This window comes from Pelecanus crispus, chromosome 8 (assembly GCF_030463565.1).
Source record: "Pelecanus crispus isolate bPelCri1 chromosome 8, bPelCri1.pri, whole genome shotgun sequence".
Taxonomy (NCBI): Eukaryota; Metazoa; Chordata; class Aves; order Pelecaniformes; family Pelecanidae; genus Pelecanus; species Pelecanus crispus.
Window position 1 is genome coordinate 13,788,439 of NC_134650.1, and position 144,179 is coordinate 13,932,617.

Here is a 144,179-nt window from a genome sequence, read left to right on the forward strand (position 1 = left end):
TGAGTGTGAGTCCAGAGAAACCATGCTGTGGGCTCAGCATGGCTTATCTCACATTTATTTGGGGATAGCAAACCTCTTTACGCAGCCATTGATTTTCTATCCATTCATATGTTATATATATATATAAAAATAAAAACACTTAGCTTCTGGCCAAGATGAAACCCTTTGTAATGCTGCTGCTGCCCATCTGGCTGCCTGATGAGAATGCCCTTTCTGGAAAGCTTGGGCTTGTTCCCAGCGTATGCAAGCAGGTAAAAATCTGTTTTTGCAGAAGTCTGCAGAAAGACATTCTTGCTGAAAAAAAAAATATATATAAAATGGCACCTGGATGGTACTAAAAAGGATGGGGAATATTTCTCATTATTTTACAGTTCAAACCCTCACCTAATAGGCATCTCCTTTTATAGCCAAACCCAGAAGAAGATGATCTTTAGTACCTTGCATGACAGGGCTGAGAGCCTCACCCCAAATGCTTGCTACTTAATACCTGAAAAACAGGACTCTTCACACTTTCCCTGGAAGAGAGAGGAGCATCTGCAGGAGTGCCAAATCAGCACGCTGGTTTGAATTACACCCTTTGCTTACTTGCCTGTTGCCCTGAGTGGAAACTCAGGAGAATTATTTAAAATGAAAACTTTTGTTTTCTATATTAAGAACATCTCAGGTAATACTGAGCAGCTCACTCTCTGCTATTAACAAGTCTCCAGGTATTAACATAGCACTTATCTCTCCTACTAATTTCTCCTGCCAATCTTTACCTTACAGTCCAAATACAGGGATCAAGGCATCATCTGCTAATGCATTGCGTAAGTTTTCTCTGAGTAGCATCATCCGTTAGCAGTCAGTCAAATTTGATTGTTTCCATACCAGAAAGGACAGCTGTCAGCCGCCTCCCAGAACAGATTCAAGGGCTATAATCAAGAAAACTTCTCCAAGAATTTGTTCAAAGCTGGTGCTTATCACTCCTCAAAAGACTGTGAAGACAACAAACTAGTCAATTTACTCTAATGGACAGGTGCAATCTGAGTATTTAGTGTCTCGTTAATATTGACTGGCAAGAATTAAAGGAATTTGAATGCCATGGATGTCAGCTGCTAGACTGGCAGGACATGAAGCAGTGATGATAAATATTTGTACTTGCACAAGAGGCTAATTCCAGTTTATTTTCTGAGGTGTTAAGTATTGAAATTAATAATGTTAAAACTTGCACTTCGTGAACCTGTTCAGATTTCCCTTTGAAATAACTGCTGTCAGTTCTCATAAGGTTGCAAGGAACAATAGCAGGGATTTCTCCTCATGAATCTGATCGGAGTTCTCTCTACCTTTGGCACCAACATTTCCTGCTCTCTTCTGACTCCCCCACTTCTGCCACAGCATCCCAGCCACTGACCACTTCAAGCATGCTTATTCTCATATCACTTGTGCCAGGTAGGGCAAAGGATAATTATTTTCATTGACAGACTGGGCAACGACAGGGAGACTGCGCCCCACCTCCTGGAAGGTATTTAGCTCTGAGCGGCACCGGCAACTGATGAACCCTGAAGCAGAAGTTTATTTTCCTATGCGAGAGCTGCCCAGGTCCAGACCCCCTTGGGGGACTTCAGCAGACAAGGCAGCTTCACCCTGGTTGTTTTAGGCTATTTATGTATCTTGTTTTTGTTTAAGAATGCTGTTGCAAATGGAGAGAGGATTAAACCACCTGTTGCACAGTTACGTCTAGAAAAATACACACTTCCCAAAGTCTGGTTTCTTTCTGTTTTAGCAGCACATTATCCATTTTGCTACTGGCACCTGCATCTTTCTGACCCTGGGTTCTCTGCGCTGAGGGAAGAGCATCCCTAGGGGCTGGCTCAGAAAAGCCTGGGTAGCCAGCAAGTGACTTCTTAACCTCAAGATACTAATTAAAAAATGCCCTTGAGTCAGCTCCAAGTCAGGTAACAAAACAAAAGGCCCTGAAAGGCCTGGAGAGGGATGGGATGTTCAGAAAATAACAAGACCTGTAAGACCTTGCTGTTGGTGACAGGCAGATAGTTTCAATACATACAGTTTAAGTTTTAGTGAAAGTTGCTTAAAATCACCTATGTACAGTTTCTTTTTCAGAAATTGCTCACATTCCTCTTCCCAAATATCTGATTATTTAGCAGAGTTGAACTATTAGTGGCTTAACAAAGAAAGAACTATACACAGGCTAATAACAGTATTTTTACAATACATTCCCTGTTTTGCCTTTTGTGAGCTGAAACAATCTTTTCGATGCTGACAGATAATTTATTAGAGCTAGACAAACAGCATGAAGCAGACAAAATATTTCTTGAATGTAAGCATTTAGGGGAGTCTGAATAATTTCCTATCCCTTATCAATCTTTAAAAGGATTTTCGTTTATCACTGAACAGCATATCTAAATAAATTGCAAAACAGAGGTTTGCCCATAAACCACTGACTTTGACTATCTGCTTTTTATCAAACACAACTAATTTGCAGTTTAACCTATTTCCTGCCTTTTTTTAGGTGATTGTGTATGAGAATAAAACATTATTATATGTGACAAATAGAGCATATCTAAGGACATACTTTCAATGAAATAGTTTTCAAACTTTTGATGTTTGTGGTCATTATCATGAAGGTTAATGATGATAGGAATAATAGCAAGCAATAGGTGCTGAGACTCTTACAATAAAAGAGCAACAAAGAGAATATGAAGCTTTAATGTGCTGACATTTAATGTGCTTTAATATGCATCTATTATCCTAGTATTTGACTAACTCCGCAAATTCCATTTTGCCTCAAGATTTCTGTATTTTTATACTAAAAGCAGTGTATGGAAAGCTGATGTTTTGGAAATGGACTGATCTCATATTAATTCTGCATCATGACAAAACTTTTGCCATAAGCCACGTGACTGCTATGAAATATATGTTTCTATTTCAGTTGATTTAGAAAAAAATTATCAATTGCTATACACTGGGGGTGATACAGAAATCCAGAAAATCTAGACTGTAGTGAAAATGATGAAGCCAGTTTAATTAGAAAAGAAGTCAAAATACCAAAGACTTTCCTATTTCTTAGCATATGCAGGACCTATCTCTGTGCCACTGAATGCAGTAGAGGCTTTGCCATTGACCCCCGAGGGCGGCAGGGTGCTCCCTCCAGCACAGCACCCACCCCTCCTTTCACAAGAGAATTCTACTGTCTCTTCCAACCTGTCCTTCAAGTCTAGGATGTGCTAATGAAATTGCTGTAATAAACTAGTGATTACTGATCCAAACATAAAAATGTAGCTCCCCTCAGCAGAAACCAAAAGTGACGAAGCCCTCCAAAAAAATTCTGTATTTTCAAATGCTGTGATTAAAAATCCAGTTTCGGAAACACATAATAAATATAAACCAGAGAGACCTCTTAAAGATGGGCTATAGCTGATTTCCCTGTACAGCTTGTCTTTTAGTTTCTCCGGTTTCTAAGATACTAGCAGTATTACCATTCATTATGTCTTTGGGATTTGAAGATTTATATTCTCTTACCCCTTGTAAAAGGCTCCTCCATGTATTGCATCCATACCTTTACCTGCACCTTTCCTTTCAGAAAGAGCAGGTAGAGAGTGTAGGTGAGATTCTCCACACATATAAAGCCACAGACCTCCAGTTACTCCAGCAGAGCACTCCTACTTTCCAACCACTTACAATCTGGCCTGGTAAATGCAACTGCTTTATTTAGAAATTAACAGCTTTGAGCTTGTGTCATACCAGGTAATGTAGACTCCTCTATAAATGCAAATAACTGCACTGTCCTAAAAGATGCCATAATTATTTTATATGAGGGTTCTGATTTTCAAAGTTAACTTTCAAATTCTATGCTCAAATACCTGACTGCCTCAATCAAAATAATTTTGATGTCTAAATGGTTTTGTATTTTAGTGCTTTACCATCAGCCTGGAACCACCATGAAGCCTCCAGGCTGGGGAAGTTATATTCAGAATTTTATAAATTATGATTTGCATTTCCAGGACAACTGAAGATGGGGTGATTTGAAAGAAACTCATTCTTTAAAGTTCATCACTCTCACTAAGCGTGATTAAACACTATATAATTTAACATTATTTGCAGATACAAAATCAAAGCATTTGCCCCCAGCATGCTGACATTTACAGCAGTGGAGAACATTTGCACATTTTATGCTTATAATAACAGATGAGGTATGAAATGGATTCTGATAATGCTTTGAATACCATGGAAGTCTTGTCATTTATCACAGCATATGAGCTTGCTCTGGATCCCTACCATTATTGTGATATATTTCTATACAGTAGAAGTAAAGAAAAGCTTTATTTCGATGATGGATAGCAATGAATCTTCAAAAGTCCAGTAGAGTAGGTTCTCTTCAAGCAAGCCCCACTGTAGCGCTAATCTAATTTCTCACACAGGTTTTTTGGTGGGTCTTTTTTTTTTTTTTTGGTTAATAAAGACGTGGGTAGACAAATAGCTGATGTGGATTGTTTGTAACTCCTTACTGCAAAGAGATCAGATTCTCTCCTGAGATGCTCTACTGTCTTACAGTTTCATGGAAATGTATCACAAATAACCTGTTATGTGGAGTAATCTCAAGAAACTGCAAATCAGCCTAAATTTTAAATGAATGCAAGTCAAATACACACGTGGTGCCAGAATATTCCTTTTAAATAAGCTGCCTTCCAAATCAGTATTAGGATTTAAAATATTTATTTGGTGTGTGCTTGGACTCCTTTATTGAAAGGTGCTGGAGAGTTAGATTCCTTTGGGCTGTAAATTTTAGCTTTGGGTTTTTTTCATCTGTGAACTAATTGCTGCAAGCACAATTCTGGCTCTTTGATGTCTCTGGACTATATTCCCTCCTTACTGTGAAATTGAAGATTATGAAAAGGAGCAAAGGATCATAAGAACAGATTCCCATAATTTATATATCTTCAAAATTTTTGAGAAATCGTATTTGAATCTTTACAGCATTACCTCCTCTCAAAACAAGATTAAAAGCAAAGTCATTTTAGCCTACTACAAGTGTGGAGCCATCCTTCACAGTTCTCCACACTTAACTGAGAACAGACATGGATGCATACTTTACTCGTTTTACTCATAAAACCTGTCAGATAGACACTTCAAGTCCTGAGTGACTTCTGAACAATGCTTGGAAGTAGTTTAAGAATTTTGTTTGGAAATCTCCATAAGGCCTTGGACATCTTCCTCCTTTATCATTATGGTGCACTCCTGGTCTGGGTACTCATTAGTCCACCTCCTGCTCTATCCCATGTACACAGTAACAGAATGAAGAATCTGCTCTCCTCTTCAAACCTTGATTTAGAGCATGACATTACTGGCTACAAGCTGCCTAAAAATTATGAAAGAGGAGCCTTTCGGATCAAGCATATATAGATGTTTGTTCTTCCTGGCAAAAGTCTTTAAAGTATTAACAAAACAAGATAGGCTCTAATAAAATTTCAGTTGAATCCAGCTGATTTTAAATGAGCTCTATTGACCTGCCTGCAGCCTACTGATTTACATTTGTCCTTTTTTGAATAAAACCAATAAATACAGGAGTTCCCTAGATGACCTTTTTGAGGTTAAATAAAACAATGTTAGTAAAACAGGGAGGAATACCAGTATACAAAACGAAGGCCCCAGCTGTGTTCAGACTCATCTTCCAAGGTATTGGCTACTTATTTTAAATATGTTTCAGTGTTTAGGAATAATACATTCTTTCCATTTGAGGTTCTTTGGATGCCTGCCATCTCAGGCAAAGTATGATGCCCAGGAAGACTGAAGTATCTACTGACCCACTGGGACAGCCTATGATACTATAAGCATAGCAGCTATTAAACCAATGCATTCAACTTTACAACCCAGCTTTGCTTTCTGGCTGGCTTCAAACTCTTAACAGGGAGTAGGCAAAATGGAGAACAGGATCTGAACAGCTGAAAGGATAACTGAAAGCTCTGACAAGTTTCTTGTCAGGGTTACCTGAAGCAGCTGCAGGGATTATCTGTGGCTGTTGTGCCACTCTCCTGAAGAGGGCAATAAACTGCGGCAGAGAAATAGCCCCTAGGGCTGGCAGCGATGATGTGTTGAACTGCTCCCTCTCCCCAGTCCCATAAAGATCTTGACTCAGCTTTGTGGGGTTGAACCGATGGCAACAACAAAGCAGCACCTAATGGCTTGGTTTCTGGTAAGTCAAGGTCAAAATTCAGTTTCCGTGGAGCCAAAACTCGACCTTTTAGTTACAGCGATGATCATTTATGGAGCTCTGTGCTCCTGCTGAAGAACACAAGTTCTTTGTGCACTAGCATGGAAAGAAACATGCAAAGTGTTCCTGGAAGTGGGAGCATACTTCAGTAGCTGCACTGGGGATGGTGGATAAATAACCATGGCCTTCAATGCCTTCAGAAAACAGACAGCTACCCCTCTGATATTTTTGGAGAAATAATGATTGAGACTCTTTTCAGTCTCAGTCTTGTTTATGTAGCTGAGAATAATCAGGTGTTATATTAAACAGCCAGGCAGCAAGTTCTGTTCACAGTTGTCTCACAAACTGATAATTGCAGCAAGTTCCAATCACAAGCAATGTCAAAAGTACTTTATAGATCTTCAGTGTTATTTGGTCAGCTCTCTAAATCCCACCGTCTGTGATCATTATCTTCAAGAGCCTCTTGTCTCTGCGTTTTTATTTTTACTCATCAATGCTGTACCTCATCATGCCACATTCTGCCTGCAGTCACCTTACCCCTAAAGCAAATAGCTCTCTACTTGCACACCACCTCAAACTGCAATCAAACTAATGAATTAAACATTGCAGCATCAGCCAACAAAGTGGCAAAATATATTCAAGTCATCCTTGGGAAAAGTGGTTTCTGTGCTGGAGCACGTTGCACACCTAGCTCTACACAGTTTAAAACCTGGTTTTCTATTTCTGGGATATATAAGAAAAAAGAACCAACTGGATTCCTCCCTCTATCCCACCTGAATAATTCTGGATTTTCAACCGAACAGTTATTGCTGGTATCAAGCAGATAATCAGCTACAACTGTCAAAGACCACACCTCCAACTTGCTGTGCTAAGACAGTGTAGACGTGTATGCATTTACTCTACCTTGAATTAAAAAAAACCTGAACAGCTTGCCTGTTGAGAACATGATGGACGGCTCTTCATTGACCTTTGCAAGCAGCCTGGGATTGCATGTGTTACTCAGCCAATAGACCTGGTAAGTCAGCTCCTACTCACCTCTCTACGAGTTGCCACCTTCAGTTTGTCACATAGGTATAGCTCTGTATAGCTCAAAGTACTGTTGCATATGCAGTATCATTATTATAATATCATAGACCAAAATAAAAAGTATGCAGTAATTTCACAAAAAACCCATTATTTATAGTGTTTCATAGTCCCAAGTGTATGAAATGTTGAGTATCACCAAAGGATACATTAAAAAGTAGGACAGCTGTTCTGTTGTGAAGCATTCATATTAGAACTAATGGAACACGTATCTTGACAGTATTAAGTATTTCTTGAAATTAAAAAATCTTGGTGTCACGACCTGAACTGGACTGTCCAGAGAGGATCGTGGAGGTTCTGCGATTCCCTTGGGCTAAATTAAGGTGACAGGACACCAAACGATCAATTAACACGTTATTGACAGTAAACACCAACCTGAACTTGGAAAGCACCACGATATGAGGGGAGAAGGGGGCCCTCCCACTGAGTCACGAGGTTCAGAACACCCCCCCTGCTTTCTAAACTCCTGCCCAGAGGGGAGTCTAGGTGCGGCTGGGTCTAACCTTAGGCTCAGGCCTGGTCAACGGTTTATGTGAATAAGGAGGCAACCCGAACCAGGAAAGCACCACGATAAGCGACGTGGGGAGAAGGAAAGGCAAGGCAAAGGAAGAAAGAGGAGACAGACAGATCACCACCCTTGGACGCCGCCATGCCGACGATAAAGGCGGCAGCCTCCGGCGCCGGGCGCGCTGCTCCCGGAGCGCGGGGCCCCGGCTGCGCCGGCAGCGGGCGGCGGGGAAAGGCCGGCCCGGAGCGGGGGCGGGGGTGCGCCCGGGGCTCCTCGAAGCTGGGTCTGGGCCAGGCCAGGCCCCGCCTCCAGGCTCGCCCCGCTTGAGGCTTGTTCCAGAATGTTCTCCATCTTCTGCGCAGGCGCCCAGCTGGGCCCGCGCCGCAGCAGGCGGCTCCTCCGCTGCAGGGCTGTGCGGGTTCCCCGTTCATCGCCGGGGAGGCCTTCGCTTGCCTCTCTGCAGACCTTCACTCGCCTCGCCACAGTGTTTGAGGCGCTAACTCTTTCAGTCCGTGACACTTGGAAATCCAGTTAGGTCTAAATAACCCATTTAGTAAATACACTTCCCCTCTTGTAAATAAATTCATTGGAGGGCTTGCTTTCATTGGAAAAATAATAATGTTTTTTAACTCTAGACCCTACTTCCCAAAGGGATTGATAGTCTCAGCTAATTTACCTCATGATCAAAAGGAAGTGCCCGTTCACCATCTTTTTAACATGAGACAGTTCACGCTCACTGCTTATGCAGGAGCACAGAAAGGATCACACACTTCAGCAGTGAATATAGGCCCTGAACTATGGCAGCGTGTGCTTTGGAGGAGGTATGGTGGCAGTGTCACCCAGGAGGAGGGGTGTCGGGGAGAGCTTTGCAAAGCTGTAGAGCCAGCTGGGATGCAGAGGCTAGGTCGTGCCTGATGCTGCCTTTCGTTTCTGGTTCTTTCAGCTTTCTCTCCTCGAGGATCAGGGATGCTTTTCCTCTGTGTTGCAACCTCTCCAGGTAAATGAATCTATTGGACCGTTTTGTTATCATCTACCACACAACAGAATTAACACATTGGAGCTTTAGCTGTAGAATTATTTAAGGCAGCTGTGCAGATTCGGATTCTTTCTTTTAACTGAAGTAACTATTTTTGGTTACAGCCTAGAAGCTACTTAGAGAGGGACCATCTTCCACTTCTTTCATCCCCTGACATAGCAGAGACTCCATCACTGTAGAGCTTTTAGGGGCTATTTTGCTGGAGATCATAAGCAATCATTGTCCTTCTCCATTCTCCTTAAAAGGACCCTCCCTTAACTATATGCCATTTCTGAACCTAAGCCCAGCTGTCAGAGCAAAATACATGGTAGAATGGTTTTGCAGAAGCTGTGATGAGAAAACATGAAATTAATTCTTGGCTTTGAATTCAGGAATGTCTACAGGTCTTCCAGAGTTGCTTCAACGTAACCTGTCCGGTCCTTTTCCACATATACTCAGTCCCCTGGCACATTCAGATAAATTTGTTACCTAATTTTTATGATAAGCGTTCCTATAGTGTGGCCTACTAGATAGAGGAGTGGCCTCTGACAACATGAATTTGCCACTCATAGATGACAATAGGAAAACCACTCCTCTGCCTCTGTTTTTGTCCTCTCAACAACACACCAAATCATGACCATATTACGTTTATTACTATAAAAACACTTCACATTTTGTAATAATAGTTCAAAGGAAATGGACCATTTAATGTAAAAACATGGCTGTGAATCGTAAAGGCTTGATCTTATGTCTTGTCACCCAAGGTCCATTCCCAGCTAGTGAGCAAACATGTGAGCAATCTCACATGTGTTAACAATAATCTCAGCTATGCCTAATTCCCCTCATTTTGTACATCATGCAAAAAATCTCTTTCTGAATTGTTTTACAGCTGACAATTAATACTTTAATAATTATAGTTCTATGTGTGCTCTTGCTCTGGCTACCAGAAATCCCAGTGGCAGATATGCTACTCAGTTTTGCCTGAGTTTCTTTAAAGTAACATCTTAAAGACTCTAGTTACAATAATTATTATAACACACAGAAGTTAAATTAGTATTTGCTAAATAGGTTATTAAACAGATCACACATTGTGATAGGTAGTAAATAGCTAAATTAATATAGCGTGTATAAAAAAGGCTAAAAACCTACTTAAATCAAAACGACTGGTAGATTCACAAAAGTACAGATGGCTTGAATTTAAAACATAATTAAGATTTCACCCCACATTGTGAAGAAAAACTTGGGAAATGGTCTTACTAGTCAACATTTCTATAAGAAATACCAAAGTCACCTTTCATTGCATTGCAACAGGTAGTGATGCTGGTGACATTTTATGTGGTTTTTTTCCTACATCTTGTTGCCCTGAGATACTGAAAAGGATGAATGTATTATGCATATTTTGGTCATTCTACACCATGTACTTACTGCAATGTGATTAGTGACCTTCATATATTGCTTGTCAAAATCTCCATTATTGAGATCTCCATCAACTGCTGAATGTAACCAACTGTGAGGAGGAGCATGATTTACACTTGATTGAATACAGCAACACTACATACTACAGACAATGGAAGGAACTGAATTTCTAGATGAAAAAGCAGGGACAACTTTAGAATTCTTTAGAATTCTAGAACATAAATCTTTGAATTTGACTTGTTATATGTCTACTTTTGTAGGTATGAAGAAGTAGACTCCAGTTATCCCTGAGTTATCCTGTCAGTTCTTGTAGTTCAGTATTTGCATTCTTCTACTTCATATACTCATTTGTCCTTTTCTTAACAGTATCAGGTCAAATCACTGCCTGCATAAATATACTGAGCTTACTGTTCAGGGAAAACAGACTATAGACCTGATATTGTTGTATGTATATGAAGTCCATATATTAAAACCTGGAACATTCTCTAGTCTCTTTCCAATGCTGCTATTCTGCAAATACCTTTAGTACCAGCAGATAACATTTTTTCCCAGGCAGAACTGTAATTTTTAAGTTAGTAAGGTCTCTTTAAGACTTTGATAGTAAAAGCTGGAGTGGGATATGTTGCTCTAAGACTTGGCTTAATATAGAATGGATTCTCTTTCTATCACCTCAATAGCATAATAACATTGAAACATCACTAGTACAATCATTCCCTATTACTGTAAGAAAAATATTCCTTGATGAAAGAAAGTAATTGTACATTTTTCAGCAACTGTGTGATACTCATGTAACATTCTTCTAATGAGACAAACCCAGGAAGACCAAGAAGTCATGTAATGACAAACCCAAACTATATATGCACTTAGGAAAAGTTGCATATTAGAGATGTTATTGTGCTATTCCATGTGCCTCTCTCTCCTTTTGTAGTGAGCATCATGGTTAAGTATAAATAGACTTTTTATTTTCCCTATGGTGTCCTTCTCCACATGGGCTGTGGATCCCATTTCTGAACGTTTCTTCAGAGTGTCACTGCACTCACAGATCGCCGATGGCTTCCATGGTTAAAATTGTTAGCATTATCTTTAGGCAGTCTGCTACTGTCCTGCCCAGGAGTTGTTACCCTGATAGGTACAACGGGGTGATGGCCAGAGGAAGGTCCTGCTGAAGAGTCTGTAGCAGCAGATTTTTCCTCTGCCCACTTATTATGGAAATAGTAGCCTTCTTCAGGTGTCCATTTCCTGAGAGGATTCACTTCAGAGGCAGAAAGTCCTTGACTTTCTGTGTCCCCATGAGACACAGTTGCTGCCACTGGATGTAAAAATGGTGACACACATAAGTGGCTGATGTTTTGGTCAAGGTCATCATTAGATGCAGGTGATGCTACAGGTGCACCAGAAGTAGTTTGTTTTCTTGATCTCAACTTCTGGATTTCAAGATCCTGTTGCCCTTTAGGAAGTTTATCTAGTTGCTGTCCTTTCAGAATCAGAGATGCTCCAAAGGTTCCTCGTAGAGCAAAAATAAAGAACCTGATGAAAAAGGAAGAGAATGGATTGTCTTATCAGTGGGTTCCTTCCATAATCTGCATCACATAACACAAACCCAGTTGCTAATTTTCCATTGCTCTTACAGGCATCTGGTTGACACCTTATACCTGGTAGATGAAAGCTGACTCCTGGATCTTGATGTAACATGTAACTATACACTTATCTTGACCTGCATAGAGTCAACTACCTGTATATAAATACTAAATAAATGGTAATAGAACCACTTGATTGGTGAACAGTGCAAGAAAGATACACAGAAGCTAACCAAGAGATGCAGTATTTGAGGAGATTAATCTTATATTTATACTGCTAAAACAGGCTAAAGAAGGGATCTTAATTTAATAAATAACATAAACCCAGAAATTTAAAAACCTCAGCTTGTGGATTTTCTCAGGAAGCAGTAAAAATAAATGTGTCCTACCTGCCCTTTGCAGGACAGAGAACTTATATAACTATATATTGTGTGCAGTGAGAGAGCACACATCCTGTCTCCATGTCATGTCAATTTTGTCTGAAAACCAAACTCTCTTTCAAAGCATCTTTCTAATAGGATTTGACCTTTACATAGATGGTCTCAATATGCATTTTAAAACAAACATGAGGACTCTTTGAAACTGCATTAAGAAAGCTGCCATCTTCACATCCTACTGCTAAATGTATGCCTAAATAAGTATAATAAGTATAACAACAATTAAAAAGCCTAACAAGGTTGGGCTCGATGATCTCTCAAGGTCCCTTCCAACCCAAAGCATTGTATGATTCTATGATGCTATGATTCTAAGCTAAACTAAGTACAGAAAGGGCTTTTAAGGCAAAGGATTTCTCAGGCCTATCTGCACATGTAGGAGTGGATAAACACGTATTTGCTGTGCCTATGCTCAGGCTGGTCAATCCCATAGCATCTCAGGTCTGGGAACTGTGCAGTTGCTAGTTAAAGTTGGGCAGCTAAAAGCACAACTACAGACAGCCCAGGTCTGTCTGTGTAGATCTGGTGTGGATTATATTGTCCTCTGTCTTTCCCCTCAAGCTGTCCTCTGTATCTTCCATGCAAATTGCAGGTGGACCAGACAGGAGGACAGAGAAGGGAAGGAGAACCGTGTTTTCCATCCCATGAACTGCTTTCGCTTGCTGCTGCCCTTCCCACAGCCCTGCAGGGTGTTGGACTCAATTACCTGTTGGGCCTCTGCAGGGCTTCCGGGCAGACTGCAGTCTGCCTTCCACAGCTGGAGGTATGTATCTGGTTCATATGTTGGAATCTTCCAAGAGACACAGTGCCTTCCCTTGCCAGGGAAGGCAGGGAACAATGAAATTCAGATAGCCCTTTCTTCTTCTTAGACTCGAGGGTTTTAATACCTAACACTGTGCGGTTTGTGTCCCAAAACAAAGTTCAGAGGCAGTTTTGAGATGCAGATGCACAGAGGATGCACTGCAAAGTACTGCCAGACAGTGCTCCAGAGCACAGGCAAGTCCCCACAGAGTGCCTGCAGTGTCTCAGAAATGTCAGCTAGCACAGGAGGCAGTAGCAAAAGGAAGAACTGCGGAGAGCAAGGATTTTAACAAAACCTCTTAGAACGAAACCAGAATCTCAAGGCTCCAACTGGTTTCTGAAGGAGATAGGGAGCAGGCAGTGTGGTGAGATGAACCAACAGAAACTTAAAATTAAGTGCATTTTAACAAAGGGTGGTTTCATCACTGCTGTGGTATGCTGACACAGCTAAGTTGTAGCCGAAACTGGGGGCTGGATATTCTGTGAACTGAGGACTCTGCAGGAAATAATCTGGGGTACCTACATGAAGAAATGGCAGTTCTCCAACTTTGAAGCTATCAAGATACAAATCTTTAAGCTCAGTATCCTGCTGAGGCAGCAATGATCTTAACCTTGCTGAATTCCCAAGATGGAGATACAAGTTCTTTAACCACGTGTTTGATGTAGCTCTCAGTAGAAAGCTCAGGGTCAAAAATGACACTGTGAATGAGGGCTGACAGGAAAACAAAAATCACAGAGGAGCAAAACAGACTGGAAGAGGATGCCCTGCCTAGAAGACACAAGACCTTGCTGAACTGTGTGTTACTTATCCTAACCTGAAGTTACATAATGTAACATGAAATCACAAGAGCATCTCAACTCAAATGGGGAAATAATAATAATTTGAAGAAAAATGTTATCTAGTCTTAAAAGGTTCCTTTTTAGACAAAGTTGAGGCTCAGATTCTAATGTCTTAAAGCACTTACAAAATCAGATACTAAAAATATTTTCTTGATTCTTGCAATACCAGTGTTCTGCATTACTTCATGACAATTAGAATGAGGAAGATACTAGCAAGATAGATGAACAAACCCATGTCTTTCATTATCCAAGCAAATAAAGATTTTAAATAAGTGGTGCAACTCGGACAAAGCATATCTACTTAAAGAATGATTAAGATATTAAGCATCAGAAGTAGTAAGGTTACCATATACATATAGGGGAACAGAATCATTATGTTTTCCAACCCATTTTTTTCAGCAACTTATGAAAATAATTATTGCTCTCCAGATATCATTCAGCCTCAGTTAAAGCTATCTTTAACATACCTGATTTGTCGCACAGAGTAAACTAAAATTCTGGACGCAGAAAATTATTGCATATAGAAACATGTTCTTAAATTTGGCTTAGTAATGCAATGTAATGTACTTAAGAAACAGAATGCATTTTGTAACTCTCAAAGCATATAGGAATACTTCCAAGACTTGCTTTCTAGTCTTGATCAGCTCAACAACATTGTGTTTATGATAGTGAACAATTATGTAGCAGATTTGTACTGGTAAACTTTGAAACACCTCAGAAAGAAAGGTTTTCCTGATGAAAAAACAAAAGCAGTAGATATATAGGGGCTTATCTAGGGTTATATAACTGAATAAATTAATGGTTCATGAACTGGAAAGTTGAACCCAGACGTTTGACTTCCACACTATTCACTTATCCCTGTGCAAAACATGTGGCTGACGTATCACATATCTATACACATCATTAGCGTTACTTCACTCAAATGCCTACAAATCCACAAAATGAAAATTGAGAGGGAACCAGTGCACCATTCAAACCTTGGCAAGAGTGCGATGACTGGGGTGATAAGACACAGTAAATAGAAGGTGGGGTCTGAAAGCTGTTTCTCCATAATCCAGTAGGGGTTGGTGGGAGGGTTGCAGACCACGCAGGTGGCATTGTAGATCAGAGAGAAGGCGAGGTAAAACACCACACTGCCAATCATCGTTACCAAGTGGAACACGGTCTGTAAGCAGAATTGCACAAAATGACAGTGATGCTTGTAAGACCCTGGCCCTGGGTGCAAGAAGGATACAAAGGCAAATTGGAAAGAATGTATCCAATAGTCCGTGCTACTGAAAAGTGCAGTAGGAGAAATACCTGGAAAGCAACTTACAAAACAACAGTGACAGTGAATACAGTTCTTTAAGAAACACGTCGTCATATATTGAAGTATGTAAAAAAATTGTGGACTGTCCTGTCCAAAGGCACAGTAAAAGCAAATTCTGTCGCTGTGCATGTGAAGGTATTATCCTGAGGCTAGTAATAAATTCTGGCACATTGTGAAATCTCAGTGCATCTGTTATTTACTTTTTGTGACCCAGAATTCAGGTAAATGACTCTGAAAGACAATGCCATGTCTACACAGTATGCTATGTTCAGAAAAGAAAAATAATCATGTGAACAGGACAGGTCAAACACATACCCACGTTTTCATTTCTAGAGCCTGGTGCAAGAGAATAGTGAGGAGGGAGATGGTATTGATGGGGTTTCCAAAGGAAAACACATCTATGTCCGAGTCCTCGTATGTCTGGAAAACAGGTAGATAGACTGTGATGAAGCCTGACTATTCAGAAGTGAATTTTTTCTATTTTTTAAGGAGGCTAGGAGAATGAGAATATTAATGACCCTGGTACTTACCAAATAGGGGACAAAGAAGCAAATGAGGCTCTGATAGAAGGCATCCAACATTGTAATAATAAAAGTTGACAGCTTGTATATCTGCAGGAGTTTATAGATAACAGTCATTATGATGGGACACACATCTCTAGTCTGCCCTGCAGACATAATTGCTGTCTGTTTTTTTTCCATTCAGACTACTGATTATAGCTAACTGGTCTCCATGAGTAAATGCTTCCAGAGCAGCTGATTTAGACCAAAGGCTTCTCTCTGAACAGGCATTTTCTCTGTGTTAACTAAAGACAGACCTGAGGAAGATTAGCCAATCACTAAGGGTCTTAAAAGCTGAATGTCATGAATGCCCAATCCTTCCTCAAGGGACCCCATTCCTCAAACTCTTTTTCAAACAAAGCTCTTCCTAGAGCTATAGAATTGGTCAAAAATCCTTTCTATTAAGGTTCCTTCCATTGAAATATCTATTTTGTGCCATTTTGATTTGACTACTTGTCATATTTAAACTTAAGTAGCGACCTGTGGGGTCACAGCTACCATGGAGTGGGATGCATTATTGCAGTGACAGAAGGCTGGGCTCCTGTTGTTTCAATGCAGACAAAATGCCAAAGCAACAACAATGACCTCTCCAAAATGGTGAAGAACATATATTTCACATGTCTGTGAGGTCCAAGAGCTCCTAAGAAAATGGATGGAAAGTCCTACAGAGAATCCTCAAATTCTGTACTCCCTTGCCTAGGTTTGTCAAAACAACATTAAACACGATGTGAACCACCAGTGTTCATCAGTGCTAAAAATCACAGTCCAGGATAATGAAAGTAGGTATTAGGAGAAAAAGAAGGCGAGAGAAGAATTCCTAAGTGCCCTGCAATTTTGTGATTTAAAACTGAGGCCACTTCAAATTTTGCTCATCAACATTCTCATAATTCCCTATGAAAAATGTCAAGGCATTTTGGGAATAAGTGCTACTGTACTGTATGTATGTGCAAAACCAGGTATGTATGTCTGTATTTGTGTGCTCCTTGCAAACATACAGAGATCAGACTGGTTCTCTAAACCTGACAGGCAAACTGAGCTAAAAACATATTTCATGCATATTTTCTGAGGGTTACCAATACTGACTATTCAAAGTAAAAGAAGTAAATAAAAACAAATAAATAAAGTAGATAAAGTAAATAAAAAACAGTTCATGCCTGGAACAGCCTAGACACTAAACTCTGACAAAATCCTTTATGTATTAACAGGTGTATATCTGAACCTGAGAGCAGAAAAAAAATGTCAGATTGTTTATTGATTTAGGGGTTTGAGTTTTCTTGTCACTTTTTACTGTAATGTTTTTAACAAGCTTTTCTTCTTCAGTAGGTTGAGACTTTGAAATTTGAGCAGAGTTTAATCAGGGACCAGCTAAACTATTTTACCCTCATTCATTACATTTCTCATCCTGTTTTATTTATTTCTCCCTATGCCTTCACTGAGAAATTTTCTGTATATATGGTGTGTACATATATACATACACACACACATATTTGCTCCATCATCTCTTCTTCAGATGAGAAACACCAAACACAGGGCTGATACACTAGCACATCACTTTACTTATTATAATGCATCATGCTGGCACCAAACTGGATTGCTCCATATATTTAATGTCAGAATAAACCTTCCCATTTACATCTTCCAACTATGACCAAGCATCCAGCCTCACTTCCAGGAAGCAACTTCAATTATATGTTCCTTGCCAGTTCTTCTGACAGCTACAATTATACCTTCTTTTAGTGGACATCAGTAAACTAGAAACCGTAAATGGATCGTCTGGTTCCAAGTAAGTCTAAACTTTTCTTTTCCTTCCCTCCTCACAAAACCAAAAAAACTGTGGTCCTTTGGCTTATCAAGCAGTTATTTCAGCAATCAGGTCATACCTCTGAATTTTGTCCATTCTTGTACAACTCGGGCAAACCTAGAAGTGTTTCTGCAGAAACATCTCTATCCAGGACTCCAAAGAGAAGAGGGGGCATTGAGGTGAAGAAGAGATTGAAAAATATCATCTGCCAGTAATCTATCATTGTGCTGCCTGAGAACCCACAGAAGAACTGGTACCAGAAGAGCAGGCTGATGTAGCTCTGTGGAGAAGCAAATATAAACATAACATCCCATTACAAGCTGAACTGTGGCTTCCCACACGTGCAGAAGCACATCCTTCATGCTGATGTGATTTCATTTCTCTTTGGGTTGTGGGAGTTGTGAAGCTGCACCTTTCCTATGGCCTCTACATCCTCTTCCTATCCCCTTGCTGTTCCCTACTATTACAGCTGATCTGGACCCTTTAGTTTGCAATGCATAGGTGGTCTATGTTTCTTATAGTTCCACCTACAAGGTTTATGACTACATTTGTTATTAACAGAGTGTCCCAAGAATACATTATTTTGGTTAAAGGTACTGTCAGTAGGGAGCTCTGTACTGTATTCCATAAAGCAGTGTATCTGAAGGGTCTACTTCACACCGATCCACTGTGATGCAGCTTTTTAAAAGCCATTAGGTTTCTTTAAGAAAATGTCAGAGAATAATTAAGTAAATTCTTCAGAGCTCTCGGGACCAAATTTAAAATCCTTTTACAAACTAGTTATTTGTGCGGAATCAAAGGCCTCCTGCTCCCTAATGGTACCTGGGAGATAATAGAACAGCAGCATCCAAGTCTGGAGAGCTATTTCACATGGCAAATAAATATACTTTGAACTCTAAAAGGATGCCCAGTCAAGGAAAAAAAAAGTTTCCATTTCCACTACAAATTTTAACACTCATAAGAAGTAATCCTTATTCAAAATCATTTAAAAAAAATGCAGATACTTTGAATTCTAAGTACATAGTCTTTCATGCTCAGAGTGTATTTCATGTCAAATGGACTTGTTTGCACAATCTTGTAGAAACTGTATTACTATCAGGTTTTTCCACTTTACATTATTCTTCAATGCACAGCTCATTTGCATATACATTAAATTTTTAATAAAAAAGCCAGATATGACTTCGTCATTACTTGTGTGTGGTTCCTATCAAATTAAATGTAAAAATTCAGAGGTTTTACAGACAACCAATTCTTAGTGCAGAGTCATCTTCTGTATTCTAGCACTAATAATCTGCTCTTCCTTATGCAAATTTTATTTTGAGGCTCATGGGTATTATTAATAAAGTTTCTTGAACTACCATATAAAAGTTACTAAGCCTTGAGTCCTTTTTCCCTCTGGAATAGTGCTATCTCAAAATATATTTAGAGCCCATATTTTCCTCAATGCTTTATGCAGCACATTACTGAGAAGGAGGTAGCATACTATAAACTTGCAAAGTGAAGAACAGGAACGGTAGCTTCATAAAAAGTAAGAAGAGTATAACCTACAAAAAAACCAAACCAAACCAATCCAAAAAACCCAGTCCTGAACTTAACCCTTGCTAGGATGAAAAATTCCAGAATTTTAATAATCTTACCACATTTTTGTAGAAAAAGTAAATCACCATCTTTGCCAGGCGAGCATAACACCAATGTCCGTGGACAAGAAGCAGTTTTTTGAGATGCTTAAATCGGGATATTGCAAAGTCACTAGCCATCACAGCCTTTGGTAAAAAGAATAGAAGTTAATTTACAATATATCTTTTTCTCAAGCAATATGATGCAATTTGAACATAGACATTGAAATGACTTCCTACTATTGAATATTGCAGAAAAAAAAAAAAAACCCAACCCTTGAGAAAATAGTTGGAACTTTCTCTGCAGAACTCTCCATCTGAGGAGAATGAGGAAGGGGGATGTGTGGGAAAGAATTTGGGGCAGAAACACTGACAGAGAATCAACAGAAACTGGGAATGTTATAGCAGAGATGATTCAGAAACCAGATGCTAACCTAACACTGGACAGACATCTGTTAATTTTCCAGGCTTATGAGCAAACACACGTTTGTCCATGCATGCTAATTGTTGGCTCAAAACACTCTTTTTTGGCTGGACCCGTAATTACGAACTGCATATTAATTTACGACAGTAATGGTGCCAACTTGCATTTTTAAGACGACACTTGAGTATAGGGCTGCTATGAAACTTATTAAGCAGCAAGAGACCACGTGACAAAAGAGGAAAGGAAATAAATTGAAGGGATACCTGCATGCCTTCTTGGCCAGATATTCCAATTCCAACATCAGCTGCTTGAATCATACTTACATCATTTGCACCATCACCTAGAATGGGAAGACAGAAGGGAACACTAAAGGTGCAAGAAAGGGTGCTTAATACAACATGCCTGTATCAGAACAAGAAACAAATGCAGTTATGCTGATAAACAAAGGCTATTTTGTGCTACCATGCATCTTAATTATGGTAACTGACACTCGGTATCAAGCAATCATGACCTCTAGGATCTGATCTTGGTTGGAACATTCTCCTTCCCAAGGGACCTGGATCCACCAGGGCTAAACCTGAGGTGGGGACCAGCTGGGTGGTGGCATGGACACCCCACCCCCATTGCAGTTGACAATGTAACAAGCCAATTTCAGGAGTTACACTGCTCATTTCAACTTGCAGCAATATGTTAAATACATAACCAAATTTCCATGGAAAGAACAGCCATGGTTGTTGCCTGCAATGTGGAGATTGTGAATTAGGTTAGCTGGTAAAGCAAAATAAATGAAGCGGAAGGCTGAAAGCTTGTATTTTGAACTCTAAGGCAAAGTAAGAAATTTTAAAATACATCAGACTCTTCCATTTCTGTTTGGTCCACAGAGGTGTATTTTTTAGTTTTAAGTCATAAAAATCAATTCTGCAAGGATTTTAGTAGGATCACTTACCAAAAGTGGAGCAGGAAACTCAAAGCATTTCACATTATTTGGAAGTAAAAAGCAAATGAGTCAGTGCTTAATACCACTCTGGGGATAACTCTGTTTTCACCAGTTGGGAAAATCTGACAGGAAAAGGGCTTTATGAAAAGACAAAACAGTGACTACTATTGACTGCTTTCCATGCCCAAAGTGAGGGCATTCTGGAGGGAATGCGTACATATATTTGTACTGGTGTGCATGAAAAGGACTGCTGGGAGATTCTGAATTTGGAGTGCCTTCATGTTGTTTAAATGGGGGCCAGATTTGCTCAGTGAAAGCTAAAGAAGGACTTTGATATGTTTTTTGATCAGGAAAGACTATTTAATGCTATTTTCTCACTGTATCTATCTGAGGCACAAGAAATACCTAATACAATATATTCCATACATTTCCATAACTCATGAAGAAAGAATCTGCTTCCTTCCCCCTTTCTCCTGTGAGATTCAGAATGGAGGTACCTATGGACAGCGTCATCACTCGAAGCTGCCTCCGGACGAGCTTGACCACCATGCTCTTCTGAAGAGGGGTGGAACGGCAGCACAGCACTGAGCGGCAGTGCTTCGTCAGCACCAGGAACTTCTCCTCCAGGCCCCCCTGGAAGATCACATTCAGCGTCCGTCCATCAATCACCAGTCCGAACTCGGGACTGGGAGCCTCAGAGGCAGAGAAAGATGTTGGGATAATGCCAAAAAATTTCCTCCGTGGTTTTTCAACCTCATAATTCTTCATCACCTCTTCCAAGGTTAAATTCAAGAGAGATTCACAGGTTTCCTGTGAGAAAACAGAAGTGGTTCTAGAAATAGTTATCTCCATCTCCCTTTACAGCACAGCACTTACAAAGTGTATGTTTGTATAGTCATGCCAGTGGGTTTAAGCCTATCAGATAAACATTAGGGAAAACTGACTGAGAATTCATAAGATTGGAGATTATTTCAATGACGTCATCAAATCCTTCAGTGAAAACACTGCGCATCTTATCAGCTAGTTAACTGTGGTAAGAAATTATTTTAAAAGAAAAGAAAATAATCTTCACATCAGGAGGACATATTTGTATTTGCAGTCCTGAGAGTACAGAAATATAACAAACAATCATTTTTTTTAAAGGAGATTTTAAAAATCTAGTTCTGATACGAATGATATGAGATATTGCAGCATTTGCGTCCCTCAGAAATAAACTGCAGTAGAGAAAGAAGACGTTCAGATTTTCAAAATTAGGCAGTAGCTTTGACAGTTTGGCCTTTTCTGGGTCACAAATCAGGTGTGTGTCACAGTGAAGGACAGAAATAAAGCTTCATATTTCTCAGAACTGTGCCTCAAACACAAACTAAGTCTTTCCCTCTTAGCAAATTTGCCTCATTTTGGACCAAAGTCCCCTTTCAGATGCAAACAACTGGAATTGACTTAGTATCAAATACAAACAGATTTAAGGGGAGTGCTTTTACCTCTCCCTTACAGATCTCTTAAATTGGCACACCACTATCAGAGAAAACCCAGAATGATCTAAAAGTTATTTTGCTGCCTGTTAGTACTAAAAGTACTCCTTCTGTGGCATGGCACTGAATACCTGAGGAGCTAATCACTCCCTTTTCTACCTTTTCTGTCAGCTTTATTGAGTGATGATTCAGTTCTAAAATGTTATTTTCACTTTATGTTGCATAAGGTACATGTGTAGGATGTTTGCAAGATTTAAATTACACTTAAGTGGGAGGTTCTGGAATCAAACGTACCTCTGACACTAATAAAAAGCTGCATCTAGCATGCACACTGAAAACGTCTAAAAAATATTGAAGCAGCATCATCTTTCTGTGAACAAACCAAAAATTGTAGTGGAAATTCCTGGTTTGTTTTGGCTTTCCTTTTTAAATGAATCCCTCAAACTACCTACTTGTGTTGCTTCTTCCTGGAAGATATTTAATTTTCAGTGTTTGAATAAGCTGCTGGGGTCACGGGGGAAAGAGAGTCCCTTCCCACAGAAGCCAGTTCAAGGGTTAATTTGGCAAAATTAATGGGCTAAATGCTTTGTAGGTATTATTTGTTTTCCCCCGCTGCCTACATTGGGAGACACTTTCAGAAGCAGTGTTCTCAGCTTCATTTTGAAAGGGAGGGAGCTAAATCTTATTGTGCCCACTGAACCGCACGTATTCACACAAGCACCCGTATGTGCGCAGCTTGAGTCTGGATCGAGGGCCATACAGGGTGCTGTGGGTCTGTGTTTCCTGGAGCCAGGATGGTGGTCCCCCTTGCAGCATCATTCCTCTGACAGAAACCTTCTTCTAATTTCCATCCTAAATATATTCATTCTGCGTTCTGTTAAAGCAGATATGCGTATCAAATGAAATTACACATTGAAGCAAGGAATGTATTCCATGCCAAATTCTATATCATCTTTGCGTGTTTCCCTATTTCCGTGACATTAAAAGAGAGAGACATTTGCATAGGATTTTATTCTTGTTTGGAGGGCTACTAACTGCAGACAAAAGCAGTTAGAAAGTAGGCCATCTAACTGCTCTATACAATTGCCTATCACAAAAAAAACCAGTCAGTATTTTAACTATATTTAATTAATCCTCACAATAGCTTTATAGAGAAAGGCAAACTTGTATCTGTAACCCCCCTTCTGTGGGGAGAAAAACTGAGGGAACTGAGACCAGTGATGTGCCTAGTGGCAGAAAGGAGCCCTGCCTTCCCTCCTCAACCTCCTGTCTACCCACAGAAAGGCTCGTCTCTCTGTAACTCCTGTTACTGCTGAGTATGAGCCACAAGTGTACACTGCATAAAAAGGACAGAGCAGCACACTGGGAAAAGCAGTTGCTGCCTGGGGCACCTCAGTGGCACTTGGGTCTCTGTGGGAAGTAAGAGGTCACTAGCAAGAAAATAAAGAAGGTGGCATCACAGCTGGCATTTTGGACCCTGCTTTGGGGCTTTAGAATTGGTCAGGGCTGACTTCTCCTTAGCAAATGGATCTGGTTTAGCCATAATGCCTGAACTCACTCTCCCCTAAATTCACCTCACAAAGCTATCTGTCTCACCAGGATGCCAGGAGGGATGAGACGCTAGGCTGTGCATAGCAGTGGCCATCCTGCTTCCGAAAAGCAAGGCATGGTTTTCCTGGTACCCTACTTACGTTGCTTCACAATCTTCAAAAGATAAGGTTGCTTTTCTAAAGCCTTTTACTTTCACTATCATTCATGACATTTACCCTCTTTGAAAGTTAGGACTCTATTTTCTTTCTTCCATTCAGATGGTTTCAGGAATAGCCATGGATTGCACCACAGATTGTTCACTGTATTTTAGTGAATCACAGGAGCTGACAGATGCGCCCTTGAAGTGATTATCCTCACTCTGGAGTACGTTTGCTTTGCCTACTGCTTGACCTTCTTATTGCCCATGGAAATTCAGGGAATATCTGTGCACACCAGTACGTGTGCCACCATGGAATGTCAAGAAAGTGACTGTGTTTTTAACCTGTCCACAAGAACTATATTTAGGTTTCCAAGATGGTGAAATGCTGCTTACACAAAAAGATACTGGATTAAATTGTTCACTAATGAATTTCTGATTAAGCCTAATCCTATTAGGGAACATGCGACTTGAAAGTTCTGAATTTAATTAAATCTACACCTGCATACTTTTTCCAGACTGATTCATACAGTACTTTCCAAATGTCTTCCTACAGTTACCACCTGGAGTTAAAATAACATTGTGACTGAAATTTTGATTGCAAGATGAAAAGTCAGATATCAATATTATTAAGGAATCAGGCACTTAAACTGCATATTACCTTCTTTCTAAAGCTCACTATTCAGGTAATTTTTTTTAAAGAATATTTTCAGTTGGAAAAACTATTGTACTTTAATTGAATAAAATTCTATGTAACTGTCTCATGTTCCAGTTCATCCTGTTACATGTGGTCTAAAGAGTTTCTGGCCTAATGCTGCTATGCGGGTTTTTGGTTGGCTGTTTTCTTGTGTTGAATGCAGCCTAAAGAAAAACAGTGCCAAGCTGCAAGACACAAAGAAAGAGAAAGACAGCAAATTCTGTGCATCTTTCTGTACCCACCTTATTTTCAGTGCTAATGGTGAAGACAGTGTCTCTTTGGTTCAGGAGTTTACAGGAATATGCAATGTTTACTGCTGTTTCCTGTTTGTCTCCTGTCAAGACCCAGATTTGTATCCCAGCTTCTCGAAGAGCTGCAATAGTATCAGGCACTCCATCTTGCAGCCGATCTTCAATCCCAGTTGCTCCTGGGCAAACAGAAAAAGAAGAAGTGAACTAGTTTTCTTTCACTTGCAAATCATGTTGTATTTTCTTTTTTAAGAAAAGGTCTTTCACTTCCAGTTGTGACCCTGAATTTATCAAGAGCTGAGCCAAGGTAGTGTTCAGCACATAAACACCCAGGCACAAGATCTGCATTTGGATTAAGATCTGAATGTGTCAGCAATCAAGTTTTGGCTCTTCATTTTGCCCATTGCTAGAACAATGCATTTCATTTCTTCTTAATAATCCAAAATGACAATGTACTGGCAGAGGAATTACACCATATGCATTTTTAAAGTACTGCATTAAGTCCCATCAAAGCAACCAGAAAAGATGAACTTTGACTATTTAAATGAAAGCTATCCCTATTGTCAAATTAGATGCTTCACCCATCAAAGGGAGAAGAAATGGTACAGTAAGTTTTCTTTTTGAAAATGTGCAAACTTAGAAGCAGATGCCAGCACTCATGCTGATGGTAAATCACCATCTGAATGTTACAATACTCCTTTTCTTATCTCTTCCACTAGATGTCAGTTCGAAGATGCTGTAACTGTGATACATTAAAGACAGATACTGATTTAAGCTAGAAGAACACTTTTTGTAAAATAAAGTATGAAGCCATATGGAGCCTTAAGAGTTGGAAAAGGTGACAGATTCTGACAAGATCTATATTACCTTTTACGTGGTTCTGCTTATGGCATTTACTGTTATTACTCTAATTTTTTAAATCACTGCAGAGATTATGAGAAGCCATAATGCTAATAGCTTGCAATCACACAAATTCAGGATAACGAAGTATAGGCACAGATTGGATTCACAGAAAGATGAGACTGAGACAACTCTGGAAATCAGTCTTAAAGAAGAAAATGTTTGGAAGCAAACCAAAAAAGAAATCACTGAAGTGCTCCGTAATTTAACAGAATAGTGGTGTCAGATACAACGGTGATGGATGATGCACAAGTGCCAATGAATCTAAGTTTTAACATGAAACATCCTTTTACAAAGTGCAGAAAGCAAACATGACAATGCAACAATATCAGGAATTCACTAGCAAAAATGCCTATGTGTGGACAGCAGTTACCGTTTCTTATAATACGGTTTAATTACTCAAATTCTCTTGGAATTTGTGCTCAAAACTGAAGTTATTTTGTAGTATGTTATAGGTTTATCTAAGGACACAGACACATGATTGAATTATGGGAACTTCATTATCTACTGTGTCAGCTGAGCCACAGTAACAGCTGCTGTACATGTTCTTTGCTCCTGGCACATGATAGTTCCAGTACACTTTTTCAAAGTTACTGCTGCTCAAAATGCATGAGAACTTGTTTAGGCACTGTCATTGGACTGTATACCCTAGTCCTGAGATTTCCAAACCTCAGAGGAAGACTTTTTGATATAAATTAGTATAAGCTGTTGTCTGTCTGATTGCGAAGAATATCACAGGAGAGCAAGTGATACTTCACGCAATGATAATTCTTATTTTTAGCTACCCAGCAAGGTGAGTTTGGTCTCCAGATGCTGCGCTGTCTCCATTAACAACTCATCTCTGTTGTCAATAGCAGCTTCTGCCTCCCGACGAAAATTGGCCCATTTTTGAAAGTCATCTTCATTCAAGACCTGCATAACACAATTTAAACAGAGCTCATTTTAAATTTAAATAGGAGAAGAATGCCAACATTCTGGATCACAGAGACTTAACTCCTATCCAGGCTGGTAAAGTACTGTGCCGCATTTAAAATAACACAAACTTTTCCAAGCGAAGTCTACAAGAACTAGCAGTAATGAGAAAAATAGACCTGCCTTCCTGTTTGTATAAATGGCCTGCAGCTGAGACTTAAAAACATGACCTAGAGAAGCTCTTGATCATACAGCCCTTACTTGTGACTCTGAACTGGAACACACAGTTTCTGAAGGTTGCTCTACATTTCTCCAGAGCTTGAATATGACCTATTTGTTGCACATAGACAACTTCTGTATTAAAGTGTCAGGCTAAGATGTACTAACCCAGGCTGAGGGCAAGATTTTTGAAAGCTGAATGCCAAGCAAAACAGGAAAAGGTTGGCTCCCCTGTGGACTTTTTATTTCTTGCTTGGAATCACTGTAGAGAAGGTCAGCTAGAGTTACCATAAGAGAAACAGAAATGAATGTTTTGAGGCTGACCAAAAATCCATCATCTGCTCACACTGAGGAAAAAGAGGAGAAAAGACTGCAGAGCAATCAAATAGAGGGACAAAAAGGTGCGCTGTATCTGGCTTGTTCTCTGAAGCAGAAAGAATTATAACCATTAAATAAATCTATTGACATGTACAGAGCAAAGCTGTAGATAATATTAGGCTAATGCCCTCCTACCTTCTTAGCTATGCACAGAGTTCGTAGGCCATCATGGGCATAGCAGTCCAGATGCTTCTGTGTTTTTTCTTTTATTCTTTTCATTCTCTTCTCTGCACTAGTGTCAGCTGTGAAATACAAGGAAAAGATTCTGTATTTTAAGTACAGATCATTTCAGACCTAATGGCCTAAGATTAAAAAAGGGTAAGCATTAGAGAAAACTGGATTCAAGTACAATAGCAATTCCTTTAAAAGCTCAAAAGCGTTGGCTGTGCATAAGCTGGAAGCTTGCTAAAGATCCTTTTTTCCTTTAAGACAACATTACTTGCGTTTGTTTGTTTGTTTGTTAATGTTATAGCACTCTTCCTGACAAGCTGAAATACAATGGTCAGGCCCTTATGACAGTAATATTGCAGAGTACACAATCCACATGGGTTAGCGCTGTCAGTGAATTTTAATTAGCCCATTCCATATTCTAAGCACTGCTCAAGTTAAATAAATACCTCTGTTCTGATCTGCAAGGATAACACTAGAGAAAGCTTATTTGTTTTTTATACTTCTAATGCCTAGATATAATATTTCATGCAGAAAAGAGTACTGCAAACTTCTTGTGCTTCTTTATGGGAGGCGCAACAGAAATAGCTCATTGGCTAATTACCTTTGGCAGAGTCTTCCAGCAAGTCCATTATAACAGAGTCGGCTCCTTTTGTGTAGACAACAATCTCCTTGGTTAGAGGGTGTCTCACCACTACAGACATCCTTTTTCTTACTGAGTCAAATCCCAAAGTGTAGAGAATATTGAAAGTCAGGAGTGTGCCTTGTGGCAACCGTACGGTCACCTGTTCAGGAGTTCGGGACACTAAAGTAAAACTATATGCTTGGGCAGCATAGACGAGTGCTGCCTCATCTGGGCTCTCAGCCTCATAACAAAAGTCTGTAGGCAAAGAACTGTTAGTCATGGATTTAAAAACCTCATCCAAGGAAGCACTACCAATATCTGTGCTGCCCTTGCTCTGGAGCTCATCACCTCTACTGCTGGCACAGCAGTCGTCATTACTGTCACAGCAATCCAATGCGGCAAGATGCTCCTCGGTGTTCTTTGCACTGAAGCTAGCGCCTAGGTCTGAACTAGACTGAGATGATGAAAAAGACTGACTAAGGCTTGCTAATTTTAGCCGTTGAAATATCTGATGGATCTTCTCCAGGGTGATTCCTGAAGGTTTTATTGGTGGTGGGACTGTGACCTAGGAATACGAGAAAACCTATGGTTAAAAATAAATAAATGCGAACTACAAGGTACTTTTCAAAACCTCAATGTATTTTTCTGTATCTAACTGATGATAATTAGAAAAGCAACTTTTTTTTTTTCCCTGTTTAACTGTGGTGGGGAAATTCAGTAGAGGAGTCATAGGTGAGTTGCCATCCAAATTTGATGGTGATTTGTTTCTCCACCTCTGAAGCAGAGATGGAATCAAGCCCCTTGTAGTTCTGTCAATGGCCTGGGAGATCAGAGAAAAGCCAGTATATTCAACGTACTTCTTAGAGTATATATAATATAACATCGGAAAAAATGCAGATACAGTGGTAGCCATAGCTATTCATCAAACATAAAAAGCCATGTTAGGAAGGGATATAAACAGGCAGTGAAACAGTAGATATTACACAAATGGTAAAAGAACTAGAGGACAACACCCAAGCAAACTATTTTTCACCATTTCAGTTTTCATTGAACACTGCTCTATGTTGTTAAATTGAAACGTAATCAATTTTCCTCATATATTTAAAGTTAGGTTACCCTTTGTCTTGGCTCAGTAGCTGTGGACACCAGGACTGTATTACAGATAGCAAGGGCAAGAAAAAAGTCGGTAAGGGATGTGGAAGTCTTCATATGTATAAAAGGAGAAAGATTTTCAGTCTGGAGTGCAGCTTCTCTCACTCGCCTCAGCAGCCTGCTATCGGGAGTCACATCCTTTTCCTGGAAGAGAAATTTCTTAATGAGGATTATTCCCATTTACCCTTGTCCCCAAGGAAGAACTATCAACTTGATAGTTTCCTCTTGCCTCTTATTGAATTTACACCTAGAATTATGTACGGTAAATGTCTTTTGTACTTAACATCTAGGGAAAAAAAGATACATTTCTAAAAGCTGCATAACTAGATAATTAGAAGGAAATGAATCTTGAAATAGAAGATGATTTCAGAATTTTAGTTCTTTAAAGGTCTACTAGGAATCAAGAACAATCTGTACTGTATCCTGAAACTTTGAAACTGCTGACTACTGAATTAAAGGATGTTCCAGATGGAAGGGGATTTGGGATCTCCCATTTCAGTGTGGGAGCTGATTGTTATTTCAACAGAGAATATGTTGTTCTTATGGCTTGGTTATAGCAGTATCACTTTTTGTTTCCAGAGTCATTTTGGTTTGCACCCAGAAAGAAAAGCTGTCTCAAACTGTTCTTCCTCAGGTTTCACAATAAATAACTAAATGCATACATACTTCATTTGTTCCTGAAATGTTACTGTAATTTTACTACCACCCTCTTTCTAACCAAACCTAAATATGCAAGCCAAACTAATTAACAATGTCACTTACCTACAATTTAATCTGATGTAGGGCTATGGGAGTATTACTTTTAATGGAAATTTCATGTTAGCAGAGTCTGCTTTGGATTTAATTCAGGGCCATATTTAACAAGAGCTTCCAAATTTAAAAGACACCTTCCTGTGAGCCAACACTTTTGGATGCCTTCTTTAAGGAACTGCCAGAGTGATTTAGCTGCTTTCTAGTTCATCTCAGCTATTACCCTCTCCTCCTTCAATCTGGCACAGTTTTCCTAAGTTCCCTGAATATGCAACAGAAGTCAACCAACAACCTTCACGGTAGTACTGAGCTAAATATGTTGCATTGTAACTCCTGCTTGCTAAAGTGAATAGCGTTCTTAAATCATCCTAATAATTGCAAATAAATATGCTGCTCATTTTGCAGCACAGAGCTCCATTCAAATCCAAAGATGGAACAAGGTTTCACACTTTCTCTGCTGCAGGAGGCTCTGGTTCCTCTGGCTCAGTGTTTTCATGCTTTTTTGTTTCATGTATGGGGAAGTGTTTTAAGTATAGATGCAGTCCTTTCTCTACCAAACTGATACATACTGAGGACAAGCCTGATTTTTTTAGTTATCTTCTCAGGTCTCTTAAAAGGAATCAGAGCCTGAAAAGTTAAAGCTGTCATTCTTTAGACACCCTTTCACAATGTTGTACCGCAGCAGACAGTTACTGTGCATAACTGTGTGTCTGTGGCCTATTCTGTGCTTGCTACATATGGCAATCCCAAATAGCTTAACTGGACAATTCCGATGAAGAACACATGTGTAGACACAACTCTCAAAAGAGTTATGTTGGGAATTATATTAAGTTCAAAACATGAATGATTAGAAAGTCATTGACTGTTTGCCCACCTATTTATATAATTTCCTCATGCATTGCCAAAATTAGAATGAACCTCATGAACCACCAATTATTACACATGCATCTCAGTCTCCTATCCATCATCATCCTACCCAATTTCTTTTGCATCTATATCACCAATATCTGCCTCTAGTTCATGCCAAAAATGACAACGCACTAGTAGGTATTCCACTTCAGCAGAAACTTTCTGAACTCAAAATTTTCCTCTGGAAAAATAGAGAATTGTCAGGTCAATTATGGCCTCAGAGACAGGCTTTAAAAACAAAATAATAATCATAATAGTAAATTTAATATTTATCAGAAAAGCTTTTCTCATTTTCTTTTTCACATTCAGTGAAAACAGGGCTGATCTGAATTTCCAGCCTTATAGAACTTCAGGAGATGAAAATTCAGACAAACAAGTCTGCTCATTGACCAGCCTGAACATAGATAAAAACAAACAAACAAAAAAAGAAAATTAAATAAAACAGTACTAATGATGATGATCAGTTAAATGTACCACCTTCTCAATGTTAGCGATTTTGTTAGTGAAAATGCTAATCTTATAAAATGGCTAATGCCATTCAGTTTTTAAGATTTCCTCATTAATTTGATAGCATTTCTTCTACGTGATGGCACTAAAACTTGATGACAATAGGACAATTGAAATCTTCATGAAATGCTTCTTAACAGCAAGGCATTATTTGTTGGAGTTATTAAATCTAGAGGGAAATGTGCTGTCATGATCTTAATTCATAAGAACACCTAAAGGTAGGTAGAGTAAATGTTAATGCTCTATCTTGTTCCAAATTTGCTTACCATTTTATATTTTTCCTACTCTTTTAAAGTTCCCTAAAGTCCTTCTGTCAACCATAGCTCTGCTGCTTTATAATACATTATTTTATTTTTCCCTCTGAGAATTTGCAGCAGCCACAAGGAACCAAATTAATAAAGTATACTGGCATTGTCTCCTTTTGAGGTACCCAGAGAAACCAGTAAGTTGGCCAATGCTACCTTCTAGGTACTAAAATGAGATTGTGTCCTCTAGTTGGGCTGAAGGTTGTCTCTCCAGAGGGCTAGACAGGCAGGATGAAAATCAGTTTCTGTTTTCACAGGAGGTGTTAAAGAACAGGTAAGTATGTTCTTTTTCCAATTGCATTAGATACTGTAGATATCCATGACCAGTGGATATTTTCTACCTGGACTTCAGTAAAGCCTTTGACACTCTCCCCTGTAAGATCCTCATAGACAAGCTGTTGATGCATGGGCTGGATAAGCAGGCAGTGAGGTGGACTGAAAACTGGCTGAATGGCCGGGCTCAGCGGGTGGTGATCAGCAGTGCAAAGTCTAGTTGGAGGCCAGTGACTGGCGGTGTACCCCAGGGATCAATACTGGGTCCAGTCCTGTTTAACATGGGCGGAGTGGCTGATACACCAGAGGGTCATACTGCCATCCAGAGGGACCTCAACAGGCTGGAGAATTGGGCTGACAGGAACCTCATGAACTTCAGCAAGGAGAAGTACAAAGTCCTGCACTGGGGAGGAACAACGCCAGGCACCAATATATGCTGGGGGCCACCCATCTTGAAAGCAGTTTGGCAGAAAAAGACCTGGGGGTCCTGGTGAACACAGAATTGAACATGAGCCAGTAGTGTGCCCTTGCAGCGAAGACGGCTAATGGTATTCTGGGCTGCATGAGACAAAGTATTGCAAACAGCTCAATGGAGGTGATCCTACCCATCTACTCAGCTCTGGTGAGACCACACCTGGAGTACTGTGTCCAGTTCTGGGCTCTGCAGTACGAGAGAGACATGGACAATACTGGAGAGAGTCCAAAGAAAGGCCATGAATATGACTAAGGGACCGGAGTGCCTCTTATATGAGGAAAGGTTGAGACAGCCACAACTGTTTAGCTCAGAGAAGAGAAGGCTGAGAAAGGATCTTATTAATGTATATAAATACCTGAACAGAGGTGCAAAAAGGACAGAGCCAGGCTCTTTCAGTGGTGTCCAGTGACAGGACAAGAAGCAATGACCACAAACTGAAACACAGGAGGATCCATCTGAACATCTGGAAACACTTTTTTACTGAGGGTGACAGAGCACTGACACAGGTTGTCCAGAAAAGCTGCGGAACCAGCATCCCTGGAGACATTAAAAAGCTGTCTGGACATGGTCCTGGGTAAATGGCTGTAGGTTAGCAGCGGGGTTGGACCAGATGACCTCCAGAGGTCCCTTCCCACTTCAACCGTTCTGTGATTCTGTGATGTCTGTCTCCCTCCAGATTTCTCACAGATGTTTATGAAATGAATACATCAGTCACTATATTAATCCTGGGAGATTTCTGAAGTAAAGACTACACTGTTCTTCTTTCCTTTCCATTCCACATAAAACCTAAGACATACACAGACTTCACACATTTTTACGGTATCAATATAAACACTATAGACTTGGCAGCAAATCTCAGCTATGCGTTTTTGGAATAGCTTGGATTTGTGTTCAAAAAGATCTGTTCAGCTCAGTCTCTAATTTTCCAAGTGTAACTGCTTATAGGTAGATGTCTGTTAAGAGTAGCAAAGAGATACGATTGCTGACAATAAGCTAGGAATTTGCTTTTCCATTGTCCAAGACCTGGTCAAGCTCCTTCCCACCGAATAAACTTTGCCTCTGAATTTTTGGAAGCTGTAACTGGACATAGGATTCATCATTTCTGATGAACTGCATAAATTGTATGTAAGGAGGCTCCACAAACTGCCATGGATCATGAAGACTATGGACAAAAATATTGGAAGGGGCAAAAGCAGAGGGTAAGCCCTAGGAGTTAGACTCTGCATCGTACTTATGTTACTTTTACTCCAGGAAAGACAAGCAGTGCTATTTAGTTATTCTTCTAGGATCTGCAGGCTCCAGTTTAATTAACTTTATCAAATGCCATGAAAAACCCATCATCCTCATCTCTATCTCAGAGACGCACTGAGATGAACATGTTAATTGATAAGTGCTTCTCAGATTTCAGCAAAAGATCAAAACTTGTCAAGCAGAGAACACTCTCACGAACAGGCAGGCTGAAATGCATTCTGTAGCTGCAGAGCTTCCTAATTGCAGAACTGCTCAGAATACTGAGACAAAGTTCAAACATGCTGATTTGCAGGCATAATCAATTACCACTGTACAAATGCACTTAAAATACCATATGCAACCTGCTTATCACCAATTCATGTAAGGCTGATTGAGAGTAGGTAAATTTTGTGATCACTGCATAGATAATGTCCCTTTAAAAACTGTTCACATATAAATTTGACATTTGTAAATTATTATCTTTTGTTTGGCACAGTTACTTTCCAATTAAACTCTTTACATTTTGTAGGATACTATTATGGTAACGGTCCTCTTGATTTAAAATGCTTTTCTTGGCAACAGTTCTCACATGCAGGTGCTCATAGCAGATGCTGTGCTAACCCTTACCCAAAAACCACTGTGTCTTCTCAGCAGTGCAAAGTTCTTCCATTTTACTATTACCTGAGGCTACCAGTTTTCATGAATAGTTTCATGCGGCTGGCCCATCAACCCTTGGAAACTTGACATCTATTAAGAAAACAGCCAACAACAACAAATTGTACAATGCCAACTATTGGCTTTTGGACTTTATGTTGTAAAGCAGGTTTTTTTTTTTTTTCTCTTGCATTTTGTTGATCTGAAGAAGCTGAGTCTCACAGTTTCACAGTAAGGACTGTTTGACAATCATTGACTGCCACTGAATACTTCAATACTTTTATTTTAACAGAGCCATTTATCCAGAAGGCCTCTGCAAGCCTTAAATTAATCAATTTAAATAGCAATCTTTGTGTGTTCAATCACACATTGTTGAAAGATGGATTTTTCTTAAGAAAATTTGACTGCTGAGATACACAGATAGTATCATGGGCCTGAGTGTAACTGAAGTACTCAAGATGTTCCGGACATGTAGCAAGGTCCAAATGCATCAGACAAGATGATATTACGTTCCAAAGGGCAGGAACCAGAGAGACAGAAAATTTTACTATCCCCATTTTATTAATAGGGAATTGGCTTGGCTGGTAAAGAAGGATACTACTATGCATCATTTGAAGGACATCAACATACAGGACAGCCTCTGGGCAATACCCAAGTGTCTCCTTTTTTACTACATCTTCATACTTGTCATACAGGTTAAACGATTTATCCAGCTAGAGTGACACCTATTAGCAGCTAAGGCTGGTTATTTCCATGACAGCAACTTAATCTTCCTCTACAAAGGAGATGTTTGATACTAGTTCCTCAGATATTGTTTTTACAGTGGCAAAAAAAAAAAAAAAACAAACGTGGCAGTTTGTTTATAGAAGAAAGTGAACCCATGGAGATGTTCTCAACATCGCATGAGGACTGGGCTGGAAAATGCTAGGATAACAACTGACAAACCCCCCCATACTCCAAGAACAGGAGGAGTACTGACTGATACATACTACATGACAGATGAACTGAAGGATCTTATAATGCACTTAAACTACTTTGACAAGAAGAGCAACTGCAGAAAATAAAGTTCTGAGAATTTTGTATTTACTAGATTTTTTAAAAAGCAAGATCTGGAAGGGTTTTCCAGGCATTTAATTTATTGGAATTCTAATTTTGAAAGTGTTGGACCTTGTCCTATAGTCCATAAAAGCCTTTCTGAAATGTCTGTTAAAAAGCTTGCAAGAAGAAGAGTCTGAATTTAATTAGGTTGTGTTAGATTTTGGGAAGTCTCAGATCTAACATTCAGTTGAGTCTAAGATTTTCCTGGAATTGCAATGAAGACATGTACTTCCAAATCAGTACTTGAGATGACGCAGAGGCCACTGAGCTACTGAAGGGGGACAAGGCTCTTCAGCATCTTGAAGAGTTCAACATCTTGCAGGGTTTAAGACTTTATTCTGATAAGCCCTTTTGGCTTAATTGGTTTAATTTATATTATCTTTGTGAGAAGTGCTCCTTTTTTTTTGCCTTGAAAAATGCAACATTTATCTTTTGACACACAAACAAACTCTCAGAACTGCTCTGGAGAGTGCCGCTTGGCCATTTTGCATGTACAGCACAGGGGTGGCTGAACATTTTTTAACAGAGACGTGTTGCAGTGCTAGTAGCAGAAGTAGTTTGTGACTTTCTGAGCTATGTTCAAACTCAGACTTCAAACCCATACCTTCTTCCTGACCGTCATCTCCTAGCAGGACCTGTACCTCCTGTTTCTGCAAAGCCAGGCCCCAGACTCATGTCCCTAGCTCCTCTTGCACAATCCTAGCCCAGAATCCCCACCTCACTTTCCCTGGCATTTTAGTGTACCAGAACAGTACAAAAAGCTCATTCCCCTTTGTGCAAAGCACCTCGTGCTGTTATGAACCACAGACTCAATCCTTAGACCACAAATTCATGTCTTGTCCTCCTATCAACCAACCATCACAAAAACTCACCTGTGTGCCCTGTGCTGGTTTTGGCTGGGATAGAGTTAATTTTCTTCATAGTAGCTAGCATAGGGCTATGTTTTGGATTTGTGCTGGAAACAGTGTTGATAATACAGGGATGTTTTTGTTACTGCTGAGCAGTGCATACACAGAGTCAAGGCCTTTTCTGCTTCTCACCCCACCAGTGAGTAGGCTGGGGGTGCACAAGAAGTTGGGAGGGTACATGGCTGGGACAACTGACCCCAACTGGCCAAAGGGGTATCCCACACCTTAAGATGTCATGCTCAGCATATAAAGGTGGGGGAAGAAGAAGGAAGGGGGGGACGTTCGGAGTGATGGCGTTTGTCTTCCCAAGTACAGTTACATGTAATGGAGCCCTGCTTTCCTGGAAGTGGCTGAACACCTGCCCACCAATGGGAAGGAATGAATGAATTCTTTGCTTTGCTTGCGTGTGAAGCTTTTGTTTTACTTATTAAACTGTCTTTATCTCAACCCATGTGTTTTCTCACTTTTAGTCTCTGATTGTCTCCCCCATCCCAACAGGGGGAGTGAGCGAGCAGCCATGTGGTGCTTAGTTGCTGGCTGGGGTTAAACCATGACACGCCCCCACTCTTCTGCTGCAGTCTTTGATACAAGGACCCAGATTCCCAAATCCGCACCTAGCTCCCCCCTGACTGCAGCCTGCACACTCTGAGCATGGACTCCAATGCTTTGTCTCCCCCTCCCCTCTCTGAGCTCCACCAGGGCTTGGATTTCTCCTGTCCACCTCTTGGCTTCCCATCACAAAATGCTAACAGAAAGGAGAACTCCTTAAAATGCATCAGCTCAAATCTGCTTGTACTCACAATGGTACTGCTGAATGCCACTTGAGACTGGTTGCTGTCACGACGACCGAGTGACCTGTTCCTTGTATGCCCCTGAAAATGAGCTCTGGCACTCTGGCACCTCCTTAAAGGTCTCATGGTCCTCTGCTTATACGCGGCTGGCCTCTCAATATTCATGGGAGGAAGAGTGAAGTGTTGAAGTTTTGCAAAGTCTTCATCATCTAAATCCAACTCTTTGTGGGTTTCCAGACGTCTAGCTGTAAAAAGAGAAAATGAAACCTTACCTCTTACTCTGTTTTTTGTATTGCTCAGGAGGAATTCCTTGGTAGGTTAAAAAAACTGAAACAAACTAAACCAAAGCCAAAACATCTGAAAAGCCAGCACCAGAAAAACTTCACTATCCACTTCAGTTTCTGACAACTCCCACTCTCCAATGTTTATTAGTGCAAGAAAACAAAAATGCTTTTTCAAGGTGATCAGTCACTTTTATGGACTTCTGCTAGTGCTTGGTCCCTTTAGCTGCACTTTGTAGTTGACTGGAACAGGAGAGTGAAATATGGTAATTCACAAATTTGCTAATGTTTTCAGTCACAGAGCACAAACATCTTTTTGGCAGCTGCTTGCGAGCTTAATAAAATCCTTTGCACTATGTAGAGAGAAAGTAGTGACCAAGAATGGGCCTGAGTCAAACCCCCAGATTCAGAGCACCGAATGCCAAGAGACTTCAGATACGGACTTACGGACTGCAGCTAGGTTCGACTGAAGAAAATGTGTAGCTGTACCTTTCATATCACACAGAAGACTATGGTAATTACTTTTGGACCCACTGAGTTTAATTACTAACTAATCTCAATTTGTGAGCTTATAAAAGGTTGGCTGGCATTCATTTAGAAATGAAAGGGAATATGTTCTCTTTGCACTCTTGAGTGGGTATTGAATGCAGGGCAAAGCCTGAGATGCCTGCAGAGGGAACCGGAAAACCTTTCCCATCTGACTTCTGAATCATTTGAAACACCTTCGCTTTCATGAATCTCCATAGCAGGAGTCCTCACAAAATGGAGACAAATCCACAAAGCTCTACATTCAGTCAGAGGGCTCAGTAGGTTTAAATATTAAGGTTTAAATATTAATATTTACATTAATAATATCTAGTTGCTCAGAAAGAAAAGCAAGTCTAAAAAAGTGTCTCTCACCATTTTCCTGATGTGAAAACTCAATTCCATCGACAGTACACCGTCGGAACACCATTTTGTTTTCTGTTAGCGTCCCTGTTTTGTCTGAGAAGATGTACTGGATTTGTCCAAGATCTTCAGTAATATTTAAGGCGCGGCACTGTATGGGCAAATCTGCTTCTTCATCATACAGGTCAATGTCATTGTGAATTAAGAAGACTTGGCCCAACTTGACCAACTCAATGGACACGTAAAGAGAAATGGGGATTAAAACCTGAAAGAGAGACAAGTTCTCAGTGAGGGGTGAGACAAGTCTTATTCTTATTGCTTTCTGTCAGCAATGTCCTGGCACAGGTATACTAACAATTTTCAGAGAAACAGTTCTTCCTAGAGACATATTTTAGGACTGAACAATAATAGTTCAGCAGAAAAAAATATCCTGCACACAACAGCAATGGATAAACAGGGACAACAAGTGGGAAATTTAAGACAAGATTCCTGGGTCTTTCAGAGGATGCTGTTACAAAGCACATTTTCTGGACTGAGAAGCATGCTTACTCTTACCCTCCTGAAACTCTAAAAGGATGCAGTAGCATAGACTAACACTTCATGTAAAAAAGTTTCACAAGCAATTGCTTTGCATGCAACACTTCCCACCCACTAGGTTCCTTGCCCTGAAATAATAATGAATTCTTAAGATGCACAAATATTCAGTTTCAGTAATGAAGAATAATCCCCCTAAGGAATCTCTGAGCAGCCCTGAAAGTTATCTTCACATTTCATTCATATTAAAGAAATTCTGTCCACTTAAATCTCAGCAGTTACATCAAGAAATCTGAAAAGTAAATATGATTTTTTTCCCCATTCCATAAAATGTTCTCTCCCATTTAGTCTTAATCAGGCTCAGATATACAAGCATCCTACTTCTAATTTAGCTTCTTTTCTAAACCAGGTGAACCATACCTAGTTATTATTCCCCACTGGCAAAGATGACAATTTTTGTTTCACTGTTTTCCTGAGATATTAAGTGGCATTCTCATTTTGGAATTCTGGACATGGGCAGGAAAAAAAAAAAGCAAGCTGACATTTGGATGTAAACATCCTCTTTATTGCATATGCTAGAGATTCTGGACTTACTTAAAGATATAATACATGTCCTTCCTATCTGTATGCTTATGGGGTTTCAACAGCAAGAAAGAAAAATCGGCAGTTAGAAAATAAATAAATAAAAAAGAAGATACATTATATCACACTTGGATGATTTGAAACACTCCTAGCAAAATTTTCAAACAGGATTAAGAAGGTACTGCACAGCTATTAGTTGATATTAATTGTTCATAAGTGATTATATGCAGTTTTGAATAGCGTCTTCCTTGGAGGTAACAGAGAGGTTTTTGTCTTTTACCTGCAACAGGATTATCATTGTCAAGAACATGTAGAAACCAGCAAGAACTGGAGACAGAAAATTGCCATTCTCATCTGGGACGTCATAAAGCGGATGCTCTGAGAAGTTTCCAGTCCAAATGCCATGCCCTGCAGGAATGATATACACTGAGCAGGAAGGTGATTGACAAAGCTTCTGAAATTTGCAGATATGGACTGCTATGATAATTAAAATGAAAGAACATTCCCAAAGCAACAGTCCCCAAGCAATGCTGTAAATCTATTGGAGAATGCAAAGTATATGCAGAGCTCTGTAGGACATGCATATAATTGATATGCTAGTAAGAAATGAGTGGTCATGGATATTTTTATTGAACTCTCCTTCAGCAAGTGTCCCCCAGGGGTCTTAGCTCTGCTCAGAGCTCTCCTCACTCTATGTCTTGCTGCCAGAGGACTCCATCTCTACCATCCCATCTTCAAAAATGCTCAGTGCTGAAGACTCCCATTCCTCTTTCTAATAGAAAGAAAACTTATAACCTTTATATAGACAAACTGAAATCTTTCTTATCCTTCCTGACCATTCTTGATTTCCATCTGTCTTTGTTAGAGTTGACAAACCTGCTATAATTCAGTCTGGGCAGCTCATTTTTACCTTCTCTTCAATTAAGTCATACCCCAAAACTGCTTCTTCCCCTGTGTCTTAAATATCAGTATATATCATTGCACTACTACAACAAAGCCTCCGGTTCAGGACTTATACCAACATCCCATCACGATTACTTTACCACCTTTCATACTGCCCTTACTGAAATAAACTTTGCTCAAGGTTGTTACTAAATTTACAGCATCAGAAACTTCACACAGAGCTAGAACAAACAACTCAGTTTCCCTCATTGCATCATTGCTCCAGATGCCTTTTACCTGCCAAAACCCTCTATTAGCCCACTTCTCATATCCGGCTCTGATAAAACTTCTATTAGCACCAATTAAGCAAGCAGTTGTTTTGCAGCATCTGCCTACTAAAATGCTGCCAAAGGAATTCAAATTGTTTCAGCAATACTTTCTGGCTCCTAGAGATCACAATCACATCTGAGCAAGGACAACTATGCTCTACAAGCCACTTCTTATCCCAATTTTTCACTGTGTACAAGAAAAATACCGATAACCAATCCACGAGTCGTATTTCTTCCTAGAATCCTACATACAGGCAAGGTTGCAAAGCAACAACTCATGGTAGAGCTTCAGGACATTTTGGATGGGTGCAAGCTAATGGACTTGTTACTTTTTTACATGCTTCACTTAGACTATGAACATTTTATTTTTTTTTTTTTTTAGCCTGAGCAGATAAATTGTTTTTTAAATGCTGTTTTTTTTCATCTGAGACCACTTTAAACCTTAAATTAAAGGACTTTATTACTCAAGGGCCCCTACACATCAGACAAAGACAAGTCTCTAAATCTACATGACAGCAGCCAGGAAAAAATGAAAATAAAGTCTCTCTCTCTCCTTCACACACAGGTCAGTTGTCAAACTGAAATCCCATTTCTGTGCCAAAAAAGTCCACTGCAACATGAAGTAGCAAAATTAAAAAAGCGATTAAGTCGGTTCAATTGTTCATCTTTTTGGATGGCCCTTACTTCTAATATATTACACTGATTTCTGGCTGGTGTGTCACATCACATACCTCCAGGACAGGTTCAGGAAGACTTGACAGGACCACGTGATTTGGCTTTGTCACTATAAAACTAATTCAGAGCAGTAGCACTAAGCAAATTATCACTGAGATGGCATCAATTAAAAAGAAAAGGGGCTTTGGACACAAAGCATTCATGGGAACATCTGTTATCTCTTTAAAGCAGTGACCCATTCAAAAGTCAGTGGGCTTAAAATTTGGTCCATTCCTCAGGGTTAGGAGATCATATTAACCCTGACCTGCCTGGGACAGATTGCATTCAGAGCTGGAATGAGCAGGTGCTTGCATGCAATGAAGGTGATGTTTTTGAGATTAGGAGTCTAGTAAACTCTAGTCAGCTAACCCCAGTTACCACATTCAAGTGTGCTCACATGGAGGGAGGCACTGCAAGACTCCCAGAAAAATGCAGGCTACTCCTGCCTAAACAATTAATCCATCTCACAGCCTACTGTAAAGGGTCTTTGGAGAAGGAAGGTAGCTGTGGAGACTGTAAACTGAATGAATTAGTCATGTGCAGCTCATGGATTATAAATTGAGTAGCTCTGGCTGACATCATCCCTGAACAGGGGAAGATGTTACTGAAATGAAGGTAAAGCTTCATTTTACTTTTGTTATTACACACAAGGAACAAACATCCACTCAGGAAGCACATCTCGATTGGCAAGTACTAATTCCTCTAATGCATTAACCCAATGTCTTTCACTTGCTTGTTTTACACATATTTTACCACAGTGGAGATGGGTCTTATCTGAAATATTTATAGCCATGGATGAGTTTTCTTCCACCTGAATTGCTCAGATTTGCCATTTTAATTTGTCTATTGGAAAGACCAAAGAGCCTAAAGACCCCACGAGTGCTCAGCTCTAGATCTGATCTCACTCATGTCTTTAAGATCAATTTTAACCACCATTTAGAAAAAAAGCAATGAAACAGAACAAGATTTTTTGCCAGCGCTTCATACCTACAGCTCCAACAAGACACATCATGAACAGGAGTCCCACACATAAGAAAATATCCATATTCATCCGTCGCTCTATCTTGCTGCGCTTGTAACGAGGACCACTGTTATTTAGCATGGCCTTAGTTTCGTGTCCTTCAAAACACAAATGGATATCATCATGCTTATGTAATATTTTGTAGGCTTTGGGGTTTTTTTTAAAGTATCTCACAAAATAAGAACAGGATGCTCATCTCTAATGTTAATTTCACTCTAGTTTCATTCAGTAATTTTATTGCCCATCTTCTCATTTGACTGAATAGCAGAATATATTGGAGACTAAATCCAGAGGTTTGCAAAAGATGCCCATTACATTACAGATTTCAGCTGTCGTATACGTTTTACTTTCCCAAAGACAGCAGATTCAGTAGGATCACAAAGTTTATATAAATATTCAAAAGTCAAATCTCCTTGAGAATAAAAGGAAAAAGAATGATAATATTATATTTTTGATTTTACAAACAACTTGATTAGGTGCTATACAGATTCCTGAAACCTACATTTGAATATTTTTCAGCAGCTATTTAAAAGCCACAAGACACATTTCATGTATTAACTTAAATAAAGTCCAACATGTCAGATCCAGCAGTGAAAGACACTAATGTTATTCAGTTTTTCGCTATGTGGTTGTAAAGTCCTAATAAAACAGTAGGACAAGAAATAAAAAAAACCCACCCAATCCTTAAAACTTACTGATTTAGAATTGAGCTGGTATATTTGTAATGGAAACAGAGGAGTGCTGTAATAAGCCAAGAAGAAGAAATTGCTTTTTGTATTTGATTAATATTATCTAAACTGTGGCTCCACAATTGGGGTGTCTGGATACCATCTGTTGCTATATTAAATGGTATCTTTTATGCTTATTTCTACAGTCCTTTTCCCTGAAAATATAGACCCTGCAGACTTGTATTTAGTTTTCATTTGTATGTGCATGATGTGTGTGAGAGGGACTGTTTTCCAAGCTACCTTTTGGCTTTCTCTAGGGAAGTGATTTGAACTAAAAGCTGGAAGTTAGGTGCAATTCAATCACGCCTGCTGGATTCATTCCAGGTTTACATCAAAGGTTATTAATTGAGGCAGAGAGCAAGAGAGAAAATTACTCTGCAGCCTTATGTTCAGGACATTCACCCAAGAGCTGGGACTCTTGGCTTCTTGTTCCAATGAATATGTAATTAGCTACACAACCTGGAGCTATGTTGGTGGGACCAGCTTATACTACCAGTGCTCCTTTTCCAACCTCATGTCTATGTACATAACCCACTTGTTCCATACAGTCAGGTATTCAGAGTACAACTTGTGAAGTAGAAGGTGTATATTCGCTCCCATACAGGCAGAACTGAGAACAAACCCCAAGTCTTCCCTTTGGTGAACAAATGCTCTAACCACTGAGCTACACAGAAGAGGATGTTACTGATGCCTGCACTTCTGTTCCTCCAGCAGCTGTGTGAATCTTGTTCCTCACTTTTCTTTTATGTCAGGCTTAATGGAATATTTTGTGTTGAAAACAAAACAAGACAAGAACTTCTAATGCCTCCCAGCAAATCCTCAAGGAAATGTTGATGGATTTCTTTCAGGAAGAAAACGGGAAGAGGTTTCTTTCCAAATATCAGCTCTATCATTCCCTTCCACTTAGGCTGACCAACAGGAAAAGGACACTTCTGTAATACAGATATCACCTTGCAAGAAATAGAATATCAGAAATGAGAAGAATAAACTATTTTGTTCTTCTCTAATCCTCACAGTTTCATATGCTGTGCAACACAGCACCTCACCTACCACCCTACTAGTACTTTGTCTCACTATTTGTGGATGCTGATGGGCTTATCTAAAAGTTCATTCTGGTACTTTATTATCTGAAAAGCATATAATTCTTGCTGCTGTCCCTATCAAAATGAGAAAATTGCATTGGCTGTCACTCTGTAATGAGGTTTTTGTGCATTAGTGCTATTGCTTTGGGTAGAACCATGTGGGTAGCCATGAAAAGTATAACCATATTTGGGTCAGATGAGAACTGCACAGGCTAAACAATCACATTAAGTGATGGCTGTACTCTTCACAAAGGCTTCCATTAGAAAGTAAGTTTGAGGAGTACTAGAGTTATAAAAATGGAGAATGTGCCATCTTATTATGTGACTGATCTTCATTGTTCAGAAAAGGTCATAGACCATGATTAAAAGTCAGAGTATAATCAATGTCAAAGAACCCTAGGAATCAAGCTAGTGCTGGCTCAAGTGAGTCTAATTTTAGAAGAAAAAGAATAAACTTTTATACTGACATTAACAATAAGATATCAGTTGGAAATTGAATTGAAGACTTACTCAGATCAAATATGCCATATCTTGAGAATGACTTTAAAACTCCAACCTTTGCTACTAGCAGCTTAAGCAACACTAACAGAGACCCACATTAGGATCTGTGCTGGCGGTCAAAGGAACATACTGGGAAATCTTGACTAAGGAGAATAAAAATAGGAATCCTAACAGGAGAAGGGAAGACAAGTTACTCCAATTCTATAGGGAATGATCCCTACAGAGATTTTGATATGGTAGTTACTTCCAAAGAAATGAGTGATAAGTTTGGTTCCGGCTTTCCTCCTCTCTCTGGTAGGCAGGATCCTTACATGTGGTGTTCAGAGATACAGGCAATGAAAGACCCACAAAGTGAAGGCTACTTTGGAAACACAGGGAGCTATAGTAATTTAGAGTCACTTCTGCAGTAGTGAAATAAAACAGTCAGTTGTCAGGTAAAGTAATCTGGATTGTGGAGATTAATCTAAGCTAAATGACCCTTGCAAAGATGGTGACTTCTATTTTCTCTTAGGTGGCTCAGCCTTGAACCCCTTGCTGCTGATTAGACGTAAAACAGGTGACATGACTGTACTGGAAAAAAATAAAAATAAAAATAACCAATAAGGGGATTAATTGTTGTGTTTAAATTGACTTTTATTTAATCTACAAATAAAGAGGGTAGCTGAAACACTCTATCTGAAGCAGAAGAGGGCACAGCTGGCAAGGCCAGTGATAAATCATGCTCACTGAGTAAAAGAAGTGGTAACACTCCAAAGATAAAAGATGCTGAGAAAAAGATGAGCTGACCCACTGCTGAACCTGGCACTACTGCATTTGATCTGGACACTGACACTGTCTTGCTTGGTTCATGTTTCTACTGCATGAAATTCATGGTTGCACGGACACACTATGTCTATGTCAGCACAAACCTGTGCTGCTGCCGCCTCTTCTGTCACCTCCAGCTGCTGTTCTCACTGCCTTCTGTATGCTGGCAGTGGCACAGCTTGGCTTTGTGATTTTTTTTTTTTTTTTTTTTCTGGGTAGATCTTCAGCTGCATCAGTTTCTACCCTGAGGAGCCAGTGAGACCTCCCTTAGGGCAGCTGTGTAGATTTTATGCCAGATGGAATTAGTATAATAATCAGAGCTGCAGACTGAGAGTTAAACTCACCTTACCAATTTTTTACTTGACTGGATATTTTTGCAAGATATTGCAAAGATAGCAAGATATTTGACATACCCAGGACAGTGTCACTTGCCAGAGACCCAGCACAGCACTTGCTGGCTTTGGAGATGGATGAACAATACCTTTACTTCAAAAAGTTATGTAATTTTCCCATGCACTACCAGTTCTTAAAACAAAATGTCAAATTGTGGTGCAATGTTAGACTACACATATTTACTTAAGGATATTTACAGGGAAATTCTGTGTTTACCCAGATAGAAAGTACATCTTACCTGCATATATAACAATTCCTATTGCAGCCTCAGTATTTCTGATTGTACATCCACGAAGCAAGAGGCTTTCAATGTTAAAACCAATCCGTTCATGATTTGGCTGCTCCCTAGAAGAATGAAAATAAAATAAAGAAATGTCTTTTTCTGTTCTAATATGGTATTAAAAAAAAATGTTGTGTGCATGTCTGTTTCAAGTTGTAACCAACAAACTGTGAATGCCCTATTTTGCCTGTATTTCACTCATCTTCAATAAAGACTCCAGTAAGAAGTTACAGAGAAATCCAAGTAAAGATTGGATTTCTTTACTTAAGGGCCTTAAATTAAAGACCTCTTGCATGGTGTGTGTATCATGATGTCAATATCAAGCAAATTTGGCTTTCATTTGGTACCTTATCTGGCAGATTCAGTATCTCATAAGTGAAGCCAAGATACATCACGCAACTTCATTCAGATGAAATTCTTTTAGAAAGCTGAGCAGGGTTTGCCTGCTGGTAGAGGTTCAGATGAATACATCTGCACCCTGCAGGAGCCTCTGCCTCTCTGTCAGCCACCAAAGAACTTCTCATCTTTGTGAACCTCAGTTTGCTTGAACAGTCTCTAGGCGGAGGCTCTCTTCCTCACTCTCACATTGGATGGAAGACTTTTCATCCTGGCTGAAGATGTCCCGTCACACACCAGATCCTTCTACTAGCAGAACAGACCAATGAAAACTTAATGGAAATTATAAAGGTCAATGCTCCATCAGGCAGGCAATTTGTTACTTACCTCTGAAAACAAAAGCATAAAACTACTTTTGCTCATAGTTTTTATTATATACTCTGGTAGGCTCCTCCTGAGATCTTTACCAAAGCTGACATTTTTCACTCCAGTCAGTCCATCTGGTTTTGTTATGCCAATATCAGCATAAGAAAAGATTTTTTTCTAGAATACATATCTTTGGCTACTTTCTATTTGACATTGCATTTACCAGTAAACTGCAGCATCACTTAAACGGAGGGCAAGGCTAGGTGCTATCTCAGGGTTAAGTACAGTCCTGTGTCTGTGTCAGCTGCACATGATCACATAACATCAGACTAGACAAGTAAAAGGTTTAGGTGCCAACGACCTACAGCTGGTAGAATTGTAAAAAAATAAGGCCAGAACTTGTTTTTCTCAGAATCTAGACTTGGCCTTGGTGAACTCATTTAATAGAAGCCTTCTTGCATCCCCTTGAGCAGAATTTGCTGTAGTCAAGCATGTCAGATGGATGTCACTAAGTTCTTTCTTACCATTTTTAGCAGAGACAGTACTGCTACCGTTTTACAGCAAGGCAACAGAGCCTCAATAATTTATTAAGGGTTCTTGGAGAAAAGCGTAACCTGCTCCAAGTAATTTTTGTTTACAAAATAGCTCAAAGACCAAAGACACAAACTCCACTAACTGTTACTAAATAATTTGCACTAGCAGATTCTTTCATCTACCCCTGAAGCAGGGAGAGAAAGGCAGCTAATTCCATATTCCACCAAGCAGTTGAGATAATAGGCATTTCCAAAAGAGAATTCTGTTACAGACTTTCAATAGACATTTGAAGATTTTGAAGCCAGTCCTGGGTCCTGGGTGTGTATTTGTGTGTGTTTTCTTGTGACATATCACCTACATTTTTATAATCTCAGTGCTCTTGTGCCATATTACAGCAGGCTAATTGGAAGGATTGCTTCAACTTAGATTATACCCAGTGGTCGTCAAAGCCAGCAGCTATAGCCAGCGATCAATACAAACTTGACCTCTTTTTCCCTTTTAAGATATCACAGTAGAGGGGAAATGGCATTGCTATTAGAGGCATCATTCTTACAGGGCATAAATTCTCAAAACCAGATTAAGCACAGTCAGTGCTAATGGGCGAGAACCCTCTAGTTATTCATGTCAGAGGATCTGGCCATTTGCAGCTACTCCAGGTGCAACTCTCTCACTACATTCTTGCAGAGACATTAACTCCTAGTTTAGCTATTAGTAAACTTAACAAAGGCGGAGCATGGATAGAGATGCTGGCACATTCATACAGTTAAGTTATTTGCATAACGCGGGGCATGCATGTGGTCTGGGGCAGCAGGTAATTCAGACAATTCTCTGGAGTGGTGTGGGAATCAGCATGGACCAATGACTGCTCTGAAGAGGGCCTTGGGAAACAGCTGCTCTATATTGGAGGGTAAGAGAATTTTAGGATATGAGCCATGCCATAAAAATTTGCCTTATAGCTAGAGAATGGGCTTAAATCTGCTGAATTTGCTAGTATAGATTTCCCTGTTATGCCTGTGCCAGAATTATTAAATGAAGAAAGAACATAAGGAACGGAGGCTTTTTCCATCACATACATAGGTTTACACTAAAAAAAAAAAAAAAGCACTCTTTTATACTACTCTAACGCATGGGTTCAGTAGGATTTTTCTTGCTTGCTTGTTTTTTCTAGCTGTAAGAAGAAAATCACATTTTCTTGTTACATCCTGGATGCCTTTTCACTGTGTCTGTAAGTGTGAAGAAACTAAAGCCATGCAGCTGAATATCTTTAAACATTAGGAAGGATTTAGATTTAAAATCTAGCCTAGCCTAACCCTCAGGTCAAATGTAAACGAGCCTGCGTCTGAATTCTGAAAAGAGCCAAAGCCTTGTGAGAAATTTGTATGAAACAACTGCAAATTCAGTGTCAAGCCTTGGTCCTGCCTTGCCTCAAAGCACAGATTCCAGTCTACATTTTATATTGATTTCTGAATCCAGGAATAGAAAATAGTGACATCCGTCAATATCTGCAAAATATGTTCCTTCCATCCAGTTCCTCCAAGAGAAATATTAAAGTTCACGTACAAAATGCATTTATGGATAACAAATACTTACATGTACCCTTTGAATTTATTGAGATCATTGTTAGGCATTTCACAGATGATGGTGTTTTGGAAAAATTCAGGTTCGAACAAAGTATTCTGCAAGAGGAAACACACTGCGAGTGAGTGTCAAATCCAATGAGTACTTGAAATGCTAAACACTAAGAGCAGCTAAATATAGGCCACCAGGATAGCTGGGGGCTGGAGCACTTGCCCTACGAGGAGATGCAGAGGGAGTTTAGCTCGTTCAGCCTGAAGCAAAGCTCCAGAGGGGCTGAGTAAAGATCTGAGATTTTCCTCTCTTGGATTAACAACTAGTTAAATTAAATGAAGAAAATGCTGTGTATTAGACAAGACATCACAGATGCCTATTAGTGAAAACCTGTGTCTTCATTTAAAGTGAATGTAACAAATAGTTCAAATTATTTATGAAACAAAACCAGCCTTCAACCAAAAGCAAGCTCAAATGAAAATAATTTCAGGATTTATCGGGATTTTGAAATATGTTAGAAGAGTTAGGTTACTGGCCAGGATGGTTTAATCATAAAATAAGAGCCGACACATTTGAATAAATGTATCACATTCAAATAAGACTAAAAGCAAGACTAATAGCAAAAAAACCCCCCAACCCCAAAACCAAAACAACCAACCCCCAAATGAACAAGCAAACAAACAAACAAAACCAAAAGAGGGAAGGCAGTAGAATAAGTCCAAACCACTGGGACAGACAAAACAAGACAGTGCTTTTCAGGCTAAGTGCTCACTCAAAAATAGCTTGGAGCTGAACTAAGACACACAATTTTGCCTGATTTCCCCTGTGTTCAAAGAAACAAACTTGGGTTTTGGACTGCATGAAGCAGTCCGGAAAGCAGACAGCATAAAGGGTACTTGACTGCCATAAGTGGTGTCTTTTTCTTAACTGAAAAATTACACAAGACTTTGATTTTAGATTAAGAATCAGAGAATCATAGAATCGTTTAGGTTGGAAAAGACCTTTAAGATCATCAAGTCCAACCATTAACCTAACACTACCAAAGAAAATGTAATAAAAATGGGATGTAAGAAATGTGGAAGAGAATCATTATTGCTGTGCCGTAAGATCTTTAAAAGAACTGAAACTCACTTTAATCCAAACTCCTCCTATTAGGAAAGCTGGAAATCAAGTCTCCTGCTGGGCCTCCTTAACTTTTTCTACAGCAAGAGACACCTCCAGAGATTAGACTCCATCAGAAACTGAAAAACCTGGGAATCCTTCATTGCAATTCACAAAAACTTTGCCAGACTGCGAGAGGAATTCCTTACACTGCCAGTCCTCAAGTCTCAATTTTTTCTTCACCGTGCTTTAATTCTTCCATTATTTTCTCTCTCCTGTTCTTTTTCTGAGCAGTACATATATTCTTTTTTAATTTTTTATATATATATATAAAATATCTAAGTACAAGCAAGTAGAGAATCTGATCTAAAAAAAAAAGTTGGAAGAAGTATAAAAGCTTGATGAATATAAGGGCATTTTGTATCCCTTCTGACCCATGTGGCTGAATATTTTTAGAATCTCTTTTAAGAGATATCATTCACCTCTGCTGAATCTTGTTCAACTCAGTAAACTCAACAGGAAAATCAGTGCATATTTGATTGTGCTAGAAATATTTGTACAACAGGAGAACAGGAAGATGCAAAAGGCACCTGGAGAGCTCATTACTAATGAAGAAACCTAATAGGTTTCTAGCTAGAAAGGGGTAGGGAAGGATGATTCTTCTCTCAAATTTTTTTTCCTTTGATGACAAGAATTTTACATTTCCTAAAACAAAGAACTAACCCCAGTTTATAAGTATTTCCTCCCTTCTTAGAGAGTCACACTTGATAGATACAATTAAATCTGAGTAAGTTTTATGCAGCACATAAATCACAGGACTAAACAAATCACAAAGAACAAGGAAGAAGTTGGCACACTAAAACCTGTTCATACGATATTTTGCGCACTGTTTTTTTTTTAAGCCAATGTACTGTTTACACTAATACATTAAAATAACAGGGTAACGTAGTTGACTATTTAAGCTCTGACCTTCCTGAGCACTGGCTATCACCACAGTCAGAATTGCATTCCACTCTGCCAATGTAAAAAGACTTCGTAAGTATAAAAACTTCTGGGCACACAGTTCATCTAAACAATAACTCAGTCTAAAGGAAATAACCATGAATAGTCAATCTGAAGCATAATTCAGCATGCAGGGATTTTCTAATTTAAAGAAAGACTTCATAGAATCATAGAATGCTTTGGGTTGGAAGGGACCTTTAGAGGTCATCTAGCCCAACCCCCCTGCCATGAGCAGGGACAGCTTTAACTAGATCAGGTTGCTCAAAGCCCCGTCCAACCTGACCTTGAATGTTGCCAGGGATGGGGCCTCTACCACCTCTCTGGGCAACCTGTTCCAGTGCTTCATGACCCTCACTGTAAAAAAATTCTTCCTTATATCCAGTCTAAATCTACCCTCCTTTATAGTTTAAAACCATTCCTCCTTGTCCTGTCGCAACAGGCCTTGCTGAAATGTTTTTCCCCATCTTTCTTGTAGGCCCCCTTTAAGTACTGAAAGGCTGCAATAAGGTCTCCCTGCAGCCTTCTCTTCTCCAGGCTGAACAACCCCAACTCCCTCAGCCTGGCTTTGCAGGAGAGGTGCTCCAGCTCTTGGGTCATTTTGGTGGCCCTCCTCTGGACCTGCTCCAACAGGCCCATGTCCTTCTTGTGCTGAGGGCTCCAGAGCTGGATGCAGTACTCCAGTACCAGAGCAGAGTAGAGCGGCAGAATCACTTCCTCATATTATAAACAACCGAGGCAAAAATTTGCATTTTGTATGATAGTATTCTGTTTTCCTCTAAAAGCAAAAATACAAAGCCTAATGTGCAAACTATGACTACGTGACGCAAATGCAGCATTTTTATTTCTTCTATTTAAGTAGCCAGTTTATTGGTTTTTTTCCTAAATCTCTACATACTAAAAATTTTCAGTGTTTCTCAGGAAAAGATCCTCTCCCCAATCATAATTGAAAAGCACTGGAAAAGGTATGCTTTATACTATGGCATCAACAACCTGAGAAAACCCTTAATTGTGCTTGCAAAGTGATTTCCATTTGAACAAAGAACAAGTAGCACTGGAGTACAGTACCTGACCACAACTAGCCATGAAAATGGTGTACTTTTATTTAATAAATCTGGTTGCTCACTGGCAGCTGTGACCCACGCACCAATAACCCCAAAAGTTCTTCCTAATGGCACTGCTACTAATGCCTAAAAAAATAGAAGACGTAATTCCTAGAATAATCTGCCAGGTTTTTGGATTTCCTGTCTGCTGGAGCAACTCCAATGGAACAAAGTATTCCTCTTCACACACTACAACTCCTTAAACTTGTTCTATGTTATTTGAAAAACTGCCCTGCTATGTTTGAAAAGATATTTAAAAATATGTCATTGTTTAACCCCAGCCAGCAACTAAGCACCACACAGCTGCTCACTCACTCCCGGGTCCCGGTGGGATGGGGGAGAGAAAAGGGTAGAAGTGAGAAAACACATGGGTTAACATAAAGACAGTTTAATAGGTAAGCCAAAAGCTGTGCACGCAAGCAAAGCAAAACAAGAAATTAGTTCACTCCTTCCCATTGGCAGGCAGGTGTTCAGCTACCTCCAGGAAAGCAGGGCTCCATTACATGTAATGGTTATTTGGGAAGACAAAATGCCATCACTCTGAATGTCCCCCCCTTCCTTCTTCTTCCCCCGCCTTTATATGCTGAGCATGACATCTTATGGTATGGAATATGTTTTTGGCCAGTTGGGGTCAGCTGTCCCAGCCATGTACCCTCCCATCTTCTTGTGCATCCCCAGCCTAGTCGCTGGTGGGGTGGGGTGAGAAGCGGAAAAGGCCTTGACTCTGTGTATGCACTGCTCAGCAGTAACAAAAACATCCCTGTATTATCAACACTGTTTTCAGCACAAATCCAAAACATAGCCCTATACTAGCTACTACGAAGAAGTTTAACTTCAACAAGGCTCAACAAGGCTAAGTGCTGGGTCCTGCACTTCAGTTACAACAACCCCATGCAATGCTACAGGCTTGGGGAGGAGTGGCTGGAAAGCTGCCTGGACGAAAAGGACCTAGGGGTGCTGGTTGACAGCAGGCTGAACATGAGCCAGCAGTGTGCCCAGGTGGCCCAGAAGGCCAACAGCATCCTGGCATGTATCAGGAATAGTGTGGCCAGCAGGAGCAGGGAGGTGATTGTCCCCCTGTACTTGGCACTGGTGAGGCTGCACCTGGAATACTGTGTCCAGTTTCGGGCCCCTCACTACAAGAAAGACATTGAGGTGCTGGAGTGTGCCAGAGAAGGGCAACAAGGCTGGTGAAGGGTCTGGAGCACAGGCCTTCTGAGGAGTGGCTGAGGGAACTGGGATTGTTTAGCCTGGAGAAGAGGAGGCTGTAGTGAGGTGGGTGTTGGTCTCTTCTCCCATGTAGTTAGTGATAGGACAAGAGGAAATGGGCTCAAGCTGCACCAGGGGAGGTTTAGATTGGATATTAGGAAAAATTTCTTCACGGAAAGGGTAGTCAAGCATCGGAACAGGCTGCCCAGAGATGTGGTGGAGTCACCATCCCTGGAGGTGTAGATGTGGCACTCTGGGACATGGTTTAGTCTGGTCTATCCTTATTTGGTTTAGTGTGGACTTGATAATGTTAGGTTAATGGTTGGACTGGATGATCTTAAAGGTCTTTTCCAACCTAAATGATTCTATGATTCTACAGCTGTATCAGCACAACCAGCCCATCAGAACTGGTGCACTTCATGGCTGGAGCTGGTGCACTTCATGGCTGGAGCTGGTGTACAAATGGGCCCAGACTAACCCTGCACTGCATGGGCTGCATTTTCAGCAGACTTACCTGGCTGGCGAACCCCATCACGACTTGTCGTTGTTTGAGGTTGGTCTCCCCATCAAGGTTAGCGGTTTCCAAGTGACAGATCCCATTCTGATCAGAGGAGTACAGCAGTAGGATATCGGCTGGGATGGTCTCGTTACACTGCAGCTGCACAAAATCCCCCACTCGGACATCTTTCCAGCATTTCTCAACATAAGCACGTTCTTCCCTGTTACATTGAAAAGATGTCATGGGTGACTAGTGACATTAGGAAGGCGGGCCTCCTGGTTAGTGGGGCTTCAGAAAAATAAAATGGAGGGGGTGGCACATTGCTGTATTTTTTAAAAAAAGACAGCACAACAGCTAGAAATGAATGATTTAGACACTTTCATAGTATCGCTTCACCATATATCACTTTCAAATAAAATCTTTACATGGACTAAAAAGAGACTATGACAAAAGCTCTTTTTCTTTCTAGCATTAGCCCTATAATCTCCACTGTGAATGATAGAAAGTTGTTCTGACAGAGGTGTTTTAAAGTATCTTATTCAAGAACTGCAGACATTTCACAAAAAAATATACATTGGTTTTGCCTGTGTGACTATTTCTCAGATACTTTCCAACAACAACATATAGATCCTGAAAGAAACAAACTGCTATCTCAGCTACACTTGTTTCGGGTCTCTCTGGTTTGTAACTCTCAAAAGGTAATTACTAATCCTGAGCTTAGCCCACAGAAACAACTGCAAGAGGTAGAACAGCAGACAGATGACCCCTTAATATTAAGCAAAAAAATGCATCTTGAGCCCAAGTTTAATGGAAAAGTTAAAATAAGAAACAAAGAGCTTCTAAATTAAAAAAAAAAAAAGAAAAAAGAAGAGCCTTGGGGTTCAAGGAAAAGAATCACTATTTCATCAACAAACCGGTGCTCAATGGTTCAGGAAATAGCAAACTTTTTTTTGACATTACCTTTTCAGTAATTGATCCTTCAACTGCTCTTAATCATCTAAGCAAACTGAAAACTGCACAGTAAGCTTTAAAATTAGTTAATGGGAAAACTTCATGGGCAACAATGGCCCAGTTCCTCTAACTCTTTGAGAGGAAATTATTTTTTCAATATGAATAATTGAATCATCCTTTGTCTTGCTCTGTAAGAGGGAAAATCTCATGATACCTTACCAGACAGACAGTAAAAGGCTTTTTGTAATGACTCAGAGTCTCATTTTTGCTTAAGGTTTTAATCATTCTCATCTATTGCCTGAAGAATACTGTCTTTCAATTAAGTGTTTGTATCATGAGAAGGGGAGCAGTGATATAGCAGATAAAGTGTTTTGCTACAGTTCAAAGCACACATCCAAGCATCGCTTCAGAGTCAGGCCAAAGGCTCCTTCTTGCTAACCTACTTTCCTGGTCTTCTGTAAAGGAGAGCCAGACATAATGCTGTCAGGCAAACCCTTGCACTTGGCTGATATCCTTATCTGTAAAACAACATGAAGTAACAGCTTCCTGCAAAGGTTCTGTACGTAGTTAAATTCTGTGCATTTCCCAGTGGTGTCCACTTTTTACTAAAAAGAAAGAACCCCCAGTCCCTCCCCCCCCCGGCCCCATCTAGTTATTTAAATCCTTTTAATGCTCGATGTGAGGTGTTTACTAAATAATGGTATTGTAGCAATAATTTTTTCTTCTTACATTAATTTTTCATTCCTGGATTTTTCATTCTTCTTTCTTGTTTTGTCTGAATACTTATCTGCATGTCCTTTTTTCTTTGCTCAACAACAGACATAAAAGACCCCACTGAAGAACAGAGGTTTGTTGTAAGCTAATTTGATACTGCTGCCCATTTAAAAAGAAATCCAGATCATTTTCTATTTGAAAAGTATTTAAGCAGGAGCATGTTGAGTATTTATTGCTCTACAAAGTAGACATTAATGTTAATACAGCAAATCAACTGAGTAACTGTGAATCCTTCCCATGTCAAACATTTTCCAGGTAGAACTTCTTAATTTGTTTGTTTAAAACATAAAAATGAGAGTACAGAAGCAGTTTAGAGCAAGCAGATGGCTTGTCTTGCTATCCTAGACATTTGGATGCCGTGTATAGTTTGCATATAATGTTTGCTATGACTTCTGCAGGGCAGTCCTACCTCTTTGTACGTCAACTCTTGCACAATTCTGAATTTTATAGAACACACCCCTGAATTTTTCTGCTCACAAAATGCTATAGAAGGGCCTTGCCCAGATGGCTGTCTTCCACATCAGCCTAAAGAAACCAGGTTGGCAAAAATAATCCACCGAAATCACAGATTTGTAATATTTTTTCAATAATTCCCTATGAAACATACATTAAACATAAAGCCTCAGGTTCTGCCCATTCACTAATTACAGAGGAGACGGTGAGTCAGAAAAGCCTAATTACCTCTTTCAGATCAGAGGAAAAGTCTTAGCACAGGGACTAGGGTTCGGGAATTGCTAGAATCCCAAATCTGTGTTCAGGTGAACAAACCGTGCCTCTCTCCCAACGAGCATTGAATTTGGTAAAGAAACACATTTTCTTTACCTGAAAGAACTATTCAGCTGGAGCTGTGAGATTAACAATTTCCTACAGTACAAAGGTTTTCTACAACTTTGTAGAGAATTACCAATGGATGAAAGGAACAAAAACACTTCACAAGGAACCTGGTGCACCCCACAGCAGCACTGGCCCAGTTGCCATTTTTCAAATGAAGCAGTTTCCTTTTAGCAATTCATGTAACTGGGAACACTGCCCATTTCCTGTTCAGTGATTAAAGTTCATAGCACAAGCTCCGATTGCTAAATAAACAGAGGAGCTTCATGAATCTAGGATGGTCTGACGAGAAACATAAAAAGGGCAAACGCATTTATCCAATAAAATAAACAAGGCGTGGTGATTTTCAATAGGTGGAAAGCTGGAAATCTGATTCTTATAGCATGTGGCATCAGGGCTGTGACACATCAAAGACATGATCTAAGATAAAAGTTTCTCAGTACCTTCTTTCCTTTACCAGTCAATTTATCAACAGCACACTTAAAAAGTGTTCCCTTGCTGTCCTGGGATAATGGGTAGCATCAAAATGCCCATCAGAGGACAATGCAGACAAAAAAAGTTAGCCTTGAACAGTAGAAGTCAAGTCTGTTAGAATTTGTTATTGGACTCATCGTATCTGACCAGAAGGCCTGAACTAAATAGACTTTATGAAGTCATATCTGGGAAGAAAAGATCATAAAAAAAATCCTGCTGTGGCTGGACATTGTGGGGGAACATGAATAAATTATTGACTTTGTGTCAACAATTTCATTTCACATTCTTGGATTCAATAAAGATAAATTTCAAACAAAAACTGGGCCAAAATGGATGGTGAATGGGAGCAAATAAAAAATACTGTTCTGCTCCCTAAAGGAGCTTAAATAAAAGTAATTCTTCATGTGCACTCCACAGCATGTCTATGAGTCCTAGATTGTCTTAGAGAAAGATCTTCAGAAATCTTTATCACCCAGAAGTATCTTATCAACCAATTAGTTCAGTGAGTCTTATTTCCTTGATTACTGCAAGCTCCATCACAGGATCTTTTGCAGTTTGAAGTAAAGACATCGTTTGCTCTACCTTTCATCCCCTAAATTGCCATGAGTTGTAACACTTAGGAAAAAAATAATATCAATGCCAGGAATAGACAAAACCAAATGTTTGTAATTTATCATATGTAAATTCACTAGGTTGTATCTGAAAATGGCCCCCCTCAAGCATCACCTACTTTAAAAAAAAATGCTCATGTTCTGAGAGTCTCAGTTCTACACAGACAACAGGCAAAGTCACACAGCTACTTACGCTTTACAGTCTATTTCTGCAAGCAGAAATCCCCCACATTTTTATGCTATCCAAGATTGCACCAGCTTTTATATGGAAAAACTTCCCGAAATGTTTTCAAAGACCACTTTATGGCCATGACCTCATATTTAGGAGATACTACTGTAAAGCTTTGAAAAATTGACAACAAAGGAGCAGATTTAGGACTGGAGGAAGGCACTAGACTGGAAAGGAACTGATTCTGAAACCCGTTGGTAGGTACAGCAGAACTTGGCTGATAGTATTCATGAGCTAGTGATATTATCTGAGCATGAGAAAGTACTGTATTGTCTGTGCCAATTCATCACTGGCTTCTGCCACGTTACTATTACAGTAGCAGGCAAGGTTGGTTTTGTGATGTAGACAGCAGCCCAGCAGCTTCAATGAATGATGTCATTTAGCAGCGGTCGGTCCTGTGCAAGCCCTCATTAGCAAGCAGCTATAGCCTTTCCCTGTAGCCTCAAACTCTCTGTCAACATTCGAATACTACTTTAAGACAGCAATGAGCATCTTTTAAAGATAATGGGAGTGAAATTTTTCTAAAGTCTAATAAAATATATCTTTAATTATACCATTTTGGCATTCCAAATTCATTAATGCTAGCAACAGATCCCATCTTTTTATGTGCTAAAACCGCCTATAGCATCCTAACAAGGAAGTTTTTCTCTCAATGATAAAAGACGCTTATATTCAACTTCTGAAATCATTTCAAGTTTATGCGGCCTTTAAGTAAGTATCAGAAGTTTATAAATGTATTATATGTCCATATACAAGGCTTTGGATTTCTTTTAACTTGCCTTTTTTAATCTCTGTCTTAATTTTATAATGACCTGTACCAAATGAAGAAATAAAATAAAAGTAAAAAGTATTTTGACATATTTGCTTAAACTTTACTGGTTCATTTTGTAAGTTATGGATTATTGTATTTAGGAAAATCAATTTTTTTTTTTTAATACCACCTTGAACAAAATGCTATTGCTACGATTCTGCCTGGCACCAGCTGGAATGAACAGGTAACTCCAAGATCAGTTACCTAATGACTAATCATTAGAATTTGCTTCTAAGGACTCCCATTAACTTATCAAGCTTCTGGAAGCCATAGCCTAGATCAGCTTTTTTGCTACAGCCATCTCCATCCATGACCATTGATCAAAGCTCATGCTTTGTCGCTGTCATAGGAATGCACCTTCAGCCATGCAAGAACTGGAGATCTTTAGCCTCTGGCTGATTAAACTCATGCACCATTCAGAGAAGGGACCACTGAGGTGAGCAAGCCTTGATATTCCTATGCCCAAGAAAACTGATTGCAGTCTTGCCTGAGGGAATGTGGTGGGACTTCAAGTGGGCCACAGGCTTTAGACTCTCTTTTTTTTTGGTATATAGAATGAACCCACTAAAGCCTCCAGCAGGCTCCTAGTCTTTAGAGTTATGCTTTGTTAGAAAACAAAACTAATAAAGCAGAAAGAAAAGGCTCTTTAGCAAGTAAAAACTCAGTGCTGCTGAACAAGACTTTAATGAAAGCATTGGCAAACAATCTCTTTTTGCTTACTGTGCCCTTGGCAGGATGGTATTTTCCTCTCATTCTGCTTTCTACTCTACAAACTTTCAGGTTCCCCCTGGGTTGAATGAGCTGCATATGAAGTTTCCTGGGTCCAGAGAAAAGTTGTCTTTTCTCTTTCCCCTCTAAGATTTGACAGTAGGTCACTTCCTGTTTTCAAGCATGCTCCCCTACCCTTCTCTGCTATCTTCCAGATGCCACAGACCTCTGTTGGTCATTGTGTCCCTGGCCAACCCCTGTTGCTCTCCCAGACATGGGGAGCATCCAGGGGACGTGCAATCTCTCCTCCCTTCAGAAGGTCCAGCTGATGACAGCATACGAAGGAGGTTGAAACAGAAAGGCAGCCTTCATCTTCACTATGCAGCTACCCCAATTTTAAGAAAATAGAACGTATTAAAGCATACTATATATACAGTAACATGTAGACAAGCAGATCTCCACTGCTGTCATAGAGGTTTCCTAAACAATGAATCCAACATTTGCCTCATAAATTACAACACTGAATTACAAAAACTCAATTGACTGAAATAATTTAATTCTCTTTCAAACCAGTGAGTCTACCTTAAGCCATTTCCAGCTTTTCAGCTGTTGGCAGTTCTGACTTCGTGCAACACAGAGATGAGTTCTTTGTTTTTTTCCTTATTTCCACATCACTGCTCTAGGACTAACCCAGAGTTAGTGCTCATGCAGATATCTTTAAATGTTCTAATACCTTACACTTAGTAGATAAAGAATCACAGCGAAGGTCAGCCTGACTTTTTTGTATCACACATCAGTGGACCTACAGACGAAGAGGACACTGATGCTTGTAGAAACTATGTGAAAACCACAGGGCCTGAAAGCATCACAGAGGAACTTTCTATTGAAAGAGTAATCAGGCTATTTCATTTAGGATGCCTGTTGACTTACCTAGCTCCACAGGATGATTCAAAGCATATAAACTAAGCTTCTCTGAATCACTGTCTCAGATATCCAAGTATAGGTGTTTAAAAATAAGAAATGTGAATACTTCAAATAAAGTTAATGTTTTTACGGTTGCTGGTACCTGATGTATGTGCATTCAGTCAAGTGTGTTGCTATGCCATCTTGAACTGTCCACAGTCCTTGCATTTTTATCTGAGTGTCTATTGAGACACTGAGAAAAATTTAGGTTAAATCTTCCAGAAGTGTGCAATTGATGTAAAATTCTGTCTGGATGCTATGGAGTATTTACAGACCATTACAACTTAATCCTAGGGATATATCAAGATTCAGGCCATACATTAATTACTTATCAAGTAGTTCCTTGAACATTATAAAACTTCAAGAAAACTAAATAATAGTTTTTAGCAACTGCTGGGTTGAAATTCACTTACAGGTTTGTATATGACATTCAGTGCTGGCCCCTGTTAGTGAGTTAATGACAAACTGGAGAGAGTTCAGAGAAAAGTAACCAAAGTAGGTTTGGTTTGACTGACAAGAAAGATGAAAAGAGTGATCTATATACAGATCTTGACGAAAAGGTGTCTGGGTGTAGCAAAATGAACATGATAAAAATCACAGATATTTGAAGATTATAATTAAATATTATGGATGAAGAATAACTAATTAGGGTTTCATGAAACCAGGTGACTTGAGGAATTTGAATGCAGTGAAAGAGGGATAATAGAGCATAATATCATCAAAAATACTTTGACAATCACATTCTGTAGTAATGGAAGCCCCATGTCTTGGATGATTTAAAAGCAGACAAAGTATATTTTAAAGAATACTAGGAGAAAGGAGGCAACTAAACATAGGTCTGTACCATCTGCAACTGAATTTGTGGTTCTCTTCTTTTGGTATTGTGTGATTTGTTCTGACAGCACAACAGGTTGTATACAATTATTATGATTCCAAAAGTTTTGGTTCAGAAAGTAAAATCTCCACAAAACACCAGATCTAAGTTATTGCACCTCCTCAAGACACTCAAGACACTATTAGTTGTCTCCCATTTTATCAATTAAACATTCTTTAAATACACTACTTGAAGTGCCTTTTCCTTCATCTGACTAGCAGACTAGATTACCCATTCCAGCTGATCTCTGTGAAAAGAAAATTAGAAGAAATGTGTTTACGGGGCAGCCTATCGATTGCAATTTTCCTTGCTCTGTGCTGAAAGAAGGCAAGTTACTGCATTTCTGCCAGTCTTCAAGAAAGTTTTGAAGAACATTCAGAACTTGGAAAAGATTGTTCTGCCTTTGTAATTCTTTTGGAACAGGAATCAGAAGTCTTGTTATTGAAATCTGACATAAAGACAATATACTTTCCAAGATTAACTCTCAAAATGTAAGTAATTTGTCATTTTAGGATGGAACATCAGTTGCTCTATTTAAAAGAATTCTTTGCTGCCACAAGATTAGCAAAATCTGCAGTGCCTTGAAAAAGACTTTCACCTATGTTAAAAAATTACCTACAGCAGATGATTCATAAGGAAGAAAATTAGAAGACATCATGCTCTTCCATGACTTTGCAGCTAGCAAGAAGAACAAGAAATGTCAGCTTCCCAAAGCGCTATAGAAGCCTGATTAAAATTATTCATGATATAATAAGCTGTAGCTACTGATGGCAATTGTAATTACCCACGATTTTTCCAGACAGGATGAACGCTACAGTCTGAAGCCCTCCTCATTTTCCTTTCCCTTACATCACTTTTTTTGGCCATAAAACTTTGGTGAAAGACAAGATTCTAGACAAGATTTATTCACAGATCAAAGTCTTTTTTATGGGATGGGATAACCAATTTTCAGACAGACCTGTGTCAAGTTTCTGCATAAGAAAGTACTCATGGCTGTAACTTGAACCTGGATCTGTATGTATGTTGTAATTCCATGATGGACATTTTTCTCTTATACAAAACAAGTTTTATTGTATTCCCCACTTCTCATGTTCCCATGGTAAAAGGTTTTCAGATATAATTTAACATTGTTGCTTTATCTAAAGAGGAGATAAATGAGATTCCTATGAGGATTAATTCATTAGTGCCTGCTGCACCACCTGTTCTCTTTCATACTGGTTTTAACAAGTGTTAACAAATAATCCATTGCCTCATGGATTAATGCAACATTGAAAAGATTAAAAAAAATCCAACTAGATTGCAATCTCAAAGGTAGGCAGAAGAGGCAATTTTGTCACCCTACCCCAAGAGCTACAATTATTGACAGTCTTCATGGTGGAAAAGAGAAGAAATCTTAAATAAGCAGTATGTAGAAACTTGTAAAATGCTGCTTCTTTGGACAAGTTGGCAAGGAGAGCAGTGCTATTTTGTTTCTGACAAGTCATTATCTGTATGTGGGGATAAGTTTAGCCCCCAAATAAGCAAATCCATTGTTTTCCTGTATAACCAGCAGGATATAAAAATAAAATTCTGACAAATACACGCGAGAGAAACAAACAGAAATGACAGCACTGTGTGATAAAAGCCAGAGTACTGCAAGATCTTGCTTGTGAAAGTGTACATTTATAATGCACTGTTGATTAATTTGAGGGATGACAAGCAATATTCACAGAGATGGAAAGCTTTGCTCTTCTGACTCCCAGATGTGATATTTTAACAGGGAGAAGTAATTTTCTACTTTGCTGAGAGAACAGGTTTGATACAATAAAACATAATTTTCAAACTTCTGAAAATCCTAAAAGCAAAAGGTCATGAAACATTTTGAAGAAGTGAGCACAGACACATGTAGTTAATTCATTTAGAGATGACTAAACAGAGGCATATATTACTATCTCCCATTTTTAAACTGCATTTTTACAGTTTTATTTTACATACAAGCTAGTAAAAGAAATACAACTGAAAGCTGGTCTACAGCATAGAGTATAAAAATAAATATAGTTCAAAGGACTACATATTTAAGAGGTTTCTTGGCATCTAAGAATGCAAATAGGTCCCATGACAAACCTTGTTCTGTACTACCTTATATTGCTAGATTTAAGCCCTCTTGAAAGTTCCTTAGAAATCCAGGTACTCAGTAGCTATTTAAGCACCTGTTTTCACTGCACTCCACATTTAAGAGGCTGATAGCCACCTCAATACCATGAAACTCAAACTTACCTTCCCAGTCTGAAAATGAGGTTTAAACAAAAAAAGAAATTTCTTTCCCTGTATCAGAACAAATACCAGGTGTTATGTAGTCACTGTGGCTTTTCCCTGTTTTACTTAATCACTGTGATTTTCCAGCAGTTGTTTATTAATTTTTTTAAACAAAAAACCTCACCACTGCTAAAAGATCTCAAGCCAACTTTTTTTATAATAAAAGTTGTTCAAAACTCACCTGCTGTAAATGTAGCATCCCATATGATTGATTTCTTTGTCTAATTTATACCGCCGAAAGTCCTCCCAAGCATCTTTAATGGCTGTAATGGCCATTATAACACAAATTGGGATCACGGAAACTTCTGGTTGGAAAGCATTTACCACTGGCACAAAATTCAGCAGTGCAATGACCACAAAATAAATATTGGCAAAGCGGTGAAACTGCTCATATATATTTTTAGGGAGGAAAGTCAAGATGGTATATTTTGTGGTCTTAATTTTATTGGAGTCGTAGTATCTGTTTGGATTTTCCTTCCACTTCTTACTTCCAAAGGACAAATTGGAGATGATCACTCGTTTATTTTCATTTTTCTTCTTTCTTTTCTTTACTTTTCCTCTCTTCTCCAGCTCTTCATTTTGAATTTCAGTGTCTGGAGCACCACATCGGCAGCAGGTTTCCTTGAAAAAATGTTTTTTCCATATCATTCTAGAGAAGCATCCTGGAACACTTTTCCTTGACATCTTGTTTTCCTCTCAAAAAGTAGCCTCAAGTTGAAAACCAACAAAATTACAAGAGTTCAATAATCCAAATAAACTCCCAAGTGGTGGAGAGAAGAGTCAAGATGTAGGAAGCCCAGGGCTGCCTCTCCTTCGACACCAACCTCCACCTGCCTAGGGACAGGTATCATCCTGACTCAGCTGCACCGGGTCCTAGAGCCTGCCAGGGAGGCTGCACCTCACATATGACAAAAGCATCCTGAATGTTTTGTTATTCCTGTTAGCATACGCCTGGAGGCCCCGTTCAGAGCATTTCCCTGGCATCGACTATCTGCTCACATGAAGTGTCTCTGGTTTAAGACAGAGCAGCGACAAGCGAAGAACATACAATTTTCACAGTTCGCTCCATTAGTTTCTGAATCACTTTATAAGCCTGGGAGTTGCCAGGAAGTTCAAAGGTAATGGGCAGAGCTCTGCATCCCGGAAGTCAACAGAAGATTACTAAGCCTCAGTACAGACAGTATTTCTCTCTTTTAGTTTCTCTATCTACTATTTGTTTTCCAGCCCACAATATGGATTATTAAACAAACAACCAACCCCCATCCTCCCAAACCAAGCAAATCTACTATTTGGTATTTGCAAGAATTATACACAGACATAGGCAATTGAAGGGTAGTTTACCTAGACTGCCCCTCAGCCTGATCCTTCTCCTCTGATAGACCTCCTGCTTCTGGACACCCAAAGCATCCCTCTCTCATGCAGTAACCCCTTCCAGCCTCTCATTTCTTTTCCCCCATTGGTCCTCGTGCCTTTGACACATAAGTATGTAGCATAGATAAGGGCTAATTTCCAAGAGAGCTAATGAGATGTGTACAAACCACAGTAATGTTTTCTCTATGATCTGGGCTTGAGGAGAGGTGAAAAAAGGAAGAGACCCAAACATTTAAATTTCTTTTAAATGAAAACTCCTATCTATTGCGCCATGTAGTGACAAGCTAACTAGACTCAAGTCAAGTTAGTACTTGGACAAGAAACTCTGATGAAATCAAAGTGTTGCAATAAGAATTGCACATGAAAATATTTCTTCCTTCTGAGTCAGTACTGAGCAAACATTGCATCTTATTGTGGGTGTTGTACCATCTCTAAAGTGAATCCATGCTGTATTGATCACCTGTGTTTACTGGAAGTCCTATAATTTTTTTTCAGTTCCTGGTTATAGAATCAGTGCTTCACCTTGAATGTAGCTGTATTAACTTTTGTACTAATGGTTTTAGTGTGAAACGTTTGAAAGACATTGCTCCAATTTGTTAAACAGCCCCGGTAATCTTTTCCAGACTTCGATAGGTTTCATTTTTCCTCCAGATCCTTCTGCTACCTGGAAGGGATGTTGTGTGTGTTGGCAAGCTGGTTTGGAAACTTGGAATGAAAGCTTGTATATCAGCACACACTGCTGAGATATGAAACAAAACTTCAGTGATATCAGGATGACTTAAGTGAGATAAATGAGGCACTTTCAAAGACAGAATAAAACTCTTTTATAACAGCTTTTCCAAACTTACTGTACTCCAAAGGGTCAGTGATGGAATTACTCAAAATCAGATGAGCCGTTTCCACCACATCAAACACAAGGAAAAATAACTGGTTTAGTTTACTTACTTGTCATATACCCTGGTTTTAGAGAAGTTTATCATCTTATCAAATTGGTATTTTCTATAGTCTTCAATAGCATCCTTAATCATACTGGCAAGCAGCACCACAATCAGAGGCAGCATAGTAATCTCCCTGTGGAAGACTTCCACTTGTGGGAACCAGTTCAGAACCGCCAGAAAGAAGAAATAAAGATTACCCAGCCTGAAAAGGCATAAAATAAATGAAAAGTAGTCAGAAATTAGAATGTGTACTTTTCTTAATGAACATCCCCCATTTTGTGTCAAAGGAACATTAATTTCACACCTCTACCCTCCTCTTCCTTTCCCAGAATGAATTAATCAGTTACTTAACTGAGATGCTCATTTTTTTCTTTAGAAGAGCCTGTGAGATACATTTCCATAATATTATAGCTACCTCCATTTTTCTACATATTACAAACACTTTTTATCTCTAGGAGCTAAAACTTCTTTAATGATCCCCCACTGCCTCAGTCTTGAAAATAAGCACAAAATCAAAAAAAAGCCCAAACAACCTTAAAAAACCAAAGCAATGTAACAGAATGGGTGTGAAAACCCAAATGCTCAGAATTATGGAAATGTCCCCACCAGGAATCCATGAAGGATTCCACAGGTGGAAGGTCAAATTGTGAATGTGTAAATCTGATATAGAGAATGAAAATTTCAAAGCTAGAGATGGATATACAACTTTCATTTATCTTTATCATAATGATACTTCCCTGGGCATCTTATTGACATGATTCATTATGCTGGGGGGGTACATAATTTCAAACCAGCACTTGGAAAGAAACCTGACCTAGCACTTGCATATGCATGTACACTGTTTATAAGTCAGTAGACAAAGTCACTTGCATGCCATTAAAAATGTGCCAATATTAATCTATGAGCCTGTGAAATCTACAGAATTTCATAGGTGTCTCAACACATCCAATGAATGTCTTTTCATGTTCTTAAAAATTAGAGGTTTATTCAACACAGAAACAGAAGGATTTTTAAATGAAAACTTGACATTTTTACATAGAAAACTGTTCCAACTTTCAAATAAGAAAGCTGGCCACAGCATCAGTTAAGCACACCTAGCGTTTACTTGCTTTAATCCTCCATTTCAGTGTGAATTGAGTGACACTTGATCACAAATAATCATCACCTAAGTTTTAGTAATGTGGCAACTACAAAAGCAGCCCTTCTCCATCACCCTCAAATACCACTTTTTCAGAGAGAGTTCTCGCATCTCATGTATCATAGAACAAATTTTTTTACCTGTGAAACTGCTCAAAAAGATTTTGGGGCAAAAAAGTGAACCACGTGTATTTTGTGGTCTGTATCCTGTTTCCAGAATAAAATGTAGAGGCTTGTTTCCAGTCTTTCCACTGTCTCCCATTGTTGGGAAAGACAATCCTCCATTTGTTTAAGTTGAGTTTTGGTTTGTCTCTGACAGAAAACAGCAGTGGTGTTGAATCTGATAGAGTCTGGGAGGGACTTTGAGTTCCTAGTCGCTGCCAACGGTACAAAGCAGAGTCCACAGACAAAGCCATTCACAGCAGGGTTGTCAGGCTGAAAGACAAACGAATGACAAGGACTGAAGACCAATTCCATTCTGGTAGAAAATTCACTTCATGCCTTCCTAGCAGTAGTTTAAAGCAGTGAACAATACTCCTGTTCAGTGCATTACATGTTCAGTCTTCAAGCTCAGTACTTTCTGCAGAGAATGCACAGAATAAAAGATACAACAAAACCTTCAATATGGAAAAATCTATTTCTATCTCTGGGGAAAAAAAATCCCAAATCTATTTTCTGTGTGTTATAACAGCAAACTAACATAGATAAAGCTGATTTAACAGAGGTGAACAATGGCTTTTCTGTCACAAATTCTGTATGATTTTCCTCAGTCATAAACTGCCACCAAATCTATTCAGGCATTTTTCTTCAAATGTCTGACTTTCTTACAATACTTTTTCTATTCACACTTACTTACAAAGGGACCAGTTCAGGTGCTGAATCTTAATAGGTCAGATAATAAAGAACTGCAGCATCAGCTTAATCTCATTTACACTCATGTAACAGTTTTCCAGAGTTTCCATAGAAATCTGATTTGAATGGAAAATGCCAGCCAGCACTAAAACAATGGATGTTTTATTTGTTGGAGAGATAAAGGAATTAAATCTCCCAATACTAATCCTATTATCATTGAACACTTGTCTTTTGACTTGTTCACACATCTGCAACTGCAATTGTGATCCAGCATGCAGGACACTCAGGCTCCAGCAGCACAGGTGTATATGCTGTTATGCTCAATCTAAACACAGTAAAATCTCAGCCCAGCAGCAGGAGTTTGAGGATTGGAAGCTGTCTTACAACAATGAGGCACCAAATGTAAAAAAGCAAACAGAAGAAGGGCACTGGCCTTGTGCAACTTCAAGGTTCCACTAAACAAAACATGTGAACTGAACCCACCTCCCTTAGACTGTGGGAAATACAGAGAAAAAAAATATTTAAACTCGGACAATGGTAATTTATATTAATTCACTGAAGAATTCGTTTAAACTTTATTTAATAGCAGCTGTTTTTGAAGCAGATTGAGAATGTCTGTACATGTTTGTACAAGTCTAAATAAACACATTAAACCTTTGAAAGTATTTATAGCTTTATTACCAGTGAGTCCTTTGTTTCTCTCTACTTTTCATCTTCCTCTTCCAAAAAGCCTACCTTTTACTGTATGCAATATGTGACTTCCTTTGGAAAAAAAACTTAATCATATTTAAAAATATGTACATGTTTATGTCTTGGAAGAGGAAAGATGTACTGTACTGAATTTCACTGACACATTTGAGGTGAGTTGTCTCATCAGCAAACAACAAATATTGTTTATGCACTATTACTCACTAGCTGCTCAAAAAACTTTAATTCAGAGTTCAGGTTGCTCAGCAGTGCCTGGAGATCCTCTACAACGTTGAGAATGGCTAATTTATGCCTATCAGAAACTTGGAAATACTGTCTTGGTTGATACAAACTTAAGTCCCAAGATCTAATGAATCTAGACTTAATCTCCTGTTACCCTGATAGGGAATGTTGAGACTATGAATTGCCAGGAAGATGCCAGGGAAGGTAAATATCAGAACAAGCAAGTGAAAGGAGTTTTTAACAGACTTGCCATTACATGTGCTGTGCTCCACAGACTGGAATTCCAGCATTTATCCCTTGATTCCAGGGCACTTCACCGTGTTTGCAATAACTTTATTCACCTGTTGAAAGATGAGCCACTGCAAGGTAAAGCAACTGCCATTGTGATAATGGGTTCATATGTACGTAAAAAAAATAAGTATGTTTGATCCCTAAAGGTTGAGTTCGTGTAGGACCATGACGACTGTCAGCAGTGAGGTAACTAACTAGACTGATCACCAGAGCTTGCTGAGTGTCAATAAAAGCAGCATGTCTGCAGGATCCCATGCCACAGATGAACTGTAGGCAACATGTAATAAGTCAGAGATGGTCTGCATGGGAGAGGGACAGGAAAAAAAGTCACCTAGACACAATAATATGGAGTACTGGCTTGCAGATCTGAAGGACAGCCTTCTATAGCTTCCAAGCTATAACAGCCAACCAAGCCAGGAAACATGAAATTATTACTCTACCCTTAATTGGTTTAGTGGTGGACTTGGTAGTGTTAGGTTAATGGTTGGACTGGATGATCTTAAGGGTCTTTTCCAACCTAAACGATTCTATGATTCTACATGTAAGTTGCACATAACAGAGCTACATATATATTACACACAACCTACCAGAGCACCAAATTCTTTCTGTATCTGAGATACATTGAGGTAGGTTGAAATTCCTTAGAAATTACAAATGAAAAAAGCAATAGTTTCAGGCATATTACTAAAAATAAAAGCAGGCAAGATTAGTTAAGGCAGCTTTACACATAAATGATAGCATGTCTTCCACAACTTCCCCTGAGAAACTTTTTCTACAGCTTCACAAATGACAATTAGGCAAGTCTGCTTGACATTCAAGATAGGGTCTTTCCCCACCCCACCTTTAACTATTTACTTAGTGTATAAATCAGTGAAAGAATGTCTTAGTTTTATGCAGTTTGGAAATCAGCCCTCTCCTCATGGTTTGCTTTGAAAGGCAGTGGTCATAAACAGTGCCATATCCATGAAGAGAAAGGCCAGTTGGTGCCACCATGCAATTAAATGTGTCACAGGAGATGTAGAGACTTCATAACATACACCATGCAAAACTAGGCAACTGTTATATGGGGGGTAATTTATGTAGCTGGATGCATAATCAAAGCAGCAAGCTAATGGCTTCCTTGACATGAATTTCAGTGCTGGCAATGAAAACCTAGCAGAAGCAAGCATAATACTTATTATTTCAGATCAGTAACAATAAAAAGGAGCCTAAACTTGCCATCAACATTAGGAGATGACCTAGAGGGAAAGAAGAAAGAACTCAAAGATATGTCCCTTGGTAAAATGACAATTTTCTATAATTCAGCCAACTGCTTACATGAATCTTCCAACTTACTGGCACTTTGATTGGTGTTACACCAGTTACTTTCTGTATGGTAGGAAATCCATACAAAATATTGCATTCCTCCGGCAATATATCTAAAGTGTCTGTCCCAACTCTTTCTAAAAGAGCTTCATAAAGCCACTTTTCTGCAATTCTAGAATATTTTACATGTGCACACCCATTTGATTTATGCTTTTAGAGAGATATCATTGAAAGAACCCATAAAGTGTGGGTTTTTTCAATATACGTTTACTGAAGTGACTGGTTTTCTTCCATCTAGCTAGTGAAGCTTCAGTACAGCAATACATATTCTGAAAGGAGAAGATCAAGGTGATGCAGACATTTCCAACACCATTATGTTTGGAATTTGCCATCTATTCCACTTCAGCACAGAGATTACAAGTGCTAATTCCAATGCTGGTACATTAGAGCTACTGCTGTTTTGCCTAAGATTCCCATTATCAGCCACTTCAGAAATACTTGCCTTTAAAAGGAATCAGCATGTTCCAGTGGTCTGCTTTATTTCTGATTGGGGTTTTGAGACTTTCCACAGGATGAGGTCAGAAACACCAGAGAAGCACCAGCCATCGCCCCAGAAAGTTGCATTATGATCAGTTACCCTTTAAATGCTCAAGGTGCAACATGATGAGAAATACAAGGAAAACACATGGCTGTGCTTCAGCTCAGCACTAGTCAGACTTGGAAACTAGGGGACAAAAAGAACCCCTTTATGTCCTTAAAACCACAAAACCTAATAAGTGGGAGGGAGCCTGGAGAAATTATCCAGGTAAGTCATAGAGAGGAATATCCATGACAATTTCCCTCTATTGCTATATAATCACGGCAGCATAAGCTTTTAGTGTTTCATCATTCAGTCTTTTGTGATGTTGCAGTCAATTAATGCTATTACCATCATTGCAATAGAGTCGTACTCAACAGCCTAAAAAACCTCAGTTTCAAGAAACTATTTTCCCTCTTTCTTTCTGTTCCATTATTGATGGATGTACTGTGGGCAGCTCTCAACAGAGCAGACACATTTTTCCCATCTGTAACTCCCAGATGGTTTTCCAGGGAGTAAACATCAGGCAATCTAGCCTAGGACAAATCCTCTCCCTCCTTGTGTGGATGCCCCTCAAGGTTCCCACAACCACAGACATATATTCATTATATGAGATTATAATGACTCATTACCTATCTTATTCTTCCTTTTAGGAAAGGCACTCCTTCCCACAGTCCAAACTTTTGTCACTCTTCTCTGACCTTCCAGTGGAGCTACTATGGTCTCAAGAGACAGGCAAAAAGCCTACATGCCTAGGTATCTCAATTCCTGAACTTCTGCATTTGGAAAAAACAAGACAAGCAACACATAAGTGATTAAACTATTATCTATTTATAGCAAAGGTAACTTAGCCATACAGAAATGTGTCAGCTAGATGCCCAGTTATGGTAAGATGTGAGATGAGAAATGTATAAACTGGTGTTAGCACAGGAGGTTAGATGCAGCAGTCACATCATTGCACAAGCCTGCATCAAAATTTCTGAAATGTGAAGCAATAAACAAAGTGTGAAAACCTTTGCACCTCTCCTACAAAATTATGGAAGAATGTATGTCCAAGAAAGTTTTCAAGATTTCTGATGTTTGATGAAAGAGTGAAGTGAACAATACACTGCAAATTAAAATGGTATCAATCACACTGTCATCAGGAAGCTCTTGAAAAATCAGAATTTCTGTGCAAGAAAAGGAGGACTGACATCATACTCTTTCTGTAGAGTCTGGGGTGCAATTTGATAACTTGTATCATCAGGCAATTCAGAGGGACAATGTCATTAAACAATTTTTTCTTTGCTATTTGAATATGGATTAAAATATCCAACTTCTATGAACTATAAAGGGTGCATCATACTATTCTTGGAAAAGATACACATTTTTCCTAACAGTTTTGTAATGGTGCTCTGAAAAGATACTGTTTGTGGAAAGCTATGGACCACCCTGTCTCAGAAAGAGGACTTTGTGTATGTGATAAACACAACAGGAATGTATTTATTGCAATATGCAGCCATTAATTATATCTCATAAATATCTAAGGCCACCATTCATGTTTTGAAAGCCTCATTTATTTTCTTAGTGCTGCATTTCATTAGTGAATGAAACTTTGTTTAAGATTAGTGTTACATTTCTGCCCTAAATATCTTCTGTGAAGTCAAAGTGTGCTCATGATTTAGCCTACACTTTGGTAAGCTTTCACAGGTAGCCCTTGCCTGTATCCATAACATAAGGTATCCAGGGGACATGAACACATTTTGAAACTAGAGAGAAACAGGATAATTATTTATTCCTTTTGTTGGGACAAGAGCTGAAAGGCATATTGGATCAGCAGAGACAGAAAGAATGGTGCTGAGACCTTTCCAGCTGCGGACTTCAATGTGTTCAGCTGGTTCAGCATACCAGAGGTGAACCACTGTATAGTTGCCTGTATCAGGCCCTCTCAGGCAGGCCTATGCTTATTTTTTAATTATTTTATATATATTATACCATAGCGGGAATACGTAGGCATTCTTATATAAGAGGTGAAGTTTCTTGTCAAGAGACATCTTAGACAAGAAAAAAACCCAAGGGAAGATAGCACTAGAAAATCCGGCATGCAGGTGGTAGAATTTGGCATTTTTATTCCCAAATGTCTGGAGCCTATCTTCTATTTGTGAGTACTGCAACTGTAAGCCAGAGGAAGTATTTGGGAAATATTTCCCTTTATTGGAAAAGGGATGCTACAAAAGCCCACTGATGGTGTTTTCCTCTTGCAACCTTGTGTTGACAATGGGAAGAGTCCCTCTTGATTTTTCACAGATAGCCTATACGACTAGCATCCTCCCTGTGATTGCTTAATCTCATCCAACACTAAAGAAAACTTTCCCTTTATATGGTAGAAACAGACTGCATTAGAGAGCTGTTCCAATGCTTTTGACTAGGAAGGATTAGTTGTGACACATACTTTACAAGTATTCTTTGTAAGTGCAATCTCTTTTTTGAAGATTCTTGTATTCAAAAAAGGTACTGTTGACTGTAAGAGAAAGCTCATCAGAAAGTCAGCAATAAGAAAACAACTTTTTCTCTTCTGAGGTTGCCTCATTCCTGCCAAATGACATGCTCAGCTGCAGTGTCCCAGACTTCAGAAGCTGGAGAGAGGAATCCTACCTCTCCTGCATATGCACAAGAACTTTTACACAGTTATGCTTCACATGCTGTTTGTTAAAGGACATGATATATCCACATTAAAAGAAAAATAATCCTGCTCATATGCTTATGTAATAGCAACTTCAGAAGCTAGCAATACAAAGCAGCAACTTTCAGAGCTATCAAAGAAAGACAAGGTCAATAACTCATTTTCAAAAGTTGGTTGGGTATTACTGAAAATCTGACTTCACGGCAAAATTTCAGACGGGGTGGAGCTTATTTTTGAAAATCAGTACTATGAGAAAATGCAGCAGTAGGGCTTAAATGCAGACGTGTGCATTATCAAGAACTACAACTGAGATAACGTCCTTCCAAGTTTTCACCTGATATTTTCATTTCTATGTTAACACTAAGGCAAGAAGGCATTAAATAACACAAGTCCCCTCTAATACTTAATTCCATTATTCCAAAACTTTTATTGTATTTCCTAATTGAAAGAAGCAGCAATTTTTCTTCTTGATGCCCTGTATGGACGATGTGGCATCCATTCAAAAGAGCCTTTCGGGAGAAGGTTTGGCTGGAGAGATAAACATTACCAAGTGAGCTAAGCATTATAGAAATTTCAGCCACAGACTTCTTTATCTGCTTTGCAGTTATCTGCTAGGAAGCTCTTTCATTTTTTGGTGATACTGTACAGAAATTTCTCCTCAGTCACATCAGTTCAGAGAAAATATTTTGTGCTTAAGATTAATGGAAAAGGGAAAAGAGATTGGGAAGAAGGAGGAAGGCAATTACATTGATTAGCAGGATACAGACCACAGCCTAAAATTATGCTATAACTTTTTATATTAGAGAAAGAATACTTGCAGTGTGAAAGAAAGTTTCTAGAAATGAAAAAAGAGCTCCAAAGAACTGCTTCATTCAAGAAGAGCTGGTCATTGCAGACTGTTGTCATTCAACTGACAAAAGAAATGTATTATGGATTAACAATTATATCCTCTTTTTGGGTGCAAGTTTGTGTTTGCATGAGATAAACAGAAAAGAGCTTTTCATAAATCTAATGCGTCATTAGACCACAGGGCTTCACTATTCTATTATTATATTAGATGGACACGTTTTTCATGTCTTGACTAGATTCTCTTTCCTTGGGCAATAAATCCAAAAATCTTGCAACAAGAGGTTAATTATAAGACTCTTCCTCAAGGACAGCCTAGATTTTAGTGCCTGATGCAGAACTTTTCTTTAGCTTGAGCAGTGTGGAGGCATGTTCAGGCAGCACAATCTTCTGCAGGGCTGCAGCTGTGTTATTAAGACTGGTTTCAAAATAGATGTGCTCTCAGCATGTGCTGACATACAGGTCATACAGACAAGGATGATTATCAGATATTATTCAAGAAGGAAGTTGCCAACTTGCAAACAGTAGCGCTGGATGCTGTGTTTATCTTCATTCTGTGAACAAGGAGTTTGCTCTGGTCTCCCATATTACATACTCATTTAAATGAAGAGTTAGACTAAAATTATCTGGCTAGCTTTAATGAGTATCATTGCTGCCAGCATGCCCAAATACTACAGTGATCTATTCTTACTACATTTGGGCCCACTGCACTTTTCATGAGTGTGGGCAGAGGTAGCTTCTGCATCTTTACCACCTTCCAACACAGTAATTACTTTTGCTCTGCTCACACCTTCAGGGCAGGAGACGTTGGGAAGAGATACTTGCACAGAACCTTTACAAAGTCCAAAATGGCAAGGTGTTACTTGGAGACATCAGATTGAAAGGGCAGCCAGGTCTATGGTTTTCATCACTTTGAGTGAGATGTTCTTGAGGTTTCTCTTACAAGGTAGTGCCCAGACATGGACAGTGAATTCTGCTACATGTCCTAAAAATGTTTTACGTGCATATCTTTTCAAAAAATTAAATGTAGTTCCAGACACAAGACTGCATGCTTCAGGCCAGTGCAGAAGTGAGAGTGGTCATTATAAGAAATAGTTAGAACTACACATCTTGGCATGTATGTAGTTTTGAGGATGCACATGAAGGTAATGTCCTAAATACAGATGTTTTCTGAAATCAGGCCTCTATTCCTCTTATCCAGGAAAATGTAAGAGCCATAATATAGAAACTCTTATTCACACTTACACTTCACTTTAAATAATGTTAAAAAAATTTCTATGCCACATGAACATACATTGGCCTAAACAAAACTATGTACAATACAAACAAAGGTATATGCCTATACCACTGGCCTTTGGAAACAGCCTCCATGTAAGTTCTTACATCCAGGCAAACATTAAATTCTTTCTTTGTTAATAGACGAAAGGGTAATTAATAAAGTTCATAAAGAACAAGTAAAATTAAAAATATTCCAGGTCTACCTCCTTCCTGAGCTCTAGAAAACCACATCTCCATTCTTTCCGTAACCTAGTTATCAGAAAAGAAAACCCAGATAAGGAAATGAAAAGATGCATATGCTACACTGCCTCTCACTCATTCATTTGACATGTCATATACATCCCCAGCTCACCTCTACTTCTTGGTAGACAGCAAGTTCTGCATTTGAGGACTCTTATCTATAGAAACACTTAAGACACCAATAATCAGAGAAAGCAGCAGCAACCTGTACCACCAGGGTTCTACAATTCTGACATCTCTCCGTGATGGGGAAAACTCCATCTTTAAGGATTTAAAAAGTATTGAAGAATCTCAGGCCCAATTATTAATTTTCTTGTTGGGCCCAAAACAGTCAGTCTAAAACAAGTAGTGGAGTAATGGACTGCAATAAGCCCTCCAAAACATAAAATAAGCATGACTACAGAAACTCTGCTTGAGCAAAGTAACTTCCACGACACACACAACCCAGGTGGCAATCAGCATAGCCATTTGCTAAGCTATCGTCACCCAGATTCCAGAGAAAAAGAGAGCACAGAGAGACAGGTATGCCAGGTCAGGGAGGCAAGTCAAGGTTAGGGTAAGGCAAAGTGACGCAAACTGTAGACCCACTGTACTGGAAGCTCATTTAATCAGAAAAGGTTTACTTGGTAAACTGCAAATACACACATCCAGCCCAGTACCCTAGTCTGGGGGGGGGGGGGGGGTGCTTTTTGCACAACTGTCTCTTGTTTTACTGAATGTATCACATGAGAAGCATTCTCATTTCCGCAGGTTGGGGAAATTTTCCCTTGTGATCTCATCTGGCTATTCAGAAATCTTTTGAGTTTGCTATTGCAAAAGAGAATAATATCTGTTTCTATCCAATGTATGCCTCTATCTCTAGCTCTCTGAGCGGTCCTGCACACTACTTAATTAGAAGACCATGTATTTCAAACTCTGGCAATGGCAGAATTTAGTTGCGTTTTAGCCCAGAAATGAGGACACCAAAATTAGAGCAATTGTCTGAATAATAATATTTTTTTTGTTCCACTTAATATTCAAAATCAAAGTGAAGTGGCCTTTAAAAGACAATCTAATATTTATAGCATGTATGATTATAAAACACTTATGATCAAAATTATGTTGCAGATGTTCATGTGGGAACTCAGCAATGCTGAAAAAGTCCAAAAGGAAGCAGAAAAATTGAATATATATTGGAAACTGACCAGAAGATCCTTTATATGTAAAAATCTTTTATGCAATTATGTTTTTGTCAGAATGTGCTGACTCTAATTTCAGTTCTCCAAATCTGAATATTAAACTAAAGCGTCTCAAAGAGAATAGTTACTTATTTATATGAAACAGAAAGAAAAAACAGAGAGGCTAAAACAACTGCCAATTCAGTAGGGCACAACTCCATGTCCATTAAAGATCAAGGGAAAGCTTAATCAGGATCTAATCACACAGTATTGTTGAAGGAGTGTCCAGTAACACCTGGGCTGGTGGACCAGGTGTGTACACAGGATAACGTTGTTCTGATTTGGTCAGGAGCGATGCTTTTCAGGCCTTTTTGAAAGAATGACATGAAAATGCCTTCAGTCCAGAAAGGTGCTCCTGGCAGTAGTGCACCACACTGAGAGCATCAGGAGAATTGAGAGGACCATGTCAGCTAGTGGAAGATGGAGCTAGGTTAAGATGCAGGAAACTGATCTCCCCTTCCTGCTCAGTCACAGGTTTCCTTGGCCTCAAAGACGACCACAAATTTCCACATAAGAATCTGAGCACAAAATGCACTATAACACCATCCTTCTCAAATGCTCCTTGGAAGCATTAATTCTTTTTTAAAAACAGCCGTAAGATTCCCTTCGATCCCTCTTTTTGACTCCTATACTCTTTCATCCTCCTCCAGACTAAGGTAACCAGGATGCACATTTTTGCATTTAAGTAAACTAGATAGATAAAATAGGATAATACAACAGAAACCATTTTATAAGACCACAAAAATGTATAGTACAAAAGTTCACTTATTGACAAAGTATTTCTCCCCAACATTGTGTTAATAAAATCTAAAAGACCAAAATTTACAATATGCCAAGTCAAGGCTAGTTGTGCTAAAAAGGCATCTAATCACCTTATCTAATCACCTTATTCTATCTATATCTCATTTCCTCTGCAATCTTTCTCTTTCCTCCTCCTGTCAGGTCACAGTGATATAACATTAACCTTAGGAAATGGCACCTTGTCCCAAAGAAAATGAGTCACTTGAGCCAGCTTAGGCAGCAGTGATGGGGGAAGGTGGAAGAGGACAGGGACAGGGGTAAACGCTGCTGCACTCACACTGCAAATTATTACAGGTGCCTAAAACTAGTTAAAGTATTTTGGCTCTTTCTAAAGCAAGAAATCAAGGAGCAGTGGCCCACAGGCAATGTTCCACAGAGACAAAGGGAGGTTATATTTGTACTGTGAGGTGACTCAAGCCAGACCTTTTGCAAGGGAACAGTGATTATTAAGAAATCTTGGGAAACTGCACATCTTACTCCCACAGAAAAATACATACCCAAAGCAAGAGAAATTAACCCAGCCACTTCAGAAAATATATATTTACAGAATATCAGATGTACTGCAGAGAGGTAACACAAGCAGACACTCAAAAGTACGTTAAAAAAATGACCTCTAGAAAAATTTCAGAAAAATGTATATTTTACTCCATTTACTCAGGCTGCATGTAGAGAAAATAGTGATTATATTTAAATATCAGCACTATTAAGCAGAACCTGATGAAGCACCTCTTTGTTATTCAGCAGAGCAGTTCTTTTATAAAATTAGGCAAGGCAAAGACTTGCCAAGAAAAATGGGCTGATGGGAGGTACAAAGCTGTAATGTTCCATGCCATGACTATTTTGGGCCTAATAGAGACAGTTATCCTAACTGAGCACCTCCTCACGCTGGAGTATGGACACTTCCTTGCCAGGATCTCTCAGGAGCACAGACACAGAGTTCAAACTTCCTCTCCCAATCTATGTTCAAGCTCTACATTTCTAGCAAGGTTTAACACAAAATCTGTTATAAGGTAATGAACAGTAAGCTTTGGCAAATTGCTCTCTCTGGTCTGAAACCTCATATGAAACCTTAAGGTAAAAAGCAAACACATGCATCTGTCATCCTGAAGATTCCCTGGGCTTGCTTTTTGTTGTTTTGCATCTTGTGCAGTCATTTACATGAATGCAAAATCATCATGATGATGAGTGATCATTTGACTGATTCCAAAAAATGAGCGGCAGAGTGGGATACAAGTGATATCAGAACAGCAAGTGAAACCAAAAGGAATTTAAGAAATCTAATTCCAAACCTGGGCTTCACTTGGTACTGGTTGCGACATCTGAGACCATATTATCATAACCTGTGTTGTTAATTACTACCTAATGAATGGAAATGAGGAAACTTTAATTCTGCTGGAGATTGCTTAAGTCTGAAACGTACCTTTAAAGCAGACTGATAAGTATCAGACTGTGAAAACGTTCTGAAGAAATGCCTTAAATGACAAAGAAATATTTTTCTGCTACTGTTGTTTTGATTTCTAAAATATCCAAGAAACTGTTTTAGAACGAAATGAAAAGCTGTTTTGTTCACCCATGCTGAAGGCTATTTGTTTGGTTGTGGTACATGAGAACTTTATACTATCATAAACACTGGCACAAAATCAGGTTGATGAAACTATGTAATTAAAAAGCAGAACATGAAGTATGTATGTCACTCTGATGATTTATAGCCAAGGCTTGTTTCAACAAAAACAGCAAGTATTTTTTTCCTTGCCTTTAAAGTATGATGGTGGTTGATTTCTGATACAAATTGAAAGACTGGTTATTCAAAGTACTCCATTCATTTTGTTATAACACAAAGCAGATGACATTCAAAGTCAAACATAACAAAAAGTGTTAGCAAGCATAAATTATGTTTGAGTCTGATGTATAAATGACTTCATTTCTGGGCTGATTTTTTACATACAATAGTTTCCACTGAAATTGCATTAGATCATGAATCTGCTTTTGCATCAAAGGACAAAAAGTTCTTATCATCCTCTCCTGGCTCATACTGTTGGCACAACAGACACTTGCAGCCAACTCTTCCCAACAAAATCTGAAGTGTTACAATTGGTCCCACAGAGTATGTGAAAGAGTCGCTTTACACTGCATCCAAAGACTGTGTTTTTGTCAGAACAGTTCTACTTGTACATTACTACAGTGACTTCAAGCTGACTTTTTTGCTTTTAAAAGCACCTGATTGTCATTTATATCTTCACGCTGAAATTGATTACAACCTGCTGTTACACGTGGTACTTGACCCAGTCATCTTCTCCAGTTAACAACTGAGCTAGGTTTACCTATAACCCTGAAGGGGATGATGGAAACTGTCATTGTTTAACAATTTTGAACAGGCAATACTACAAGCCTATGAAGTAGCCAGTCTAAATTCCTGGAATTTTGCTCATTTATTAGTTATCTTATGTAAGCCCAGCTGACCCGCTGAAAACAATAGAATTTCTTTTCCTCTAAACTCAGAGACACAGATTCAAATGCTTAAATTGTGTTCCTTCTTTTCTATTTCTTAAATATTTTCTCTAACTTGAGTGTCCTAGGTGTTGATCTTGCTGTTCCTTCTCATTACATCAGCGTGTAGTGAAGTTATAAATATCATAGGGTGCTGGGAGTTACATTCCCTGGAATAAAGGTGTGACATCCATAGGCTGCTTGTAATAACTTTAACTGGCACCATCGCTTGAGTGGGTGAAGGTTATACCATAACCACTGCAATCTGTAGTTACTATTACACTGGTCTAAACTAGAAGCTATTGCACAGCAATTTTACTGTTTTCCTTAGCAGTTACAAGACAAACTCCTTCAGCAAAATCATCTAGTTCTGTAGCTAGTATACCACCTTTTCATTCAGCAGTGCACTGCAGCACCTCAAGACATGGTTGTTACGGTATCATGTGAATTCCATAAAAGAAATTATTTTCAGGAGTAAGTTCCCCTTGGACAAAAACCATAGGTCATGTTGGTCAATCTTTACATTACACAATAGTCTAACTAATCTGTAGTATCTGAGCACCTTTTTCAGGGAACACTAGTATGAAAGACAGTATATACACCCCAGGAACCTTGTTCACAAGAGCTAATGGCACATTCTTTACCAAGGAGCTGTATTTCCATTGGTAAGAGAAAACTGTTTTTAAAACCGAAGTGTCAAGGTTCCTAGTTTTGTAGCTATCTGGGGCATGAGATTGCATAGCCTGATTTCCTGTTAACACTGGCCAATATTTTTATCAAGTTGTTCTTGTATTGAGTATAAGTCTGGGCTTGATGTAATTCTTTATTTGGTAACACAAAGAAATAGAGGTCTCTCCTAAAACTTATTTTCCTTAATTTCATAAAACATAGGTATATAGCATATATAGACACATTCAGGGTCATTTCCTACAGTAATTTGAAAGGAACAAAAATAATTTCAAGACTATCGTATAGGAAGTTCCACCTTTTGCTGACAACAAATGAAGAGCATTGCCAGCTGGTGGTGATGGTTCTTGGGATTAGTGGTGCAATATGAGGCAATTCTCCTCAAGAGATCCGTCACATGCTATGCCTTATATAGATGGTTACCCAAAGAATAGCAGCACAGATGTTAAGATTACAAAAGGAAATGTGTTGTAGTGATTTTTCAGTGGAGAGGCATTACAAGGGGTTTGCACAACCCTAGCTAATCACCAAGGAACTACCCTTGTCACACGTGGGAGAGGGTTTTGCAGACATGGTTCCTTGGTTGTCCAGACCCTGGACATAGCTAAGTACACCTTGGCTCCACCCATGCTCCTTTGAAACTGCAATGTACAGTCAAGTCTGCTTTGCCCTCAAACCTCGCAGCTGGGAAGCACTTTTGGCTATCTCCCTTCAAATGAAGCCCCTGACACCCTGTTACTGGATTAGAGCTAAAAATTCCACAATTGCACTGGTAACTAGTGACAGCTCCAATAAACAGGCAGAGTGTTCAAATACTAAATGATACCGTATCCAATGGATTCTGGCTCTGATCAACATAAGAACAAGATAAGAAATAGTTTACCACTTATTTTAAAACCCTCTGTCTGTTTTGCAATCATTAACTAGGTAGTCATTGTAAAGATTTGATGATGTAAATGAACCACCCATTTTGCAAGTAGGAAAATGGCTTAGTGTAACAGCAAGGACAAAAATTCAGGAACAAGTATCTCAGCCTTACACTCTATCCCAACAGGATTTTGCCATACAGACAGTGATACAAAGCAATTGCCTGTATAAATGTAGAAATGCGCGGAGTATGTTGGGTTAACCCACGTCAGCTGGTTAACTTATAAGTCACAGAGCCTAGCAAATTCATGGCTGTGTTTTTAACAGGCACAGTACTTTAGAGGCAAATAGCAGGCAGAGAATGTGGATTCAGGGCTATATTTCCTATATATTTTTTTTAATGTTTACCTGTTTTAGCTTTACAGGCCACTCCCACTTTTAAAGAAAGATTAACACATTATTTTGCCTCAATTATGCATGTAACAGCATTAAAGTAGGTTGGTGCCATTTATTAGAAACAAATGCATGTTTTAGTGTAAACAGATATTTCCATTTGTCTTGTTGCCTCTAGGGAAAAATTCTACAGACTTTAATAGAAAAAAGACACTTCTCTACTGACTTAGGTTTTGAATGTGAATTTATTACAATCTTTCCTTTTTCCTTAATGGACCTAGAAGTGGCCATTCCTGAACTATAGAAACTAAACACATTTCTTCTCTGAGCTATATGGTGTCAAGAAACAACAAAAAATAATAAGAATCTTCCCTTTCATACAGTGTGTAAGAGTGGAAGTAGAATTAGATACATGTCTTTTGTAAGTTTACTAGTTGCTCACAGCCCAGATTTAATAGTTTTTTTTCATTATGCAGCACTGCTGAGGTTAACAGAAGAACAGGCACAAAGGCAGTAGATGACTGGCACTGCACATTGAAGGTGAGCAGAACTGCCTAAGCAGCTCACAGTTACTTCTACTGAAAATATATCCACTCAGTCTGTATCTGGCAGCCAGTGAGGTATAAACAGGACGAAGACAACTCTTTAAGCGGCAATGTATTTATTTTACAACCTGCCCACCCTGCCTGCCCGCTTCCTCTATTAGAGCACTTTTCTGTACACATGAAGAGCTCTCCTGGAGGCAGTTACATTTATGAACTGTTTGCTCTCTGCTCGCCTTGCAGTCAGCAGCAGCACAACCATCATTCACTCTGAGAAAAAGGGAACCAGGTGAAGAAAAATGACTCTCCCCAAATGCCCTCATAAATTCACATGGAGAAATAACCGCGCTCCACTACCCAAAACCTTTAGTTTTATTAATGGCAGGAAGGCAATATTTCTATCCAATAAATCTTCTTAGCTTCACCTACTGGTCAAAATGGAAGATACACCATTTTTGCCAATTCTACTAGCCTTGTTATTACAGGTCCTGAAAAATACTAAATCATGTAATCTGGTTCACAGGTCTGCCTGCTGGCAGAAATACACTCTTGGAGAACAAATAAGTAACGTGGGAGGTTCAGCACCAACACTTCTCTCCATGCTCAAGTACAACTCCAGTGGCCCTGAGGAGGGCAGTAGGATAAACAAGTGGGGGAAAAAAAAAGAAATCTGAACATAACCTGAAACCTGAATGAAACCTAGAGTGACAATAATGACAACAGTGTTAGAGTACTGGACCAGCATACAGATCTCAATAATACATATCAACTTAATGGACAGCGTAACATACACTGTTCCTTTCTTGATGGATAATTTTCCCTCTTTGTAGCACGGTGACAATATTTACCGTCCCATAAATGTGCTTTGAGGCTAGCAACATAAAAACAACCAGATGCTCTAAGTATTACAAGAACCACAGGAAGATCAAACAGGTGGCTATTCGCTTGTAGCTGAACTGGCCTCAGTGCAACAGTTTCATCATCAGGGGAAATTAGCTGAACCCTCCACATTTAAAAATTAATAAATCCCTTAGCAGCTGTACCACAGTCCAACTGCAGAGCTGAAAGAGCTAGACCTCAGGCTTATGGGAGACTGTGTGTGGTTATTAGCATGTGTGTTTTGCAGATACGAAATGACTGACACAAACTGCTGTGTCAGGAGCCAGGGAAGAGCACTGCCACTGTCTTTTGCAGTTTGCCTAAAGAAAAAAGAAGAATATACCACATGCAAACCGACGCTGAACCAATTCATGAGCCAAGTGCATGACTTCAGTGCCCATAAAATATTTCCGATTATATTAAATATAACAGAGTGGCTTTTCAAAAAGAAGTGTAGATGCAGCAGTGATTTCACATCTCTTCTGACAGTGCATCTTCCTGGACTTCCACTATTTGCCACTGATAAGGCAAAGTCAATTGTGCCTTAGAACCAAGCTGTACTGTAAAGGGACCAGGGGCAGAGGGACTCCTCATAACAAGTATAGGAGTGAACAAAGCCAGCATTACTGCTCAGCTTTGCAATATTATGCTGTAGGCAACATGCTTCTTTTTAGCCTGAATGAAGAAGGAAGCATGTGCAGTTATGATACCACTCCGTCCATCATTCCCCTTCTCCTTCCCCAGCAAGAAGTTTTGAATCAACTAAGTTCAAATTCAAAGACATTAACACCCCACAACTTTTGTGAAAACAAGCAGCCAGACTATGGAAACACCCGAAGCAGCCTCTCCTGAACAAAGGGCTGCGGTGCAAGTGCAGTCGTGATGTTCTGCAGTGGCTGACAGAGCCAGGAGACTTACTCCTCCCCCACACCAGGCTTTAGAAGTTGCACTGCTCAAGCAACTACTTGTTTGTTTTTACAAAGCCTGCAGAGCATAAACACTATGAGGGTATTATCCACGTTACTGAAATGTGGTGTTATTAGCAGGAACATTAGAGATTTATTTTTTACTACAGATCTTTAAGTGGGAGGCTCATTATGGTGGTGTTTTCAAAAGCGGAGAACAAGTTTGCAACTCTCCAATGTGCTTTGCAGGCTTTGTTCCGCTTTCTTTTCTTTGCCAGTGAGCAACATATTCTCCTAAATTGAGAGGCTTTTTTTTCTTTCTTTTTTAGAGGAGGCTGCGGGAGACGGGATGGAAATGGCATCAAAACACATTTTCCGCAAGAATAATGTGAAGTCTACCTTGCACAGTTTAACATTTTTAATCGTTTCCATGCATATATCTTGTGTGAGGAATAAAGTTAAAATGATTTGTTTACTCAGTGGTGACAAGCCTAAAAAAGCACAAAACAGATAAATGGATACTTAAGTGTCTGCTTAATTACAGTTAAATATAGGAGAACATGTATAATTTCAGCCTTCAATACCCACACCTGGCACTACCTACTTCAGAGCTTTGTGCGATAAGCACTCTTGAGTATCAGCTTTTAAATAGCCCTGGAAATGGGATTCATGCATAACATGGATTGCCCAGCCACCAGGTTCACAAAATCCCCTACAATACTGAAGGTGTTGATACTGATCTACCTACTTCTGTACTACTTCATTATGTCTAATTTGATGTTATGACTCAACATTATGGCCAGATTCTGGAAGTGAGAAAGCTTCTGCCAGGGGGTCTCCAGCTCTGGAATAATCTCTTAATCTCTTCTCATCACTGAGTTTCAGGTCACTTTAACCACAGGGGATACAGGCCAGTGATGCCTTGTATATAGTGAAAAAATGATAAAAACCAAGAAAAGGGTAACAAAGACTTACTGCCAAAACAGCAGAAAGTAACTGTATGATGGAAGAACTTTGAAAAATGGATATTTCTAGGCAAACCAGAGGCAAGTACTTTACAAGTACTCTTTATAGAAATATATTATTGGGGAGAGAGCGGCTGGGATGAGGGGTGTATGAAAAACTACACTTTTTTTTACATGGATTTGCAATTTATGGTGGGGACACCACGATACATACCAGGTCACCTCACTTGTCACTGAAACGCAGTTGCCTGTAGAGTGGAAGGTAGTTACCAATTAAGAGCAGATAACAACATTATAATAACAGCTTTGAGCAAGGGATTTCAAAAAGCCATAAGGGGAATTTTAGGTAGGCAGGATGTAATTATCCATTTGGAATTCAGCCAGATACACACAATTCTCTAAACTCTGCATTTGCTGCCAATCTAAATAACGCCGCATCCCCACAATTTGCAGCGGCCGGATTTCTAGGCAGATCACAGATTAAGCACTAGGTACCTCACGAGCATTAGGTACCTCACCTCATCATTTACAGGATGGTTATAGCAAGCCCTGCTGTCTAGGAAGAAAAAAGCCAAAAAAAGAGCCAGAAAAGTATCAGGCAGAGTGACAAACTCTCTGTTACTTTGAAGTCAAGGGCAAAACCTTTTTCACGCATTAAAGATGTAAAAAGTTACTTGGCTTATCAACCTTCTTGCAAGCAACCACAGCCATCTGGCTTGCTTTCAAACCTCCCGCCCAGACAGCTCCTTTATTTATATAGCCCCTGGGGAACCTCACACATTTCTGACAGCTCCAGCAGACGGGTACTTTCCCCTCTCTGTTCCTATCTGCCTATATCTGTGCTTTGGCTCACAGTAGCTTTCTGTTTCCAGACATGCTGCTGAAGCTGGAAACAAGTGCCAACTGAATCGGGTCTTTTCAACAAGACACACTTGAAGCTGTGTTCTCCGCACTTAACAGGCCATCTACAATCCTCTGGGGACACGCTCTCATTCTGTTTTCCTTCTCCACACTGTGCTATTCATTTGAGGAGACAAGCATATTACCCATGTTAGCAACACGTGTTGGAAAGAAGCCCTCAGAGTCCATCCAGATCAGTGCTGTAGTCTGTGATGCTCTTTTCATCCAGTCTGTTCAAACACTGTTTTGAAGAGAGCAACATAGTAGACAGTAAAGCGAGTAAAATCCTCCCCAGCTCCTGAACGCTTTTCCCTACTGACTTACTAGATGGAGTGTAAGTGATTTCTGCTGGTTTCTCAGCACCTTATCTTTCAAGGGATGGTTAGAACTCGAAAAGTAGTAGTAAAATCCAGAGATTCATAAGGGAAAATGTACGATACACTGGGAGCACATTTCTTGCTATCAAGATTAGAATTACAGTTGTATCATTTATATACATATAAGATTTATGGATGCTCCTTCATTTTCCTGCTTCAGGGGATGAACCTGTTCTGAATTAAGAGGCTGAAAGGAAACTCTTGCGAGGTTATGCCCTGAACTGTTGAGTTTAGAATCACACAATAATTTGGATTAGACAGGACTCCTAAAGATCCACTCCCCCACCCCCCCCAAAGCACGGCCAACCTCAGAGTTAGAACAGGTTGCTCAGGGCCTCGTCCACTCAAGTTCTGCATATCTCCAAGGACAGAACCACCACAGATACTTAAGAAGTTCAGAGGCACGCAGACCAAAGGTCTGACAAGGATAGCAATTCTTGTCTCTGATTGTAATAAGTCTAGGGAGACACTCACAGCCAAAATACCTATACTCAGATTCTAATCTGACTTTAGCTAAAAGGAAAGGTGAGAGTCCTGCAAAGGCTGATTTGAGAGAATCTATCTGAGATAATACAAGGAGCCTGTCTCTTCTAATTATGTTAACTGTCTAGGGAAATAAGCCTACCAGGCCAATGCTTTAAGTTAAGTATCTACATGTAGGAGTTGTAAATATCCAGCAAAGGATAAATAACAATTGTCTAAATATCAGGAAAACCTAGGAAAAACAGCACCATCCAATATTACTGTAGCACTATGGTTGTCCAGAGATCATACTGATGAACATGTTTAGAAATCTCCCCAATTTTATATTGCCCTCCTTGCTTCAAACAACCAAGCCAGTCACATACAATATAAACTGCCAAATACAGGCGATTTGGGAGAGGTGGGCATGACCTAAAAACTACAGTCTTTTACTCAAATAACAACTTTTAAAGTAACTCTTTTACTAGAGCCACTTGAAATTGGACAAGGTAGTAGCAAAAGGGTAGGAGAAGAAATCAGGTACTCTTCTCTCTGCATTGTAGAATTCATTCATGCTCCAGAGAGGTACAGATTAAAGGGCAAACTTTTCTGCAGCCAGACTGCAATATGACTAGTTTATTATGGGTAGGGTGCCCTTATTTTTAATTATCAGTGCAATACTTGTTTTAGGGCTGTTAACCTTGACAGAATGTCTTTAATTAGCTACCGCAACAGAAGAGGGATACCTACATTATTTCCAACACAAAGTAGTTAAGTTATAGTAGAATGACTCAGCACAGTTTTGCTGGATTCAAGGATTTACTCAATCAAAATTTAACATTTAGGAAAGTATGACACTTGTTTTCATTAGAAATTAGCTGCAAAAATATCTTTAATGCAACTCCTTTGACAACAACATTTTCATTATGTTTAACTAAGAACAGCCTTTTCGAAGCAGACTGCTAAATTTTTAATTATGAATTTAATTGAAAGCTCAGCTAATGGACACAACCAATCTGAAATTGTATACTCAGGTCAGGATATGATCTGAATCAGCTTGGAGTAGACTTCAGGTTTGACAAAACTGACAAAAAATGGTCAGCAAAATCAAGACTATGAATTTTTCATCCGTAGCAGACATGTGAAAGCTCTGCCTGAAAGCTTTGAGGTTGAATCATCTTCTGTTGTAACACATTTCTGTGGTGCTGTAGTAAGGGTTGGTGACCCTAGGCCTGATGAGAGAAGGCTGCCAGACCAACTCTGTCCACCTGTGGCAGAAAGCAAGAGTATTTGTTGCAGTAGAGATGCCAAAGCTCCAAAGGGAGCTTAGAGTATAAGGTTTCTAAACTGCATTACAGGGAGTGAACTGTTCCTAAACCACTGGTAGTAAGGATAAGGATTAAAAGTGAAGCTAATACCCCACACCCCAATAAGTGCCAAATAAATAGTTTGAGGTTTTTTAAGGTGTTATTTGATTGTCAGCAAACAAGAACCACAGCTACACTCAGGCAGATTGGATAAATTATTCAAGCTACAGGAGTACAACTCTTGTAATTTCCTGGCAGGAATCTTTTCCCCTGCTCCTTGAACAACCCCAGCTAGTCAAGCAGAAACCAGATGCAGCCATCTCAGTGTATTCTGTACTTTGCCTCCTCACTGCCCACCGTATCACTGATGGAAATGAACCAATTTTTTAAGAGAGCACATGTTTAAAACCTGTGATGGCAGAGTTAGGTTAAAGAGAGCAAGAAGATATAATGCAGTCATGTCATGTCATTTACTTGGAAGAACTGCTATCAAGTCCACTAAAACTAACAGTGTCTGTGCCACTAAAAGACAAACAATAAATAGAGAATGCTATGCTGTGTGATTTTCTACATCAATTATTTCAGCTGTGGTTTATTATTAGATTTTGTTTAAAGGATGGCACAAGTGTTTGAACAGGCTAAGTGGCAAGGAAGCAAAGCGTTATAGGACATTTTCATTTTCAGGCTCCTGATTGCAAAGCAATATATTCTTTCAGCAGCCAATGCTGCCAAAGAAGCCAGTTTAAACATTTTAGATTTTTATGTGGGCTTTCAAATGGAAAGAAGGACTTGTAGCCAAGCAACACATTTGAACAAAAGGTTGCTAGTGGCACTGCAAGAGAAAACTCACAGACAAAGCACTACATTAGCACTTGCCATCCAGAGCCCTAGAGGTCAAATCCTGCTCAGGTCACTCAGGGAACGTGCCTAGACAGGAGCTTTTGTTTAAGTACCCAGGGAATAGGAGTTTCTGGCATAAAATGGCAGCAGCATTTGGCATGGTTGGCAATCTGTGCTGGGGATGAGCTCCAGATGTTACAGGTCAGTCTCAGAGCATGCAGCTCTGGGAAACTCAGAGGGCATCTGTAGCCCTTTCTCTGGCTGCTGTACAGGTTGTGGTGAATCTGGTTTCAGCAGAGCTTACCGCCAGGCATTTCAGGACATCAGGAAGCCATGTTTTCAAGAGTTCTTGGCAGTGTGTGGCTCTTGATGAGAAACTGCTAGGCAGATTTGCAACAGAGCTCAGAATGGAGTCTCAAGCTCAAGTTCCTGACAATCTGCTACATTCCTAAGGAAGAAAGATTTTCTGTCATGCCTTAGTCACTCACCATCATTCACCTGACAGCAGCCCAAATACAGTTAGAAGAAAGTTAAAGGAAAGAGCTTGGGTTTTCAACAATGTTTTCAGGTAACACTTTGCAGAAAACTCATGGCCTGTTGGGGATTATTCAGAATACACTCCTGTTTTCTCCAAAGAGTTCAGAAAGCTGAATAGATATGGGAAACTAAGATACAGAATGGCAATAGCAGTTTTCCTGACCTTTTCCCATTTTCTCCATGAAACCTGTGCTCCCTAATAGTCCTTTTAGTTCTCAAGCTCTCTAGATGCAGAAGACCAGAGGAAGAAGCTGCTTCTGAGCAATGAAAGCTAACTTGCAAGCTGGCTAATCTTCTGAGCTGCTGCCACTTCATTTTCCTGGGCATCTGTCAATGTATTCATTCGTGCTACTCTGCTGCACAGAACTTTTTTTGCTTTGAAATGTGTTAACACAAGGCTCAGTAATGGCGCTTTTAAACAAAAATTCCATTGCACATGCCTGGGTAAAAAGGAAGATGAGAGCAGTGACACCCATTTAGTTTTCTGACATGAAGATTTGTGTCTCAGTGGATTTATGTCATATATGGACACACTGTTCATTCTCCCGGGGAAAAAAAAAGTATTTTTTCATGTTATCCATGATTGTCCTCAAGCTCTCTGACTGAAATAACTTGAAAAACACAATCACAGTTTTACAGATACAGCTGGAAAATGGCACTTAACAAAAATGCCAGGTTAAATGACAGATCAAGCAGTTTGGAGAGGCTGCAGATAAGGATGTTTCAGCGTTACAGTTCTCTTGATTTGTTTAGAGAAAAGGGATTTTATTCTTAAGTAGCAGACTGAAATCTTGTGGATTGAATTAGAAGAAAAATCTCAGGCTCTCTGTTCACCCATCCCACCATTTAAAAATTTAAGTATTTTAAAATCCACTTCATATTCTCAGTCCTCATCTATGAAAACCTTCTGTGAGACAGCCTGCAGCAGAAAGAGGCAGCGATAACTTCAAGGTCTCTGTGTCTATGTAGCAGCCAGTGAACTTGTCAACACATTTACCATTAGAGCTCTAGCAGCATAACCTACTGGCATAATTATTGCATAATGATTTTCTTTGACTGTTCCACAGGAAAAAACATCATGCTTATAGTTAATATTGTAGCCTTTATTTCGGTCAAAACTGCCAAGTTAGGAACAAGCTAAAGTAAAATTTAAATTAATATTTCTTAAAATGGTTGTCTGTCTTTTCTACATCCTGGTCAAAGTGGGATTTTTTGATAATCCCTCCTCTGCATGGTCTAGTACCTCTCTTCTGTATTTGTACAAGCCATATGCAGTATAATACATCTCAACATTAGAGATTGGATTGCCTTTCCTATTTACCACGCCCAGGAGGTACAGATGTACTGTGCCATTTTCCCCTTCAAATCTCCTCCTTTTTTCAAACACCCAGATAAATCAGCCTTGCAGCACGCTCCAAAGGCCACTAAACTTTGGTTCCAACCATTTTGTTGTAGCAGTAGGAGGAATGTAGTCTCCAAGGTTACTGGGACACAAGTAATTCAGAAATTTCAAGCAGCTCATTGAATTGCACAGAGAAGATATGTTCCCTGCAGGAAGCAACACTGTGAAAGCAGATAGACATTGTCTGCATTAACCGAAATTTCTGAGTGCTGTGCGGAGTCAGCCCTGTTCAGCAACGCAGGCTGGGGGGCATGAAAGCCTGGTTCCTGCAGTGGTGTCCTGCACATCTCTTGACTGTGCAGATGGAAAAAACTTTGCAATCCCCATGCTTGGGGTTCAGAACTGCTTCTGAAAGTCCAATCAGATTCAGTGTAGACACCCAGGATGCCATACTCGTGCCTGTCATCACAGGACAGAATTTGCAATTAGATGCAGAAGCAAAGGAAACTAACTCCTTTGTATTCCAGTCATACACAGCTCTTCTGTGTAAGGGATCAATTGCTTGATCATTTTCTCTGATGCATGCAGTAGGGGCAGGCTTAAAGATGTTTTTTGACCTTTCCTATCTCCATAAAATACTTTAGGGTAGAGCCCAAATATCAGAATAAGTGTATATTCCTCCACTTGTAACAGAATGAGCCAGGTAAAGGTCTGATCTCAGTTACCCAGGCAACTGCAAACAGCACGGCCTGCTCATGCTTATTAGAAATTTTTTTTAAAAAACATTCAATCCTGGAGTCTGCAGTGCTTCCAAGTAATTATATTCATATGGTGCATATATGCTGCAAAAATAGCATCTTCATTTTCTGCCAGCCAAATTAACCATGAAAACAGACCAGTTTAAGAATGTAATTATTGTAGACTAATTTGGCAAACTAGGCAGTCAGTATTACATCAACCTGGGCAGCTCAGCCTCCTGGGACTTCACTTGCCTGAGGCTTTTTACAAAGAGAAAGACAACTTGGAGCATGCAGTAGGAAGGGAGGGCAGGTAGTCAGGAAGAGTTATGATGGAAGGGGCTCTTCTTTGAGCTTCGTTTCTGCAAACCCACTGCTGTAAATCTTCAGCAAAAGCTCAGAAAATTTTTGGTATTGCAATGGAGAAGGCATAATCACCCCCACCCTGGGAGCTGGGATCAAATGTCTTCAGAGCTTAAACAACTAGTTAAATGATCCAGACAGCCCCATCTAAACTGCATTTTGAGGAGGAGTCTAAAATGTAAAATGGGACAGTCAGTGGATGCAAGGGTATGGCACACACATAACTATATGAGGGAAAACATGTATCTGTTTCCAGACAGAAAACATATTTGCTGTCTGGACTCTGAGACGTTTAAGGTGGAGTAGGTTCCATAGTCTGTCTTTTAGGAAGACCGTGTGAAGGTATGTCCCTCGCATCTTGGCGCTGCTGTGCAGGGAGCAGTTTTGATAAGAGGGAGAACAAATTTCAGCTGCAGCTGGGGGGTTGTCTGCCCCAAAGTACAGGCCACCTTCACCTCCCGCTCCCACCCCTGCAGCAGCAGACAGCATGGCTTTCTTAGGCTGTCAAATGCTGGCAACGTAGCTGAAAAGGTGTTTGGCTGCTCTCAGCAACCTGGCCTCTTTGCTTTCCCCTACAACTTGCCCTTCTATGCAGTAACCCAAAACCAGGACCTCAGCTGACCAGGCTTAGTTTAAAACAGCTCAGCTCCTGCAAATGGCCCTGCTGAGCCCCCTACAAGTAGGACTGGAACTTGAGGTGAAGGAGAATAAGACTGAATGTTTAACACAGCTTCCTAATGCTCTTGGCAGCAAGTCAGAAATCACTTGTACAGCTCTGCAGCCCCAGGACAACGTTCAGCCACCTGGAGACACTGACACACAGCACACCCCATCCCTCCTTTGCTGAGGATCTGAAAAAAGGAAGGAGCCTTCCAGAGCAGTGAAAATACACGATGCCTTTAAAGACTGTAACTAAATGAAGACTTCAAAGGAGAAGTGGGAGAACACACTGCTGCCATTGCAAGCACTCTCTGGAGTTGGTGGAGATCTAAAAGAATGGTTTAAAGGCAGCAACAAATACAGAAGAGTGGGAATCAGATCTTCTCAGGAGAGATGGCATCATGTTGATGAGAGAGTCTTTCAGCACAGAACAGTTGATAAGTCTTTTCTGTTATATATAATACACACTGGATGGCATTTCTCAGTAGTGGTTAACCAATTAGTGTATTTGCTGGAAGATGAAGCAGTGTTGAGTTCAGACAAAAAATATTATCATCTTTCTTCTATAAATTTGTTTTGGGTAAGACAAATAAAGCACTCTGGGTCATACTGACTTATTCAGTATGCATTGTCTGAATTGTGCGAAAACACCACTGGAATGAATCACACATCTGAGGAGTTCCCCTTGGGACCTTTAGGTCTTCAATGTCCTCACCTGTCCACTTCAACTGTGCTACAAGCGTTCCTGCTTTTCCCTCAGCCTCTAAGGATCTGCTTAGGCACTTCAGAAGAAAACCAGTTAAAAGAGGTTTTCTCTCACTTTTTGTGATATACAGATAGGAGAGCAATGGATCTGTTATATATAGTTGTTTTAAATTCCCTGCTAAATTCCAGGACTCCTTAACTGTAACAAGAAAATTTGGGTTTGGCTTTTTTTTCTCTCTGCTAATGGATGGGGAAAAAAGCTACATTATTTATGCCGCTCACATACTGCAGACAAATACAGTATTCTGAAAAAGCAAATATGGACTTCCAGGTTACTGCCCTGGCTGGATAGCCTCACATGAAAAATCTCAGCAAGTGAACAAACAAACAAAAAGCCTCCACTATTGCACCATATTATGGTAGTGGTGCACTGCTGTTTTCAAGATTACTTCTACAACCGTTATGAAAAGAATGGATACTGATAATCACAAAAGATTTTTTGAAGTCAGATGTTGTTAACCCATTTCCTCTACCATAAAAAGAAGCAATAAACATTAAGGCACAATGAGGTCTATGAACATGAAGTCATTGTCACTCTTTAGATGAGGCTTGAAAGACAGCAACATGGAAAGCTATCAAGACTATTTTTGGATGGCCCAAAAATAAGGGCAAGTGTGGATTTTCACCATTTGGAAGCAAAAAAGGACACCTCAAGACATATAATGACTATAAGTCAATGTACATAAAGCAGGACAACAAGAATAGACACAGCAGACAGCAAAAGTGAATAATAGCTATGGGGAGTGTTAGCCAGGGCACCGCCAACTATTTCTCCAGTTGTTGTCTGTCGTCTGGAGCGATTGTCACAGAAGTCGGTCACTATTATCTTGACTATAGACACTTTCTCTATAGGAAATATATCAAGGCAGACTTTTTTTTTACAATACCTTTAGAAACATAAAAAATCTCTTTTTTATTATTTTTCATAAAGTGAAGATAACTTGATAAGGATCTTTCAAAGTGTCTGACAGTGTTTTTTGATATAACACATGTATTAGCTAAAAAATCTTTAATAATATAAGATCAATTTGTTAAAAGAGATTAGTATAAATCCATATGAAAACCGTCCTGTTATTTTAGTGGAAAGAACCTGTCATTTCCTGTCAAATGTTCTCAGTTGGCAATTATTATTGTACCTATATTTTTTTTTGCTTTTCATGTATTATGAGCTAGGTGAAAAAAAAAAGTCTCTTATATCAAAGAACAAATATAAAAATAAGTTTTAAAAGCCTTGCAAAGAGGATGCTTTAGGAAATACATCAGATGCCATTATAGCGTCCAAGCAAAGTAGAAGTTATTAAACCTGTGGTGGGTTGACCCTGTGCCCAAAGCCACCAAAGCCGACCAAGTGCCCACCACTCCTCCTCCTCAGCTGGATGAGGGGGAGAAAATATAATGAAAGGCTCATGAGTTGAGATAAGGACAGGGAGACATCATTCACGAATTACTGTCACAGGCAAAACAGACTCGACTTGGGGAAAATCAGTTTAATTTATTACCAATCAAATCAAGAATAAGGTAATGAGAAAATAACAACTAAATCTTAAAACACCTTCCCCACACCCCTCCCTTCTTCCCGGGCTTAACTTTACTCCTGATTTCTCTACCTTCTCCCCCCAGGCAGCACAGGGGGAATGGAGGTTGTGGTCAGTTCATCAGACTTTGTCTCTGCCGCTCCTTCCTCCTCAGGGGAGGACTCCTCACACTCTTCCCCTACTCCAGCATGGGGTCCCTCCCACAGCAGATAGTCCTCCACAAACTTCTCCAACATGGGTCCTTCCCATGGGCTGTAGTTCTTCACGAACTGCTCCAGCGTGGGTCCCTTCCACGGGGTGCAGCCCTTCAGGAGCAGACTGCTCCAGCGTGGGTCCCCCACGGGGTCACAAGTCCTGCCAGCAAACCTACTCCAGTGTGGGCTCCTCTCTTTCCACAGGTCTTGCCAGGAACCTGCTCCAGTGTGGGCTTCCCATGGGGTCACAGCCTCCTTCAGGCACATTCACCTGCTCCAGCATGGGGTCCTCCCCGGGCTGCAGGTGGGTATCTGCTCCACCATTCACCTCCATGGGTGCAGGGGCACAGCTGCCTCACCATGGGCTTCACCAGGGTCTGCAGGGGAATCTCTGCTCTGGTGCCTGCAGCACCTCCTCCCCCTCCTTCTGCACTGTCCTTGGTGTCTGCACAGTTGTTCCTCTCACATATTCTCACTCCTCTCTTCTGACTGCTGCTGGCGTTGCACAGCAACTTTTTCCTCATCTTAAATATGTTATCCCAGAGTTGCTACTGCCATTGCTGATGGGCTCAGCCTTGGCCAGTGGTGGGTCCACGTTGGAGCTGGCTGGCATTGGCTCTATTGGGCATAGGGGAAGCTTCTGGCATCTTCTCACAGAAGCCACCCCTCTAGCCCCCCTGTTACCAAAACCTTGCCACGCAAACCCAATGCAAAACCATACATCTAGAGTTAGAAGAGAATAGTTCACTCTGCAGGAAAAAAGATTAAAGCCTCCTAGGTGTTAACAAAGACAAATAATAAGTACCTCTTATCATCTGTATGGATATGAACAGTTACAAATGAACGGCTGTAATCGTTACTGTGCACTGGCTAAAACTACACACCTTGTTATGTTTGTCACCTCTTTCCTATCAGCGTCTCAATGGTTTTTCAGTTGATGTTAATCCCATGGACTATATTTGCACAGGACACCTCTAGGTAAATACTTGGTTCTGAGATAACTTCAATGATTCAGAGAAGATTCAGAGAACATGACTTTCAATTCTAGGAAAAGCTCATTCATATTCCTTTCGGTGTGCTGACTGCACCCTCTCTCAGGCCAATTCCACTCACTTTCAAGGTGGCTTTAGCTCTTCAACCTAATATGCTTAGGAACATGAAAGGTGAACTGCAGCTGCTTTTCTGCAAAGCAGAAGGCTTTTACCATCTGGTGCACTGTTTTTCTGTGTTTAGATCAGATATGTGAATCAAGCCATTTGTTTATGCATTTACTTCTGCATGTACTGCAGGCATTTCTGCCCATTCAAAAGAGGAGGAAATCTTTGAACACAGTCAATATTCTTTCTACTTTTAAATTAAATGTAGAATTTCACTCAAATGAAAACCAAAACTTTAAAAATTGATTGGTGGGGTCACCTGAGAAATTATTTCAACAGCAGAAAAATTTTCTAGTATAAAGATTTTTGCTCCAATTCAAGAACTGATGCACAGTGGACTTTTAGAACTGTACACAGCATTACCCATTCTACAATAAACTAATCACCTTACTTTTAAATCAGTCCAGAAACACACATCCAACTATTCTGGCATCTAGGATTTTCACACTGTTAAAGACAAGCTGCACAGTACACAGAACTATTAAAATTTGGTCTTTATGTCTCTTCAAGTCCCAAAGTCAGGTTCTTTAACCAAAGAAGCTGTACTACAATCTTTATGAAATCTTTTATTTATTAATTAAATCATTGAATCTATTTAGCACCCCAGAAAATAAGAGCCTACTGAACTTTCCATTTATTCCAGTCTAGCTCTGACCCATCGCCAATTCATCTTGTTGAAGCCCCTGTTTAAAGGTTATGACAGTTTGCACAGAACATGATGGAACTTATAACGTCATCGCTGACAAGGCTACAACCTTCACTTACTGACATCTTATCAAATAGTCTCATTCTTGTTCAAATCTTGGCCTGAGTTACTTAAAATGACACTTTTCTATTGCCAGTGACTGAGTCAGCCAGTAATTGCTGCCCAAAATAATACAAATTCATAAAAATAAATGATAGGAGATAGTTATTTTTAACATGTTTGACTTGGTTCCTGAAATAACACTCAGTGACACAGAATAATAACTCATGCAAAGGGTGAACCAGCTAGAAAGCTGGAGTGGATTTGCTCATGGGATTGACAGCATTGCAAGTAACACAAGAGGCTCTGCCGCCTCCTACTTCCTTCCCCCCCTCCACTGCTGCACTCAGCTTTGCACAGGACCCATGAAAACACTCATTGTGCAGGTCATATATCTGCCAAACTCTGTCCAAGCAGCTGGAGACCTTGAACTGCTTGCTGAGGGACACCTGAGATGAGATGGCAAATTTCTGGGGTCAGCCAAGCTAGTTTTCATTTGCCATCTAACCAGGATTTTGAAGCAAGCCTTCAGAGGAGAAAGAGTTAAGCATTTTAACTGTTAAGTGTCTTCTCTCTGAGGTACAAGCTTGCAGATACTGACACAGGTACACCCTTAATAATACTTAGATGTAGCACATGAATAAGTTAGACAAGCTGAATTTCAATACCACAAGGACCACGAATCCAGGTTTACAGCGACACAAAGTATGTTATGTTGGTCAATTATATAAATGAACTTTTCATTATTGGTAGCCAGAGGTTTAGCACGTTCTCACATTAGCATACAGCATAAGTCAGTGCTCCTGTGGAGAAATGACTGTCCCCAGGCGCTCAGACAGCTGGTCAGTTGTTTTATAGTAACCATGACCCTTCAGAGCTACTGCTAATCCTGAGGGAGAAAAAAGTGCAGCCTTACAGGAGCTGAAGCAAACCAGAAACCATCAAAGCTGCTAGTGATGCTGAAGCTGACACTAGCAACAAGTCTGCATTTAGTCTGGGAAAGGCAGACTCCCTTAGGGGAGGCACAGTGACACAGAAGGTACAAGTCCAGTCTTTGAAATGAAATGTTAAACATGTTAATAAAGTTGCTGAGCAGAACTGATAGTTGGGAATAAGAAGCTGAAAAAAAAACCAACCCACAAAAATTCCAAAAAATCAACAACAACAAAAGGGAGAGATCTGAAAGATCAAGACATGAATTATTAGCAAGAATTTACTTGCTCACTCTTCACACAGCCATTGACTTTAACACCTTTTTTTAACTCTGGGTTCCCATTGCCACCTCATTTCTTTTCCTGAAATAGTTCCAGTCCAATGGGAGGGAAAAGCAATGTGTTTCTAATTAGAAGACATTTGTTAATGTAATATGAAAAAAAGGAGTAAGTTTATAAGATCTGGAGATGAATATATGTTTCCTTTATCTTTTCTGTTCCCAAGGTGGTGATCTAATCATGAAGACATGTGCCCTTTTCTGTTAACAGTGTCTTGTTCTCATGGATGCCTGCTGCCAAGAGCGGGAAAGTCAGTATAAAACTGTGATGTCTGCACTGGGTTGTATTTGGGAGACCTTTTCTAGTTTTCATTCTGCCACAGGCTTGTCATGTGACCTGCATCCTTTTGTGATACTCTTTAAACTACCTATCTAGATTGCTTGATCTTTGGGGCATGACTTCTTATTCCACGTATGCCACCAAGGACTGATAACAAATATATTTATTGCAATCCTTCCCTTAAAACTCTAAAATAAAAACTAATAGAATTTAACTAATCATTGACTGCTGAGCATCTGTTCCGAATTTATCATGAACTAGAACAAGATTCTCCTTTTTTGCTCTTCTTCCTCTTTCCACTGAGTATGGGATTTTTTGTTTATGACAATTCTCCTATTAAAATGAACATTTGTTTCTGGATTACAGTTCTCACTGCTGTGTTGAACATTTATCCAGCATGTTGAAGTTACGTGATCTGTTTTTCAAGCTGATTTTGAACCTAGTTTAATCATGCTTTACATTTGTCTGCTCTCTATGTTGGAAGACCTCACCTACACTAACATATCCTGCTGAATTAAGGAAATGTTTGGAAAAATCTTTATGTCATGAACCAGATCAAACACCTAATTCTGATACTTTTAAGATAGTTTAACATTTACTTGCATTAAGCTGTTAAATTGTCAACTTGAGATCCCTAGAAGCTCCAAGTCAAGGCAAAGGAATGCGTTACTGTGTCTTTTATTATCAATGCTCCTTCTTGTTTTGTGCAAGAAGCAGCCTCTGTATATAAGATGAAAATCTAGCTGTGTCTGCATTGCTGGGATAAAACTTTCTGCTTCTGCCCTTCTCAGACGTCCAAGATGCAGGTTTGCAGTTTCATTCATGGCACAGCAAATCAGTCCGAATCTCTTTAGTGCTGACTGGAACTTGAAAAGACAGTTTTTCCACTAAGCACTTGCTGTCCATGATTCCACAATCATTTATCTTTAATTAATATCCTGTTATTGTAGACAGTATTATGTTGCAATATCCAGAGATCACAGAGCGCTTCCCTTTTTCTCAGTAGCACATTACTTGCTTTGGCAACAGTATACTGCATTTCTAGATCAAAGAACAGCATTTCTCTTCATTAATCTATTATTTAATCAATAAGTATGTGATATGCCAAGAAGGAGTTACCACTGAAAAATGGACAAAATTTTCACCATTGGTTCTGAAACGCTTCTTCACTTGTGCATGTATGGCTCTGGCTTCCAGCACTTGGTTTGACAGAAACTGAAGCCCAATTCTGTGTTAACAGACAATAAATCAAGGGCTAAAGCCAACAGAATCAGATATATTTCAGTTTGCACTCTTATGTCTACCTCTGCTCTTGCCAGACAGATCCAGAGAATGAGTTGACTGACCTAGTTAAAACTGCCCAATTAGCTGAATGAATGACAGTACTGAAGAAAGTGAAAAAGAGAAATACTCTAGGGAGGGAGCTGTCAGGGACTCTACTGCGAGTGGGGAGGGTCATCCTACTTATGATGAGGCCAGACTTAAGTTTCTAATCCTGTTATTCCTACTTCTTGCAGATACAGGAAACTTAACAAGGTAGAGCAAAAGACTTAGAGTGGAGGATGTATTATTTCCCTATAGATGAGACAGTTTGTACCCATCCTCAAAGAAGAGAGGCCAATGCTTCTTTCTGATGCTATTATGAACTGAACTAGCTACTTTTCAGTAACAAAATACTAAATTTCTCAGCAGTATGCTTAAAAGGCTTATTTGCCAAATAGTAGCACCTTCTATGTTACCATGAAAACAAACACACTTATCTTTTATTTCCCATTATTATCCTTAAGGACATACAAGTCTCACCTCAAGATAACAGAGGAAAAAATCATGAAAATACAGAAATAATAGCAACACACTTTGGATCAAGAGAATGGACCAAATTCAGTTATGCTAATTTCCTTTGACAGCAGCTCTACAAAGGCAGCAGAACACAGTGGATTTACAGAACATATTAAAGCAAAGCCTCTCTCATCACATCAGCCAAGTAAGCCTCCCTACTCTGTTACCGCAACTGCTTTGGTGGTCTTCAAGATGTCCAGGCCACTGAGAAAAAGCCTGACTGTGACACATTAATTAATACATTCAGAGTAATCTGAGTGTCTCATCCTCTTGATGAAAAGGCCAGAAACCAAAAGGGAATATTTACAATTGAGAAATTGAGCAGAATGTCAGAGATTGCACAGAGGCCAAAAAAACCCCACCACATTAAAAAAAAACATCTGGCGTAACCCCTCTTTCCTGCTATGAGATTCTTCTGTAGCCAAAGAAAATTAGCAGAGTGAGTGCAACGTCACTCAATCATGTCTGGTGGTCAAACAGTATTGCATGATTTCCTTATTACCAGGCACTAATGATGTAGCATTAATGTGTATTAATTAACTATATGTAACTATTATTATTGTAAAAGATTGTACAGTATCTCACAGTGATAGTGTTGCCAAATGAACAATTAAGAAGAAAGGTTTAGAGTCATTGCTTTTAACCAGCTGTAAAAGTAGATCATAGCTGGTGGGATGGTAATTCTTCAGTGAGAGACATGCTCTGGTCCCTCCAAACCTTTCCTCTGTGGTTTGCATGGAAGTGATGCTGTTCAGGTAAAGCATCTTCTCCTATTCCAATCCCACTCTTTTATTTCTCAAACTGATAGAAATTTGTATATGCTGATGGTAACTTCATTTTTTGATTCACCTCATTTGCCTAGCCAAATTATTTCAGCAGTGACAAACTTGTGACATTACTGCAGTGTGTGCTGTATGGTTTTTTTTTTCAAGCAAACAATAAGAGTCTGTGAGTGGAATGGATTTTTCCTGATAGAGATGCTGAAAGCAAGAGAACTGCGAACATGATCTAAATCATAGAATCACAGAATCATAGAATCATCTAGGTTGGAAAAGACCTTTAAGATCATCCAGTCCAACCATTCACCTACACTACCAAATCCACTCTAAGCCAATCAAGGGTAGACTAGACTAAACCATGTCCCGAAGTGCCACATCTACCCGTTTTTTGAACACTTCCCTTCCAGGGATGGTGACTCCACCACCTCTCTGGGCAGCCTGTTCCAATGCTTGACCACCCTTTCCATGAAGAAATTTTTCCTAATTTCCAACCTAAACCTCCCCTGGTGCAGCTTGAGCCCATTTCCTCTCGTCCTATCGCTAACTACTTGGGAGAAGAGACCAACACCCACCTCACTACAACCTCCTTTCAGGTAGCTGTAGAGAGCGATAAGGTCTCCCCTCAGCCTTCTCTTCTCCAGGCTAAACAACCCCAGTTCCCTCAGCTGCTCCTCAGAAGGCCTGTGCTCCAGACCCTTCACCAGCCTTGCTGCCCTTCTCTGGACACGCTCCAGCACCTCAATGTCTTTCTTGTAGTGAGGGGCCCAAAACTGGACACAGTATTCCAAGTGCGGCCTCACCAGTGCCAAGTACAGGGGGACAATCACCTCCCTGCTCCTGCTGGCCACACTATTCCTGATACAAGCCAGGATGCTGTTGGCCTTCTGGGCCACCTGGGCACACTGCTGGCTCATGTTCAGCTGGCTGTTGACCAACACCCCCAGGTCCTTTTTGTCCAGGCAGCTTTCCAGCCACTCTTCCCCAAGCCTGTAGCGTTGCATGGGGTTGTTGTGACCGAAGTGCAGGACCCAGCACGTGGCCTTGTTAAACCTCATACAGTTGGCCTTGGCCCATCGATCCAGTCTGTCCAGGTCCCTCTGCAGGGCCATCCTACCCTCCAGCAGATCGACACTCCCACCCAGTTTGGTGTCGTCTGCAAACTTACTGAGAGTGCACTCAATCCCCTCATCCAGATCATCGATAAAGATATTAAACAATCACAAGGTATAATTTCTTTCAGGTCATACAAAGCTATAGAACAGGGTATATATACATCTGATCCCCAGACACATGGTTTGGTGCCCTGCAAATCCTTATTTCAGATGCCTATATGTGAACAAATAAACATTCGCAGTCCAGAAGAGGTATCAAGATCTAAATAAGACTCTAAAGTAGAAGGGCTTCAGGCTCCCTCCCTCCCGGCAGCAATGTGTTAGTTTTTGCATACCAGAAGGGAAAGGGTCTTGCAGTATACGTGACACAGCTCCAACATTTGCTGCAGTTTACATGGGTGAATCCCTTCCTCACACGTTGCTGGAGTAGCTAAAGGGGAGGCTTTAGTGACTTCATGCTGCATCCTTGAGATTAGTGGATGCAAAAAAGAAGCTATCCTTTGCAAGGACAATCAGTACCTCAAAAGGGATGTATAATTTAAGAAGCAGAGCACATGGCATTTCTGGCAATAAAATAACTTTTCATTCTTCTTACCAGTATATAATTAAATTCACTCTCACATTTTTTGTTTCAGTCCTTTCCTCTACCTGAAAGCAACAGAACAATGAGAAAAATGAGAACACATACATGTAGCGTAAGACAGGAGAAGCCACTAACACAAAACACAGGTCTTGTTCCGAGTCCTCATTTCCCAACAGAGGCTTTTCTGATAAAGAAGAGCAGTACAGAATGACAGTGAATCATAAATCCTAGAACATGAAATTTCAACAGTGCTATGGAAAATTGTTAATGTGATCCTTAACTTCAAGATTCTGCAGTCATCTCATTCAGTACTTACAGGTAGGACAAAACAGTTATTTTACAAAGGCACAGGAATGCTTCTTAATCTGAAGTCTGTGAGTAAAACTAAACTCCAGAACAAACAAGGTCGTTATAGTAATTATGAATGTTGAGCGAACTTCACTGTCCTCTGACTGTTTGATGTGAGATTCTTCAGATACACCTTAGCCAAAATGAGCTTGCTGTACAATGTATTTTTTTCATGGATAATCATTTCAATCCTTTGTAAGTTTTAAATGTTATTATAAACCAAGGTGGGTTTCAACGAAACATTTCCCACTCTCAAAGATTTTAATATTGTCAAGATTATCCCTTCATCTTTCAATTATGAAAGTCAACAGAAGAGGAAAGTGTTATTTATGTAATGAACAGGTTTTAAGTACGTAGAACCTATGTGGCATACAAATTTTACAATACTTATAAATTCAATACATTCGCACAATTGCTATATTAAATTAAATCACTAAACTCCATCTGCAGACAAATTCTCCAGATACTTTGGGTTTCTTCATATCAAATAGCCTGCAGGTGTGCAAATAAGCATTCACAGTCCATACCAGATGTCAATGTCTAATTAAAATACGTAATTTTAAAGTGTATGCTCTTGTGCAGTCTGTGATTTTCTGTACAGCATATTGCTGCTCTTCACTACCAGTATGGAACAAAAAGATGTATTGACAGAAACTGGAGAAACACAATTCAATTACTAATAGACCAAATTCTATATAGAAGCATAATGAAAGCACTAAATAAAATCCAAAGGTTGCCACTACTTTCTCAAGTACCAAAAGGAGCTAAAAGTTGTTTCTTTGTCTAGCCTCTCATTGTGAAAATTACAAGACCAATTAGTACCTAACTCATGCACACAATTAAGAGGATGATGACTATCATGGACAGTGGGAGAAGAGGAAGCTGCATCAGTCTGGATCTTCCATTTCTGATGGACTGGTCCTACAGAATGGCCTATCAATGGAGATTTATGAAAATTCCAGTGTTTAAAATAACGACACCCCCAACATCAATGTTTTGGGGGGGAGGGGGCTGCTTTAATACAGCATCAGTTAGCTCAGAACAGAACAATCACTGTTAATTGTTTTCTAGGTAAGTAATGAGCAAACAGTCTGGCAAACCCAAGAAATATAGTAGCCTAGGAGAAGAGCTCTCGTCTCCATCCTTAACACAGGAAATCTAGTCACATTTCCCCCTAAGGCAACATTCTAGATTTCAGATGCAATTTCTTCTTTATAAAGAAGCTTAGAAAAATAAAGGTCTCTGAGCAAGTGTTGAATGCTGAAATGTATAATAGCTTGCGGATACACAAGTTGGAATTTCTTTAAAACTCTAGAAAGATCCCTCTTTTTTCATCTTAGAGAAGGAAACTCTTGTTCATAATATGTACATGAAAAGTTGCATCTAGATATCAGGGGATGGCTACAGACTCAAGTGTCAATGTGGATATCAAAGACAACACTAAATCCAAGATCCTGTCTTTACAACATAAATAACTGACAAAGACACACACATGACTTACTGAATGTAGGTTAAACACTGAGGGTGCTGAAGATGAACTACTTCATAAAATAACAGGACCTGGGTATTCTACTTTTTCCCCTTCTTTTGCAAGTCTCTAGTCAGGATTTTCTATTTCTTCTTTAATTTTTAACCAGCTATAGAGATTAGTTAAAACAAGTAGGTAAAGCAACACAAAGACTGAGATTTTTTTCAATTATTTTACAGTTAGAACAATCTAACCTTTATTTCAGAGCTCACTTCTGTCATAGTCTGAGACTCATACATTCGTGTTCAGAGTGAGGAGGACATGGCTTACATAAATGTGTCTTTTCTATCTGTAGCAAACTCTTTGTTTTAATCCTTTGTATGTTCCATCTGGCAACGAGAAACACTGTTACCATCTTAGAAATTTGTCTTCAAGTGTCGCATAGGGATTGAGCGTTTTGAAAACATCCCCCAGATCTATGTAGTTCCAGGAAAAAAACCAAGCCCCATAACTAATGAGAAATCATTATCACCTTTATAAAATTTTAAAATGTGTTCTTTAGGTGAATGAAATGACAAGCACCAAAGCCTATTGATTTTTTTTTTACAAGGAGGCTTTTTGAAAGTAGCTCCAGCAGAAAAAAAAAAAAAAAGCAAGACAGATTCAATACAAAATGCAGTTATGGTGTTAAGTTTTGCATAGCAGCTGCTCCATTGTGCAGCAAACACAATTATAGTATCAAGAGGCATTAATACTGTTTACAAGAGTAAGACTAAAAGCAATTAATCAAAAGGCAATATGGTAGCATAGAATGCATTCTGGCTACTTGCCACCGTGAGCAAGAACAGAGTTCATTGAAATAATAGTAATAACTGCACAGATTTTTTTTTTTTTTCACTGGAGAGGAACTTTCCATCTCCTACTTACACATCAAGTATTGGGTCAATGAGCATTTGAGAAGTCTTCTTTTTTCCCCTTGGAAAACACACATGCACATACACAACTAAAGGACACATTTCACATCAGCCAAAAATGAATACAAGCATTTCTGCACTCTTGTTTATAAAATGAATACAAGCATTTCTGCACTCTTGTTTATAAAAGTAATAATTCTAGGCATTGTATTTCTACTGCATAAAAAAATAAACAGTGACAAGTTGTATCAGAATATGCCACCATGATTTGACTGGCAGAAGGTCTAGGCAGGCAAATCTAAAGAGTGCTCTGCTGACAGCCTTTTTAAAAAAACTAATGCCTTGCTTATAAATTAGAACCATGGGTCATTAAGCTTTCTGTGCTAAACATAATGCTACCCAGCTAGTCAACCAAGGCAATGAGCCATGAAGGACAAACTAGATTATATATTTTCCTAATTTCAGTTTGGAAAACAGAAGAGAAACCTTGTCAACTACCAGTGATTTTGCTCTGTATTGATCTGCAGTCATGTAATCCAGCTATGACATGCAAGGTAATATTGCCTCGGAAGCTACTTGAAAAAGGAAAAGCACCACATTCTCTGTGCAGAGAACTTTACATCTGTTTTACCTCATCCTCATTACTTCATAGCACTTTTATGCATTACTGAAGTACTGTGTACCTGACTGAAGGACTGCAAAACATTCTAGGAAACAGAATGTGTGATGGTAAGAAAGAGTCTTGCAGCCTTATCTGAACCTCTTTGCAACCTTGTCTGTCTTCCCTTTTAGGATATGTTCTACCACTTATACTGCCTACAACAGTCTTGAACTTCCTTTCTATGTAACCTTTTGTTAAGTCAAGCTTTGCTTGCAGCTTTTCAATAGTTTCTTTTCCTTTTAATTGCTTTCCTTGCCTCAACACGACAACATCATTCCTATCCTCTTACCCAAGGAACATGCCCTGGGTGTTTCTCACAAAGACTTGAGCTGTTCTGTTCCATGCTGTGCTAAACATCTCTTCACTGTCAAGTGATGATTAAAACACACTTTGTATTTTTCTAAAAGCCTGTATTCATCATCACTTTCTGTAAATGGAATTGTTTATTAAAATAGAATAACAAGAGCACTATGAAATGTTTTTTGAGGTACTGGGTTAACTATAGATTTTTTTAGTATGCTTCAGGGCTTCCCAACTTTTTGTGTTTTTAGTGGTCAGCATCATTATTTTACTCTTTTCTGACAGCAACATATTAATCTACATTTAAACTATCTGTGATAGTTTTAAAGTATTTTACATTATTGATTTTTTTTTCAAAAGCACCATTCTGAATACATTCAATAATAATGTTCCAAGTTCTACCCAGTCAGATATTTTAAATGAGGACATCTTGACACAGTCTACAATTTACAGGCTTGTCCATTCTCTTTATCCTTCAACAAATAATGCTGAAAAAGACAACAGAAATTCTTAAAAAGCACAAAAACTGTGACAGAGGGTGGTGGCAGATATTGCTTGCTGTGGTAATTCACTTGAACAAGACAGTGAATAAAGTTTTCTTTCCGATAGTGTATTTATGTACAAGGTGTTCCAAAGTGATGTACAAAGTACAAAGTTATAAAGCAGCATGGCATAGCAGATACTGTGAACTGAAAGATACATTGTACACTCATAAAGGCTCCAGAATGTTTTGAAAATTAGGCATGGGAAACTAGCTGCAAAATTGGAAATGCTCAGGCCAAGATAGAAAAAGAGGAAAAATAGTGGAGAGGATTACCAAGGGACTACAACAGGGTCTGGTGGATGAAGGATCATCCAAATGTCAGGACAGGAATAGAAGAGGAACTTTTAGTTTTAATATTTGCCCAATTACCCCATTATGTTGGCTGATATGCCATATTCAGTTGAACCATCAGACCTTGAATAAATATCGTTAGGATTATAACGTTAGCCTTGAAGTAGTGCCAAGTGGTTCACCAGTCTCAGCCTGTCACGGGAGACCACGGGGAAACAGCTAACTCCATTCTGACCACAGAGAAATGCATTAAATGGAAGTCTGTGGCTAACCCACAGATAGCTTACTCTTGCCAGAAAATACTAAATATAAATAAATAATAACAAGAAAAAAATGCATATTGCCAATCAAAACTGAACTCCCTTAGAATTCAGGTCTTTCTCAGACCTTCCATAAGGAAAGAGCAGTAAGTGTGTTGATACATGTCGGTACCCACACATACAATATCTCATACTATTTTTAATTGTGCGTTGATCATTTTTCTCTTCTAGGCCTTGAAACATGAAAATGAAAGCATGTATCCACACATTTGGGATGTGATCATACGTGATAGTTCCAAACCAAAAGCCTCTCTGTCTTCTTTTGAATAAGCAATCCCAGAGATCTCCCCATGTCAGAAATCAGCTACTCTCAAGATTAATCCTTCTCGATGGCCATACAGTGGTAGGCATGGAGAAGGCAGCAGGAATTGCCTTCAGTTCAGAAAGCAGACCGCCCCCCGCCCAATCTTTCTGCATGGTCTTTCCCAAGCGCCCCAAGGCAGTGGCCAAGCACACCTCTCAGATTGCCATCGAGAAACTTGGACTTCAAGTGTGAGGTCTGTCTTCACAGCCAACTCCACACTGTGTGAAATCTCTATGCCATGAAAACTGAGGTTGAAAAATCATTAATAAAATGTATATCATATGGCAACAGGTTTAAGAAATTCTAAAAGTTAATTTTCTCCATTTTTAGATAATCAGTCTCAAATGCATGCTGTGCTATAGAAAAAAAATCTGCTAAAATAAAACAGGAATCACATTAAATAAGAAAATGTGATAAAACAGATTTAAAAAAAAATCATTAAAGTTCATTTTTGTAAAGGAGCAGAAATTTATGTCTCAGCTTCTGTAAATTGGACTTTCAGCATTTAAAAACCTTTCTTTGCTTATAATAAAGACATACAATAAGAATGGAAATGGAAAACGTTTCACAGGAGGGGAACTTTCCTTCCTGTTCTGATCCAAGTGGTTGAAACAGTGATTAAAACCCGCAGTTTTACAGCTGTAGCTGAAACAAGCCATCAAACGTGAAGGTTATTTTATGGAGAGTAATTAATCATCTAAATGGATGTACAGGTCTCTCACTTCTTGGTCTTTGCCATAAGAAAATAGTAATGAAAAGAGCATCACTGATATCTTTTGTTGCAAAGTATTCTTCCCCCTTGCAATCAACGTTTTATCATTTAGATGAAATAAGTGCAGTTTTTTTATCAATCCGAAGAAGAGCAAATAAGTAAATCTGAAAAAAAACATTCCAGCTCTGTAAGACGGAGCTTGTTGGAAATGATCACTGCAACAAATTTTTACTTAAAAGATTAGATCATTGATCCAGAAATGTTTCTTTCATAATATCAATTTTTTTTTTTATTAATAAAGTTTTGATAAGTGAAAATTAGGCATAGAGTAACAGAGGCATTTAAAATATTTGTTTTTATTTACTGAAACTAAATGCCAAATGCAAACTGCATTTTGTAAGATTTCATAGTAGTCATCAGTCCAGAGACAATAAAATCTATAGCTGATTTTCCCCTGCTGAATCCCACTGCCAAACACTGAATTAAAATATTAACTTACTTTTTCCTTAAAAAATAAATATTTTTGAATGTATTGCTCATGGTTAAGCCCACAGAAATAAATAGGACAATGAACTCAGAGTGAAAAAAATAAGGTTTTCTAAGAAAAGAAATGTCACTGTTAAGCTTCTAAGCAGCATTCCACCCTCCTCCCTCCCTCCCCATTATTGCTGGAGAAGGGATTTAAAAAGTTATAAAAAGATACTAGAAAAGTTTGAACCTTTAAGCCTTTCTAGTTGGGATCTTATTACTATGGTCTCAGACAATCAGTATTTTGGGAACAGTTTTCTGGTTAAAGGGCCAAGAAGCACCAGCCTGTTCTTTTAGTTCTCTAGTGTGATTTAAGTATGCTAGGAGACACAAAGAAATACTCCTGAAATAGTCTCTCACTTTTAGAATTAACTTTTGGTTGGAGAGACAGCAGCAGTGAGTTATCAGGCAGTTAGGATTATGGCAGCTTGTCCCATTCATTTGGTAATTTATTTTCAGTTCAAAATATTCCATGTACAAGAGTATAATCTCAAATCTATACTTTCTCTTTTTCTTACTTACTGAAGTCAGCAGAGCATCACACTCTCAAAGATGAACGCTGTCAGATATGCCAATATGACTCTGTGGTTTGTCTACTTAATATTTTGTCTGCAGACATAAATTCACACAACCCATTTTTTTGAGTTCACTAGATGTGAATCAACTCCAAAGCAGAAAGCTGTGTATCTGTGGTTAAAAGTGCTGAGCCCAAGCTAATGAGCCCCTTCGAGACACAAGATAAAATGGCCTGGACTCGGTGCCTGCTAACACAGCTACGGTGCAACCTCTGCCTCAGTCGGGACTTCTCTTGAGTAGATGGAGCAAAGTCTGCCAGCAACGGTGTATCAGCATCCCCTTACGAGCCTCTGCCATTGGTTTCAGAGCGAAACAAACTCCCACGCCACACAGGTACTTTTGATAACGCTGCTCGCATTTCCTAGCTCAGGACTGATTGAAAATAACTGGCAAATCTTGCAGTAGCAATTCAGCAGGTCATGTCCCTGAGCTCTCTGCCAGGCTACTCTGCCAGAGGTCACCACTCCTCATCACCGAACACATGCCCGTGCACACACCTCCTGCTCCTCAGGGCACCAGTTCACAGCTCGGCTCTGACCAGGACGCGCCTCTGGGGCAGCAACTATGAACCTTGCTGCTGATTCCTCTACATGGCAGTGACCCAGAGCTGAGGTTAGCAACTTCTAAAACTGCTGTAACAAGACTCACTCACACTCACCTACCAAGAACAGCTGCAAAACTCTGTGCAGCAGTGTGGTAAATAGACTGTGGGTTTAAATTCTGTCCGAATTACTTGGTTGCTGTGAGAATCCAACTCTGGTCAGGAACTGGATCTTCAGAAACCTGCCCACTCCTTAAAGTGTTAAATCTGCAAAAGCAGATGCTAGGGACAAACAGACTGGACTGAACAGCCTGCTTTCCATGTCAAATATGAGTACTTCCAGCTTCTAAGATCTTCAGTTACAGAAAGGCAGAAAGCTTGGCAAAAAGGATCTGCATGTAGCTCCACGTTAAAATGAGAGCTGGTGGCAGATTCTGTTATAGTCTTCATCTGCTTGTGAAGGACCAGTGATACTGCAAAAGTCTGGGGCAGCTTTTTGTGCCCCCTTCTTCTGCTTCTCTTTTTGTTTGTTTATTAGTTTGATTTTGGTTCTGCAGTGCAGGATGAGAGAGCAAGGTGTCTTCTGTATTAAAGAAAAGGTTTTAATAAGAGTTGGGCTGATCTAAAGAACATTTTAGCTCCATCTATTGCCAAAGAAGGCAATCCCTACTCTCTTTTGTATGGCAAAATGTTAATTTTGAGACTGTCATGGATGCACAAGAATTTAGCTATTTGGTATTTTGGTTTTACAGGTGCACAAAACCACTAAACAACTCATGAAACAGCATAGCCTATCAAGCTCAAGATGTAAAGGGTGCTCTTCTAGTAAAGTCAATCCTTCCAATAATCCTCAGGGTCAGATTACACTACCAAAGACTTCTTAAATACTTTATTAAACTGACCATTTTGCCTGCAATTGCTTTGATCACTCTCCACAACATGCAGACAATAAGCACTGACAAAAGATCAGGACTCGACTACTGCTACAATACTGCTTTTCCTCATAAATATAGTCAAAACATGCAATTTCTTCTTACAGATCCTGTGTCTCCTGAGATTATTATAATACAAGGAGACAAGAGAAGGAAAACATGCCTCTTTTCCCAAGTGGTTTTACTTTGACAGCACTTTCTACTTAGTCAATATCATTGCTTTTTTTTGTATTCTCACTTTTTGTGTCTACATGCACTTATTTAATTTCCTGGCACTATCACACCATGGTGGGAGTAACATAGCTGTCACATCACCTACATTTTTTCTGAGGTCTGGGGAAAATCGTGGCTGTGCCAGCTGCCAGTCAACCACAGCAGATGTAATGCAGAGGGAGAATGAAGAAGAGCCCAATGCAGGGAAGACCTTCATGTACCAGTTTCTGTCCTGGGCAGGTGTCCTGGTTTCAGCTGGGTAATAAAGTTAATTTTGTTCCTAGTAGCTGGCATAGTGCTGTGTTTTGGATTTAGGATGAGAATAATGGTGATAACACACTGATGTTTTTAGTTGTTGCTAAGTACTGCTTATGCTAGTCAAGGACTTTTTCATCTTCCCACGCTCTGCCAGGTGCACAAGAAGCTGTGAGGGGGCACAGCCAGGACAGTTGATCCAAACTGACCAAAGGGCTATTCCATACCATATGATGTCATGCTCACTGTATAAGCTGGGGGGGGTTGGCCAGGGGGCAGCGATCGCTGTTCGGGGACTGACTGGGCATCGCTCAGCATGTGGCGAGTGGTTGCATCACTTGTTTTTCCTGGGTTTTATTTCTCTCTCTTGTTGTTCTCCTTTTCATTACAATTATTATTGTTATTAATTTCAATTATTAAACTGCTCTTATCTTAACCCACGAGTTTTCTTACTTCTGCTCTTCTGATTCTCTCCCCCATCCCACCGGGGCGGAGGGTGAGCGAGCAGCTGTGTGGTGCTTGGTTGCCAGCTGCGGTTAAACCACAACAGCAGGTCTGACACAGGAACAGAGAAAAGATACAATTCAAAAAGACACTGAAGAGGAGCAATTTTGAAGCACATACAGCACCTGAACCTACCTTGCAGGAGGTGAACAGTTTAATTAATGCTTGTAAATGAATGAGGCCTTCTGACAAGACACCATGTAAGCACAAAGAACAAATGAACAATGGTAAGTCAAATAATAAAATCTGTGATCCTGCAAAACTACAATAAGAACACCTACAGCTTCTGTATCTATATGATTTATGTACCTTAAGAACTTCTTAAGGTCAAATTTCCAGCTGTGAGTAGAACAGCCATGGCTGTTTCCCAAAGGCGTTTGAAAGCAGTGATTCATGTCTTCAAATGCTTTGATAGAAGCTTACTCAATGTGCCAATAGGCTAATTAAGAGATGAAAGGTACGTGTACCTAATAGGATATTTGGCCTTAATATTTGCAAAACCTGCCAACTCCCTTCTTTATAACCAGGAAAAAACCCAAAAAGCTGACTGGACTGAAGTCAGAGGAGAGTTTGGCCTGAAAGCACACACACACACACAAAGGCCCACACTCTAGTGGCCAAGCTGCTCAGAAAGCCTCAGAGTTCCCCAAACCTCTCTCTGGCTAATTAAATTCCAGACAAGGTAGGAAATTACTGTCTTAGCTCTCTGCTCTCTGTGCTGGCCGGTTTTACAACCAATTCCTAATAGAACTACCTGAGCAGCCTTTTGGCAAAAATAACATAATGAGTTAGTAAAATTAATAATAAAGAGCACCCACCCACCCATATTTTGCTTCACAAAAAGCACGCTGTACACTTGGTATGGAAAGGCCAGTTCTGAGGATAACAATGTGTCATCTTCCAAAGGATGGTAACGAAGAAGAGTTTCACGGCGCACAGCTGGAGGAGAGGCAGAGAGATGGAGCATGGGGGGGTGGCTTGGGAGAAGCACTCCATCCTTGCCTGCTCCCCAAACACCTCTTAAGTAAGTGCTGGCAGTTTGCTGTCCAATCCAGAATAGAGTATTTACAAGTTCCCTGCAAGACTCAAATCCACAAATTAATTTTAAATAAGAGGCTGTAAAATTGTTTCAGTGTGACAGGAACATTAACACTGCCCAGTATATGCAAGTACCTACTTCCTGAATTTCTGCTTTTCAAATGTACTTTTAACTATTCTAGGCTAAAATATGTATGCTGCATGCTCAGGCAAACCTCCAGCTGCATAGAAATGAAATATTACTGAAAGAGGTTGTTTACAAGAGCCGGCTGGAGCAGCTAATACATATTATAATATGCTAAGCTCTGATAGTCCCATATCAGTTGCAATTACTTAAAAATGCAGTAGCTCTAAGATTGAGGCAAATTAAATTCTCTTTATTCATGAAGTAAGTAAAACAATGGGCAGGGAAATAAAAGAATACCTGTGGTAAAAGGTAACAATTGGTAGCAGACAGACTGCAGGCAGAAAAATATGCTTGTTGACAGCACCCTGGAGAACGCTAAAGAAAACACCCAGTTTTCTTTAATTGTTTCTTACTTACATTGTTTGATCCAGGCACATAAGCTCTATTAAACCACTGAAAACAACCTCCTTGGGTTTACTCATTACATAAAGTTTATCTCAAAATGAGACTCTGGGTACCTAGCAACGATTCTCAACTTTTCCGAAGAATTTTTCTGAGAATGGCATGGACATGGGCAAGCCCAACCTGCACACAGAGAGGCAGGCCCAGGTCTGCACCTCCGAACAACTGGGCCCACTCAACCAAGATGTCTACTCAAATAATTAAAAAACTTACTGAAAGCAAGAATGGGGGAGAAAAAATGGTGTTGGTTGGTTTGTTCAGGCTGATGCTGCACAGAACTCAAGGCAGGAATAAAAGTGTTGCAGCCCAAGAACAAACATAGCACATGCACCATTCTACAAATTTAAGGGTTGTACTCTTTGCTTACATGTGTATAGTACCCGCAAAATTTCACCTACCTTTGTTAGCCCTTGTTAATGGAGAATAAAAATGAATGCTGGATTATTTTCAGCTTTGTAATTGGTGGAGAAACTACTAAAAACATGTTCCCAGGGTGACTGAGACCATTTAGAATTAGATAACCTCAAATTAGGGCATTTGCTTGGAGGGGTCTGCCTGCAACACCACATGGGAGAAAAGTCAGCCCAAGTGCAGAGTAACTCAAGGGTGTTTGTAATCAGAAGCATGGGAGGGCAGGAGAGTGAGCACTGGCTGCTGAACCTGAGGCTGGCACAAGCTGAGGAAATGGGAACAGACAGTTCCCATAACAACATTATCTAAACATTGGTGTGTCTCTGAAACAGGAAGAAAAAGTTGTTAAGCAGAAAATAGCACAAAACCATAAATATGCATGCTTATTAAAGAGCAAATAAAACCTTACTCTTCAGTAGAACCCAGAGGTCTCTATTATAAAATATAATAGCAGCAATCCGCCAAAATTAGCTTTGTTTCAGAATAGCAATGGATATAGGGACAATGGGGTATAAGGTCTTGGTCTGTAAAGTACAGGGGACACAGAGAGACTTACAAAAGGATATGGCTATTAGCAACATTAAATAATTTAGAAAATGGCTCTCAGGGTCAGGACGTTTGGCAGCCCCAGCCCTACATCTTCACTATCTGCATTAACTAGTGCTCAATAGCTCAGGAGCTTAAATCCATACAAGATTTGCACAGAACTTTATCCACAAAAGGTGGGAAGAACAAACAGCTGAGCTAGTGGTCCAAATTAAGCCTCAGAAATACAACAGAATTCAAATATTGGTACGTGTTCCTAGTCCACACCCTCCTAATTCTCCTGAAATTACCATATAAATAAAGTGTCACTGTGGATTTAGTCAGTTAGTGATCGCTTGCAGGTAAACCTCATTACTGGTTACACTAATAGGAAGACTATGAATAGATAAGAAAATAAAGAGAAGGAGATTTGAGTCTCCCACAATTTTGTAAAAAGAGTATTTAAAATGAACCTTTTGGAAACCTTATCTTAATGACAATATTATTGCACAGATGGACAAAATATGGCATTAATGTTCTTATCTTTCTGAAACAAATTACTATTAGCCATCACAACCACCACAACCATCACCACCACATACACAACCCATACCCATGAACAAGACTGGCAGAGTATGATTTTTTTCAACTTGTCTAATCGGCCTGAGGATATAGAAAATTAACTGGATCCTGCTCTGCCTGACCTAGCAGCTTTTCTGTTTGCTAGGAACAGAAAGCAAGCAAGATTACATATTAGTTATTGTTATGTCAATTTTCTTGCTAGAAAAAATTAGAGGTAGTTTTCTCTGCTGAGGTAATTATTTCTCTTGCATAGAAGCTTACAGTTTCTGTTTTGTTTACTTGACACTTGTTTGTTTGCTTGATGCTTGCTTTATTTATTTAAATTCTAAAAGCTTTTTTAAAAGACTGGCATTAAGGAGATTATTCCTCTGGAATGGGGAATGGTGAAGGATCACTCAAAATGCTTAGAGAACAGGCCTTATGAGGAGCGGCTGAGGGAACAGGGGTTGTTTAGCCTGGAGAAGAGGAGGCTGAGGGGAGACCTTATTGCTCTCTACAACTACCTGAAAGGAGGTTGTAGTGAGGTGGGTGTTGGTCTCTTCTCCCAAGTAGTTAGCGATACGATGAGAGGAAATGGGCTCAAGCTGCGCCAGGGGAGGTTCAGGTTGGATATTAGGAAAAATTTCTTCATGGAAAGGGTGGTCAAGCATTGGAACAGGCTGCCCAGAGAGGTGGTGGAGTCACCGTCCCTGGAGGTGTTCAAAAAACGGGTAGACGTGGCACTTTGTGACATGGTTTAGTCTAGTCTACCCTTGATAGGTTTAGTGTGGACTTGGTAGTGTAGGTTAATGGTTGGACTGGATGATCTTAAAGGTCTTTTCCAACCTAAACGATTCTATGATTCTAAATGCAAACACATCACTGTTTTTCTCAGAGTTCACACAACAGCCCTGCAATGAAATAGCTGAGGGCAAAGGAACATGCAGACTATTGATGCACCAGCATTACTAACACACTGCACATCCTTTTGAACTCTTTTTTTTAGACTCTGTAAGCAGTTCATCTTTGCATTATTTTTTTCCTTAATTAATCTTTCAGTACTTGAACCAGAAGCAGTAAGCAACCTCTGAGAAACTCTGCTCTAAGCACCACCGCTATAAAGCTGTTTCCTGTGGCTGTCTCCAAGTTAGACTGCTTAGCACCTAACATTGGGACTGAATTTTCTCTGCAGCCCTTGCATTAGCGGGGTCACTTACTCTCCACAAAACATGTCAAATCTAACTGAAGCTATTACGAAAGTTACCCGAGGATAAAGGGGACAACAGTTTTCACCAGTGCATAAGCTCCCCTCCCTAACTGCTCCCCAAACCAGGCTTTCTTTAAAATATGAACCAGGCATAAAGCTCACAAAAGTTCCAAATACAGTATTCTCTTATTATTTGTTAACAAAAGGATTACTTTTTCATTCCTGTCTCCTTGAGAATTCTTTCATTTTCATATTTAAACTTCTATATTTCTTCCCTGAATCTCCCTGGAAAGAGCTCTTCTGCAGTCTTCCGTGAAGTACTATCAATATTAGTATTCTGCTGCTAATTCAGCTCCTCTGCTCCACAGCCACACAGCAGAGTACCCTAATGTAATCATATTGTCTGCTATCCACAGCAATAAAGATAATCTTTTCCGAACCCCCTCACGTATTGGCGGTCTGTGGTTTAACGGATTACTCTTTGGATGAGTTTAAGAATATATCTAAAGCGTAAGATAAAACTTTACCAGAAACAGCTTCAAAAGTCAACAAATATTCTATATTAAAACGGAAAGTTTCTATTTTTATGCTCCATTTCTTTCCAATATAGATTACTTGTTACTGAAAAAGTCTCTATTTTGCCTGTTCTAAAACTGGGGTGTTTTTAAAGACCCTGGAAAAATTAAAAAGTCAAATCAGCAATGCATATTAATGTTGCTTTTTGTATTACTGAATTCTGCAGTAATGTTTACTGTTTCAAGGGGAGTTTATAATTATGCAAATTGCTAAGCAGTCTGCATAATGTACAACATGTTTGGGTTCACTGACTAGAAGCTGAGATACATTTCTTTAATGCTGCTTGTATGCTAGGCAATTCAGTTTGCATTTCTTATGCTCCACTGCACCGTACCTGTCTCCAGCAGTATCCCCTGCGCTTCAGAATTTATATGCAACCTCAGTACCTTTGCAGACATTTGGCTTTCAGAAATTACTTAAATAATTTCTGTGTGCCAACTTAACATTTTGCAAACCAAAGCAACATTTTGATAGCCCTGTAGTTGCTGAAACCTTGTGAAGAGACTTTCACCCTTTTCATCATAAGCTCAATTGTTCTCATCATAGTTATAACTTAAACACTGTGAAAGCTGCATATATGACATTTAAGTGGGTGTTGTTTCTTTTTTCAAATCAAAGTTTCTTACATGCACTCCATTGCTTTGAACACTGCATACCTCCTTCATATCATAAATATCCTGGCTATAGTCACTAACAGACTGTTTCCTGACCCCGTTTCCAAAGGCATACATCATTCTCACCTGCTTGTGCAAGGCAGTTCTGAATGGAGGTGCCTATTCTGCTCCTGGTGTCTGTCTGGTCATAGCACATGATACCAGAATGGTAACAGAATATTTTGAGGTGGGCTGTCAGAGCCCAACAATTCTCCAAGCCTCCATCAGCCTGTTGAAACATTCTACCCTGTGTGATCTGTGGCTGATCCACTCAATCACTTTCTTAAAATACCATCTAGGCAATCACCAGGCCCCTGAAAGCCAAAAAAAAGTTATTAAATACACCTATGGACAAGTACAGGCAGTGATCAAGCTCTTCTGGTGTTCCTAGCTGTGACTGGCTCTGTCACAACCTTGTGAATCCTATATCCTGAAGCGCTGCTCATGAGTCAGGTTTCCTTGGCTTTGAGACAAGATCAGCTCTTGGCTCTAGCCCAAGGCATGGCTAAACACCCCAAACGTGGTTAGCCCTGTGGCAGCACTTAACTCCTCCCTGTATCCCAGGGTCATCTCACGGGAAGGGGCTGGGGAGAAAAATGGCAGAAGAAGCATCAAGTTAAGCATGAAAGCAGCTGGAAAGTTTTACTCTCAACATCTGCTGCTCGCTGCTGTGGCAAGACAGCGCTCTCTCTTGGGATTCACTAGTGCTGACCAGCGAAGTGGGGTTTCTTATCTTAATGTTAACAACAGACTCTCAGGATCACAGTCAACACTGGCTTGTGCCCCTTCTGCATACATCCTCCGTGTCCCATAACAGCACAATTTTAGTAGGTGATTAATTAGACCCATTATTAACTTCAGCCCATCCTCAGGGTGAGGACCACGTTATGCAAACTGGTAGACTCAAAACCACAGAAGGTCTTGACTCAGCTCTGGTTATGCTTTTATATGGTCTCTGTGGGACAGCAATGCTCAATTAACTTATATTACTGTCTACAATCTTAATAGAGTTTTTATAGCTAGAAGAAATCTGTGACATTTTTTTCAAGCTCTCGTGTCTGAGATTAGCTGAAAATGGTTTTTGCCCTTCTGGTACAAGCCTATGGTGGGTTAGACCTAGCAAGTCTAGGTCTAGGCATAGGACAGGCTGTGCAATGCCAGTCTTGATTTTTCCTGTTCTCCCCAACAGTCAGTATGAAATCTGCTCTTATTAACTTTTTCTGAAAGAGATAATATTCAATCCACATGCACCCTTTGTAATAAAAGGAAAAAATTTGGAAGAGAAGATTTTTTTTTCCACCTCGTGTCTGCTTTCCACATTAGTTATTTTGTGTCTATAGTTCAGCTGCAAATGGATTTTATAATTTTCTTATATCCATTATTTTAAAAGAGGAATTTTTTTTCAGCACTTTCTAAGCTCCCTTGTGTAATTATATGAGGAATAGAAAACCTTCTTCCTTCAGGGAATAAACCAGTTCATGCAGTTAAGAAGAAATTTTCCTTAGAGACAGACAATTTTATAATTAGCCACTATAGGATTTCTTGTGGCTTCCAGCTATTATGGGAGAAAAGATATTTGACCAGCCTGACTCACTGGCCTCAAACAACATCACTGTCACTGTGTTCTGACTGGACTGAACTGAAGGGGAGAAAAGCTCTGGTAAAAAATAACAGCCTGCCAATGCCAGCAATGCCTTCCTTTTTATGTAACTTACCAAAATACGCAAAGGTTCCTGCTTGCAGGAATACACAATTTCACTGAACAAAAGAATGAGGGAATGAGAAAAGAAGAATATAGAATTACAGTGACAAAATTATTTGTCCACCTTTATAAGAAGAGACTCTTGAGAAATCTAGAGTACAAGTCCAGATGCTCAGTAACAGGTCACCTTTATTCCTCTGTGTGGAAGGTGCTCCTTTTCATCTAAACAGATCAACCATTTCCTAGCTCTATGTCAGGTGTTACAGTGAAACAGAGGTGCTATAGCATTTATTAACATTGTACCTTGGACTTCACTGATCACAGTAACTAAACCAGATATTTAATTCCCATTGCTATTTGTGCATTAAATATCTTTCCATCATTGCTTCCTGTTTAAGAAAACTGTTCAAATCAGTCATAGCTTTTAACATGCCATTCGGATGATGGTTGCCCAGTCAATTGCTAAGCAAACACTGCTTAACTAGTCACATCAGTGGGTCTAGGCAGCAGGAAAGCTTGAAAGAACACTTTGGACAAGAATAAATGACAATGTTATGTACTGCAATCTAGCCTGAGGAAAAACAATCAAAGAATAGATCTTAAAGGCTGAGAAGATGAAATCCAATGATAGGTGGATATAGGGAGAAGAAAAAGTTATGACCTGGAACAGATGAAAAATAACCATAATTGCAATACATTAATTTTAATACAACTTTTTCTTTATTTTCTTATCTTACAGTTTGATCTTGCTAAAGTTAATGTTTTGTACATATTTCCTTTCTCTTTCCCCACACAAGCTTCATACCCCATCCAAGCCTCACCTCTTCCATCTGCTTGGTGTCATGTCCCTGCTGAGGCTCAGCTGCTGCGAGAGGGGAACATGACCTCCTGCCTCAGTTGGCCAAGTTCACAGGCTGGTGTCTTGACCAGAATTTACTTCAGTCTGAGCTCCTTGGCCACAGCTTTTGCTTCCCTGAAGAGCCAGGACCGTTCCCCCTCTATGGCCTTGGTGTCTAACACAGCACCACAGAGATCAAAACTAGTGTAAGCTGATACTCTCATACAGTAATTTTCAGCATAACCTTAATACACATTTCCCCCCTATGGAAACTTATCAGACTAGCTATTGTCTACTAGTTCAGGAGCATTTAAGTGATCAAGCATTGTTAAATGTAAATATCTCATTTGACTACATTTATATTGCCTATTAATCTCTGACCCATGACTCTCATATTTTAAAAGAAACCTGAAGAAATGAACATGTGAACCAGTCTGATTAAGCAAAACAAGTGGTTTAGCCCTGCATTCCTAAAGGGAAGAGTTGAAGGGTTCCTAAGGAAAACAAATGCTTAGCAGGCAGCCACACAGAGACCAGATCAAGGACTTTTTCTCAAAAAGGGATAGTCAACTGGAAAACAGATGAAAATGAAAGAAGCTTAGCTTTAAATTTATTTAAGCAAAATACCACAACCTCAGTATTTCCGAGCAGCAAATAAATTACCAAAATAATCAATTACTATTGCTAAGAATCTGCAGACTCTGACAATACCGTAGTGCTGTGGTAGCTATACTAACTGCATGTTACGGCTATTAGGATGAGTATGTTTATATAAAGGTTGTAGCGTTATTTCTAACACAAGTCTACAAATAAAAATCAATAAGGTTTGTGAAAGGCCTAGTTAGGTGTTCTGCTTTTTACTAAACAGAGAAACAGAAGTATTCAGAAAAAGAGGCAAGACTTGTACCACCTTGGAAATAGAAATACTGTGGTTTATGGGTAAGGAGAGCATTATTTTCTTAGGTAGTAAAAGGACCGCTAACCTGATAAGGCATGTAATATGCTATTTTGAAATGTTTGAAATTAAGCTATTATAGCTGCAAATGTCCTCATCGTAAGTTAAGCGAAAACGGACAATAGTTATTATTAAATAAATACTGTGACTTTGAGCGACGCAGGTGTAACTATCTGAGAAACTTGTTGTTTGGAAGTTATTGTTAAGCATGTAATCAATGAAAATCACTTATAAGGACATATGTAAATTGGATAGATTAACTGATGAAAATAGTGTGCCTGAGAGTTTAGTTAAAAGGTTGAGATCTCATATATCTGCAGTCTTTTTTCTCACCTCCAGAAGTAGGTAACAACATTTTACTTTGCTGGAATGTTATTCAGTGTTAATAACATACACTGTCAACACATGGTTTTTTTTTCTGTTTTGAAAGAATAAAAAAGTTCATAAAAAAAGCTGTAATAATTTTTACATGACTGTATACAATAACGAGCATCAATAAATAACGAATATTTAACTGACTTCTTTCTAACAGATAGCCAGGTGCACAACTGCTCATTCCTCAAATGGCACTAACATTTGCTTCCTAGAGACTTATTAATTTTAAATGTCTGTACCTATGTTAAAATAGTTTTAAAGTGTTTTTTTTCCATTTCAGAAAAAAAGAAATAAATATTCTCTTAATTTCACTGTCTTGTAGAAAGCTCTTTTGAGAGACATAGGAAATATTACAAGCAGAAAGAAAATGAAACATTCTGAGTAGTTTAATAAGTAATTCTAAATTCTGTAAGACAAACGGTACAAAAGTAACTCCAGCATACATTTTTTTCCTGGAAACAGATTTTAAATAGAGATGGGCTCTAATGTGTAACAGATATTTATGAAAGAAAATGGCCAGAGAATAGTCTTTTTTTATGAATCACTGTGCTCAGATTTTTCATCACAAAAATGCCTGAGAAATAGATCAAATGAAAGTATGACTACAAAAGTAACAGACATTTTTCATTAAACCTGGAGAACACAATATCTGCACACAATATCTGCTTTATCTCTGCATACATTTCTATATTAGGTTTTGATTGCTTGATGGTATTCACAATGATTTGCAATTCTAATATTTTGTTTGGGATGGGAATGTGTAGCTATTTCAAGGGGTGAAGGGCTAATTCACATGCTATTTATTGCAACTTTGAGTGCACTGAAATATGAAGGGCTAATCTTGCTCTAGCTACATTACATACAGATTACCCAACAGAGCTACTGAAAGCATTGCTTTTGGTTTATTGACAAGTCTTCTGATACCACCTGGGTTATTCATATTGGAGGGATACCCACCACTGAAGTCATCTCACTGGCTTTAGAGGATTATTTTCATAATTTTGTATTAATAAGAGCCTAGCAGAGCACAGACATGGCTGGTCAGCAGTTTCCTTGGTCTCCATGGAAGTTAGCTGCTCTTAAAGTGCGCAGTACTTGCGTGAAGGAAAGTTTTTATCCAGCTATGGCAGGATGAGTTAAGGTTCGAGCCAGGCAGCTCCATGAAGAGTAGACAAGAGAAACCATGGAAGCTCTCCAGTTTCCACAGGTGAACTCCCTTGCCGTCATGTTTCTCTGACCTCTGATACAAAACTTCTTACTGGCTGAATTCACCCATCTTACATGTGCGTTTTATCTACCTAAAATCTGAACCAGCACATCCCAGGGGGCCTTTCTCTCCTGTAAAAACCTATAACGCCAAGTTCACAGGTTCAATCCCTGCTTACTGCAGGGGGGTTGGGCTCGATGATCTCTCAAGGTCCCTTCCAACCTAAAGCATTCTATGATTCTATGACAGTCACGTCTATGTATGGATGATGAAATTTATCTGAGCTCCTAGCACAAGCCTATAGCTTATAGTGGTTTATCAACTTGCCTGACATTGAGAATGGGTTTAGAAGATCTGGAGGAATAGATTCACCTCCTTAGTGCCAATGCCTGCTCTTGAAATGAGAAAAATAAAATAACTGTCCGTATCATAAGGTATGTGTATTTGAAGTAACTTATAGTTCAGAGGAATGCAAACATACTTTTAATGTATACGAGGAAGCCAATGATAAAATATTGCTTATCAACAGAAAGAAGTTGCTTCCAGTTCAGTTAGATGCAACATTTACTTTTTATATTAAATAAACATAATTTTACTTGGTTAGAAGATTTACAAAACTGATCGTCTACATTCCTGAAAAATATACACATTACAATTAAACAACACTTATATGTCAACTAGATATTAAATATTGTAGTAGTGAGAACCTACAAAATGATACTTGCTTAAAAAAAGTTCCATTAATTTTCAGTAAACAGGAAAAAAACAAACACACAAGAAAAAAAGAGAAAACCCAAACCAACCAACAAACAAAAACAAACCAGAACTGCTTTTGTCATGCACACAGGCAAAGCTTGCAATATGATTTAGCAAATTGGAGTATCTTTTTGGTCTTGTATTATCTCATTAGGCAGGAGTATGAACTAGAAACAAAAACCGCATGAGCACCGTATAAACAAGACAGTAAACATAAAATATTCATTGGAGCAATTTATAAGTGTTCACAAAACTGTAGAGAAATGAGGTTTCTCTTAACTGAAGAAATGCACAGGCCTAAAGGCATATTTAACCAACCCTGCCTGATTTATTTCCTCATCTCCCAGCCAAATGTTTTTTAATTTTTACATAAAATTTCAAATATTGAGACTGTGTTAAACATAAACAATAGCCACCTGCCAACCTTTTCATTAAGGAGGATCCCTGAAGTTTTTTTTTTTCACATCTATCGATCGTCTATGTTTGTGGAGGGAAAATGGCAATAACAAGAAATCTTCTAAAAATTCAGGCAAAACATGTTTCCCTATAGCTCAGCTCCAGAAAAAATAAAGTTACGACGATTACATGTGATCACATCACAGATTTTGACTGTGAGGTGTTCTGCAGTTCCTCTGAAACACTGTAATAGTTGGGGTCTGATCTCTGATCTTAACATTGTGCTGAGCTCTGCTGATGCCATGCTACACCACGCAGCTGGAGGAAGGCTGAGCTAAAGGCTCCTGTCTGTTTGGCATAGGCTGGGAAGATAGATCCTGAAGAAAGGGCTCTTCAAAAGGTGGTTAAGGCACCTCAGCTCACAAGGAAATTCTTCATGTTTGCGTTTGAAGACAGACAGAAAAGGAAAATCAATAGTGGGAATGTGTATAAGAGAGTAAAAATCAGGGGGGTGCAATGGAGCAGTAAACATGCAGTCTGACAGTGTGCTTGGGGCTATCAGGCTGCAACTCTGAAAGAAGTTTTCAGTGTAGCAGTTCATTTTACTTAAGAAGTGAATAGTCCTAAAATCGATGTTTCTCTCAAAGAGGTACATCTACCACTCATTAGATATGCTTATGTTGCAAGCACCTAAACTAGGAATGGTAGCACACTTAGAGCCTCCTTGTTCTACCACCTGGGATGCTCAGAGCCATGGACAACGAGTTCTTCTGCAAGCTGTCTGGGGTCACTATTAATAATTGGACTTTCCCCAATAAGACATATCACTTCCTTGTATTCAGAAAAGAATTCATAACCCAGCCTGTGGGTAGCTGGAGCTGCAAGACAATTTTCAAGTTTTCCCTTGCAAAGCTGTGACTTGCATTTCAACACACCTACGTCATCAGGGTAATGAAACTGCAATTTTCTAACAGAAGTTGCGTATGTAGGCAGAAGTTTATACCTCTCAGTGTCCTGAACACATTATTTCTAAAAAACCAGAGACAGTAATAAAATGTTTTCTTGAATGGTTTTCCTTTCTCCTTGTTTCATTAAGGTCATTTTGACCATTCCTGTCACACAACTGCTGGAACACCCTCTCCAAGTGATTTTTTTTCCCCCCAGTTGAATCAGACTGTGTGGTAAGACGCTCATTTATGTCAACTCTTCAAACAGCTTCTAGCAGAACTGTGAGAGGAAGAGCACAGAGAGTAGAGTTTATTCTCTGCACTTCCTATCCCAGCTGACTCTTCACAATACTGATCACAATCCTTCTGAAACTATACAAAAGCTGAGATTCTTAGCATCATTATAAAACGCTTAATGTTATTATGATGCTAGGCATAAAGTTATTCCTCTGAGAATAAAAAAGATTAAAATGGAAGTATTGGAAACAAACAACATTTCTATCAATTGAGGACCCCACAGTTACAAATGATATTCAGAAAGGCTAGCTGATACCACTGAACTAAAAAAGTGTATATAGTCCAGTATTTGGGCACTAGATGGCAATGTTAGATTTTATTTAGTCATGTGATTGAAACATTGATTAAATGGGATCTTCTAAGAGAGGAAAACCCTTTCTTGGGTTAAAAAGGAAGAAAAGACTGTTTGATCTAAGTAGGAATATAGATCTGAATCTTAGTGAATAATCCATCTAAAATAATGGAAAATCAGCAAAATACTTTTCTCTAAGATACAAAATATAGATAACCTGGATATGATCATCAAGTAGAAGATAAGAGAAACAGAAGATATTATGGTAAGAGCACAACATGCAGCAAAACCATAAGGTTTTATTATTGTCCCTTAAAAAAATTTTACAATACAGTTTCAGTGCTTCAAAGTAAGAAACCAAAGAAGAGTAAATTTAACAGTCCTTTACTAAATTCTTCCCTTCTCTATATTACAGGTATTGACACATCTGAGGACACCAAGTTTCCCCCAGCTATCATGAATTTAAGCATAAATTTCACTACAGTCTTAAGCAGCCAGCTCTGTTTTAGTAAGGAAAAGTAATATTTGCACCTAATATATACAACTGCAAAGAAGAAAATGGTTTTAGGGCTATTCCTGGAGAAATGATGATATGAACAAGTTGAAGGAGAGATGATAATATGGTTTTATAATATGCAGAAAGCCTGGACTTTTACCAAGACCATCTTTTTAAACCTATTTCACAGAGACTTTAGGCTTGAGCCTGTCTCCCTACACAACAGAAATTGTGTGAAACAAAGGGTAATTTCTTTTATTTTGTCAGTCTAACAGCAGCAACAACTGTTTTCTCTTTGTCTTTCTTTCAAATAAGTCAGGCAAAAGTACAGGGATCAGTTCCATTCCTGCTTCCCTGGTTGTTTCATCTGCCCCTGCTGCAAAGCACCCTTTTATTCCATCCTATTTCCTGTTGAATGTTCAGAAGATTCTTAAAATATTAAATATATGTCTCTCTACATTAGCAATCCTTACATACAGTCATTAACAGGAAAGTGAATAATATTTTATAAATAAAACCAACTGGTCTGGTTTTGTTGCCTCACAGTCAAACACTCTTTATTCTGTGCTGTAAAGGGAGTGTTAAACATGCGACCCTCATGCTCTCTTTGGGAAACATACACCAATCTCGTAGGCAAATTTCAGAAATGTTCCTAGTAATTCAGTAATTGCTTTTGCTTATCATTATATTCAGGGAGAATCCCATTATTTAAAGAGCATCCAAACCAAAACCACCCAAAAAAACATTTTCCTTCAGCTGCAGTCATTCTTCCTTTCATAGGCTTTGATAAAATGACATATGCAAGAAAGATTTAATGTACCAACAAACTTAGCTTTGTGATTAAGTAACATTAATGGTCATTTTAATGATTCTGACATCAGAGATAATTTTCTCAGAGAAAAATAAACTCAAGGTTAAATAATTTCAGAAAGAGGACAGGAGTACTGATTTAAATTTTACAGCGAACTTGCCTTATGGCCTTTCTTGTCCTATGGTTTGCTGCTCTCTAACCTAAGAATAGTAATCAAATCCAATCTGTTTGGTGGGATGCTATGCTGCTGCCTTTTCAAAGCCATGGGGACAAAAATGCTTGGATGTTAATCTAATTATCTGGTGGAAACACTTTAGGCAGTGTGGTTAAAAAGAGGAAAACACAGCAGGAGATGCAATACAATTGCACTACTGAAACCAATCACAGATGTTTTCTACCTGTCCTGGCCAAAATCATCTGTCATCTCTCCTTCCAACAGCTCTGTGATGGTTCAGATTTTGATTCATTTCCCTAACTACAACCATAAAAGAAACACAACAAGAAGAAAGGAAACAGAAAAGACAGCTTAAATTTTATTTTTAAATTATATTTGAGATTCAAAATCAGTGGCAGATGAACACTAAGTGTTCAGAGCAACTTGGCCTTGGAAATGCAAATGAGGCACAAAATTTGTAGACTAAAATAGTCCCTATATACTGATTAAAGGAGATAAATAAAGCTGAGGAGTACATTTCTATTAGCGGTTATGAGGCACAACTCTCTCCCATGTGATTATTTGTTATTTATTGCTGGTGCAGCAATGCCGTGAAGTCTCAGTAAAGTCCAGGCTCCCTAATACAAGAAGGGACAATTCTTGTCCTACAAGAGACAAAGCAAGTGATGAAGGAAGGTAGAAGCAAAGGACTGACAAAGTTAAAGGATACTCCTAAATGATATGGTATATCAGTGGCAGAATGAAAAACAGATCAAGGTTTCTGGAGCCCTAATCTTGTGCACTGACCTCAGAGGGCCTAGTCTCAATGCTTGTTGCCATTGTTTTGTTTACTTAGGACATAAGTAAAGTAAGCGTAAGTCTGCCTTCCCTAGGCTCCCATCTCTCCATTAAAATCTCTATGTTTTGTTAACTGGTGCTTTGCATTTGAGCTAGCTGGGCTGGCAATGGACATGGATCCAAAATTAAATGTGGGCAAAACTACAACTAGAAATGGAGGCAGTAATGCAGTTCATCATTTGCATCAGTTCAGATGACAGCTCCTCAAGAACAACTAATATAATCGCTCTGTGAAACCAGAACACAACACTGAGACAGGACTTGCTTGAGCTAAATGGGCCTGCAAATAATTCAGGGATATTAACTTAATAAGCTGGCATGGCAAAAAGCAGCACCTGGTTTCGCTGAAAGAAGAGGACTCCTGAAGCTGGTTGCCTTCCTCTTTTTCCAACACACTGGTTTCATATAGAATATGGGAAAAGGGCACAAAGAGGGGACAAAGCATTTGAGGAAGAGTTACTTTTAGCTGTTGCAAAGGGACCCCACACTTAACACAGACTTTCTCGGGACTTGATGATGCTAGACAGAGCTCTGAGGGGGGTGTAAGCTTTAGTTCTACCAGGGCAGCAAGCTCAAAGTCTTATTTCTGCATAAACAGAAAGATGTGGCTTTGTCACAATGCTGAAGTGTAACAGCAAAATGCATTTTAAAAAAAAAAACAAAAAAAAATCTACTCCCCGCATGAAAGTTACTTTTTCTACATTTAAAGATTGTGTACATGTCACAATGTCAGAAACATGCATCTAAACACCATGCAAGTTTTCCTATATGTTCCATAACTCCCTTAAGTTACAATAATTCTTCCACTTTCAGGATTCCCTGAAACTGAAGTGAAATCCATGAAGCCCCACAGCTTGAATTAGTTTAGATCATCTCTCTACAATGAATACTGTAGAGCTTACTTCTCTGAGCTGAAGTCTCTCCAAAATATTAACATTTAGTTACTTGATTAGCTTAAAAGAAAGGATCAAACATTTTTCAAATTTGAAATATAAACAGATTGACAATGCCAAATATTGAAGAGCTTATAAAGATTCAAAGAAAGTATACTAGTATATAAGAGTTTTGAATTTATGTTGTTCTTTCAGAAGAATGACATATTGCGCACAGAAGATCAATAGGAAAAGAAAAAGGGAATACCCCAAATACCACCTGCTGTTCTTTTGTAGAGATATCTCTGCTCCAGGCAGTCTGCCCAAGAAATAGCAAAAGATTTTGTCCAAATAAAGACTGCATTACAAAACAACTATATAGACTTACTGCTTAAACAAGTGTTTGAGTTTTGCCTCCAAGGCTTCTTCTTGGCTCCTTTTCACTGCAATTCAAGGACAGCACCACACCATGCACTGATGGGCGTGTGTCAGAGGGCATTTTGGCTTCATCTGTGGGAGTCAAGGCCCTCAGTTTCTAACACAATCATTTATTTGTCTTGGATTTTTTATTCTAACAATGACATGCCAAAAAAAGTCCATGTTAAGCTTCTCTCCAAAGCAGACATCAATAATATTACATACCACTGATTTAAAAAAAGTTCAGTGAAAAAAACAAGTAAAACGGAGCAAGGACCAAAGATTTAATGTTGTTCCTTTCCATTCAAAATCCAGGCATAAATCTTTGGGTGTTTTTTTGGTGGTTGTTTTTGGTTTGGGTTTTTTTTTTTTTTCAATGAAGGAAAGGGTTTGTTGTTGTTTTTTTTTTTTTTTTAAAAAAAAAACAACCCACAAAAACACAAACAAAAAACCAAACAACAAATTTTGCTCTTCCACTGATAAAGGCTATGTCACTCCTAAGACACATATTTTCCTAAAAGATCTAGTACTTACAATAATACTATAGCTCCAGTGCTTATGTAGTTTTATGACTTAAGAATGTAAATGAGGTGGTATTTATAGGGAGTTATATACCTTTTATTAGACCAACTGATGGAGCCAGGGGAAAAAACAGATAAGCTTTCAGGCACTTGTAAACTGAATTGAGCCCCCTTTGTTACTTAGAGCAGAATTAGTCGGGAATGCAATATGACTATCTTACTTCTGATGATCAAAATAGTATAAGATAACATATTTTTAGCTTCTTTTTCTCTTCTCATATGCATTCTTGTTTTTACTATTTTATTACTCAGAAGGTTAAATCTGTATGCTTGAATACTTTCATATCCTAGTTCTACTTGACAGATAAAAATAAGTTTCTAGGAGACTTTAATAATGAGAAGTTAAAAGTAACAAGGAAAAAATCCTGGGAAGATGACCAGAGCCACAGGGCACAGGCATTTTTGATCATGACTGCAGCAGATCTTGGAGAGGGCTCTAGGGGCTCCCTCTGCTCCTGCTCTGCATTGCATCCAAAAGCTAATACCTGAAGTATATGCATTCAAGGCATCTGGTAGGTCAGAGTTCCTAAAGTGTATATAAGTAACACAGCAGTTTGATGAGGCCTTTAAGTTCAAGGTCTAGCCATTCAACAGACTCTTGTGAGAATTGCTCGTGTTTTTTTCTGATTACTGAGATAGTTCAGTTAAAGGGACTGTGGGGATAGGATGCTTTTCATGGTAAGTAAGATTGCAGAGGAAGATATTGAAAAGCCAAGTATGCAGGATGTTTCAGTGGATGTAACAACCTTTATTTGTGTTGCTTTCTGAGATCTGTGTTGCTCTGCAAATACAGGTCTGCAAATGCGTGTCTTTATAGTAGTGCCTATTGCTGTCCATGTTATGGCACAGACGCAAGGCACAATATCATTCTTTGTTCAGTTGAAACACCCAGTTAATCCAAACAAGAGCTTTATAGGCACTGGGACTTCAGATTAAGGTACTGAAAAGTTAAATTGCACCAGTATTCAGAATTTAAGATATCAGTGCCTTATCATAGCAAATGCTCCCTGAAAACTTTGTGCATAGGCAACATTTCCAAAAAGCTCTGAACGACCATGAAAGTAACACAGCCAACAACAGCTTGTGAAGAAGCAGTATGTTAAACACTAATTATTGAAAACATAAGCTTGTGTGCTCCAAGCAATATCATTCCAAAACATACCATTAAAAAAAAAAAAAAGCCAAGAATACACAAAACAAAACAGACGTTTGGTAAGCCCTCTGGATACTAAATTAAAATAGGTTTTCCTGAAGGCACCACATGCATTCTTAATGACAGCAGTTTTGTTGACAAATGTTTTTAAATGTGGTATTAAATGGCAGAAGCGTAGGTACCAGATCTCAGGCTAAGATGAATTATGTTCACAGCATAAAGCTCAAGGCAGGACAGAGGTTAAAGTCACCTTTTCTCTGAGTGACCACTGCTCATCTTGAAGCACAGACATGTCCAAGACATACAGCAGCCTTTAAAATCCACTTCAACGTGTTTCTGAGATTTTGCTCTACAACTGTTGCAGAGCTGCTTTAAATGGTACAATGCTAGGGCTCAGGTCTGTAATAGATGGGGCAGATATAACACACAGCTCAGAACTGCATGCTTTTATTTGCATTTTGAGATAAAATTATTAATATGTTAAATACTGATTGATTATCCAAACCGTTAATTCAGGATTAAGGAATATTAAAAACGCACATCATGCAAAACTGCTAATCAGCAACAAATCCAAACTTAATAAACTGGTATTTAATTGTATCTCATTAAATTTAGCAGTCATCTTAATCATAATTAAAAGCAATTCCATGATGTAATTTAAATCATTACCAAAACCCCTTGCCAGTCCATTTCAAAACCAAAAATAAAATGATCTGAAGTTACTATTGATTTTTTTCCTTCTCCAAGTTGACTACATTAATTTATACACAACCCTGTGTCTGCCCTAGTAACCATGATTAACCCACATCAGCCAGAGCCAGAAAAGCTGTGCAAGGTGACAGCCGACAGACAGGACAATAAAATAGAACTGCAATACCAACAGCAGTAAAATGCTTTGCTTCACTGCACTGATTTCTTTGGAGTCTCACCTGGCCAGCAGCACTGTAGTGCTACAGTTCTGTGCAAGATTATAAAGGGACCACAGAAAAAAATGGGCTATGTTTATACACGACTACAATGTTCCAATGGGTTGTTGTGTAAAAATGAAATGCTGCAAAATGAGGCATGTAACTCACAGAAGTCAGCTGTAAGAAAAGAGACAAGGACCTTGGATTTACAGGTTCTTTCATCTGAGCAACACAGGACTGCAAGGCCCACTTATGTTCTGTTGGTCAGATTCAGGCAGCAGGAAGCTTATATTTACCCTGTTGTCTTTTCATCAGAGGAGATGGGGAAGAGCTTTTCAGGCAATACACACTGCCCCAACACCTGGCTGTTTTCTATGGCTCCTGAGAATGGTCTGAACACTACCCATGCATCTACACATGAAGAAGGGAAGAGGCTGCATATAAATCATGTACATACACATGGCTGAGGACAGAGCTGGGAAATGCTGCCACAGCCCGTGAAGAGGGTCCACCTTCCTCTGGTATGACAGTAGAGGCTGGACAGACTAGACTCATATCTCCTATACTTCCAGCAACAAATAGGTCTGTTTATGTAACCCACCTTAAAGTTTTTTTGGACGCATGGCCTACAACTGGATGGGCAGCATTTGGTAATACATTTACATTATATCCATAGGCAGGAGAAATGGAGATGCAGTGCATTACTGTCATAGAGAAACACTTTACTTCCTCTGTAGATGCAGTTTGAAGATAGTGAGTTTAAAAAAAAAGGGGACCCTCACCACCAACAGCACAACACATGCTTTTTCCAGAGCAATGTGAGTGTATATCAAAACAATGCCAGAAAGGAGAGACGTAATATTAACTTTTTTCATAATATTAAGACACATGTACATGGGGAAAAAAAAAAAATTGTTCTTTTACTTTGAATCTGACAGACCAAACTTTCACTTTTCTCCATGTAGCTGGACTCCTACAGATGGAGAAATGGACTATGAGACAGTTTTTACCACAAAATTGCCCCAATTCTTCTCACTGCTTTGAAAACCTGTTGTTAGAATTGCCTCACAAACCAATTCTCCAATACTTTGAAATAGTTTCAGAAAAAGGACTCGGAATAATCCTCCATAGGCCAACTAATCAAGTATATAAATATGGAAAAAAATCTAGTGCTACTTAAGGTAATCAATTAACTCAATGGGAAATAATATAACTAAAGACATTGTCCTGGTTTCAGCTGGGATAGAGCTAATTTTCTTCCTAGTAGTGGGCATAGTGCTGTGTTTTGGATTTAGGATGAGAAGAATGCTGATAACACACTCATGGTTTAGTTGTTGCTAAGTACTGTTTATATTAGTTAAGGACTTTTTAGCTTCCCATGCTCTGCCAGGTGCACAAGAAGCTGCGAGGGGCCACAGCCAGGACAGCTGACCCAAACTGCCCAAAGGGCTATTCCATACCATATGACGTCATGCTCAGTATATAAACTGGGGGCAGTTGGCTGGCAGGCAGTGATCGCTGCTCGGGGACTGGCTGGGCGTCAGTCAGTGGGCAGTGAGCAATTGCATTGTGCATCACTTGTTTTGTGTATTCTTTTATCATCATCATCATTATTATTACTATTACTATTAATCTCTTCCTTTGCTGTCCTATTAAACTGCCTTTATCTCAACCCATGGGTTTTAGGTTTTTTTCCCAATTCTCTCCCCCATCCCACCGGGGGTGGGAGAGGGTGAATGAGTGGCTGTGTGGTGCTTAGTTGCCAGCTGGGGTTAAATCATGATAGACATGCTTTCTGCTTGCTCTTCGCATCTTTCTACATAGTCTATAGAAGTTATAGCCCTTGAGTTTTATTTTTTTACAGTTTAAATGAACTTTTTCTGTTTTGAGCATTTTTGCTGTTTGCTTTATTGTGGTATACATCTGTCTGTATTCAAGCTCATTGAATACACCAGGGCTTATACTTCAGTCTGGAGTCCTTTCAAGTCTCCCTTATTGTTTGTTCCACAGCCTCTGCTGCTCCAAATTTAGTCTCATCAGCAACTAACTAGTTCACTCTCCCCGTCAGTCATGTATATAGATTAGACAATGTCTACATTCAAGGGCTACCCCTTTGAGAGCCCTGCTTAATACTTCTCTCCAATTTAAAAGAGCTTTTCTGACAAGCAATTGCTTGTTCCCATTTTTTTTTAGCTAGTCTTTATCCTCTGTATCCACTCTTATGTCCTCCCTTGGCTAGCTACAGCTTTCAGCTTAAGCAGAAGTCTGTGAAGCAGAACTTTTGCAAAGACTTTTCTCCAAATCCATAAATTAAGCTGTATACAGTGCCCTATGAAGGCTATTGCTGTGTCTTCAAAAGAAACAGCAAGAAAGCTTGGCTTAGCAGGAGCCACACTGTTCCTGCAACGTTGCTTCTGCAGTCACACTGGCTAGTTCCTCTGAGGTTAAGGTAAAAGATGAATGTTTCATCACGTATTTCTTTCTAACATGTTGAGAGAGATTCTGCTCTGGATGACATCAAATTATCCCTGGAGTAACTTCACAGATTTCAGAGATTTAATGTCTCCTACACCCTTCCCCTGGCATGGATGTAAAAACTCAACATCTGATATTATAGACTCTAGCATTTAGCACAGTTACAAACTAATATGCCTCCTAACTGGTTTAGAGAGTGAGACTTTTCTTAAAAACCCCCACAAACCAACAAAAAAGGGACTCCGAGATTAATGCAAGTTGTATGCATGGAACAAGGGCATGACATGCTTGGGATTTGTTCTGCAGAGAAGAGTTCAGGTTGAGAATTTTGCCCTAAGGTTCAGCTACTACCCTTAATCTGTGCCTCCAGCTTCCACCAGCATCACTATAATATGAAGCAGTTAGACTTTTAATAAACCCTCATCCAGCCAACCTTCATGACTATTAAAGTCTCTGTAAGGATCCTCTTATGACTTGTAACCAGAACATCTGCCACCTCTTGTTCAGTTGTACAACTTTTCTACAGTCTCAGAGAGCATCCTGATTCTCTGTGAGCCTAAATGCACAGGTAAAGATGCTGAAAATTGTTCCCCAAACTACCAAACACTTAATTCACTCCTCTCTCTGGGCGTCTTAATGGTGTTGCAAGAAACTAGGCATATATTTGCTACTATTTTGCATGGAAGTCAACTGATATGGAAGTAATAATCTCACACAGCCAATGCGTCAACATTTGTGAAAGTGTTTTCAGCACACTGTTTCCCTACATTGGGAGAAAACTTCCTTCCCCCTGTGTGAAACCCTAGGAGTATCCTTGGAAAAACAATAAGAATACATCTGAGAGAGTGAAATGGCAGAAGGAAAGGATAGGAACAAAATTGAACTGGAAGTATAAGATCAATTCTTCCTTGCCTCTAGTTTTGGACTTCGTGATGCAGTCATGAGCACATTGCTTTAGGTTGAAGAAGAATGGAAACTGGATACAAGGAGAAAATATCAGGCCATATAATCTGACCAAGGAAGGTCTTGTCAAAGGAAAAGTAAAAAACAGGCATGGACCTTACAATCTAAGGTGTCCTTAATTTAACTGCTGCATAAGAATTCTTTCTCTTTTCCTCCAGTAAAGTTGCATGCAGAATCCCCTCAAATCCAAGGAATTAATCCCCTTCACTTTGCATTCAGCAGTTGAACAAGAGAGAAAATACAAATCAATAAGAGGTCTCTGTGCCATTAACAGGTTTGTTGCAACTTTTTTATTAAACCAAAAACTGAGTCAAATCAAGACTGCTAGTGGAAGGCACATCTTAGCTGTTATAAATGGACAGATAGGGAATAAGGCTAATAAAATGAGAAGACAGCACCTCACTGGAAAAGGTGCAGGAGGTCCTCTGTCTGCATTCTGTTCTAAATACTATCTCTGTAGGGATTCGGTAAGTGCCTTTGGTGAAGATGAAGGAACAATGCACAGATGTTCACTCTGTGGCTGAGATGAAGGCCTAAGGACAGATGTCCAGTCTAGGGCTGAAACATCCCTTTCATTACAATATGTTTAAAAATAAAAGTTGAAACTACACCTTCTGTTACAGTAAACACCAAATAATGAATATGCATTACTGTGGCAAACAAGGACATGGGAAGGGTTGGCTGCTAAGCAGCCACTATACTTTCCAGGTGGACTGAGCTAGGTTAAGGATTCTAGTCATGCCAGGGGCCCCCTGTTGTGGGTTATGAACTGAGTAGGAAATGGTGGCTCTCCGGACATCATGCAAAGCCATTAGAAAAATCTCTGCAAAAAGTTTGAGGCTGAAATAAAATGTCACAAACTCTTCTGAAGCCATTCAGAGTCCCTGCTCCAAATTCTCCAATGAATTTTCAGTGTAATTTTACAACTTCCTATACAGCTCTTAATTCCAATTTTTAGTCTACACTATTACTTTACTTCAGTAACACACGAGCATACAGATCATTACTAAAAATCCTATTTAAAGGCCCTAACTAATAGAAAACTCCTACTGCGCTATGCATCATAAAGCAGATCATTTTTGCAAAGAAATCACAGTAGAAATAGGTAGCTGTTAACTTTCTTATAGAAACAGAGGTGGGAATTGAATAATTTGCCTGAATCCCACAACTTTTGGAGTACTGACAGAAATCAAATCTACTTTGTGTAACAACTGTTCTTGTGTGCTCCTTCACAAAGCCATTTTTTTTCCTAGTTCTACCACCCTCTTTCATGCATCTCCAACAGAAGATGAACTCATTTAGTTCTTTCATACGCTATTAGAGATGGAGCCTGAGGAATTTTTAGTCTAAAATCCTGAATGAAATACAAAATGTAATTCCTTCATCAATCTGATAATTTGAGGTGAAAGGAGACTTTCTGTCTTGGTTTAATGGCTACAAGCGATCAGATATTCAGTGGGCTATTCCAATAACTACAACTTCAGTTTTTCTGAAAACTATATTTTTGCATAGAAAGAATATATATTTTCTTCATGCAATGCTTTGAACAGATTACATTTATGTTAGCACCAATAATTATTTTCTTCCTATAACTGCACATGGAACTATTACGATTCAGTAGAGAATCCATTGCATGGTAAACATAATATTTAGTGAGTTGCACACTTGCTATTTTTCAAGCCTATCACAACTGTACATACTGTTTATAACCAGGTGTCACATTGCTCATCCCTTGGCTTTCATCTGTGCCCTTAAAGCCAATTTCCTATGATCATTCTCTTTTCCTTCTCAGTTCTAAGGTCAGTCGCCACAGAGATCATTAGTGATGCAGCATTTAGCTACATTGCACAAACTTTGTTGGACCACAAACATAAGCAGGAGCAGCTACTGAAATTTGGTAAGACAGCATAAGAAAAATGGTAATATTTTAAAGGATTTTTCCCTATTAATACAGAAAATAGTAAGCTCAGAACACTCATGCGTTTCACAGTAAGCTTTTTAGCTTACGTTCAGGAGTAGTTGAAAGTGTTGGATATGCTCCATTATGTCCATCACAGTCTCTTTTCTCCCATTTCTTGAAGTTGCTCTGAGCTGTACATTTGCTTTTATAAATATGCCACTTACAAGCACATCCCTGTGTTAAAAATACCCCTGTACCTGAAACTGTAACAAAGAAAATGGATAAGATTTTAATATAATTTTTTGATAAAAAAGTAGAGATTTCCTTTTGACATATATGATCTCACCAGTTAATAGTGGTGAAACAAATGACACAAAGAAATGTTACCAGTACCACAAGGGAGAATTGCCACATCTACACTTTTGCACCAAGCATGACCAGAAAAAATCTCCCATACCAAGACGTAAACGGCATTAACAAGCATCATACAAAAACATATCACCCACGCATCATTAAAAATATGCAAATATGATAAAAGCCTCTTTTGCTGGAGGACCTTATACAGCTACTTAGCAATTGGCAAAATAACTGTGCATAGGTTTAATATCTCTTTATGGAAAATAATCAATACATAACAAGAGAAATCTTCCACACAGATTCATGTGGAATAAAAAAAGTCAGTATTTGCATGGAGTAAAAACCTGTCCTCTCTGCCCTCTCTCCCCTCTCTCTCTCTGCACCCCCCCCCCCCCCCGCTTCCTCTCTCAGCTATACATACACCTCCTGCAGAGTTAAAATGTATATAGTCCCTAGCAATGTAGTAGTGTTTGACTGATTTTTTTTTTTCAGAATGCTCAGTTATTACGTGACATTTGCTTGGTAGTAGAAGACAAAACACTTTCTTCATGCTGTAAGGTAAGGTCCTAGCAATTCAAGAAGAAAGCAAGATGTAACAAAGACCTGGTCTGCTGAATTCATTTATATCATACATTAGAAACCACTGTCCTAAAAAAATCTGGTGACACATCATTCAATAGCATCAGTAGAACCTTGAACTTGAAGGATAGGCCTAAAATACAAATTAATTTACCTCTGATCAAAGCGTGCTGACATGAAGAAGCACCAAAGCATACATCATTTTCCAATCTCATACTGACATTTTTAACACAGTACCTCTATGGGTTGCAAATTTTGGGAAGGCAGACAGCACCACCTGTGTCATTGTTCCAGACTCCCACAAAAGCAGACATAGGAGGGTACCGCTGCAAGGCAGACTGCTCTGGGGAGCATGTGCAGCCGGGGATGAACCCACTGAAACATCAGCCTTTGATGGGGACAACCTGTGCAGAATATGTTGGATTACATGTAAAGTTTTTTCCATCCTGTGCATATAAGTGAGTTGGGAGCCGTTATACTCTGATTCTTTTGTGTTTTGTATCTAATTTTATAAACAAACTAAGCCCCACACATATTAGAAATTCTTCAGATTCTTTAAACATTGAGTGCTTGCAAAACTCACAAAGGGTGCAAGACTTGTTTGGAAATAATGAACTGTAACTGATTTAGTAAGAAGACAGGATCTAAGGAGCCTGGCTGGATTTACCTGCTTTGCTAGCTAGTCAGAAATCCATGACTAAGTGAAACAGCTAATCATATCTAGATACACTATGCTGGACTGCTATGTATCTCAAGTATAGAGAAGCCCTTCTTCCTGGGGAAAATATCATGAAAAATATCATGAAAATATCATGAAAAATAAAATTAACTTAATTTTAAACCGTTTTAGAGCTAGAGCAGAGAAATACTCATGAAAACACTGCTAATGAGCATTTATACCTGAAGAGAGCAACAACCATTGGAACAAATGGTATCCAATACTATTGACATGGTATAGCTACAGTAAACAATAGCTGAGGACTGACTAAGTCCCCAGTTGTGACCATGCAGCCCTGTAATGAGTCAGTCACATCTTTGACCCCAGAAAAGACATTAGTGAAAGATGAACACGTATTAAAATGAAAAGGAAATATTTGTATTTCTTCCAGCTGCTTCTCTGGCAGGTAGCAATCACGAGTCCATTTAGGGCAAATCATTACTATTAAATTCAGTGACAGCTGGTAGAAGAGTAAGCTTGAAGCTAACTAGGGAGAGTAGTCTACAAATGAAGCAGTATGTTTGCATCTTGTTTATTACCAGCAATGGGCACGTGGATTGCCAGATGCCAGCAGTAACACACAGATGCTGAAAGGAAAATCTTGTCTCCCTTTACTCCATGGAGAATCTGAAGAAATCAGTTGTATTCATGAAACAGTGACAAACACATTCCCTTTCTTACCAGGCTCCAAATGATTTAGTACAGTAGATGACAGAATCTGTTATAACATATAGTGTCAAAAGAATTAATAAAAACAAAGAAAGAACTAGAGCTGCACACTAGACAGCAAGCCCCTTAAGACACACACATCAAGTCACTGGGATATGAAACACTAATAATGTGAAATTTGTATCACCCTTGCAGAAAGCGGTTTAACACAGCTGTTGTTCCGGACGTGGACTTTGGCTGGCTTTTGCGACATCATTCTACCTTATCTGAGAATCTATCACACTTAAACTATGATGCCCTTTGTGGTGGGATAACTGGCTCTCCAGTGAAAATATTTCCTTTTATACCTCACTGACCTGTTGTGGAACAAACATCCCCTCCCTAAAGGAAAGGGATTTAGGAATTGCAGTTATTACGTTGCAGGAAAACAGTAACAAGGTTCCTATTTTCAGTGCTGTATTTCTTTCCATTTCCACTCTACTTCACAGTTTGCCCCTTGCTTTCTGCCTTCCTGTTTTCTTCAGATTACATGTCCTAAATATCAGCTGCCAGCACTCCAACATACTTACAGCTCATCTGGTGGGAAGTAATTGCTACAGATACTCAACTTAGCACCACATCAAACACATATCCGTACTTTATTTAATATAACATTTTTTTTTTTTTCATCTAGAAATTACCACAGAATACAAATCTTTGCAATTACCTTCAGTTGTTTAACTAAATAGCTGTTGACCTGCTTCCGAACAAAATGTTGGCTGAGTTGTCTATTGTGGTGGAACTTTAGCAAATCCTCTGGAACCTTGAAAATTAGATGTTTGTCTCTTTGGATGAGAAGCAGTGACAGAGCAGCGAGACTTTAGCATGTGCTACCAGTGACTGTAGAAACATGCTGCAACTCTTGGGTATGTAAGCTTGTTGCTCACCAATTTCAGAGCTATGTTGCCTCAACATTAAGCCAGTCTGGAAAGGCACTACAATCAAGTCATTAATTCCCTGTGCCTTCATCCTGGAAGGGGGAAATTTATCTCTATTCAGATACCAAAATTCAGGAATGGTATCTCAGATGTCATCCTTTACTCCAATCGGTGTTTCGTATCTCATCCACCAGTGGACGTAAAACTAAAAAGATGTATTTATATAGAGAAGCAACTCCCTGTGGTACTTACATGAATGGGAGCTAGAAAGTGGGAGAGGGAAGGGATCTCTAAACCTTTCTTTTCCCCCTATGTGGTAACACTCAATTCAGTGTGTCCCTAGTAGTGGAACATATACTCACTACCCCAAAGGATATAAAATCAATGAAAAAAAAAAAAAGATTTAGTAACAACATTTTGTTGAAGCAACAGATAGAAAAATAAGAAGAAATATTTACAAGTTAAAATAAAAGCAGAATTTAAATGATTTCTTATATGTACAGAGGAAAAAAGGGCCATCAATTCAAATGAGATGAAACATTCAGTAGATGCTATTATGGGTAATTATAATAACATTCTGAAAAGAAAACAAAATACATGGCTTGCCTGATTAGTAACTTAATATAACAGTTCATTTGTTAATAACCTAGAATCACCTATTAATCATCGCTTTATAATTTCAAGACGTGAATAAAGTGGGTTAGACATAGAGTGACATGTTAAGCCTCTCACCTGCAGAAAACTTCAACTTCCTTACCTCAAAAAAGCTCATATTTCTCATTTCAGAGGGAAATTTCCATTTTAAGGTTACAATGATTAGCTAAATAATAGCTTTAAATAGATCCAAGTATATAATGCTAGCAAATAATGCATAAATAAAAGTCCACAAAAATTAAGACTTTTTAATGGCCTTGACTACACATACTCTTACAATGCAATGCCTCTACAATCACACATAGATAGAATGCAATTAATTTGCTGCTGTATAGATACAATTCTAAACTTAATTTACTATGTGGCAACAAAGGGAACCTTGTGGTTGGTGTCTACGACAGGCTGCGTGATCAAGGGGAGCCTACTGACAAAGCCTTCTTCCTCCAGCTCCAGGAAGCTTCGCTCTTGCAGACTCTCATCCTACCGGGGGACTTCAACCACCCCAACATCTGCTGGAAAAGCAACACAGCGAGGTGTAGGCAATCCAGGAGATTCCTGGAATGCATTGAGAGTACATTCCTAAGCCAGGTAATAGACACCCCTACCCGAGGGGATGCAATACTGGACCTGATGGTCACCAATGCAAGTGAGCTCATTGGTGATGTCAAGATGGAGGCAGCCTGAGCTGCAGTGATCACATGTTGGTGGAGTTCATGCTCCTGTGGGACATGGGAAAAGCGAGGAGTACAGTCAGGACCCTAAATTTTAGAAAAGCAAAATTCCATCTCTTCAAGGAGTTAGTCAGAAGGACCCCCTGGGAGACGGTCCTCAGGGACAGGGGAACGGAACAGAGCTGGCAGATCTTTAAGGACACCTTCCATAGAGCGCAAGAGCTCTCAGTTCCCAAGTGTAAGAAAGGGAAGGGAAGAGACCAGCATGGCTGAGTCGAGAAATGCTGTGCAAACTAAAGAGTAAGAGGGAACTGCACAGGCAGTGGAAGCAGGGACAGGTGTCCTGGAAAGAGTATAGGGAAGCTGCCTAGTGGTGTAGGGATGGGGTCAGGAAAGCCAAGGCACAGCTGGAGCTGAATTTGGCAAGGGATGTAAAGAATAACAAGAAGGGCTTCTACAGGTATGTCAACCAGAAAGGGAAGGTTAAAGAAAGCGTACCCCCCCTGATGAACAAGAATGGTGACCTAGTATCAACAGATGAGGAGAAGGCTGAGGTACTCAACAACTTCTTTGCCTCAGTCTTCACCAGCAACCTCTCTCCTTGCTCCTCCTAGGTTGATGGACCGCAAGATGGGGACCAGGGGGTAAAGCCCCTCCCACTGTAAGGGAAGATCAGGTTCAAGACCACCTGAGGAACCTGAATGTACACAAGTCTATGGGACCTGATGAGATGCATCCCAGAGTCCTAAGGAAATTGGCTGATGTAGTTGCCAAGCCACTCTCCATGATATTTGAAAAGTCATGGCAGTCAGGTGAAGTGACTGGAAGAAAGGGAATGTTGTGCCCGTTTTTAAAAAGGGAAGAAAGGAGGACCCTGGGAACTACCAACGTGTTCAGCCTCACCTCTGTGCCTGGCAAGATCATGGAACAGATCCTCCTAGAAGCTATGCTCAAGCACATGGAAGACAGGGAGGTGATTCGAGACAGCCAGCCAGCATGGCTTCACCAAGGGCAAGTCCTGCCTGACCAACCTAGTGGCTTTCTATGAAGGAGTGACTGCATCAGTGGACAAGGGAAAAGCAATGGATGTCATTTACTTGGATTTCTGTAAAGTGTTTGATACAGTCCTCCACAACATCCTTCTCTCTAAATTGGGGAGATATGGATTTGATGGGTAGGCAATTCGATGGATAAGGAATTGGCTGGATGGTCACATCCAGAGCGTCACAGTCAATGGCTCGATGTCCACATGGAGACCAGTGACAAGTGTTGTCCCTCAGGGGTCCATACTGGGACCAGTGCTGTTTAATATCTTCATCAATGACATAGACAGTGGGATTGAGTGCACCCTCAGCAAGTTTGCAGACGACACCAAGCTGAGTGGTGCAGTTGACACGCCAGAAGGATGAGATGTCATCCAAAGGGACCTGGACAAGCTGGAGAGGTGGGCCTGTGTGACCCTCATGAGGTTCAACAAGGCCAAGTGCAAGGTCCTGCACCTGGGATGGGGCAACCCCCAATATCAATAGAGGCTGGGGGATGAAGGGATTGAGAGCAGCCCTGCAGAGAAGAACTTGGGGGTACTGGTGGATGAAAAGCTGGACATGAGCCGGCAATGTGCGCTTGCAGCCCAGAAAGCCAACCAAATCCTGGGCTGCATCAAAAGAAGCATGGCCAGCAGGTCGAGGGAGGGGATTCTGCCCCTCTGCTCTGCTCTGGTGAGACCTCCCCTGGAGTACTGCGTCCAGCTCTGGGGCCCTCAGCACAAGAAGGACATGGACCTGTTGGAGTGGGTCCAGAAGAGGGCCACCAAAATGATCCGAGGGCTGGAGCACCTCTCCTATGAGGACAGGCTGAGGGAGTTGGGGTTGTTCAGCCTGGAGAAGAGAAGGCTGCGGGGAGACCTTATTGCTGCCTTTCAGTACTTAAAGGGGGCCTATAGGAAGGATGGGGACAATCTTTCTAGCAAGGCCTGTTGTGAGAGGACAAGGAATAATGGATTTAAACTAAAGAAGAATAGATTTAGACTAGACATAAGAAAGAAATTTTCTACAATGAGGGTGGTGAAGCACTGGAACAGGTTGCCCAGAGAGGTAGTGGAGGCCCCATCCCTTGAAACCTTCAAGGTGAGGTTGGACGGGGCTCTGAGCAACCTGATCTAGTTAAAGCTGTCCCTGCTCACTGCAGGGCTAG

At 39.4% G+C, this 144,179-nt stretch overlaps 1 protein-coding gene across 1 annotated transcript; it reads right to left on the reverse strand.

Moving 5' to 3' along the window:
- Window positions 1–11,249: 11,249 nt before the first annotated feature.
- On the reverse strand, window positions 11,250–63,827 carry ATP10B (ATPase phospholipid transporting 10B (putative)). Its single transcript, XM_075715819.1, has 21 exons — window positions 63,325–63,827; window positions 53,638–53,842; window positions 48,733–48,818; window positions 45,865–45,971; window positions 42,085–42,216; window positions 39,453–39,580; window positions 38,069–38,321; window positions 36,897–37,132; window positions 28,952–29,131; window positions 27,815–28,400; window positions 27,178–27,284; window positions 26,319–26,445; window positions 24,628–24,812; window positions 21,027–21,339; window positions 19,856–19,932; window positions 19,190–19,315; window positions 17,632–17,832; window positions 15,722–15,802; window positions 15,507–15,611; window positions 14,860–15,047; window positions 11,250–11,757 (listed from the first exon to the last, which is right to left on the reverse strand). Exons 1-21 carry the CDS (start codon window positions 63,825–63,827, stop codon window positions 11,250–11,252), a joined length of 4,434 nt encoding a protein of 1,477 aa, XP_075571934.1.
- Window positions 63,828–144,179: the final 80,352 nt, after the last annotated feature.

Coding starts and splice junctions, on each gene's coding strand:
- ATP10B (XM_075715819.1), bottom strand. CDS start 63,827: ATGTCAAGGAAAAGTGTTCCAGGATGCTTCTCTAGAATGATATGGAAA. Junction 19,316..19,855: donor CTGGCCAAGAAGGCATGCAG/GTATCCCTTCAA, acceptor TTTTTACCAAAG/GCTGTGATGGCTAGTGACTT. Junction 15,803..17,631: donor AGAATGGACAAAATTCAGAG/GTATGACCTGAT, acceptor AAACTCCTGCAG/ATATACAAGCTGTCAACTTT.